At 40.1% G+C, this 130,354-nt stretch overlaps 5 protein-coding genes and 1 long non-coding RNA gene across 13 annotated transcripts in view; 4 read left to right on the plus strand and 2 right to left on the minus strand.

The window, feature by feature from the left end:
• The first annotated feature begins 34,681 nt into the window (after positions 1-34,681).
• SLC24A5 (solute carrier family 24 member 5) lies at positions 34,682-43,143 on the plus strand. The gene is made up of 9 exons (XM_036389523.2): positions 34,682-34,775; positions 35,003-35,182; positions 36,421-36,504; positions 36,596-36,699; positions 37,013-37,113; positions 37,867-38,150; positions 39,097-39,303; positions 42,079-42,180; positions 42,730-43,143. Exons 1-9 carry the CDS (start codon positions 34,682-34,684, stop codon positions 43,050-43,052), a joined length of 1,479 nt encoding a protein of 492 aa, XP_036245416.2. The 3' UTR covers positions 43,053-43,143.
• MYEF2 (myelin expression factor 2) lies at positions 36,780-60,817 on the minus strand. Its single transcript, XM_036389511.2, has 17 exons — positions 60,559-60,817; positions 55,853-56,082; positions 54,591-54,643; positions 53,308-53,315; positions 53,103-53,196; positions 52,047-52,238; positions 51,228-51,381; positions 50,769-50,818; positions 50,619-50,682; positions 50,367-50,468; positions 50,112-50,162; positions 49,969-50,037; positions 49,613-49,711; positions 47,273-47,344; positions 45,843-46,045; positions 45,681-45,732; positions 36,780-43,937 (listed from the first exon to the last, which is right to left on the minus strand). Exons 1-17 carry the CDS (start codon positions 60,759-60,761, stop codon positions 43,774-43,776), a joined length of 1,860 nt encoding a protein of 619 aa, XP_036245404.1. The 5' UTR covers positions 60,762-60,817; the 3' UTR covers positions 36,780-43,773.
• Positions 60,818-69,134: 8,317 nt separating this feature from the next.
• CTXN2 (cortexin 2) lies at positions 69,135-74,591 on the plus strand. 6 transcript variants are annotated; one of them, XM_054516243.1, is made up of 5 exons: positions 69,136-69,563; positions 71,928-72,138; positions 72,808-72,895; positions 73,294-73,420; positions 74,144-74,591. In XM_054516243.1, exon 5 carries the CDS (start codon positions 74,201-74,203, stop codon positions 74,444-74,446), a length of 246 nt encoding a protein of 81 aa, XP_054372218.1. In that variant the 5' UTR covers positions 69,136-69,563; positions 71,928-72,138; positions 72,808-72,895; positions 73,294-73,420; positions 74,144-74,200; the 3' UTR covers positions 74,447-74,591. The 6 variants fall into 6 exon arrangements, with proteins under 6 accessions (XP_036245412.1, XP_054372218.1, XP_054372219.1 ...); XM_054516244.1 differs by having other exon boundaries at positions 72,032-72,138; XM_036389519.2 differs by lacking the exon at positions 73,294-73,420 and having other exon boundaries at positions 69,135-69,563.
• Positions 74,592-74,694: 103 nt separating this feature from the next.
• LOC118690658 (uncharacterized) lies at positions 74,695-92,561 on the minus strand. Its single transcript, XR_004980884.1, has 7 exons — positions 91,710-92,561; positions 90,120-90,216; positions 81,539-81,629; positions 79,219-79,261; positions 76,972-77,042; positions 75,050-75,196; positions 74,695-74,763 (listed from the first exon to the last, which is right to left on the minus strand). It is a non-coding gene; the product is annotated as an uncharacterized LOC118690658 (long non-coding RNA).
• SLC12A1 (solute carrier family 12 member 1) lies at positions 78,449-120,740 on the plus strand. 2 transcript variants are annotated; one of them, XM_036389508.1, is made up of 26 exons: positions 78,449-79,084; positions 83,191-83,325; positions 83,524-83,599; positions 88,098-88,193; positions 89,537-89,676; positions 90,129-90,239; positions 91,176-91,287; positions 91,775-91,902; positions 94,625-94,709; positions 95,443-95,594; positions 97,169-97,276; positions 98,031-98,154; positions 99,056-99,157; positions 100,857-101,012; positions 102,698-102,797; positions 102,882-102,993; positions 105,423-105,563; positions 107,378-107,484; positions 108,338-108,420; positions 110,585-110,725; positions 112,647-112,778; positions 113,011-113,122; positions 115,548-115,634; positions 117,023-117,158; positions 119,113-119,180; positions 119,935-120,740. In XM_036389508.1, the coding sequence occupies exons 1-26, from the start codon at positions 78,674-78,676 to the stop codon at positions 120,068-120,070; spliced, it is 3,291 nt and encodes a 1,096-aa protein (XP_036245401.1). In that variant the 5' UTR covers positions 78,449-78,673; the 3' UTR covers positions 120,071-120,740. The 2 variants fall into 2 exon arrangements, with proteins under 2 accessions (XP_036245401.1, XP_036245402.1); XM_036389509.1 differs by lacking the exon at positions 88,098-88,193 and adding an exon at positions 88,830-88,925.
• Positions 120,741-126,106: 5,366 nt separating this feature from the next.
• The window catches only part of DUT (deoxyuridine triphosphatase), a 6,753-nt gene continuing 2,505 nt past the window's right edge, over positions 126,107-130,354 (plus strand). The window contains exons 1-4 of one of the 2 annotated variants that reach the window (XM_036389925.2): positions 126,107-126,230; positions 126,803-126,965; positions 128,418-128,509; positions 129,596-129,640. In XM_036389925.2, coding sequence (XP_036245818.1) covers positions 126,805-126,965; positions 128,418-128,509; positions 129,596-129,640 — 298 coding nt within the window. In that variant the 5' untranslated portion in view covers positions 126,107-126,230; positions 126,803-126,804. Of the gene's footprint in view, positions 126,231-126,313; positions 126,409-126,802; positions 126,966-128,417; positions 128,510-129,595; positions 129,641-130,354 lie in introns of those variants that run through there. The other variant, XM_036389924.2, reaches the window with a different exon arrangement.

The following is a 130,354-nucleotide window of genomic DNA, read 5'->3' on the forward strand; positions in this document are numbered from 1 at the left end:
AGTCTTGCAGGTTAGGTTTCAGCAGGAGGAATTTCTAAATCAAGGATATACTAGGTCTCCTTTCATGTAAAAAGTAGAGTTGGGGTTTTTTGATAAAAGCTTTATAGTGCCTTCCCTTCCTGCTGCCCTTATGCCATCCACCAAGCAATCTTATTTTCAAATGTGTTCAAGTGAAAACAACTTTGCATAAAGAGCTTAAATTAAATGAAGCTCTCTACCCCAGAATATATATATACATACACACATAGACTATATGACCCACAGTTAATTTTTTATTTTTGGTTCATAATGTTGAAAAGAAAATCTCTTCTGATGCACCCAAATGAGAAGCAGAAGAATAAGCTAGTACAAGCTCTGTCAATAAATATACACTTTGAGAAATGGTATCCTAGTTCATAGGAGATTTATAGTTCTTATCTCAAGTTTCCAGAGTTCATCTGAATCTCCAATACAGGGAATTTCAATGTATCAGTAAATCTTTTAAGCCATGAAGAAAACTCACTCGAAGAAGCTATGTCCCTTATCAGTGGAAGAAGTGATAAATCTGAAATAATATATAATTCATGATGACACATATCAAGACATTACAGCAAACACTGACACAAGACCTATTTATGGCATTGCTTTGCTAAGCATATTCCCTACAGAACTATCTCTTTTCTTATTCTGAGCCAAACAATTGCTTTGATAATGCACATCTTTTCAGAGCTGGGTAAAAAAAGCAAATCTAATTCAGCACCCATTTTTCGTGATAGAAACTAGTGGCCCTCAGCCAGCAACATATAGAAGTAAATGAAAATTTAAGTGCAGATCAAAAAGAAATGTGACATGGTATGGCTGCTTTAAAAAATTCATGACCTCAGACATCAAACTATCCATTGTCTAAAACATGCTAATACAAATGTTAAACTGTCCTTGGCTGGGGAACAAAGGTTTTGTTTGGTTCCTTCTCATCTTTCTCCGTCGGTATTGTTTAATACATTAGGGATTCACAAGCTCTGTAGAAATGCAGATTCTTCTCATATCTCTGATATGGTTCATTGCCACCCTGAAATTCAGAATCTGGAAACACTCTGCAAATTTTAGCTAGAACCTGCAATAACCTCAGGAACAAGGTCACCATCAGACAAATTTGGGAAGTGCATTAAATTTAGTGACTACAGATGACATGACTGGCATAAAATATCACATGAGTCAGTATCACAATCCTTGAACAGTAAAAACAGCTTTTAAATAGTTTAAATATCACTCAACAAAACTGCCTGGGATAATGTGGAGTTTGAGAAGAGGCATAGGTATATATTTGGAAAAACAAGAGAAAGCATATCCCTGCCAAGGCCATCACTGAGGTTCACCTTCAAATTAACAACCAAGTAATGAAAAAAAAACCAAAACTACAAAACCCCAAAGTATCTTTGCTAGCACAAATGTTTCCTTAAGAATCCACAGAGGAGAATCTCTCTAGACACAGAGCAGGCATATATTTCCCTAGCCACTCCACACCCTCAGGCATTAGCCAAACAATATACCTACAGTGGCTGGCAAGCCAGGGTTAAACTAAGAACCCAAAAACTGGCACAGATGTTGCACACAAGTTTTATACTATTTAGCTAATTATAGTTTTTTCCTCTCATCTTTTTAAGTGAGTCATACAGCATAATATCATTTCAAATGTTAATATATTTGGTTTGAAGAGAGAAAATTATTCCAAACCTGGCTGTGCTGCAATCGAAGGAGCACCATGCTCTGAACAGCAGCAGATGTGCTGTCTACAAAGTCTGTTCAGACCAACCTGTGAGATACCAGTACATTAAAAGAACAGAAATAACACTTACAGACTGGAAAGGATTACAGTTTAATGTTATGATGTCCAATATATTTTTTAAAAAGACAAAGATAGTGCCAGGATGGGTGTAGACTGGTGGAACAAAGAAACAGACATGCAGGAAACAAGGCTTACAGAGAAGTCAGACAAGGAGAAGAGTAAACCCAGTGACATATGTACTTGGGTAAACACCACAGTAGTTATACTGTGGTGGTGAAAGTGCAATAATGTCTACAAATGGAAGTGGAACAATAATTTTATGCACACATACATTTGATATATACAGATTTGATATATACAGATGCACACACATATATACTTGTTCAGTTTATCTATCAGGGCTGATAGAATTTGACAATGCTTCTCATCTCTTCTCCCCCAAAAGAAGTGCATGAAAAGATAAATCCCTAAAGCCATGTTGTAAACAAAAAAAACAGGCCAGCAGTCCATATGCCCTGAGCTACAGCAGCTTAAAAGGGGGATTTTCACCCATCTTCTCCCAAAGGCATATGCAAAGAATATCACAACCTCTTCAATTAGGAAAAAAAAAGGGTAGTAGTCACTGGCAATTCCCTTTTGATAGGAATGGAAGGCCTGATATGCCAGTCATACCTAATCCATAGACAGGAGAATTTTGCCTCCCTGGTGCCCAGGAAAGGGACATCACAAAGAAACTGCCCAGCCAGGTGTGGCCCATTGACTACTGGTTTTTCAGGCAGCAATGATGTCCCAGCAAGAAGAGGGACTTGTGCAGCACAAGTTGTATCCCCCACTGTGGTGCCAGTTGAAGGGAACAATGGGGCAAGAAACAATAAAATCATGCAGATGAACACCTGGCTTTGAAACTGCAGCTACCAGCAGAATTTTGGGGGGGTTGATCATGGTTCTGGTTATACAACACCAAACCTGCTGGAAACAAACAGGATTCCCCTGTCTCAAAGGGGAAAGAATAACCCCATGCACCAGTACAAGCTGGGGGCCAGCCTGCTGGAAAACAGCTCTGCAGAGAAGGACCTGGGAGGCCTGGTGGGCAAGTGTCCCTGAGCCAGCAGTGTGTGTCCTTGTGACCATGAAGACCCATGGTATTCTGACATGCATTGCCAGCTGGTCAACCAACATGATTCTACCCCTCTAGATTAGCTCAGTTGATTAGAGCAGGGTGCTAATTACACCGAGGTTGTGGATTCAATCCCCTAAAGGCCATTCACTTAAGAGCTAGACTTGATGATCCTTCCCCTTCAACTCAGAATATTCTGTGATCTCTAACTACTCAGCCATAGTGAGGCCAGGTCTGGAGTGCTGGCTCCAGTTCTGGGCTCATCAGTATAGGAGAGACATGGAGCTCCTGAAGCAGGTCCAGCAGAGGGCAACAAAGATCATTAAGGGACTGAAGTATCTCTCACTGGGACAACTTGTAAGAGTTGGGTCTGTTTAGCCTTGAGAAGCGATGACTGAGATGGGACCTCATCAACCCATACCAGTACCTGAAGAGAGGGTGTCAAGAGATGGAATCAGGCTCTTCTGTGGTGCTGCCAAGCAAAGGACAAGGGGCAGTGGGCAGAAACTGGTGGACAGTAAGCTCCACCTGAATGTGAAGAGGAATTTCTTTACTGTGCAGTGACCATACACTGGAACAGATTTCTCAGGAAGACTGTGGATTCTCCCTCAGTGGAGGTATTCTAGAAGTGTCTGCATACAAGGCAGAGCCATGTGCTTTAGAACAAGCGTGCTTGATCAGCGAGGTCGGACCAGGTGACCCACAGTGGTCCCTCTCAATGTGAATTATTCTGTGCTTCTGTGATATGTGAAACAGCTTAATTCACAAATCTGCATTCAACTGAACATCTCTGTTCCTTGATGCCCTGGGCTGCCTTTCCTCTGCAGTGAGGAAAGTAAAGCTTTGCAGCATCCACTGTAAGCCAGTCCAGTTTCCCCTTAAGCTTCATGAGAGCCTGATCATTTCTGGCAGGCTCCTGTGAAGCATCTCCTCTGAATAGCACAGCCCACATTGATTTTTTTTTTCATACAATAAATTAATAAAATTGAAAAATCTTTGTTATCTCAATTGATCAACCTGCAGTTTTGGGGCACCGTGAGAAGAGCCTCAGCACAAAGTTTTATTCACCAACTGATTTCCTGCATTTAAATTCAGTATACATGAACTAGGCACAGCTATTAGGTGGTCCGAACTCAGCCTTTAATCAGTCAAGGGATCCTGTTTTCCATCTTTATAGTGGCCTTCCAGACAAAAGGTAAAAACAGTCCATTAGCAAATATGGATCGTTTGGGTTCTGTGATAATGGGCGTTGTATAGAAAAGCTAAAGATAAGAAGAGGCTAAGACATAGAGCAGTAATGAAATTGCCTACCTCATTCACACTCAGAAAAAGCTCTCAGTTATATGTATTAGATAACTCCCACTAAAACCAATACATTTTGTGGTACAATGAGTACAGCTCATCCCCTTCCATTCCCAGGTGTTCAGTTTTAAACTCATACAAGATGACCTGTATCAGTATAACTTACTCTACTTCTGCCCATGAAGCGTGAATAAAGGGGAATCCTAAATTATAAAACCAAGAATCAGACTAGAAAAACTTGAGTAAATCATCCCATAACCAACCCTAGACTAGAAGGGAAAGAATCTGCCACTTTCTCCAGCTAATCTTAATATGTGAAGGAGGAATTCACCTTACTTTCTTCTTTTTTAGCTGAAGAATAAAAGAAAATAAAGTATTCCTGAATAAAATGCTTTCTATATTCAAGCTAGTTTATATCATAGTAGGAATTTTAAATACGAAACTATGCATTGACATATTACAGAATAAAAGGAACCAGATAATAAGGAAGAAATATTACTCTGGCATCTATAGGAACAGAGGACCATGTAACAGATGGAAAGGGGAATCAGCTCCAAACACTGAATAACCTTGTCTGTCACCAGACCCAGAAGCAAAACCTGACATAATTAGAGGGTTCTGGACAGCAAAAAAAATTAGTGCACTAAGAAGTAGAATATTATTGGTAGCAATAATTTCAATACAAGGACAACATCTGATTTTGCTGATTTTCTTCCTCTGAAGCATTATTCTATTCTTTTTCTTAGCAATTAAATACAGTCCAGAGAATCACTTCATAAATTACTCCTGTTCTTCAGAAAAAAACAGCAAATACTCTCTTGACTTTGAGCCAATAGAGGCCTGATTTCTCACATACATGGGTGGGTCTCGTTTATTCCGTATGCATCTATGAATTGACACTTTGGAGATCTTTATTTTATAAAGCAGTAAAATATCATTAAGAATGTTTACTTAATGTCTTGCTTTAAAGTAAAACTTTCATAACATTTAAGGTCATGACAACTTTTCAGAAATTCCATGGAAAACTGGGAAGTGCTGGAAATTTCTGAGAGCTCTTATCACTGTTTATAACAAGAGATCATCCTTTCATGCAAAGCATCAGGTAGGAATGGCTTGATGACAGGACATTTGATGTGTTATCCACTAATACTTTTTTAAAATCCAGATAGGTTTTATATGACAATGATTTTACTGAGTTTCAAACTGAATGTATTCCCCATCTCTTCTCTCCCTCAAAAAAAAAAAAAACTGAACACATAAGAACTCCAGAATAATTTGTTTAAAATAAAAGAACATCACCACTGAAATTGCTATGACAGACTTGAAATATAATCCTCTAAACCAGCTTAATTTCCAGCAAACCTTGTGCAGATGCTACATAGATGACTCATTACTTACACTATCATAAAAATGATAAAAGGCCCACAATGGAGGCATTCAAAGCAACAATAACAAGAGATCACCTTCACTAAAGACTAGGAGAGACTTTTTATTTTTAGACAGTTATTTACATGCAAGGGAATGTAAACTAAACAAAACTAAGAAGTAAACAAAAATGAAATAGTTAGAAGTACCACATTAAAAATTGCCAGAAATTCAAGCCATTTTCCTGTAGCTTCCTCAACATGGGATGCTTCTCTTTATGATTTGCTTGTCCCTCTGATACAGTAGGACTGTGCTAATTCCAAGTGCTAAGGACTGGGAGGCCAATTGCAAATTACCAGACCTTGCAAATTAGCAAGTAAGCAAACAAACCTTATTAAAAAGCCCAGTCAAGGGTATCACAGCACATCATTTACTTTGTTCATTTGTTTTTCCAAAGTGCAATTTAGTCTCCTAACATTCCACAGCATACTACTGAGAGCAGTGGCCAGAAAAAGCATAAAAGCCCCCACCATCATGTCTGTTTATTAGGTTTTTCAATCCTGTCCTCCCAGCCTGTTTGAAGAGCTAAGACTTTGCTCCTAGACACAATTCAGAAGAACAAAAAGCACTATGGCACCACTACTGTGTGCTTGAATCTGCACATGTGTTGCAGCTACACTGAATGTCTACAGATGATTAAGGTGCCTTCCAGTCCACAAGAAGGTATCAAGTGCCCTGTCCAACCAACAGCAATCAGTATTTGTCACAAAAAATGAATTCTTTATAAAGCAGAAGTAACCACAAAGAGTTTAGTCTCTGCTATGTCAGTATAAGATATCTGTGGCTTGATTCTGATGGTGACTATCAAAAGGCTGGCTGCACAGTCTGAAGAGGAACAGACGGGGTAGACTCACAGTATTAATGGTTTAGCTACACCTCTCCTGATCTGATGGCAGCATAAACATAAAGGTAACTAGAAATACTTCTGTCTGCAGTCTTTAAACTTCAGAGAGCTGGGGCAATGCCACAAGGAGGGTTGTGAGAACTATCAAAGTTTTGCAAGGCTAGAGACATTTTCACAGTAGGGATATTGCTTCAAGGATTAAATCTGTACATTTAAATCAGGTATTTTTGTTCTTGTTTTTTCTTGCCAGTTGTCTGCTGATTTTTTTATAGTGAGAAGCTCTGACATAGGGTACAATTTCCAGGTTGATGTGTGCGTCAGCACAAGGACATGTACTGCTCAGCTCTGACTGCAGGCATGTATGTACCCACAGTGGGCTAAAGTTTTAGCTGCCTTAAGGCACAGCTATACTACCTCAAACCAAAGAGGACCTACCTCAGATCCAGCAGGAGATCCCCAGCCTTCATGACAGGTCATTTTCTGCAACTTCAAGTACACATGAAAACCGTATTTTTAAAAATTTCTTGAACCCTTAAACCTTCAAGCTTCTAGGCTTTCTTATTCCCCAGAAGGCCACAACATTTCAACAGATGAACAGTGTTTTCTTCTTAAAATGCACTCAAGAACTCTACCTAGACTTCAGTAAAGAAACAGTATTGTGCTAGACTTCCCACCTTGCCACAGCCCTCTGAACTACATTGTGTTTTCATGCAGCTGTAAGGGGAAACTACAGCCTCTGGGAACTGTGATAATATAAATTGATATCACGTCTCTTTACTGTCCACAACATTTAAAATATATAAATACATATTTAAGTAAATCCAAACAGGGATTCCCCTTCATAAGGGGGAAATTAAATTATAACCAGCAGCTTATGAACTCTGCAATCAGTAATAAGCAATAAGGCAGACGTGCATTCCTGGAGAAAGTCTTAAAATTAACATGGTTTGTTATTTCAATTTAATTGGGTCAGATCTTTGTCTGGCATAAGGTAATACTGCTGTAATTACCTAAATTAGTCTATGGAAATGGGCATAGCTTCAGCTATTCCAGTGCCATAAGGGGTCCATTATATGGGTTAAGTCAGTTCTTTTTTATGACACCTGCCTGAGGAGGATATGTATTAATTCCTTCATTAAGACCTAATCTTATCCTAGAGTCTGACTTGCATGTAAGGGGTACTGCAGTCTGGTAAAACAAAGGACTTATGCCACTTCCCCGGTTTGCAGAGCGCACTGCTCACAGCACTGAATGCTCATCTCACAGAAAGCAAAAGAAGCAGCAAGGAATCCCAACCAAATCCTCTCTTTTCTCTCATCACACTCCACGTGTTATTCACACACCTTCTGCCAGTCAGTCCTGCAAAAAGAAGGCAGTCTGTCCCAAAAGGAGCCTGGACAGAATGAAGCATGAGTTCCTCGCAACCCACGAGCTGCCTGGCTGTGATTGCCCAGATTCCTTCTCAGGAGCCCCCTGTTAAGCCACTTGTGCAAAGATCCCAGACTTTGCTGCACACCTGGGTGGGCTTGCTTTGGGAGCTGGCTGTCAACACCATCTCGGAAGAAACTGTGCTGCAGGGGGACATTCAGGATGTACAGCAGCTTTGAGCACCTCAGCACCACAGGCAAGACAGGACAAGCAGGGTGCAGAGAGCTCAGTTTTGTTCAGCTCATACAGAAAATTGAGTCAGGTTTAAGGAGTGAGATGGTTATTTTTGGAGCAGATGCCAGGATGACAGTGTAGGTCTTGTCTCTATGCTAAAGCCTGACCTGTGGGTCTGTCTCTGCAGCAGTATATTCATCCAACATGATAACAATACTGAAGTCAACCAGTGAAAGTTTTTAAAATATATATTGGATTCCTGATATCCTTGAGGAAATTATTTTGACCTTATATTGCTGAAAGTTCTCCTGCAGTCATACTGACAGGGCTCCTTTGTGGCATATAAGTTTATTAGAAAAAATGCCTGTTGCAGATTTTCTGATCAGAACCTAGTAATGCAAGTCAGAGGCTCTGTTCAGCTGATTCAGTGATAGCTCTCTTCAGTAGGGAGAAATTACTTTTGTGTAAGAAGCAATACCCAGCTTGTTTCAAACCTCAGCCTCTGGCAAATCTGTCATAGCAGGAGACATTCCCTGTTTCTTTGACAGATTGGCCTGCGGCTGAAAGTTAATCTAACATGTCAGAAAAAGTATACAGTAGGTAAAGAAAAAAGCCAAAGCTAACCCTCTCAGCATTTTACATCAAGGCATATTTGAAACAAACACTCACTTATAGACAGTAAAATATTGTCCTAAATTAAAAGAAAATGAAGGCATAAAAATATGCTAGCAATAAGAAATTAAGCTTACAGAATTAATGGAACAGAATCTGTGACCTAAATTAGGGATAAAAAAATACTACCACCAGCTGACATCCAAGACTGGGTTTTTTGCTACTACAGATCAATTTTCTTCTCCTTATCACTCTGAATGCCAAATTAATAACTGGTTTCAATTATCATGATGCATAAACCCATGAATTTTGGCTACTACAACAATTAAAAATCCCACTTGCCAATACTATCAATGTGTAATTTTGTTCTTGTCACTGTTTTATATATCTCTACAGTCAGCAGTCCAAGTTTGCTTCAGTTTCTCTAGTCTTTCTTGCTGATAAGGTCCCTGAAGTTGCATAAATTGCATTCTCAGAAATCCACAACGTGTAAACACACTGAAGCTCTTGCTTTAAACTCAACCCTAGATCTTAAGCAAAGTTAATAGGATTGCTGCTAGCACTAATCTTAGAAAACCAAAGTAAACCAAAACTACATTCTCTGTGGGAAATGTAGTTTTATCAGAAGACTAAATATTTTGCAAGAATAGTTCAATAACTTAACTCCTTGATGAGTACTGAAGCAATAAATTTTTATGGGTTTTTTTTTTCCCAGTGATATGATTTTCAGTTGTACCAAACTGTTAAGAATATATTTATGATTTTACATTCATAAAATGAAAATACTGAACCTCTCAAAAATTACTTTCCATTCAGTGAAAACCTTATACATGGGGGAGAGGGTTGGAGAGAAGAGGGGTCTGACAACAAATGAAAACACATTTAGCAGCGCAAGGTTTTTCCAGGAGTTTAGTTTCCAGGCAGACACATCCAAATCATTAAAACAGGATGAAATGCTGCTGCTTATTGCTATTCTAAACATGTAAGAAAATTTCATTAAAGCTTCACATGTTGCCAACTTTCTTAGGCAAAGTAACACTCCTGGTTCATCTATACAGTATTTATATTAAACGAACAGTGAGAGAAAGAAGTGTGATGCAGTTTAATCTCTGTAGCACTTTTACAAGCCGAAAAGAACACAAAGAATGAAGCAACTCAGCAACCAGTCTTAAAGTTGTGTTAAGGCTCTAAATACCCTTTGTCAGAGTCACCTGAAGCATCATGCTCCACTTTTCAGGTCTTTAACATCCTATTCCAATACTGTGACAGTTTTTTTCCCTAATCCAGTAATGCCAAAATAAGGGCAATCGTTAAAGCAAAGCCTGTTTTGCACCAGACATCATTTGACACTGTTGAGCTATTTTCCATTGCCCTGCGCTCTGCAGTGGAAGGTGCAGCGGGAGGCCAGCGCACGCCTCCAGCCCGGTCCCTGCTGGGCGCAGCGCAGTTCAGGCGCTCCGCACAAATCACCGCGCTGGAGCTGCAGGAGCGGCAGGCCCGGGCTGTGCCTGCAGGGAGGCAGCAGAGCCAAGCCGAGAGAGGAAACAGCCACAAATGCAAACGGCAGCAGGAAATACAGGGAGCATCGAGAGGGGAAGGCACCATCCCGAGCCCCTTCACTGCTTTGTCCACCCTTGTACCTCCTGGCTTAGTGGCTCTCCAGTTCGGCGGATCTCACGTGATGGAATGGCTGCCTGCCCCAGCAGCCGGCCCTGCTCCTTGGCCCTAGGTTGAAGGAAAACTGGAAAACGGAGGAATTGATTGAGAGGCTCAGGCAAGACTGCCCAGAAACAGGGAATCAGAAGTGTGTAAAACATTCTGCTGCAGGGCACCTTCTCTCCCAGCCAGTCCTATCGACCACAGCAATCTCTGTCCTGCCACCACCTCCTAGGGGTTCTGCAACAGTGTATTGATAGGGCACCTCCCACTGTGTTTACAAGACCCAAATAGGTTAGGGCCAGGAGAAAGAAAGGAAGTGAAAAATGTTTGAGAACCAGTCTTAATAAATTCTACAATTACTGAAAAAATACTGAATTAAATTATTTACAAATTCTGCTCCAGTACATCTTTTGTATCTCAAAGGATGACTTAATGGATGGTTGAAAACATTAAACACTAAGCATTGTTCATTTTATAATATATGTTTTGAAAAATTGACCAGGCTCATATTAATCTAACAACAGCTTTCCAGCCTGATAGCTTCATAGTGGACATCTTGGCCTTTCAGGAGTCTTCCTCTTTATCCCTCAGAGTGTATAAATGTGCTATTGCAGGTGAACTGCTATTGCAGCCTTGACTAGAAGGAGGTTCCACATCATGTTGTTCTGCTAGCAAACTGATTCTCCTAACAAAGGCACCAATCTTCATCTTTCTCATGATTTCTCAAGGAGTTATTTGTGAAGCAGGCATGAAGGATCACGTTTGCTTTTGTATGTATTTTGTTCCCCCACAATTTTGGGAGAAGCTACAACAACAAGGAAATACCCATCAGATTTCTTTTTCCGAAAAAAAAAAATACAAGTATTAAGAGTTACCCACCAGCACAGTTCCCCTAATAGTCATGGAATGAGTTCCACCTGCATACAATGTGAAACACCTTTCACAAGCTAAGTCCAAGCTTTAAGAGAGAAAATTTCAAACTTTAATAGTGTGGAACATCAAGTTCAATTCCTCTTTTGGTGAGTTCTCTTGTAGTACATTTGGAGCACTGGTCTGACAGATGATTTGAATGAGCCTATACATTCAGTTAGGGATGTCTCAAACTTCATTTCATACAATTGTTTAAAATAATCACTGAATGCTTTACATTCTGAGCATGACAGCCACAAAATTTGACTGTCATCAACAAGCAACAGAATCACACTGTCAGCTAATTATCACTGCCAAATTTCAGCATCACAGCAATGAAAATACAGGCGCTCATATGGAGAGGACCAGACATGCCACACCATGCTGAAGCCTCTGCTGCTCTGTGTGTGTATCTCCACTGTGGTGTAATGCAGTCATCTAGGTGGAAACCACTGCAGGGACAGGCACAAAAGGTGTGTGAAGTACACAGGTTTGGTTTCATGAAGCTTCTGAGCTTTCAACTCAGCTTTTTGCCAAGTCTGAAGGGAAATTTATGAGACAACTTGCCATAAAATTATTACAACTCAATCAAAACGTCTGTGCTTCACTTTGGTTATAATGCTGTACTTGCACAAAAAGAGCCTTAAAATGAAAAGCTGCTTTCCATTTAGAAGAAGAAAAAAAATTAAAATGGAGGGGGAAAAATTTTTAAAAGTAACTTTCTATCTATGCCAAAACAGTAAAATGGGAGTGTGTTGTCATTTATCACAGGAGTTCCATACTTTTGTCTCCTTATCACAGAAGTTCCATACCTTCTTGGTGTCTCTCATAGGCAGCTCCTCAGAGCACTGCCTCTTTCTTCTTCACAAAGCCACCAACTAACTCCAGCTCCCTTCTCACCCAGCCACCCCAGTCTTTTATAGCATCTTCTCCTCATTGGTTACAGCTGTGGCCTGTTAGAGTCAGGCCTGCTCCTAATCTTTGATAATTGGCCCAGCTGCAACTGCTTAGGGGTGAGATTACTTTCCACACTATCTTTATTTCCTTATATTCTATCCCCATACAGGAGCGACCTCACCAGAAGTTCTTTTTTTTTTTTTTTTTCTCCAAACCAACATCCCTGATCAACCTAATTTGGCAAGATATTCTGGTTCATATGAAGTACTTGCTCCCAAGAAACATGCTTCTCTCTGAGTTGGGACTAGCATTGGCAGGCTTGCTGCTGCCCAGAAAGAAGGGCTGATGCACTACACTTATGAGCACTGAGGCTGTTGGGTACTGAAGAGATTACTTAAGCTACATAAACCCAAGTGATTAAAATGAAATTGAAACAAGACCTCCATCTAAAAGTATGGTCCAGACATGAGTGTTGACTGTGAAGCCCTCCCGCCACCCAGGGAGCTTCCAACCATTGCACCAGAGGAAAAGAGAAGTTGTTGGACAGGGAGCTACACAATGTTCACAAATGCAGTAACACAAGGGTGTCTCTCAAAGAAATAACCATTGAATAGAACCTCAAAAATCTAGTATTTTAAATGCTAATCTTCTACTTAGGAATGGACTAGAGCCTCTGGTACTTTATGAAACAGTTGTTATCATTTTACACATCAGACATACACACAATCTATTTACTGTCCCACTTCCCCATGTGAGCCAAAGGGACTAAAATAAACTTCACAAAAATCCTTGCCCTTTCATTCAGAAATAACAGCTTCATAGACTATTTCCAGCTGCAAAAGTAAGTCAGGCTGGCATCAACAGAAGAAAAAAACATTTCCCCTTGGGATATTGTTCCCAAACACTCCCAGCAAAAATCTTTTTCTTCTAAAGGCTTCCTTTTGGGATGAAAAAAGTCCAAGGCTTTGTCCTCTGCAGGCTGGCATTTACAGCAAGAGCAGATGAGCTCATATGAGGAGCCCTTTGATTCTGGGAGAACAGTTGCAGTGCTGTCAGCACAGTACATGTGACTTCGCGTGTGTCTGGATGAGAAGGGAACAACAGATGAGAAGGAGAGATCACTGCAATAGGGAAAGGATCCAGTTTCTAGTCTGAATGCACAGAAGGTGTCACAGTGCAGCTTGCCCTCTGTCTCAACACTTCTTGATTTTGGTTTCTAACATCACAGGCTAAATCAATTTCCCCCTTCTGGACCAGAGCTGGAAGAAAAGCTTAAGTAAAATGTCTTTGTCATAAAGGATATTACTCCCCTGCAGTGCCAGATGGGGCTACAGACGTGCAATTCATCCAATATTGGGAGGTGACTGTGGGGTTAGCAAAACCATTTTCCACTACTCTCTTAAGCCTTTTTTGCTTTTGCTATCCCAAGCGGTGGTTCATGGTTTCAGGCTTTTCCCATACTGCAAGATTTAAAGTCCTGAGCAAGGAATACAGGACAGGAAGGAAGGAAAAACACATGCTGAAGAATATTAATCTGAATTACCTTTCAAAATGAAATCATTAAACAGATCCACTCTGCAAACACTCTTAATCAAAAGTAAAGAAAAAGACACTCCTTTGACTCCCACTGCTGCAACAATACATAGTTTACACTGCTTCTACCCCAATTCTCCATCCTAGCTTCTGAAAGCAGAGTAGCTTAACACCCTTCCCAGGGAACAGCCTTCCTTATCTACAAAGTCTAGAAAATGAAGGGGATAAATAAAGTAAATAAATAAAGTAAAACTATTCTTTGAGAACTGGAATACCTAGGGAAATACCCACAGAGTTACCGTGGGAAGACAGCACTGGGTTAGGTTTAGATTCTGCCTATACCTGGAAGGTGTTTCTGCATGTCTGAGCAGATGTGCTGCTATTGGAGAAAACACACATCCCTTACACGTAATTGCACTCATCTGAATAAATTTCCTGCTCCTCTTTTGTAGACAAAATATATTTACCTCAGTTATATTTTCACTATTTTCTTGCAATTTTGGAAAACTGATGCACATCCTGTTTAAGCCCCATTGCTTGCAAGTGGTCAGAAGATCAGAAGGCTCCCAACTAATCCATGCAGTTTTGCATAGCTATAAAATGGCACTCCTGCCCATCACAAACATCCCCTGCTCACACACAATACCCTGACAAGGGGGAAGGACAGCAGAACAGAGGTAGTTAGGAGCAGGCTACCCCAGCTAAAAGAGCCACTTCTTTTGCCTACAAGCCTCTTCCAAGTTATCCCAGGAAGTTGGCCAAATTAATTACCCTGGTAGACCACACACAGCCCATGGGTAAGAAGCCTTTGCCTTGAAAAACCGAGTTAAATTATGAAACTCTCTCTCTTGTCAAAGGTGCCAGACTTGAAAAATAATGCTGCACAAGATTCCCTTCATTCAGCTGCTATGCTTTCAGTTGTACTAGTTTAGGATGCAGCCTATTGCACCCTGTTAGCAGACAGCTGTTGGAGGGCAAATGCACAGCTGTAGGAGGGGAACTACAAAACTCACCTAATCGTAGCCTTCTAGTTAGAGGACTCCAGAATATGGATACTGTTTAAATCACAGACAAATGCATGCATTTGTCACCAGCCTTCTAATTTCCCTGCCAGGTCCACTTTTTATGAATGACAAGTATAGAAATCAGCCAGAATCCTGCTTTCAAAAGGTCCAGAGCTGGAGGAATTCTTATGAATCTCAAATCCTGTCAGGTAGGAGAATCCAAGGGATTCTCCAATGCACACTGGATGGTGACTGAGGTTACTGTTAAATCAACAAGCTTCTGGGTAGGCAGAATTTTGTCAGTGACATAGTTCAGTGTTCATTTCTGGAAGCATCCTTTAAGTATTGAGCAGAAAGGACTATAATTTCTCTACAATGCAAAAGCTGTGCTTTCTTTGGGTACCCAAAGTGCTAAATAACCTTGCACATATCTGAAGCAGCACAGCACCTTCCGACTGACTTACCATGACAGTGATTGTTTCTCTACAACTGCACTGCATGGGCAGGAACTAGAGATGCTTTAAGGTGGACCTCACCGTTCCAACCCTTTGTTCTAACACTAGAGTTCACAAAACACCACATACACCACTGTGTGAAACACATGGGTTGGATTAGTGTGAACTAAAAGGGAATTGTTCTCAGTGCTGGACTGTGAAATGGAGTGGCTGTGTTCCCCTACAGCAATTCTCTTGCAGGAGGGCAACCTCTAGCAGAGGGACAGGAACAAATGACTGCAGGGCAGTGACATGGAAACTGCTGCAGCTGTTTGTTTGGGCACACAGAAGCCAAGGCAGACAGCCTTGTTCCAGCAAACAGCAGCGCGTTTGATGAGACCTGGTAGTGGGCGCTTCAGGCCACACAGGAAGATTGAATTGAACCACCCCAAGAAAGAGAAGTGTTAAACAAAATCAGAGAAATTTTGGGTTCGAGAAGCAGCTTGGATGAGAGGAGGAGATTTTACTTGAAGGCAGTAAACTGCAAGTCTACCATTGGTAAAAGCACTAAACAGCTTCCAAGGTTGTCTTCCTATACATAGAACAGGATTGCTGCTGGAGACATACAGACCACTTCCCATGGTTATTTTCTGCACCTTTTAGGAAAGTTTTCCTTTGTCTATCTGAATTCATTTTCACAAAGTACTTGACAGCTTGGCATAAGCTTCTTTAGTCCTTGCTAATTACATAGCACCTCAGCAATTGATGGTACACTAGCCAAATAAATTCAGAAAATAGTTATCTCAGTAAGACATTGTTTGCAGCAACCCAATGAATAAAACTTTAAATCGATGCTTTAAAATAATAAAATGATACTTTTCTCACTGCTAGTGAAATTGCAGGCAACTCAATTAAGACTATCTTGTTAAAGCCTGAGCAAAATTCTCTGCCAGAAAGGAGGCTTAAAAGTGGGTGGAAGAATGAACATGCTATACAAGAAAGGCAGTACTCATCTTTTGGCTACCTACAATAAAAGCTAGGCTCTGTGGAGTAACACAAACTTCCCAGGAAAAAGAAGTTGTCTTCTAAGGACAAAAATTTTCCCATACCAGAAACATCCTCCCAAGAAGTCCTCTTTAATCAAATTGCAAATGCAGTAAAATTCCCTACTGTCTTCCTGATGGGGCAATGAAAGTCTCAATAAACTCAATAAACTCAATAAACAGTCATCAATAAACAGCCATCACAATGACTGTCAGCTGTCAAGGCTTGAGTTAAAATAGCCATCTATCTCAAAACTTGAGTCAGTGTTGACAAAAGTTTAGCAAAAGACTCAAAAGTACATATCCTTTCTGGAATAATGGGAATAAAACAAAACTAAACCAGCCAAAAGTCACCAGGCCAAGCCACAAGCCAATCACCACAAGAGAGGCCAAGCTAAGCACGATGAAGCCCAACTTCAACCCTGACAACAGTAGGCATGACCATTATCGATGCTACACAGCTTCAGCAATAACCGAAGCATTTGGCACCAACCCACCACACCAGGAGTCCACTGATCTTGTGTGGAAGATCCAGAAGCAGTGAAAAATATGAGATAAGATGAAGAAACTCATTAAATGCTCAACTAAGTACAACAGTTTAAAATAAGCTAAAGGTGTGGGATTACATGAATTGTTGTTTTTAAACACCCTTTTAAGAACATAGTAAACATTTATATTCACCAGTCACCATCAAATTTCTTTACCATTCTATATATTACACCTATATTTAGGCAAATCTCTCTCTTTTATGCGGGATAATTTAGAAATAAGCTAGGCATATGCAACAAATTCTAATAGAAAATACACCTTAACATGACTAAGAAATACAGAAAATGTGGACCTGGCTGTACAACACACACCTTCAGAATTCCTCACAAAGCCTGAATGAGCTCAATCACCAACCCTCCTGCATCATATTGCAGGATTGAGGCCCATTTAAAATTCTCTTAACAAAACAGCCTGTAGCACAATCTTAACCAAAACCAAGATAAAAACTGAATTAATGTTTGAATAACACAAGTACATTTTTAGGCAGAAAAAAGGCACGGCTTAGTTACATATCACTACAAAATAATGGTGGAATGAAGTGAAATTATGATATCTATCACCCCTGAGCCATCTGAGCTGGTTTCAGAAAAGGATACCAGCAGGAGAACAACTAGTTCTCTGAACTGTTTAGCCACTGATAGCTAATCTCTTGTTTACTGTCCTTTCTCCCCCTCATTCTCTTAAATCTGGACTTCAGAGAATGCATTAAATGATTTAACAGACCTCAGTGCTGTTTTCTCCTATAGCACTGTAAAATAGTAGCATAACAAGAACTTTAAAAAAATGTTGTACAGTAAAAACATGGCATTTACTCTCTATTCTGAACTGGACAGAATCTCTATTAATACAAGAGTTTCTGTCCACTTCAGAATTACTTTTCAAATATTAATATTTGATACAGTATTAGAGATTATTTGAGAAAATAACACATACATTTATGAAGTGTTGCGGATTCAGCTGGTGTTTTGAAATGAAAACAGTAAGTGTTTCTAAGTAAAATATCATTTGTCTATAGTACTCAGTATGTAGAATTTCAGAGGGAATATTTGAAACACCAAAGAGAAAACAGAGTGGCATTTACAGTTACTAAGCTCAATACCAAACAGCTTCCATTTAAAACAAACAAACCCCACCACAGACAACACAAAAGCTTTAAAGCTGCTTTCCCCTGCTTGGATATCCAAGTCTCTCTGACCACAGAGTAGTCCAAGGTTTTCAGACTCAGGTGAAACCTTGTAACAGAGACTGTTTCTTCAAACATCCACAACTACCATGTAGGTAACCAAGTGCACTGGTACCACTTTGGCCTTTTGTCCAACCTTACAAAAGAAGAAACTTGTCCTTATTCTACTGCAAATATTAATTCACATTCCACAGGCAACAGAAACCAAACAAGGTAATTCTGTAATATGCAACTCACCAAGGCTGCACATACTTTCAAAGCCAGATTCTGAGAACATTATGTTTTTGATAGATTTAAAGATATCAACAGCCATTACAACTTCTATTGCAAGAGAAGACAAATAAAGCAAAATAAAGCAAAACAGTTACTTACCAATACTAATGACTGCTTCTGCATTAACAAATTAATTACCTTTAGGACCAAGAAAGGGTATTAAGCAAGCTCTGGCACGTATCCACTGCATTGGTCAAATGGGAATTAGCAACACTTAGTCATCCACATCCAAAGTAGATTTTTTTTTAAGGTAAAACCCACCATCTAAAAAAACTATGGCCACATTTTAGGTTAGATAACTGCTGCTGCTATTTCTGCCACGAGTTTTTAATCAGTTCTTAGCCCCTTGTATCACTGACGAATCAATAAGATGATAGCAAGTAATGCTTTCCTGGACACGTAATTAACAAAGCCCTGGTCCATCTAAGTCACAAATACAGATTGTACAGAACAGAATGTGTGTGAGAGAGAAGGAGGGAGAGAATTAATTATAAATGCATCTAATTTGGCTATAATACAAGCTGCACATGTGGACTGAGAAGAGTCCACAGCCCACGGTGTGTAAGCTGTCGCCAAATTGCATTTTGCTAATATTTCATATCTGTAGCCAGCAAATTAAGGCAGCCAAAGTGCCTCCTGCCCAGGTAGCTGTGCTGACTGTATTTAGACATCAGTTAGACAGCTACAGCTTGGTTTTGCTTAATATGGTTTCTCTTAAAATTTCAACAGCTGGCTGAATGCTCTAGCAGCTTTTAGTCAAATTATGCAAGGTTTCAATTTTCATCTTAAACCCTGCAGAAAGGAATGTAATCATATTATGCTAATAAATAACCAGTGCTTTCAAGGTCAACAGAGGAAAGGGATCATAAAATTGTACGAATCAAAAATATAAAGAAAAGTCTTAAGCAGGCACAAGTTCTAATTTATTTCACATTGATGCTTCACACTAGTGGTCAAATAAATGCTGTTTTGCTTTCATTTTTGCCATTCATTTTGATATCCTGAGGTAATGTAACCAGCAGGAGGAGAACATTAGCTGTGATGGAACATTTGCTTTCTGAGAGCTCTTAAATTCACCAAATGTCCTCACTGCATATTTGGGTATGCAATGGTGGAGATATACCTGAAGCAGACAGAAACCTCAGAAAAACATCACAACCTTACAGTCTACTCAACCAAGCTAATTTCCTGAGAACAAAATATTTAAGAGCATCTAGCCATGACTGTTTCTATCTCAAACAAGGTATTATGGTAGTAAGTTTCATTTACACACAGAGGTAAATTATTAGATCCTTAATGACCTAGCAACTTAAATATTTTATTACTAAAGTAGATTATGTTCCTTCAGAACTTGATACAAAATCAGCTGCAAACACGCAGGACCTATCACTTCAGTTAGAGGCAGAATAATTACAAATGTTGATAAACACTGCTGCTGAATAATAGCCACTCCTCTTGCACCTGAGATTTGTCTGCATTCGGATATGGCTCCAAAGCATCTGGATTTTTCTTGACAGCTTTTGAGATTAGGAACCAGAAGGTCACCAGGATTTGGTTTGTAAAATTTTCTCTCATTCGATATTTTAATTATATTTCGTATTCAGTGCAACAAGAGAAAAATCAAGGTAAAGTACTCAAAGGCATGAATGATCAATTCTATTTTTTTTGCCTGTATCTGTATGGATCAATACTGATATGGAACTAAGAACATAAGTTTTTCCTTAAAAATGTTAACAATAATTAAGTACCATTTGCACACCATATTTGCATGCACTCCAATAGGGAACACAGAATGAGGCAGCATGTGACAGAAGCAAGCTCTAGGGAGACAGGGTCACTCCATTAATAAATCCACACGGACTGCAACAGATGCCATCTCCTGTCTCAGCCATTAGAAAACACTTGATCATTTGCTCCTGTTTTGTTTGCCATGTACAGCATAATCAAGAAAATGACTTCTCAAGTAACACTAATCTTTAGAACGTTATGATTTTTTTACTCCTACACAGAACATTAACACTGTCCTTGTTTTAAAGGCTATAGATATGGGAGGAACTTGCTAAACTCATCCTGCCAGCACTAGCAGAGGCAGCAATGTGTATTTGTTTCTCACACTGCCCTCTGTGCTTTGCAGGGTCACTGTTTCCAAACATCTGTGAAGTATCCACCTGCAGACAGACAGACAGACAGCATGGATCCATGTAGCACTTGTGGAACAAAGCACACAAGGAAATGATGGTGAGCTACTGAAAGGCAAGGGAGAAACCAAACTGCTCAGGAGTAAACACAATAATACACATGTGCCTGGAGCAAACCCCAAGTGGCTACCACACAGCACTGCTTCAGAGACCCTCTTTGTACCATTCAACTGCCAAGTGAAGGCCACTAATAGCACAAAGCCTAGAAACCACACTGTAGATGTAGAACAGTCACAAAGAGCAGTAGGAATTAGTTTACATCCCCCTCCAAGTTATCACAGATCTTCAATACAGAAAACCATTCCCATCCTAGGAAAATCCAAGTACACTAATAACAGTTACAGAAACAGTCACCATACACTGTTGCTTTAGCTGTTGGAAGTCTCTACTCCCACCCCGGGATTTTAAAGACATGCTTGGCATGACTGCTCAACCAGATCTGCCTGAAGATCTTAACAGGCTCTTTCTGTGTGAGTAGCAGCTGAACAGAAATTGCAGCCACAGCACTCAGCCAAGCATGTCATGCCCATCACACAGAGCTGCTACGTTAAACCAGACAAGATTGCAATAACCTTGGGCTTTTAAGACAACAAATACTAATCACCAGTTGACACCAGCAAGTCCTGCTTTCTAGTGAAGAGTTTTCACTTTTGCACGTGTCACCTCAAGAATCATCACATTTTTAATTGCTTCAAACACTGCAGTGATGGTGCAAAGGACTCCTATCTTGAACTTGTAAATCACTGGTCTTGCTATGAAATAACATCACAAGGAAATGTTGCTAACCATGGCTAAACACTACCCACAGTACACCTGTCAGACAGAAAAAGAATTTCATTTTTTATATGAAGTAAGAACCAATTTATTGAGGGGAAAAAAGTAAACTGTAGAGCTTTATTGCTACCATAATCATTTTCTGTTATCTGATTCTTTCCTGACTGACTGCACACACAACTGCCTATAAACATCAATGGGAAGTACATAACGACAACTTGGGGAGGGGAGAAACAACCTTCACCAATCTTCCCAACAGCTTTTACAATTACCCTCTTCTCCCTCAGCTTTGGATAATATATGTGGACATAAGTTATCTGAAAAATAGCTGCAGCCTTTAAACTCTCAAGGTATAAGCTGGTACATATTTCCTCATAGCAAATGATACTACCTCATTTAACTTGTTTTTAAACTAACACATATTGAAGCCAACAAATATTATGAAGAGGGCAGGTGATGTAGCTGGTGACATTAATGGGTGTTAGAGAACTGCACAACAATAAGGAATGCAAAAGTGCTTTATTTTTAACAGTTTGCCCCCAACCACAAACACCTGGATAAGAGATTCTTTTAACTCTGGGAAAACAAATTAAAAAAAACACAAAAAATCCCAGTCCAAAAGAAGCAAATAAGGTAGCATCAAAAAATTGTAAAAAACACAGAAATGAAAGAGGGTTTGGCCTCTGTAGCACAGATCCTCAGGGTGTCAGGCACTAGCTATGCAAGGTAAAATCATGTGTGGGACACTGATTCTAACAGCTCAGAGATGATACACAAGGGCAACCACATCACTCAAAAATTATTCCCCAGTAGGTACCATTTCAGATTGATAGCACAGCCACTACAAACCTCTTTCAGAATTAGGTCTCTCTATTGTTTCTCAATTCCAATACAAATAAAAATTACAGTTTTCTATCCCTATGGCTGATGTGCGTTTCACATGGGTCCAATGCTTCAAATGATGTGACAAAGTGGGAAATGGCTGAATCACTTTATGAACATTTTGCATAGCTCAGCTTGACTGTTTGAGACAGATAGGTTTCTGTAGGCAAGATCAAAGAGGGTTGTAGGAGGAATCTGACAGGAAAGAAAAACTATGAGCTAGAGAAGTAGCAACCCAACAAACATTCAAACCACAAGAGAGAAGCTATTAGCTGTGAAGAGACAATCTGCCTGCAGCCAGCAGTTACATGCTTTTCCCAGGGCTAAGGGAAGAGATACAAGATAAATAAGTAAACAAAGACATTGGTCCATTGAAGAAAGGGAGGAGCAGGGCTAATACATTGACACTTTCAGAGGATGCAGCTGTCAGCAACCAATCCAACCTGTCAGACCTGGAGTCAGCTGGCAAGAAACACCATAAAAATGGTCAAAGCAGTAGTAAATGCAGAAAGGCCCTTCTTTTTTACTATTGGGTGAAGAAATGAATTAACATTCTAGGCTTTGAATAGATAATCCTACTGGGCAAAACTGTTCCAGCCACAAAAGGCTGAACCTAGGCAGATGAGAGAGAGAGAGTGACACATTCAAGAGCATATCAGCACTACAGGCAGCATCATAACAGAACATCAGCAACCAGGCCTGAGAGCCAGAGGCAGCCCAGCCATGCAGAGCAGAGCTCAGGTACAGCCAGCCCATGTAAAATATTGTCCTCCTGCCAGCCCAAGCCCCAGTACATCTCATGAGCTGGTCAGGAAACAAACCAGGGTCAGAGGCACACAGCTGTGTGACTCTCTCCATATGGCCCATCAGAAACATTAATCTCATTTCTCACTGATTTCTGAGGAGGTGAAAGGAGCGTACAGGTGTAAACTACTCTCTTCCCTACCTGCTTGCCTTAAACAATGAAAATCACTTAATGTAATGACCACTTCATGCCTCCCTTGGCACAGAAGCAACATGATGATTTCTACCCTACCCACAGGGTCAGCCAAACACATCCCAGAAACCTCTAGAGTTCTTCTCAGTGCAGTGCAGGTTGATGATGCTCAGGATGGTCAAATACTTAGCCAATTTTATTTGTATTCAAGCTTTCATAATACAAATTTTGTAAAATAAAGTGTTCTTTTTTCATAATGTATATATATAAAGTTCTGTAGGAATACACTTGCTTGCCATGTGCCTCATTTACCATGCTTTTTGCTGCTGGGCCAAATGCCAGAACAGTTCTGTTTTCCAGATTCCAGTCTCGGTTTTCTCTGGATGAATACTGGAATGAACAGACTGACAAAGGACAATGCAGCTAAACCCTCTTTAGGAGAAACAAAGGTCAAAACATGGCATGGCAGCAGGTTTCCTGCTCCACCAGCTATAAGGCTATAACATGTTCTGCATAGGTAACAGTTGCAGTTTATAGTCACACAGGCGTTTGCAAGCGCTGTCCCAGTATTACATGAACAGGACAAGCAGTTCCTCTCAGTGAACTACGCTTTGAAAAGTTGTCTTCTCTGAACAGCTGGAGGAGTGCTGCTCTCCCAGTCCTCAAACAGGCCATAAAACTAAAGACTTACTGACAGCCTGGAAGAAGCTCTGTTGCAGTACTACACAACAGAGCCAATTTCTTACAAGCCATTTCCAGTTCCATGTTGCAGGAGATTTTTATGTTGTCAACTTAATAATGCAATAAAAGGCAGAGGAGAGCTTTAGTTATAAGTATCAAAATATAAAATTCTACCACAGATAGTGCTGGGAAGATAAAGTCTCTTCTCACAGACTAGAAGTGACAGCTTTGCATTAGAAAGCAGCAGTAGATATTCAAAAGCTCCAGGAAAACCTGTAGTAAAGGCACCAAAAATCAAAGTGCAGCTGCTCTTTTTACTGTTTAAATCATTATATATTAGCAACAAATCTTGTTGTTGGCCAACACTCAGAAATGGCATATGGCCAATAAAAGGTTCAGTGGAGTTTTCCATCTGTCACTGGAATCAGCTATGGCTCCAGCTCATACATAGTAAGTTTAGTGTCATAATTATTTGTGTACTAGATGTCAACCACTCAGTCTAACATAATCATTTGACTACACAGTTTGCTAAATATACTGCCCAAGCAAAACATGCCATAACCACAGAACTGCAGCCCAAGAGAGGCATTTACAGGGTGTAAGACCAGCACTAACCAGAGATAAACCTGCATGCAGAGGGGGCTGGCTTGCCACAATGGGCTATGCAAATCTAAACCGATGGATCCTCTTGCTGTGCATCAGAGACAGTAAGAGGCACCATTCTCTTGTTAAAATCAGAAAGATACCAAATCATTGAGTGGATGAGTGAAAGTGGACACAACATGGTTTTTTGTAGCTCTGCTTGCTCCTTACAGATTCTAAGCATATGGATTTACTTTGCTCTTTTCACAGTCCTGCCAGCACAAGAAGGCTGACAGACTAAGCTTTAAACTATTTTGTTTCAGTGTAGGTTCAGGAAATACCTTAGTAAGAGTATTGTCTGAGGTTTTTTAAATTCCTTGTACAGCATTTTCCATTCGTTTTTAACAGAAATGGAATGACATTTTTGCTCCTTCCCCTCATAGCACTCCAATGCTATGGATCCTGCACTGATAGGTCTTTAGGGCTGTATTTAGATCTGGATTTTCCAGGCACTGGGATTTGTACTTCCAGCAGCCAAGAGTCACAGTCTTCTTGGTCCCAGATCTGGGTGCAGGCACAGGCAGATTTGTTTTTTTCAGTTCAGACAGAAAAATCTGTAGTACTCCCAAATGCAGACTTTAACAAAGTGGGGACGTGGGAGCAGGGAGAGAGGGAGAAGTGTTCTGAGTTGTGCTGGAAGACAAATGCAAGAACATTTTTGTTTGTGCAAGTTTGCAACTGTACTCTCTTTCCTAAGCTCTACATCTGCTGCAAGAGGACTGCCAAAGTACTTTAGAGCTACTGGATCTGACCTGTGGCTGGCTTTTAACATTTAGAACCTGGGAAGCAGGGAGCATGGTAAAGAGGGATGTAGGAATTCACTGAAACCTTTTAGAATATTTAATAATCCCTTTGTGGTTTGGTCAGAACTGGCACAGCTTCACAGCAGTAAGCTGATTTGCACAGAAATGGCCTCATGGCTCTAACAGATGCTAACAGCTCACAAGAACAATTTTCTGCTGCAAACAAAGTCCTATCCATAGTGTTGTTTTGCTCCAAACAGGGTTAAGAGTAGAAACAGATTATCAAATAAATATCAAAACACCTCAAATAATGAGAATAACTTAAATGCTCAACTCAGTTGCTGAAACATTAGTTATCTTCATCAGAATTGGAACCTTAGAGTAACCAAGACATTCTGTGAGGCTAGCAGCCATAGCAGGACCTATTTCAGAGCAGCAGGGGGAAAGCTGAGGATACTCTTGAGCATCCAAAGGTCAAATACGCACAATTATGGAACCAGACTGGTGTTTATAACATTTTAAAATTCTTGGACAGCAGAAAATCCCATTAGGCAGATTCAGTATTCAATATCTCAGGGATTAATAAATTGAATATTTTTAAAGTCTGTTCATGTTTGTATCATTGACTTTATTGCTTCAACATTGAAAGAATATTTAAATTAGAAAGCACGTGGAAAAAAACTGTTTTCAGTAAGAGATTTTAAGAGCCTTAAGCCCTCTATTGCCATTTGCTTGTCCTGTCTTAAAGTTTATAGATTGTGCTAGGTATCTTACCAAGAGCATCAACTGATTAGACAGGACATAAATACACCTCTCTGCCAGAGAATCATACAGAATTTGGAAGAAAAAAAAAAATCTGTTTCCTCTAACTAGAAAAGGACCAGTTCTGGTTCCAAAACCAGTTCACAAGAAAATCCAAGAACCCATCTAAAGCCATTCCTTGTCCCAAGTGATTTTGACTTGGCTTCAGTGCGCATAAACACCAGAAAAGTACGAGAGGCTTCACACAGTCTTAACCCAGCCCAAGTTCATCAAACACTAAAAAACTCAAGATGTATTTCCAGTCAAAAGTGTGGAGGCAGTTTACAAAGCTGAAGCTCTCACGACTGCTCCTCTTCAAAGAAATGGAAAAAAATAGGAAAAAAGGGTGGAGAACAAACAGTCCATTTAACTACATATTTCTCAGCGTGACAGGTGACATCCAGTAGCAACAGAAAGCAAAATCATAGCTCAACATTTACAAAAACCTCTGAGCCAGCTGTTCTCATTGAAATTGAGGGCGAAGAGGGTCAAAGGTGAGCATAATGGATAAGAGCCAAAGCATCTGAAAGTAGGTCCACTGGATTCACCATTCTGCAGTTGTTACTAACAGAGTAACAACAGAGTATTCAATTTCTGGGTGATTTGCTTATATCCCCACTATTTTTTAATCCCAGCTGGTGGCTTCCAGCCTGTTATGCTGAATCAGCTATTCATTCAGGCAAACTCTAGCTGAGAAATCTTTGGCAATGGATGGCAACATCCAAAAGTGATCCAGGAAAAGGTAAGTCATAGTTGTTTGTAAGAATTTACTATGAGTAAACTAGTCAGTACTGAAACAGCTTTCTTGGATAGCAGAAAGAGAACACCAGCAGGAGACCTGGCTGCCATTTCCATCCCCTGCTTACAAGAAAAATGGCCCATGAAAGAAGTTATATAAACTTGCATATGCTGTGCACATTGTTTCCACGGTCATTGATTATGCTTATCAGTGACAATTTACTACAATGAAATGATGTTTCTAGTGGCCAGGGAACAGATGCATAAGCTAGAAGCTTTTAGATTTCATGATATGTGAGAATATGAGATTTCTGCTTTAGCAACAGAAGGATATAATAATTTTTGTATCCTGAGGGAAAAAGTTTCAGCTCTATCACATCAGTTCTTCTGTCAGCAGAACATGATTCTTGTGAAAGATACAGTATTATCTATATATTCTGTGCTAGCAGTTAAGGCATCAATATGTTCATTTTTTAAGTCTGATAGAAACTTAAAAGTTGCCTTACAATATTGAAAACATTATGTTCCAGCATATACAGCAATGACAGAATTACTATTAAATGCATGAGGTTTTAAATATTCTCCATTTCACAGTGGAGCTTTTTAAAGCTAGCATTGTGAAGGAATCAGTAGTAACTCCACAGAAGTTTATGTCAGCTTTGGAGACGCTCAGTCCTTTGACAAAACACAAACTGCATTTCTGGTGATATCTCATGAGGAAGCAGAGGGGGGTTGCACCAAAGCTCTCTAAAGAGACACACTCTCAAAGATTGCAATAATTCTATCTTTTAGTTGTCTGCACTGCTCAGTTTGAGCAGTAAAAGCTCTGTCATCTCCTCTGCAGAAGCACAGAATTGATTTTGTTCCTTTGTCCTCATGTAAAGATTACAGTAATTCCAGAGGAAAGGCAGGCATCTGCACATATGCAGAACTTGTATATTAGTTGGGATATAATTTGCATGAACTCTACCCAAAATATAAACTGAGAGAACTGATTTACCAAGAAGTTCCAGCTGAATTTCAGCCAGTTTTCCTAAACTCCAGGTTCACAGAGCTATCTATCTAGACCACCTTTTTGGCATACAGCTGCTCATTTACGCTTTACCAGAAGGTTCTCTTCAGTTTGGTGCCCCAAACACCCCCCTTCACTGCAGAACAGGCTTATGCTCCACTGTCCAGCCAGGTTAAAAAAAAAGGCCTCTGCCCTGAGAAAACTCTGCAGTCTTATTTTCTCCTCCTCAGCAAAAGCACATCCAAAAATCAACCAAGCTGTTTTTTTGCCTGTCAGCCTCACCCCTAAGGCTACACAGGAGTGAAGGGAGGAAGAAAGAATTCACATGAACATCTCACAACACGCACAAAGTAACAAAGGTTTAGCACCACAGTAACTGCACCAAAAACTGAAGGTGCTTTAAAATCAAAGTCTCCTCTAGACTGATGCACAGTAATATAACCCAACACATGCAAGTAGAATTTCACAACACACTGCATTGTAGCAATCCATTTCTGAAACAGAGAAACATCCTCAAATCAACAACATCTATTACATTGTAAATAATGTTAGTACATGCTGATGTTACCTGGTGAAATAACTTGGTAGCCTATAAGACAGAATTGAATGTATCCCTTTCCTAGTATGTCAATAATAATTATTTTTCTAATGCTTGTTCAGTTATAGGAATACATGAAAAGAAGCAATTGCATTGCAGAAAACATGATTTGATGTTGTTTACACAGACACTTACGTACTGAGAGTTTATTTTATCTCCCGAGATATCACTGAGATTACAGAACTTGCAGGCAATAACCATAAGAATAATATTTTTAATCATAAGAATAATAATTTCAATTTTATATATGTAGAATATAAATTCCTAAGTACTTGCAAATTCAAGGTCAGCTGAAAGTTGCCAGAGCAGCTGGATTGTTTCATTAGAAATGCAATGAAACCATCAAAACTTCAACAAACCCAGCAGATGCACTGAGACCACAGAGGCTGTGAGACACAGCCTTCAACACACATCTTGCCCTCCAAAATGCTTCAAGAGATTTGCACTGAAAGGACAGCAAGTAGCCAAGCTAGATGAAGCTAAGCCAGAGCAAGAACTGAAGTAAAACATTTCAGAGCAAACATAGGCTTCAAAGAGAAAAAAACAAACTTATGCTCCAGTGTATGTACAAGCGCAACAATTGAAGCGTTTGTGTCAACAGAAAGCAAGTAAAAGCAAAAGTCACTGAGAAACCAGAACTCCTTGGTGCACAAAACTGGCAGAAAACAGGAGCTTAGAGTTTGCAGGCAAGGAAGGAGTTTTCTGCTCTGTTTCTCTTTAGTCCACAAAAACAAGACTTTGAATAGTTGAGGGAGAGGAGGAAAGCAAAACACCACTCAAGAAAACGGCACCCAAGGTGTTAGCAAAGTCCATGACTCACTCATTGCCAGTACCGACTCCCATTTATGTGTTGTGGTGTACTTACCGGAGCCCCTGGCATAACAGTGTTCAAGTAGAAGTGAATGTGTATTTGGGCTATTCAGAAACCCCTGAAGGATGGAACAGAGCAACCTCAAGTGATCATGGTGCAATATTACTGTTATCCATAGGATGGCCCTCACAAGCCTCATCATTTTGCTCTGTTCTTTGGCCATCCTGCATTCAAACACCTGACTTAGGTGCTTGAAGCAGGCTGACTCTATTTGAAATCTTTTTAAACTGTGTACAATCTTCTGAGCTTCACAGCCTTAAGATGTTCTAAAGGCACCATTGAGACACAAAACAAGAGCTATATAAAGAAGCTTCTCTACAGCATTATTACTGGCTAGCAATAGCCCTACTCTCTTGGTATACGTAGGTATTTATATGTAAGTGTAGCAAGCCTTTGTGGCAAGATTTTCTGTTGTGATCAATCTAGTTAACCATCATCAGTTTCATGATGAAACCCTTCAGTTTCATGATACCACAAACACTGACATTCACAAGATTTCAATTGTCTTAATGAGAACTTGTAACCAAAGGAAAGCAGTTAACATGGAGGAGCACTCAAATAACACTGGAGAAGTTCTAACTTAAATCTCAAAAACATTTAATCTTGAGACATGTTTCATTTTCAGTTTGAGAGATTCCTTCCATGTCCTAAATGGATGAACCAACCACCTGGTAAGCAAGTTAAGACCATGAGAACTGCTGTAGAACTTCACCACATAGGCAGCAGATGAAGTGATGGAGGTCTTTGGGCCTCAAGATGGAAGGTGCAATTTTGTACACTTGAATTGCTGGGAAAATAGAAATCCCCAGGCACCAAAATGAACAGATTCAATTTTCTTCAACTAAAAATAGTACACCCTCCTTTAAGCAGGCATTCCCTTGAACTTGAATTCACTTGAGAACCACAAAGAAAAACATTCTGCTAAGGAGTTTTTAGCTTTTTTGACATTGTGGGCTACCCATAAGATACACCTTTATCTGGCTGTGAGCCACACTGTCACAGGTGATGCCTGTACTCCACAGCATACACAAAAAATATTCCACAACTGCAATCCCCACAGAAGAGCAGTCTCAACAGCTCCCCACCCTCACCTAGCTCCCCTTGATTATGTCATCTGAATGCTTCCATGGGCCACATGCCAAAAATATCCATGTTGCTCACATTCTTCTGAAAGCAGGCAGACAGCACTGCTGAAAAGCTGGAAGCTCCCTGCATTTAGCTCACATTTAATTAACACAGTAGTCTAATTATGGACCACCTAAAAACATACAGTGTTCACAACTTCACAGCTTAGAGTCAACAAAAACTATCTGTCACATGTGTAAGGTCAGAACACAAAGGCAAGGAGACCTAGAATAATTTTGACTCACATCAGCCTGCACCAGCTACCACAAAACATTCCTTAGCTCAGCAGCTCTCCTGGCTGTCACCAGGGATTGCAGCTGAGTTGTACCTTCCAGTGCTCTTCAGAGATTTTCCCAGCAAGAGCATTTGGATCTTGGAGCTAAGGGTCAGAAATCAAATCCTTCCCTTTGACATTGTTCTAAAACCATGAATGAACCTATCACCCCTTTCTTAAATCATGAGATTAGCTTGAAAATAGTACTGTCATGTGCTTATTTGCCTCCAGCATTAGATGCTCAGATTCCCCTTTTCAAGCTTTCTTTACAACTATGTATTTGAAAAGAAGGGAAAGCAAGCTCTGATTCTTGTGTGGCTAATGTACATCAAGCTGATGCTTCAAGAAAAACAGCAGCCATCATGAGAGTTGGCAACTCTCAAATTGGTGGTTATGAAGGAAAGAATATTAAACAGCTATCATCAATCTATCTAGAGCCAGGAAGTGAGCCATGAAATGCTGACAAAGGGGAATATCTGATCTGACAATGACGGTATATTTATCTTTTAAATGAAGAATAATGGAGTTACACTGGAGAGACTCATTTTAACTTTGCAACAGTATTTATCTCATCACCTTAGGGTGGTCTCTGAGCACCTCAGGGTAAGAGAATTTGTTCTATCAGCTCTTTTAAAGGCTACCATTTTACACTCCAGAGATGCCACAGGAGCTACACAAACAGAAGAAAGGAGTGTGGAAACTGACCTTCTGAACAGCCCTCGTGCAGCCTCCCACGGCAGCAGTAGGCCAGGAAGTCAGTGCCCTGCTCATCCTCAACTTTTTTTCTGCCAAACAGGGATACCACCAGGTTCTCACAACAATATTGGGGTTTGGGGTATGTTTTGAGGATGAAAACATCTTCACTTATTTTGTTTCCCAGCACATTAGGCCTTGTGACTGGGAGCATAAGTGGTGTGTACATGCACAGGCTGTCACACAAGAAAAGCACAGCTGTGTACAGGCTCTACATCCAGAACACTGAGGGACAGCTAACACCAAGCCACACTCATATCAGCCCTGGGGCTGTCTAAACACCCTCATCTAAACTCAGACCAGAATATTTTTATACAGACCTCTACCAAAAACAAAACCTCAAACAAATCCCCAAAACCACAAGGCAAGGATGATGCAGACACTGATCTGTTTTAATCACTGTGATTAAAACAGTAGGTTGCAGCTTGAGTTAAAAGAAAGATTGGAAGTGTGTTTATAAATAAGGAAGGTAGAGAAACTCAGGATTCCTACACAGGTGTGATCACCTAAACCTAAGTTAACCACAGATTCCTTACAAGGATCTACCACCCTTTTCTTCCCCCAAAAAGACTGGACCCCACACCACACAATAATATTTTTGTTGCTATTTTAATCTAGTCATGAATTCATCATGCCATCCCCCTATCTCTTTTATCTAAGGACTGATCCTACCAACAAGGACTAATGCTTCAGTAAAGTTCTGACAAATTCACCTGCTTTTTTCCCCTCACTATCCATGGTCTGTCTGCTCAAATGGTGAAAAAAGTAGAAGAAAAAAACTTTCAAACAATCCTAAGCAAACGCCCTGCTTATAGAAAACCTCCTTGGTCTAGTACTGAAATCCCACTATCCTCACAAGAAAATGAGTACTTGTTCTGTGGAGATCCAACAGCTGATCCCAATTAACATTTTCTCTCCCACCTGTGCCCTAAATTGCACCATAAGAATAACATTTGTGACTCAGCTGGAGTCCCACCTCTAGACAGCCCAACCTCCTTTTGCTTTGTTGGGCAGCAAACCAACTCCCTGTCCTGAGCTGTGAGGGACATTCAGATGCATTTTAGCCAGTTCACACCAGATTGTGATCACTGGAAAGGAGCTGCAGCTGCTGTAGTTTGATGCTCCCTTGCCCTTTCTGAGGCCTGTGCTCAGACAGCCATAGCAGCCTTCAGCACGTCCCTGGTGGAGCATTTGTGTTAGCAATCTGACTAACAGTCGCCCATCTCTCTCCTTCAGAAGCTCAGAAAAATTTATTTATTCATTATTTTTACTAGCAGAGAGTAGAAATTTACCTTAACACAGCCAAAAAATGCAGAAGCACACATCAAATGTGCACTGATGTTTGCCTGACCTCAGCTCCACAGAATGCTCTCCACACTGCAGCAGCCCAGACCTGGCAGGCAGCAATGCTGAGGCCAAAGCCTGCTCTGGCTGCCCGTGTTTCTGTGCTGGGTCAAGCACACAGAACAGGCTCACGTGGTTCCTCATGCTGGCACACTGAGGGGGGGTTGTTCTGTTTGTTGCTCTCTCCAGGGGTGTTCTTGGCAAGAAGGGTGCAAGTGCAGCACCCTCACTCAATAACTTCTCAGCAAACTAAGTGGACTTAAGCCTTCAGTAAAATCAAAGCTCTGGCTTGGCTTCAGCTATGCATGGAGAGGGGGTGCCTATAGAAAGGAATTAGAGCTTGAACACAGAGTAAAAGCAGAGCAGAGCAAAACCTTCAAATCCTGAAATCACATGACTGAGCTTTCCTAACCATGCAGCGAACATGTTGCTGTACCAGAGAGCTCGTTCCCATCAGAAAGGCAGGCTTGTGAGTACTTTAAAGCAATTAAAGAAAAAACACACCAGCAAAAAACAACTACTTCGAAATGAAGCAGCTGATATTAAAAAACTGTACTGGAGTTTTAAGAGTAAGCCAATGATATGTTTCAAGGAAGAGAAGCAGTGGCAAGGAAGCCACTTACCTTGATAGCAAGGCTTGTGTAAGGAAAGAGCCACCAGTAATTTAGACAGGGAATTTTGTACTGGTTTCTCTGGTGGAAAGTGGGATTCAGAAGAAAATCCTTAAATCTTTCCAGACCAAAATGATCTATTTTTTTCTGTAAAGCGGTCCAAGCAGCATCTTCTCTGCAGCAGTCTGATTTTCAGAAAGCACACAGAATCATTTGTGAAAGTTTGTTGACACCTCTAAAAATCTTGACTATTAAAATCATTCTTGCTCTAGTAAAAAGCATTGTGGACCACAGAGGGATCAGAAATGGGCAACAGCAATTGCTGCAGAATTTGTTGTTCCAGGCAATTTTTTTCATTCTTCATTCTGTAATAGTGGCTGTATGTATGTTTGATTCAATATAAAAGGAAAATACCCACTTTGTCACCTTATTTCCTGTATTGGAGAGTGGGGTCGATCACATATTAGCCCAACACCATGGATGCAAGGAACCTGAGGAGTTTAGAGGGATTAGATGAAATGAAGCAAAACAATCTGTTCCTGCTTGCACTTCTTGCTCACAAATGTAATAAACAAGTAATAAAACAGACACCCCAAAGCTCCATTTGGCATCACGGGGGTGCAAATATTTCTGGAGACATGCCTGTAAGTGATGCAAGGGAAACAGCTCCCTTCCTGAGAAACCAGTGACTGCAGAAGGGGCAGGGATGATGACTTTACAAAGCTTAAAGACTGCATTTTACTCTTTAATCTTCGGTTATACACATGACTTCATTGTGAGAAGGTCACCAGACAAAGGAGTTCAGTGAACTGGGTCTGAAGGGAGGAACTGTGAGTGGGTCTCAGCTTTGCTCTTGCAAACCATTCACGTAACTGGCATGGCCATCTGCCCAGTGAGGGGCGAGCCCGGTGCTCACACAGCCCGGCACAGAAATCCTGGGGATCGGTGGGAATAAGCAGGAATTGTCACAGTAGAAAAAAGGTATTGAGGAGTAAGGTTAAATTCACCTTCAGCATCCCGAGACATTACACAGCACCTGGGTATCGCGGTCAGCACCTTGCACCAAGGCCGAACACGCCATGGCCAAAATCTTCGCTCTCCCCCAAGCACGAGGCAGGACGGGACGAGGGCCGGAGCGCGGCTCCCTGTGAGACGCGGCTCGGGCTCCTCGCTGCCGGCGGCGAGCGGCGGAGCGCTGAGAGGGGCGGTGGGACCGCTGCGGGACGGGGCGAGCCGCTGAGGGGCGGTGGAATCTGGGGAGGCGGCGGTGGGACCGCTGCGGGACGGGGCGAGCCGCTGAGAGGCGGTGGAATCTGGGGAGGCGGCGGTGGGACCGCTGCGGGACGGGGCGAGCCGCTGAGGGGCGGTGGAATCTGGGGAGGCGGCGGTGGGACCGCTGCGGGACGGGGCGAGCCGCTGAGGGGCGGGCGGGGGGGGGGGGGGGGGGGGGGGGGGGGGGGGGGGCGCGGCCCTACGTGACGCTCGCGCCCGGGCCGCAGCTCGCGCTGCTGCCGCTCGCGCCCTCGCCGCGCGCGCAGTCCGGGCGATGCGGGCGGGCGCGCGGCGGCGCGCGGCGCTGGTGCTGCTGGCGGCGCTCGCGGCCTGGGGCGCGCGGGCCCAGCGCCCCGGGGACCCCGCGGGTACGGCGGCACCGGGAGGGCACCGGGAGGGCACCGGGAGGGCACCGGGGGCCGCTCGAGCGCTGCACAGCCCGTCCCGCGGCGCCTCTGCCCCGCCGCAGGTGTGCGGAGCTCTGGCGGCATCGCTGCAGCGGTCCTTGCTGTGCTCGCATCCGCAGACGTCCCGGGGCCTGAGGAATGGGAAGGTTCCATGCAGGATGTGTAACACTTCTGCGCTCAATTTTCAGAAAACGGGACGCGTTGCATCCTCTCGTCTTCATCGGAGTTTCCTGAAGGATTTTTCACCCCGCAGGAGAGGAAGGATGGAGGAATCGTTATCTACTTCATAATTATACTGTACATGTTTTTGGCCGTGTCCATTGTGTGCGATGATTACTTCCTACCTTCCCTAGAGATCATCAGTGAATGTAAGTGACATCCTGACTGTTTTCCTGTAAAACTGAGAAGCTTGGCATAAAACTTTCTTTTTTAAAAAGCTTCAAAGTTAGAGTGCTCTGAAAGAAAACTGAACAAGTTTCACTTTCCATGCACAGATGTGTCCATACAATATATAATTTGATACACAGGATCAATATTTTATTGAAAAAACCTAGTGATTACACTGAACATGTATTAATTTAATATTTGCTTGCTTTCTGTCTGGAGGACTGACAATTTCACAGTACTATGTCCAGGTAACTACTTGTAAAAGAAAAAAATTAGGAGGGATGGCGATTGGTGAAACCAAAACTCTTTCTAGGGTTTTTCTTTAAAAGTAGTGATGAGGTACTGCTAACATATTAAAGGTATGACACAGGAGGGACAGGAATTCTATGGTTACCACGGTTCTAAGAAATCTAATCAACCTGCAACAATTCCCCTGGCTCCAGCAGACCACTGAAGAGATGGTCTTGGCAGGGAGTTCAGATTTTCGCTGCCAAGAATTAACAAAATTCCCTAGGGAAACTCATCCCTGAACTGGAAAACCCCCTCCAAATCAGAACACTTACAGCAAATGTAAGCTTATACACTGCCATAAGAGCTGGTGTTTTGTTTATTGATAATGAATAAGCATTTGTCAGACTTTTGCCATGGTCAGCCATATGTCCCTGTACTTGGTGTGCAGGACTTGATCCACAGAGTTACATTCCAGAAAGTCAATTTGCTAGAACAAAAATCTCATTTCTCTTAAGCAACACACAGGCTCTTACACTGTCCATATAAAATGAAAATTTGATTTTAAGATCACAGCACTGGTTTGAATTTAACTATTGCTTCTGGTATGTGAAGACACAGTAGTACAGATTTCCCTGGAAGATGGATAGAATTGATATGGATCATACAGCAATATCACACTACAGTCCATGGAATTTCCCCATAATTATTACCAATAGGAAACACAGTTTAATCCTGCATACAAATGCTGATTTTACAAGATTTAAACTAATTTCTGCAATGAAGTTAGAAATAAACTAGCCCAATACATCAGGCTAATTTTCAATATATTGCTTTATGATTCTCATATAAATGCATTGACTGTATGAAAATAAACTTTAATCTACTAAACTGTTGTAGTAGCAGCTAACATTATGTACTAGTGAGAGTAAAGGGTACAGGCTACTGCAATATCAATTTTTTTAAGCAATTCTTTTTGTTCTGTCCTCAGGCCTTGGCCTCTCACAGGATGTAGCTGGAGCCACTTTCATGGCTGCTGGAAGCTCTGCTCCAGAGCTTGTCACTGCTTTTCTGGGTAAGAGATGTGTTTTATAATTCCTTATAACTTAGAGCTCTTTTCCTTGCATGCCAAACTGAACCAAACCAGAGAGTCATTTTCCTTACAGGAGCTTTTGTGACAAAGGGAGATATCGGCGTCAGCACCATCCTTGGATCAGCAATATATAATCTTCTTGGTATTTCTGCAGCTTGCGGGCTGTTTTCCAGTGTGGTATGTATAACTTTGATAGTTCTGCTCCTAAGGGCCAAATAGTTATCCTTTCTCATTTGCCAACAAAAGCCAAGAGAGACTTACTATGACAACTGCCAAGTTTATTATTTAGTAGCAAAACCAGCATGTAATCAGTTTTAAGATAACTTGCTATGAAAGTTTTTAAAAACACTAACTTGTTAAATATCATACTTAAGTCATTCCTAAGAATCTTTAATTTTTACATAATATAGAAACATATTGATGCAGCATTTACAGCACTTAGTGAAAGTATTACAGAGAGGTTTAAGAAAAGTACATGACTGATCTGCAGGTTTCGAGGCTGTCCTGTTGGCCGCTGTTCAGAGACTGCCTGGCATACACCATCAGTGCAGCGGCGGTGCTTGCGATGATATCTGACAGCAGAATTTACTGGTAAGAGCACAAGTAGTGTTGAATTCCTGTTGACTGGAGATTTGTGAGACAGTGTTTTGAAAAACAAATGAAAATCCCCAAGCCCCAAACTTCAAGTAGCCTGAACTGCTGTTCACTAACAGAAATAAACATCCTGTTGGCTTTAAAAAAAAGTCACAATGCTTGTAAAGATTATTACCTAAACATTCAAACTCTGCATATTTGAAGCTTGACCTGCATAGGCTTGCCTGTACAGACTTCACAATTTCTATCACAACTGTTCTGACATGGCAATTAGTGTTCAGCATTTACTCGTTTTAAGCCTTTCCTTTCATACCAGCATTGTTCAGAAAAACATTTGTCTGCCAGAAGGAGATCATGAGTTTCTGATGTTTTAACTCCTCCATCAACACTGAAACTCCTGTTACCTCAACAAGACAGTCAGGTCCAGCAATAAGTCTCTTGAAGTTTATAATTTAAGCATCACATGAAGACTCATTTTTGCAAATATCAGGAAAATGTTCAATCAGTAAGATCCCCTAAAAAAACATGCAGCTATACAATACACAAACAAGATTCTGCAGAGGAGAGGAGTTAATCAAACTGCTGAAAGACATGGGGATACTCACAAACTTCCATGACATTAGCCATACAATTGCAAATAGATGCTTTTGTGTGTTCTCCTGCTATTCATGCAAATCTTCTCTCTCTTCTTATGCCAACAATTGGGTTCTTTTATATTACACGTTATATAAGACTTGTTTTTCATTCTAGGTATGAAAGTGCATCCCTATTATTGATATATGGGTGTTATATTCTGGTACTATGTTTTGACATTAAAATCAACCAATACCTCATGAAAAAGTTCAGTCCCTGCTGCACGTGTTTTACCAAAGCCATGGAAGAGAGCGCGGAGCAGCAGCCACTGGTTGGATGGAGGGACGAGAGTGGACCTCTAATTCGTCCACAGTCAAGAACAGACAGTGGAATTTTTCAAGACGAGCTGGACTACTCTCAACTTTCAACAAGCTTACACGGGCTCGATGAAATCTCTGAAGGTACAAGTTTGTTACAGCTGTCTCTAGCACTCTGCATGCCTGTCTGCATCAATTCTTATCAACAGCAGATTCTCAGACAGTATTAAGATTTTGTTCACAAAAGAACTCCAGCCTAGTATTTAAGTAAATCATTATTCTAACTTGGAATATAACACTGAGCAAAATCAGAGTGATGGTTTTCATATGAAGTCAGTTGCTAGAGGAATGCAAAGATAGTTGCTCATTGTGTAGTAGTAGAACTTCTGTCTTTGTTGTGTGTACTTGAAACTTCCCAGCAACATTGCTTGTAAAATGCACTATCAGCTGAAAGCCACACAGGGACTGTAGTAATATACACTCTTTCCATATGACAGTGGCAGGTTGGTAGCCCAAAATATGCATAATATCAAAAGTAAAGGGATAGCTGTGATGTGACCACAGGTCATGTTTCCACTCAGGCAAAAAAGAGCAGTTGGTACTTACTCTTGGTAAATGCTATGGGCAAACCCTTATAAAGAAATTCATTTCTCATCCACCTTAGTTCACCCCTGGTGATGTAATAAAAAACATTTTAATCATAGAATATTAGGCTGGAAAGAGATCTCAAGGATGTCCAACCTTTCCTGGCAAAAGCATGGTCCCAGATGGGCCAGCACCTGTTCAGCTGAATCTTAGAATTGTCCAACACTGGGGAATCACCACTTCGTGGGGAGATTATTTTACTGGTGATTATTCTCATTGTGAAAAAATGTTTTTCTTGTGTGCAAACAGAATCTCCCCAGAAATAACCTGATTTCAGAACTTTGTCCAGATAGATGTAGGTACTGGCTAATACTACAGCTGAAACTTGAGGAAGAAGTATGTTTCACCTTTTTTCAGTATTCTCACAAGTAGAGGACAGTAACATACTGTATGCTATGGATTCAAACCTAACGCCACAATTTAAAAGTTGCTTTTTCCTCAACAGATCATCCAAATGTCTTTACCATGCCTGAAGCAGATATGAAGAGAATTTTGTGGGTGTTATCCCTTCCTATTATCACACTACTCTATTTAACTATACCAGATTGCAGAAGACAGTTTTGGAGGAACTGGTTCATGGTGACATTTTTAATTTCAGCAGCATGGATTTCTGCAATAACTTATGTTCTTGTATGGATGGTAACAATAGCAGGTAGGTACCTAAAGTGGTGTTGCTATACCAGTCAAGAATCACTGAAAAAGTTGTGTGGTTTCCCTGTGAGGGTTCCCTTTAAAAGTCAGTTTAGCAACTCAGACTGTGCTGTAAAAAAAATACAACAAAAAAAAAAAACCAACAGAAACTTATGTTTGACTGCTTAGTTTGCCACCCTCTTCTATCCAATGATGGAACATTTATAGAGTTTAGCTGCTTCACACTGCTTACCATCATATGAAGGAGAACTTGATGTAGCTACAAAAAACCCAATCTATTTTTAAAAACAGTTTCACTAAACTGCTTCATTAAGCAAAGCAATTAGACACACAGCAATAAACTTGTCATGCTGAAGGCTGACAAACATGAAATCTCCCAAGACTGGAATTAGAGGTCAAAGTTTTCTGAAAAAACCCATAATTTCTATACCTGTGTTTTTCACAAATGTTACAGTAAGAGATTTGGCATTAAATTCACTGCCAAAAAAGTTCTCAAATGTTTATAAACATTCTTGGAGTGTGTATATGTGGACCTCTTACAAATCTGCATCATAAAGTGGGGCAGTAAAAGGATTGCACTTAAGTGAGAGAAGGGGTATGGACTTATATGGAAAAACCATCTCCTAAAAGGACTTTGAGGTATTAAAGGTCTCCTCATTTCATTGTTTCTCCAGTCAGCTTGAAAGACATCCAGTTTTTATATTTAAGAACAAGCAGAAAATGAAACTGAAACTCTACAGAAATGTTTCAAAGCTTGCCATTTTCACATTATAGCTCACTAATCCTACTCAAGCTTTCTACTAGTTCAGATATGAATAACTCCTTGTTCAGTGCAGAAGCAGACCTACACATTCAGTAAACCTTTGAGAAATTACTAGTAGATCACTGGATATTATACCCACCATGTTAACTCCTTGGTTAAATAATTTTCCACTTGTACCCAAAGAGCAAGCGTTCACTGTCTGGATGCTAGAAGCCTTTGAAACACGATTCAAGTCAACATTATTGCTGTTCTACAAGACAAAGCATTAATTCAAATGAAAGTAGGTATGGTGGAGATTCAGAGAGTGTATTAGTTCACTTTCCAGAGTCATCACAGGTAGTACTGGGGTCTTTGGCCCACTACTTCTAGGTAAATTATATTCTATGTACATGTTAAAACACTTCAAGTTAAACACACAATATATTCAAGTCCAGGCTCTCATGAAGGTTGAGAACTCAAAGGTTCTACTATTGCATAATCAGTCTATCAGAATGTCACAAAAGTATCATAGCTGGGCACTAAACTGATGGTCAAGAACAAACCTAATTTAGTACATCTTTCTGTTGCTGGCAAAGAAAATTCGACTACTTATAGCAACATAGCAACACATTGCTACTAATACACAAAATTAACAAAAGCCTAGAAAAATAAGACTTTTCTGTCTTAATGGTCAGTTGCTAGAAAATAAACCCGACACATTAAATAGAAGATAAATCTATCTAATAAAATAAAAAATTAACTTCTCCTGAGTTTATATTCTGTCTTATAACCTTCAGAGGGCTAGAAACTAATGTTGGGTACATAAGGCTGGTTCATTCATATTTCACCTTGGTTTGAACCATTATTTTCCAGCCTGGATGATTTATAAAAGCTGATTTGTTGGTCCCTCACCCTACAAATCTATTAGAAGTGATGGAAGGATAAAAAGAGTACAAATTCTGCAACAGGATCATGTTAGTACCTCTGAAATCAACAGTTTCAAATATAAATTTACTGGGCTGCTCTAGACTAAGCTGGTAAGTAATAGACAAGCATTGCTGACCTAGCTTAGTGTACTGCCTCTTATTTAAATAAAACTGCTCTTATTAAATATGTCAAAATATTTCATGTAAGAACTCAGATTTCAACACTAAAAAATATTAAGATACTTTTTAGTGAACAAAAATGTTTAAGAAAAATTTATTACTTTGTAGCTTGACTAGAGGTATCAAATACTTCAGCATATTGATGCATCTGAATGGTACAACTGCTGAAACAGTTTTGAAGAATCCCTGTATTTTAAGTTAGAAATTAATATGTTTACAGGACATTTGGGGCTAAGAAAAATAGAGATTAGGGAAAAATAAGCCGCCCTTCTAATAACAGTTTAAAACTTTTCTTTAAATTTAAACGAGTATTTCCCTAAAGGAACTCACACTTCTAAGGGGTTACTTGTACTTACAAGTCATATAAAAATTCCGCACTCTGATTCTTCCAAATCACTTTCTAATTGGAATGAAATGGTAAAGGCATGTAGTTGAGACAGTATTCTCCTAATATCTTAATGACTGTCCTCCCCAAGATAATGCATGTGCTTATTCCCCTCCCCCTGAGGGGATTAAAAAGAATTATTATAAGAGTTATTGCTTCATGAGACTTTTGAACACTAACAAGGAGGTGCCCAAAACTGTAAGAGACTATAGTATTTTCTAGAAGTTGAGGGAGAAAAAAAGGAATAGTAATTTGTTAGATACTTAAACTTTTACTTTATCTGCAAGAAAAAAAAAATCATAATTGCTACTGTCTTGACCACTGCAGACTTGAAGAACAAGGAAAGGATATTTGTTGTTAATCTTTGTTTTAACTGCTTTGTGGTTCAGTCACCTCACATGTAGTTAAGTTAGCTGATACATTCCATATGAAATTACTGTATGATTGATTCTTTCTCCAGCAAACAAAGTCCAAAGCACTTTCAGTGGATGAGCCCTAACTAAAACCACACTTGCATTTTCTACCCTTATTTCTCAACTGCAGGTGAAACGCTGGGAATCCCAGAGTCAGTCATGGGTCTCACATTACTGGCAGCAGGAACAAGTGTACCAGATACAGTTGCAAGTGTGCTGGTGGCTCGAAAAGGTAAAGATTTTAGTATTTAGGCTCATGCCAATGGATGTGTTTAAAAAGGTACTACAAAAAGAAAGAATTCTAGTCAACATTTTGATAAATTCAAGGAGTAACCTCAAAATCCAAGCTTCAAATTCCAGAGTTTAAGTTTACTAAAAATAAATAAATAGCTTACCTGAAAAAGCTGTGGCTCAGACATTTAAAAACTTCTCAGAGTATCTCAGAGAAGTATTCTAGATTGGTTTATTTGTTGTTGATTACGTATTACAGTTTTACTGCAGAACACAACTGTAGGTCTCAGTATTTTAAGCATAAATGGATTTTGTAATAGGCTGTCTAGCTTAATTTTAAGTGCAGCTGTGCAGATGCTGGTGATTTAGGGAGACTTTTTGTGGTTGTGGTAACCATGTTCTGTAGAATCATGACTATAGCTCTTCCAATGCAAAATCTAAAAAGGGTGCTCTGTGAGAAACTGAGGGCTGGCAGTCTGTTCCTCCAAAACAGTTTGGCAATTTCATGCAATACAATTAAGCCAACTTATTTGTATTTCTTCTTTTACAGGAAATGGAGATATGGCTATGTCTAACATCGTAGGATCCAATGTATTTGATATGCTCTGTTTGGGAATACCCTGGTTTATAAAAACTGCCTTCATAAATACATCAGGACCCATAGAAGTGAACAGCAGTGGTCTGACATACACAGCCATTTCTCTTATCTGTTCTGTTGGTTTCATTTTTCTGGCAGTTCACCTGAATGGCTGGAAAATAGATAAAAAATTGGGGACAATTTGTCTCGTCCTATACTTAGTATTTACTGTATTATCAATTTTATATGAACTTGGCATCATAGGAAACAATCCTACAAGGGTCTGTGGTAACTAGTTTTAATCGGTGATTATGCTGATGAAAAAAATAAAAGCAGGAGAAAAAGATCAGTTTCTTCATTTAGTCAAAATAAAATTTAAAAAAACAACTCCAAACTCCCATTGGGCTCTAAATCTTATATACAGAACTAAGTCATGTCATTAAAGTAATATTAAGTAGAACATAAACATCACAGCCTAATTGGAGCCCTTTCTTTTAGAGTCAAGAATTACAGTATGACTACAACGCACATATAAAACCAAAATTCTGAAAAAGACATCTACTTCTTACATTACAATGTTGATACACACATTTGGCGGGGAAAAAAAAGATCAGAAAACACTAAATAAATCCCACTATGCAATCTGGAGATTAACAGAGAAAATGGCTTATTTTATTAAAAACAGTATAACCATTCATTTAAACTGAATGACTAGAGACACTTGGCCTAATTTTCCAAAGGCACTGAGCATCCAAAGCATCCCCGGTCTATAGGGACCAGCAGGTGCTCAGTGCCTCTAAAAAAACAACAAAAATCAGGCGAATTGTCTTTAAAAACCAAACATAGTAAGATTCAGTTAACAAGTATCACAGTATATTAAACACTATACTGTTAAAGGCTGGTGGGATTTAAAAGTTCCTTTTTACAGCTTTTGTAAGCATACAATGTTACTAAAAATGACTTACTAAGACAGAGAAGCTAAACAGACATAGGAATGTTCCTGAACACAGTTTTAAATTATGCGTTGCGATCCAAGCGGACATCAATTTCTCTGCCACTGATTTTTATGCCGTTCATTATCCTACAGGCCTTTTCAGCAGATTCTGGTGAGTCAAATCTGACTGTTCCACAGCCCTTTGATTTTCCATTCTCCATTTTTATTTCTGCAAACATTACATGACCTGAATAAATAAGTTAAACAGCAGTTATTTCAAGTCCTCAGTGTACTAACAACTTAACTCAGAGGTAATAAAAAAATTTTTAAGTACTATCTAGGGGAACATATGAAATCGGCACTTTCAGACTGATGGTACATTCACTCATTCAGGCAAGGTGACATGAGACAAAACAGCAGGAAAGAATCCAAATCCAGATCCAGATCTGCTATCTCAAATCTTCCTGAAGTGTGCCTGTATTTGACCTCAAGTTTGAAACAAAGTGCCCTGTAAGACTCAGGGAAAGATCTGTGTTTCATACTGACAAAAGCGTGAGTATTGATAGGCATTAACTGAACTGTAGCTGAATCCAGTCCACCCTGTTCATGACAAAAACATACCAAGCAATAGTCACAACCAAGCATTTTTGGTAAGAAGCTGCAGAGCAAAATTAAAGCCTTTAAAACAATAAAGTTACCAGGCTGGGAGTGGTGGAAAAGTAGCATGCACTATCCAATTCCTGCTGAGCTTCCTTGAGGTTGGACACTCAACTCACAAGGAAATATTTTTATAAAGATGTACCTCTGAGAATGTTCAGTTCCCTGGAGCTAATGAGTTTTTGGTTATGGTATGTTGTAGCACACCCCTCATGAGCCCCTGAACGTCACTAGGAAGAAAAAACTTTTCCCTGAAATACAAAGCCTTTTATTTTTAAATATCATGTAAGACTGTCCTTTCACTGAAAGAAATGGTACACTGGGAAACAGTCTTTGTATTTTTTATGATACTGACATGAACACAATCTGTTGCTTATAATTCTTAAAAGCAACTGAACATAATTACTACATCTATTAGCTGACAGAGATACTGAAAAAAAATTCTGAACTATCTGAAAGTTGCTCAGGAGGTTAAGACTTAAAAAAAAAAGAACCAGTTGTGCTATATCCTCCATCTACAAAGAAAACATCAACACCTTGTAATTTTTCATGATTTAACTGCAAGGTCTAATTTATAGCAAATCTCTAAACAGCTGTATGATGACTGTCCTAGTCATCAGTAGTATGTTTTAGATTATTTATCCTTTCTGTCTATCCAAAATAAGAAGTCATCCTGTAATTCAGTTAAAGCTCTCCATTCTGAAAATGTGTTTTCAAAACATGTAATGTATTCTGACACTCAAGCTTTATTTTTCACTTATTTCTGTGAAAAGACCAAATTTTCTGAATTAGATAAAACCAATTATTGAATATTTGTAGCAAACCTTTATTTCTCCTGATAAAGGGAAACATACAGCCTGCAAATATGCTAATCAGGATCATCCATATGTATGAAACCTGTAATGCTACACTGGCAAAATTACTAACTCTGATTTGATGCAGCCCCATTTCTAAAGTAATGCATGACCTGGACAGATCCAGGCTCCTGCACATATTTAACTCAAAGGAAACAGTACATTATATACTTTTACTGGCCAGGGAATACATCAAAAAAAAGAAAAAAATCAAAGAGTAATTTTATTAAAGGAATAGGTTAAAGTTTATAGCAAGTGAGCACTCAGAGCCAATATAGCACATACTGTACCTTGGTCTTGTGTTCTGTCATGCCTAAAGATTATTTATATAACTCAAGCAAGCTGGGTGAAACCAGAAAAATTAAGCTAGCCAGACTCTTCTTCAGAGTCAGACAACAGTCTTCCTGTTGTTATCTAATAAACAGCACATAACACATGAAGTCCATAGAGATGAACAGAGGTAAGGTTCATATACATACCACATTGACTGAATTTCTCCTTTAGCTTCTGCCAGGTCAAGTCAAAAGGAAGCTAAAATAAAAAAGTATTATTGGTAACAAAATATTACAATGAGAATAAGAGCATGTAATCAAACATACCCATAAAATAAGCTTGTGGTTCCTATCTATTTCATTGCTTACATTTCTCACAAATATCTGGTTGCCTTTAGAGCCTAATCTCTCTCTCATGCCACCTCCCATCGGGCCAGGCACAAATCCTCGATCCATGTCCATGTTCCTGTCCAGGCCTCCACCCATGGCAGGTCCCATCCGATCAAAACCGGAGCCCATCCGATCCATTCCCATTCCTCCAGCCATATTGTTCATACCACCCATTCCACCACCTACACAGAGAGAGAAATGCAGGATAAAATGAAATCTCCTTTTAGTAATAAACACACAAGCATTTGGGACAAAATAAAGTTCTTGTGTCAGGAGAAGAATAACTTCATTAAAAGTGCTGTAATATAAACCATAACTTTTATACGTGCACAGTGATTTATCGAGGAGCATGGCTAGTATTTTTAGAAAAGTATTATACAAGATATAGAGTGTCAGTTCTAAAATAGTAAAACCAAACTGCATCAAGCTATTAGTCATACCATCTAATGTAGCAAAATGCTGAACACAAGAATTCAAAGTCCGTCTTGTTTAATTAAAAAAAAAAAATGATACCTTTACCAAAAAGATCAAATAAATAATTGTGGCAATACATAGATACAGATAATTGGACCAGATATACAATTGTTTATTTGGCTTCCTTCATTTATATCCACCTTAACTTAATGTAGCTATGCCCACACCTAATTGCAAAATCTTCTAGAGAAGGTTTTTTTTTTTGCCAAGAACCGAAGTTACTGCAAGTACTGTAAAGAGCATGAACTCTCCTATGTGTCACAGTTTAAACCCCGATAAAAGTACAACCATGGAATAAAATGTATTAATTCATTTATATAAGTAACTAAGAGCAATAGCATTCAAATACTATAATATTTCTGGATTCATAATTAAAAATTAATGTACAGTAAAACTATCAAGAACATTCATGAGGGACCCTGTCTTTAAGCCTTATGCCTTCTAAGATTGGCACTAGCAAGATTTTAGTTTCTCATCTGCTCTAGCCTGAGGAACTCAGAGAGTTGCTGCAATACAAACTCAGTATTGGAGCTTTGCACAAAATTAAACTGGGGGATAATCTGAAATTCAAGGTTGATTTTTTATTTCAATGATGACGTTACTGAGGTTCAGCTTTCATGAACTTTACTCAAGTAACTCTGCCTGTCTTTTTTTCTGAAACACAAGTTTACTTTAATCACTTTTCCCTCCAAACTAGAAGTTGAAACCATTCCAAATCTAAGATTTAGGGAAAGACTGTATTAACTAGTTTTCCTCTGAACTTTTACCTCAACAAAACAGCTTTGAAAACTGTTAGACTTGTCACATGCAACAGAGTTCTACTTCCTTCAACAGCAAGACACTACACTACACCAAGTTCCTCTGATACAAGTAGGTGTACACGGTATTGTTACATTGCCTATGCATTTAGGTTCTATTGAAACAAGTTAACCTACTCATTCCAGATCTTATTGGGCCCATGCTAGGTGCTCCCATTCCTCCCGCAAAAACACCAATCATTGCACCACCTAAACAGAGAAAAATAACGAAGTGACATACACTGAAACCACCAGTTAGTGAAAAAAACAAAGCACACGCTAATGAAGTGCACTGCTCTCAGTGCTACCTGGCAATATCTTTCTATAAGGGCACTTGAGCGTGTGCCTTTACTATACAAACTAAATAGGAACATCTTGTAAGTAAAGTTACTTTCTCCTTTTCTACTACAGGATTTAAGCTACTCTGATTTCCTTCTAGCTTTTCTCCCCTCTGACAGCCTGCCAGCAGCACAAACATGGTAAAACCAAATGGGCCATTTCCCACATTGGGAAAAACAACTTCAAAATTCAAGGCTTCATCTTATATGAACTTGATCGTATAAAAAGTCAACAATTCTGTTGCAAATCAAACATCCTCAATTCCATTCCGATACTATAGCCCAATCAAAGACACCTTCCTTGATTTCAAGGTTACTAAAACCAAGTGCCTTCACAGAATTTCTTTCTAAGATACCAATAACCTAAATACTGTAACAAGAGTACATCAGGGCCTTCCCTGATCAAACACAGTATCTATTAAAAGTCCCTACAATTTCCTTCCATTATTTAAGGTGAAGCTGGGAATCTCTAATCTTGGTTCTCAGGACACTATTCAAATGGGTAGATCACTGATAGTTTGTACACTGAAGCTTGCTAGATCTACTGAATGAAAGACATCCCCATCAGTTTCTCACAGTGGCCATGTTCATGAATTTTTAAACCAACGTGTTACCTGAAGACTCAGAAGCCTACTGCTTGCAGAAACATTTATAACTTAAGTGACCTTGCATTTTCACACAGGAAACAGATGTTTATGCAAGTAGCCAGAGTGAAAGCATACATTTGATTTCTAAGACATTCATTCCAAGGCATTAAGACTAGCTTAAAGGACAAGCTTATTATGTTCTTACCACTTCTACACAATTATCAGTATTGAAGAGAAGCACACAACAGCTACCCTTTTCTATGACTTGCCTCAACTAATAAAATTAGAAAAAAACCCTCAACTTTTAGACCAGATGAACCTTATGCTCTTAGCAGTTCTTCTCTTTGAAGGTGGTGAATTAAGGGAATGGAAAAGTACAAGAAACAGGGAAGAGGAAGAACAGCTGTCTCCTATAATGCATTTTGTGTTCAGTTTCAGGCCTCTTAAAAGAAGAAAGACATAGAGGTGCTGGAGTGTGTCCAGAAAAGGGCAACACAGCTGCTCAAGGCTCTGGAGCACAAGCCTTGTGAAGAATGGCTGAGGGAGCTGGGGTGCTCAGCCTGGAGAGAAGGAGACTCAGGGAGGACCTTTCTGCTCTCTGTAACTATCTGAAAGGAAGTTGCAGAGACATGGGGTCAGTCTCTTCTACCAAGCAACAAGCAATAGAACAAGAGGAAACAGTCTCAAGTTAAACCAGGGAGGTTCAAATTGGATATTAGAAAAAATGCTTCACAGGAAGAGATGTCAATCATAGGAACAGGCTGACCAATGAAGTGCATTGGTGCCTTCAGGCATCACCATCCCTGAAGGGATTTAAAAGACATGTACACGTGGCTCTTGGTAACCTGGTTTAGTGGTGGACTTGTCAGTGGTGGGTTAAAGGCTGGACTCGGTGATCTTTTCCATCTAAGGGATTCTGTGATTCATCCAGGTAACAGCATAGTAACAAAGGGCAAGAAGGCTCTGCTGTTGAGCTCTTCCACGCCTCTGAAGATGGAAGAGTAACTCATTTGAGGGAACCCCACTGCCAACAAGACATCATCTATAAACAAAATAATCCTGGCTCAGATACAGAAGAGGCCAATAAATACCATTCTGAGTTACAGGAGCTCAGAAGGCAGGACAAAAACTGAGGGCACCAAAATCCAACACTCCTGTCCAATGCTACCTGATCTGCAGTAGAAACAGTACTACACCATGCATTTGCAAAATAGGCTAGTGGAAGGTACAAAGGCTGTACATGGACACCATGTTCAGCATTAGCAGAAGCATATACTTCAACACCCCACAGATTTAATACCCCACAAAATATACAGTATGAAGGTAAATGCTTTCCTCAAAGAGCTATTCCATTTATATTTTACAGAGGGAAAAAAAACCCTCCACACCTGAACCCCTGTCTTAAGAAAGAGGTGACTGTAAAGAACATTCAGATTCCATCCTTACAGTAATGACTGGGGGAGAAGAGACAGAAAATGACCAAATGAAACCAGGTCTCCTTCTAGCAAAATTCTTCCAATACTATGTTACAGAAAATTTAACAGTTACCATACCCATCCTTCCAAAAGACTCTCCAAAACCACGGTTCAATGCCATGTCACCACGACCAAATTCTCTTTCCATGTTTGCTCCCATTCCACCACGGAACATTTCTGGAAAGAACAAAGCAAAAAACCAGGAATATTCTGTTATTTACATCTGAGTTGATGCTCCTCCTTGTTTAAATAGAAGAGAGTCTAATGCACAAGTCAGAGGCACCTATTACACGCTCAAATCCACCGCCAGCTCCTAGGCCTCCACTCACGTTCAACTCCTTTGAACTGATCTATATCACCCACCCCTAAATGGAGAGTTTTTAATAAATAAATATTAGCAAACTAGTAGGTGTACAGGAACGGTGTTCAACTACCTCCCATTCGGTTGACTCCAAATCCTCCCATGTTAGGCATTCCTTCCATCCCACGAAATCCAGGAAGTCCTGCAAAATAAGGTAAAGTGTTTTCTATACAGTCTTAAAGAAATATTTAATGCAAAAAACTTCATTGCACGTACCGCCTCCCATTCTACTCATTCCACCAAATCCTGGGCCGTCTATTCCCATACCTTTAAACCAAAAAGATAAACAACACTTAGTACACCCTAATGGATTTTTAAAAAGTCAGACAGAGTTAAAATATCAAAAGCACACTAGACAAGGCTTGCTTTGTCAAAAGTCTGTCATTTTTGCAACACAGAAATGACAATTTTAAACTTTAACATCTTTAAACTAGCTCTGTATAACTTAAAAAATGAAGAATATGGATTTACCTCCTGGACCCATGCTCCCCATTCCACCACCCATGCTCAGCTGTGTTGCACTGATGGGCTGTCCACCTGGTCCAAGTCCCATACCAATGCCACCAAGACCACCTCAAAAACAAAAAAAATTAAGTATGATCAGAAGAGAGACCTTCCTCTGTATCACAGAGACCACAGTAAGCAAAAGTGTTGCTAAACGGTGTAAAAACACAGATGACCATATACTAAGCGCAAGGGGTAGAAAACAGAGCAGGCACTCACGAGGTAATTGCGAGCTTTTGCTGTCCACAACACGGAAGTCTTCATGAGGAACTGATTTGTCATCCTGACAAAAAACAAGCATGTTATGCTATGATCCTTTCAATGTTTTGGCAGAGACATATAAAGTAGAAAGAAATGAAAGCAACTTACCATTTTTACATGCATGGGTCTATCAAACAGGAATTGTCCATTGAACATAGCTGAAGAAATGCAAGTCAAGGAGTCTTAAGAAGGCAATTTAACTGTTTCTGAAGAATCAATGTAATAACTTATTATATTTCTGTACAATTGCTATGAGTCTTATCTTTCCCTACCTTAGTTTTAGAAACCCAATTCAAGGGCCAGAAGATGCAATACAAGCTGTTAGGTACACTGAAGTTAATTTCACAATTGTCACACTGCCAGGTATTTTAATTTTGTTCAACATCATGAGGAACTTATAGAATTTAGTAGTAAATTCAGGCATTACAAATGCAATCTGCACAGTATTACACTCTAGTCCCTATATCATAGCTACAAGGCAAATAGGCACCATTTGTAAAACTACGCTGCCAGAACCATTAAAGACTAATCAATATATAACCAATTATTTTCCAAAACCAAGGATACATATTGCTTGAACAGCTTCAATTGCTTGCTCAAAGGTAACTGTCCCCATTCCTCGACTCTTGCCATCTTTATCTTCTTTGATGTCTGCACGCTTCACAGTTCCAGCAATGCTGAATACCTCCTTCAGTTTCTTCCAGCCAACTTTGAAGTCAAGCTTAAACACAGAAATACATCAGTGATTTCAGTGCACATCTCTGTTCTGCTATTACATTTGGAAGAGATTTTCTGCATTGCTGTTAACTCTTCATTGACAAATGGTTGAAAATTGTAAATAGTTGAGATTTAGCGATACACACACTGTGTCAAAGTCCAAAAAATCACCATTTGAACACGTATGTACAATATGCACATGTATTTTACTTTAATTAACATACTACCATTGGGTAGGTTCTGGAGAAGAGCAGCTGTAATTCCACAAAACCTCATATAAATACAGTAGTCTTTTGTGCTAATAAAGAACTTGAACCATTGCATTTGTTGGAACTTTATTGTGTTAGTCTAGAGTAACTAGCAAGATAAACTTAAGTAAGCTGACATATATATTTAATAAAAAACAAATGCAATTGTAAATAGTGAAAAGATGTATAAAATATTTTTGAATCAACAGATGACTGCCATAATTAGAAGTGCATGTCAGTCTCAAGAGTTTAATGTATCTTTCCATGTCCAAAATCTAAAGATACACCCAACATCTTCAATTCAATATACTAACTGCGAACTCTTTTCAACCTCCTCTTTATATTAAATCTGAATTACACAGGTATAAGGTGTCTTACAAAGATCAAACACTGAAGTTATAAAATACAGTTTTAAGCTTACATTGGCAACAAAAATCGTGGATCCAAGCCTGCCTGCTTGCAAATTACTGATAACCTCAGGAGGAATGTTTGGATTATTGAGAATAGAAGGTGGTAAATTCATCATTCCAGGCGCTGCATCAGGTCCATGTCCTCCTGGAAACTGCCCTCCTCCCCGCTGCAGTGCCCTACGAGCATGTTCCCCTTCAGGATCCTGAAACGTGGACACAAACAAAGCCACTTAACCATCAACAACTGGACAGGCAACAAACAAAATGGTACTATTTGAAACTCTGCATAAACCCATCAAAATTATCAACTAATAAATACACTTGTCCATGTCAGAGGGATCATGAACTGAATTAGCATGGAGCCCTAATTCCCTCACCTCTAGAGGTGGGTCCTTTCAGATGAGGGTTGAGGCATATTGGCAAAGCACTTGTTGAGGAAGCGTGCACTGCCACTTCACATGCTGTACCTAGCCTATGGACAAGTAGAAAAGATTTCAAGCTAAAGGACTGTCAGTCTAGCACTTTCTTCCAAGAACTGAATTAATTTAAGTAGGTGGTGGTTTTGTATTATTTATTAATACCATTATTAAAATTGTAACAGGACAGGAAGAACTGCATCAGATACCATCATATTACAGCACTACAATAGAAATGTTGATATTATTTCACTTTCCAGACAGCACAACTTCTCTGTTTCCAGCCCCATTTTTGCACATATGTAATGGTCTAATAATTAGCTCATTCTGTGTCATATTTTGAAGCAGGTACGCAATGTAAACGTAGATTACCTAAGTTGGAAAAACCCTAAGGTAAGAATATGAAGAAAAGCTATTTTAACAAAAAACAGCATTAATTCTTTTGACTTTAGGACATGCTTTTTGTCAGTTTACTCAGCATAGTATCCAACCTTCTGCAAGCCAACAGGCAGTTCAGCCCATCAGTAAAAATTCACAAAAAAAAATGAAACTGGAAATTGCACATCTAAGATTCTCAAAACCCTGTATGGTCATCTCAGTAGCTTTAGTATCTTCACTATTTCAAATTCAAAACAGTAGCAATAAACATACCTCTTTAATATTCAGGGGTCTTCCACTAAGATCATATTTGTTCATAGTGTCTAATGCCTTCTTAACAAATTCTTCATCTTTGAATTCAACCACACTTAGAAAGAGATCAAAACATTTAGAGTATTAAAATAAAGTTGAACATGCCAAATCTAATAGAATGTTTGGATAGCAGTGTGCTTCTGCACACATAAAAAAAGAAACTTACCCACAACCCTATATCCACGAGATTTGTCATCATACGTAAAGAGAAAACAAGCAAGAAAAAAAAGAAGTCAGTCAGCACATATGGCAGAACAATGAAGCTTCCAGTTAAAGATCCCAGCTCACTGTTAAGTAACTATACAAGTTATTTTCAGCTTCAAAATCCATAATATATGCTCTTTAGTGGTAGCCAATCTGAATTTCTCCTACTTTCTCAGCATACATACCATTCAAATGCAAGAGAATACATTGTCTCTTATGCTCTTTGAGTCAAATCAGAATTGGAAAAATGCCACACAGATCCATGTAAGGACAATTGGGAAGAGGAGGTGGGAGGGAAAGGGTGGAAAGAAAATAACCCCAAAACAACCAAAAACCACTCAAGACACTCATCACGTCATTAAAAGTTGTCCACTAACTACAAAATTAAAATCTACCTACATCAAGTACACCACTACAATGAAAAAGCAGTCTGCATACCTCTTCAGTACTACAACATAATTGAGAAATTACCTTATAAGAAAATAACCTTATTGACAGCACCAGCATCCTTCTAATCAAGCAAAGAGTTGAGGATTTCTTAAAGCATAGCAAAGCTGACAGCATGTTTTAGTTTTAACAAGTATTAAAGAAAGTAATTTACAACAATTGATACAACCTCAGTTAAAACTCAAACCTGCATTTCTCATGTTCTTCACTGCAGGTTTGGAGCTGCTATTGGCCAAACTTTTGACTATTATTAAGAAGACAAAGGAACTTTAACAATCTTCACTATTAGTGCCTCATTGCTGGCACTCTGTTGGCTACCAACAATCTCCATCCATTTAGTTTTAAGAAAGTAAATACATCAAGCCAGTGTTTAAAAGTACCAATCCTGCAAAGCTGTGAAATCAGGCACTTCACCCAGTATATTCTTAGCTAACATTTTATACTTCTTGGCCCCAAGAAGAGCATACTACACTAACAGAATTTAAATAGAATGATTGGTTTATTGAACATCCTTTATACGAAACAGATTTGTACCAAGACAAAGGTGTTGGCTAAAAAGAAGGATTAAGTAAAAGCCATTTGTTAACATTTACGGAAGTACTTTGTCCCTTACAACCAACTAGTGTGAGTTGCATGAAGGTGTCAGACTACTTCTAATACAGAATCCTCAAGGCTACCTTAATGAAAATCAGTGTAAAAATGAAACTTACTTTCCAATAACTGGTACAGGTATTATACAAAAATAAAACTGCTGAGGAACTTTTAAACCTCTAGCAGATTGTTGCCCACGGCACTTACCCTTGATTTTCCTTCAGCATCCTTAAACAGCTCCACGTATGTAACCTCACCAACTACATAAGACATACAAAGGGAAAATACCAAGAGACAATGCATTTAAACACCAGTATCTTTCTTTACTGTGCCCCTGTGCACAAGTCTACAGAGAATCACCTATTATTCACCAACAATCAAAACCAGACCAACCATACCTCCTGTCAATGGCTATATAATTTAGCTAGTTTTCAGAAATATGCAACAGCCACATTCTCAAAAGCTAAAAACAAACAACTATATTTAACCTAATTCATACTACAGTTCATATTTTGGCCAGTATGATATAGTTGGTGAACAAATTCAGATATACACAGTCCCTTCACCTAACAAATGAAACGTCAACGTTCACTGAAAAGTGTTACATTTATCATCCTACTCACAAACACCTGTTTTAAGGTGACTTTCTACCTGAATATCTTCAATCAAAAGTTTTCCTTCAATAATAACCAAATTTACACATCAAATATTTCACAGCAAGCGACTCACTTTCTAAAGTAGGAAGTTTAAGTAAATAAACCAATCAAATAGTCACGTCACCTTACAACAGATAAGCCAGCAGTTACAGAAGGGGGGTCTGGCATTTTTCACAGCCTAAAAGCCAAGTGTGCTTTGCATTACTTTTGAAGAATCAATTTTTCAAGGAAAACACAGAACTAACTTTTTACAAAATCCATGTTATCATTATTTCACCCCAAATTTAAAATAAAATTTTTGGGGTAGTCAGGTTTCTCTATCAGAACTGCAACAATAGGAACAAGCTTTTAATACAAAGCTCCAGACAAACAGTCATGGCAGTAGTGACAATGCAGACAAAGTTAATGCCACAGCCAGATTCCACCAAAGAAATACAAAACAACTTTTGAAAGACATCCCTTATTATTCAGGTTAACACACTTCATGTGTTGCTTAAATACAAAAGCCCTTAGAGAAAAAAAAATCTACAAGAACTACAACTAGACAAAACACATTCTCTTTAAGAACTCATGAGGTCATGCATATACTCTCTACTATCACACCAGAATGGCAGAAGATTGTGAGCACTTCATTTACCCAGCCTACCCTGCAATGCAATTGTCTCGGATGAAAGAGGGGGAAGGGAGATAGATGTACCAAGTACAGCCCAAAACAAAAGAAGTCAAATCAAATCTGTGTGGCTCAAAGGACACATAGGTTGCATTTAAGCCCCACTGGTTTCTGTGTGAAGTGTATTACAAGCAGTAAGTTACCTTTCTCTCTCATCAGGTCTTTAATAGCTTGCCATTTCATGTCATACGGGATGTTGCTAATAAAAACTCGATTGCGATTAACAGCCTTCTTGTCTCCAGAGCCTGCATTCTTCTCCTTTGCATAGGGGTGGAATTTATTCTTGTTTCCAAGAGAAGGGATTGCCTTTGCTTTTGCAACAAACTTTTCTTTCACAGGTGCTTTCCCTTCTTTTGCTGTCTCATCATTATCCCTACATTAAAAAACAAAAATCCAAACAAAAACACTGTTAGTCTTGTGTTGGACCATTAGACTATCCCACTTCCTACTTATATAACTGAGTATTTCCTATGCTATTGGAATTCCCAGGATGTCAAATGCTGCTTTTCAAATTAGGAAAAATAAATTCATGCTATCAGAGTAATTCCCTGCTTTATCAAGAACAAAAAAAATGTTCCAATGCTAAGTAAAGAAAGTACATCTTACTAATTCACTTTCATTCCATTTCACAGAATCATAGAATCCTAGAATGGTTTGAGTTGGAAGGGACCTTAAAGACCATTTAATTCCAAGCCCCCTGCCACGGGCAAGGACACCTTGCACTAGATCACCTTACTCAGGGCTCCATCCAACTTTTAACACTTCCAGGGTTGGGGCATCCACAATTCTGGGCAACCTGTGCCAGCACATCCTGTCTGTCAAGACTGAGAAAGATGGAACTGTGAAACTACTACAAAGACCAAAACAGAAAGAGTGAAAAATGACCTAAAATACCCATGCCTTGGTGCTTTGGTAATTTTCACACCTCACTTGGACAAGTTACAGGATATTCACCACAGACAGGTAAGAGTAGAAACAGTCTAAGCTTGAGAGTTGAAACAGCTCGAGATGCTTAATTGAATGGAATAATAATATATCAAAATCAACTCCAATAGGTTTTATATCAAATTATATATGGGTTTTATCTACCCCATAAAGGATTTTTATTCACAATTTGTGCCAGACTACTGTTAGAAATTAAAATCCAACTAAGAACAACAAATGTTTTTTCAGTTTCACTACCTAACACTACTAGAATTTGAAAACTTGTTAAATGCATAGGAAACAGCTGTATTAAGCCATGCTATGAAACTAAGACTAATTAAGTAACTAGGTATTATCCACTAAAAACAACAAAGCAGACATCTGGCCCTCGGTCTTTCAAAACTTCACCAGCAGCACCGAAATCCTCCTTTTAAAATATTTTTATTTTTTAGATGAAAATACAAGAAAATTGGCTGCTTTTTTTTACAGCAGTCAACTTCAGTTAGACCATACATTTTCAACAGAATTAGAAGTATCTGTAAGTCTTCAGCATTCCTGATTTTGTTATTATCACAAGGTCATTTAGCATGCCAACAGAGGCTCAAGGAGCCTGAATTGTTACTTTTAAAAAGGAGAACTGCTGAACTGAAAGAATCCACTGAATAAAGCCACACAAATGTGATACACTAAACAGATGCTACTTAGCATCTTTAACTACACATCACTGCCTACTTAAAGAGAAACTTTAAAAGTACTTTTACAGAAACATGTATTTTAAAAAGCCAGAATTAGCATCTTGCTTTAGAACAATTAGGAGGAGATGTCCTACAGGACTGACAGAAGTGAATGATTGTGAACCCTCCTTCTTAAATTACATCACTATCTTTACTATATTTCTCACATCTCAGAAGGCTTAGTTTTTATCTCATTGAGACACTTTGGAAGGTTTCAGGCATTTCAGTTTTACAACCACAACATATGGCAAAACCAGTGATTTTGGTTAACTGACAAGTTTTCAGCTCTCTGCATAGTTAGCAAAACAGTGAGTAAGTGGCAGTCCTGCACTCAAAAGCACATGCAAGGAGCTTCTACTCAAGCCTGTGCATTTTTCAGGGAGGAGTACATTCAAATACATCCATATTTCTCCCCTGACTTTTTCCCCAATTTTGAAATAGTCACATGGTATTAACTTCACAGTCCTTGTGTTTATATGTGGATTAAGAGTGGATTAGCAACTGGGAAATGCATGGATACTCCCCTGGGGCAAGTATTTGTAAAATTTAAAACATCTCATGTCATCTCATGTTATCTGGTTCAAGCTTTCTCCAAGTCCTTCTGCATCATCCCTCCTCCACACCATCCTGTCTGTGACAACACAATTTTTTTGTGGCTGTGTAGTGAAGTGAAATGAAGGGAACAATGCAGGAACTGGAAGGATTCAAGGGAGGAGGCAAAGAGCAGAGTATCAGGTCTTCAGTCAGATCAGTTCCTTCCAGTCTAACACCATTTGCAAATGCAAAACTCCTGCCCAACCAGACTCCTAGAAAAAACCTGAGTTCTTCCTTAAGTTTTAGGATTAGAGCAATGGATTCTCTTCAGCCTTTTAAGCTCTATCCTGCTTAAAGGATTATGAAACAGCCCCTTGGTGCTCAATGCAGTGCACAGGATGAGACAGGTCCCCAAACAGGGAATCCAGAGACTCTGCAAGACCTGGCTGTACAAATCAGTAGAGAGCACAGAAGATACAAGCCTGGCATAAACTCCTAAATCTGGGAAACAAAGCCACACTGCACTTGGTCTGGGAATCACAGCCAGGCTGCTGAAAATAGAGGATTAATTAAAGAAACAATCCTTGCAAAACTCATCTGCCAAAACCAACACAGGCCAGGCTAAAGGCAGAAATCCTTTCACAACTCCTACCCTCCTCCTTGAATATTAACAATAATTTCAATCATAAATACATTAAAAGCAATGTCACATTACTCACCTACAGACCACAGAAAAGACAGACTCTGAAATTCTAAACTGACATTTTCATGGGGGGAAAACAATGATAATTTCTAATCTTTACTTTTTGTAGGAGCTACAAATTTCATACATTAAATCAATATTTATATTTGCCTGTGAAATCACAGACCACCACCATTCTTAGGACTGGAAAAAAGATGTCTACAATTAGTTCTCAAAAAAAAGTGCATATGCTCATTGATTTGAAAGACCAATTATACCTTTTGAAAAAAATAAAAAAAGCTTTTGAACTTTCCATGAAGTTCTGAAGAAAAAAGACAAGCTTTCTACATGCAAAACTAGAAGCCTATAAATAATAAGCACAAGATACATCAACATGAAAGCCCTAAAACTTGATTTAAAAAAAAAAAACTTCTACTCCTCCTCACAAGTGTCCATAATAAGATAAGCAGACAGAAATGGAAGAAGTTCACAACATGTGATTTCAAAACACATGGATCACTTTAGCTTTGCTGTGCTGAATGGTTCCATTGCCCAATACAAAAAACTTAGAGAAGTGTGCAAACCGAGTCAGGATTCCTCTCCAGTTTAATGAATGCTAAGCAAACCAGGTTAATAAAATCATTTTTTTAAGTAATACATTTCACCCACAGACTGACAGTTTAATCCTTTGTAAATCCATTTGGGGGAAGATTAGAAACTGTATGTGAAAGAATAAGATTTGAATCTCTGTTACCAAGAGCCTGCCATTACTTTCAAACTTCAAGTTGTGACTTCTACCAGGCAGAATGACGGATTTTTCATTTGCTTGTGAGGTTTTGGAGGCAAAAGAAGATACTGTTGACAGGAGGGATACAGAGAAAATATCTCATTTCAACAGTAGCAACCTCAAATGGCAATAAAATTAACATGCCTAAAAAGGACAAAAAGGGTGACAATCATCCTGTGAAATTCAATTCTAATCAGTGAAGTTTGGAAGCTGAGGGCCAGACTAGGGAAAAAGAAAACATATCCACAAATTCCATTTTACAGTAAAGTGGAATTTATAGCTTGTAAACTAAACTAAATTTTACAGGGAGTCAAGTAAAGGCATGAAGTACATATTTATTCCTCCAGCTTTATATTGAAGACGATCCCATATGCATTTTTTAAAACACAACAGTATCAGAGCAGGGCTGCTTAGAACATGTCAAAACTTCACAGACGCCAGCAGCTTTGATGTACTGTAGCAGTAAGTCTACTGTAAATGTATTTTCCCTCCAAGATCTGAATGAGATTGGAAGAGATATTGAAATTCCAACGATGTGAGGCCAAAATCTAGCTCATGTAAAGAGTGACAACCTTCCAAGCCTGACATCAAGAACAACCACGCACACAAAGTTATTCATGGTATTGTTCCAAAGAGCCGGTATTTCCAGCTCCCTTATTCTAAGTTCCTTTCAGACATACTATACAAGGCACAATTTTACATACTCCGTGTATGAAAATGTTACAGCTTCCAAGAAAACTCCATGTATGCACGTGCAGGGTTTGTTTTTAGAAAGTAAATTACTATAGGGCTGTCTTACCATTCTCACGTAAACAAAGACTAGTTCAACAGCTTTAAATAAAATGGTTTCGGCAAGAAGTAGAAACGTGACCGATTCAGCAGCGATGCGGAACACTCCTGGACGGGTATCCCGTGGGAACCGGCGCGCCAGGTACCAGAGCCAGGGCTCGGAGCCCAGCCCAGCCCTGCCCTGCGGGGCGGCCTCGCACGCCCAGCCCTCAGCGGCCGCTGCCCCAGAGCCGCCCCCTGCCCCGTGCCCAGGCCGCGGCCTCCCCGAGGGCCCCCCCAGGCCCCGGCCCCGGCCCCGCGGAGGAGGAGCCATGGGGGCGGGGGGGGGTCCGGCCACCTCCTCCCGCCGCCCCCCGGCCGCGCTGCCCCCGCCGCCCTCCCGGCCCTGCTCTCACACACATTTTGACGCCATTTGCGCTGCCCGCGCCGCTACCGGCTGCTGCCGCCGCCGCCGCCGCCTCCTCATCCTGCGGCGGCTGTTGCGGCGTCTGTTGTTGCGGTGCCGGCTGCTGCTGCTGCTGCGGGGGCGGCTGTGGCGCCTGGCCGGCCGCCTCCTCGGCTCGGCGCGGCGCGGCCGCCTCCGCCCTGTCGCTCTCCGCCATCTCGTGCCGGGCCGCGGCCCAGCGACCGCCGGTTTGAAACGGGCCCCGAGCGCCTCGGCCTCGCCGCGCCGCTCCAAGTCTCGCGAGAGCGCCGCTCGCGGCCGGGGGAGGGCACGCGCGCCGAGGCTTTGTGCGTTGCCATGGCGACGCGGGGTCGGGCACGGCCGGCCCTGCCCCTCACAACAGCCGCCCTCGCTGAGGCACTGAATCACAAAATCGCAGAAACAACTCGGTGGGGAAAGACCGAGATCTTCAAGTGCACCCTTTAATACAGCACTGCTAAGTACGCCACTAAGCCAAGTCCCCAAGTGGGGGATCCTTCCTGCAATTGTGACTCCACCACTTCCCCGTGCAGCCTGTGCCAGTGATGGACAACCCGTTCCATTAACAAATTTTTCCGAATATCCAACTTAAACCTCCTCTGGTGCAAGTTCGCGCCATTTCCTATCACCCTATCACTTGTTTCATGGAAGAAGAAACCAAGTCCCACCTGGCTACATCCTCCTTTCAGGCAGTCGGAAGCGATAATGCCTCTCCTGAGCCTCCTTTTCTCCAGGCTGAACACTCCCTCAGATGCTCCTTACAAGACTTAGGCTCCACATGTGGCTGCAGTTCTCTCCACAGAGAGCAGCAGGCACAATTTTCCCAGACATTGTTTTGGGGAAGGCTCTGAGAAGATCAGAGAAAAGAATGATAAACAATTCTTATCTTCACTTGCTGTACCTGTTGTTGTGAACATGTGGAATGTGTTATGGAGATTTGTTTACCAAAGGGTGATTTCTTAATTGGCCACTGGTGATGGTGTTTGGATTCAATTGACCAATCTGCTCTGTCTGTATTAGATTGTCTGTGGGGGGATGAGTTTCTTAGTATAGTATAATAAAGCAATCGATCAGCCTTCTGGAACCATGGAGTCAATGCTAATTATTACCTGGTAGGGACCCATGCTATGATACTCCAGGCCCTTGATCAGCTGCCCTTCTCTGGATTTACTTCCGCACCTCAATGTCCTTCTTGCTGTGAAGGGTCCAAAACTGAACACAGGATTCATTGTACAACCTCACCAGCATGAGTAGAGGGAGATGATTCCTCTAGTCTGCTGGCCACACCATTTCCGATTAAAAATATCTTGTATGGTCTTTTTCCAAACATTTCAATACCCTTCTACATTAATAAGATCCCCACATTCATCGTGAGCTGAAGGTTCCCGAATTCTGAAAGATTTGGACACAAAATCAACCCTTAAGCTGTGTTGAGACAGCTCAGACCAAATACAGAATCATAGAATATGCTGAGTGGGAAGGGACTTATCAGGATCATCCAGTCCAACTCCTGGCCCTGCACAAAACACCCCAAGAGTCACACCATGTGCCCAAGAGCATTGTCCAAACACCTCTGGAACTCTCTCAGGCTTGGTGCTGTGACCACTTCCCCAGGGAGGCTGTTCCAGTGCTCAACCACCTCAGGGGGAAAAACCTTCTCCTGATCTAACCTAAACCAGTCCTGACTCAGCTTTGTGTTGTTTCCTCAGGTCCTGTCACTGCTCACCAGAGAGAAGAGGATCAGCAGCTGTACTTTTGCTTGCCCTTGTGACAATGTTGAAGATCCCAGTGAGGTCTCCCCTCTGTCTCCTCCAGGCTCACCAAGTGACCTCAGTCACTCCTCATGAGGCCTCCAGACACTCCACCATCTTTGCTGCCTCCTTTGGACACTCTCTAATAAGCAATATTTTTAAAAGAAGAAAAAAAGCATTTATCATTTGGACTAAGTTTAATCATTTTACTAACCACAAGTACAAAAGCATTTCTAAAGGGGTAACCAAATATTATATAAATATCTATTCTATAAGGAAAGCCATTCACTCTTCTGCAATGAATTTAGATTGGTGGCTTTTGGATAATGTGGCTTTTGGAAGTAGACTCCTTATGAGCTGCTGGGACTCTCTTGTCTGTCCTCATGACTGTCATAGCAGCTGTTGGTAACATGTGAGATTTTGGAGGAAGCACTCAAAGCTGCTGCAAAACACCCAGTTACCTCCATTCCAGATGAAGGCAGAAAGGCATGTCCAGAGGTCTGATAAGAGATGTAATTCTGTTCACATATTAACCATAATTAGATAAATATCTTGGTATTTGCGATAATGATCACTGCTGGAATAGTTAATGTTTACTTGATATTGCTGTCATTACATTTTACAGCTCTTACTTCTTTGGGATGAAGGGGAGTAATTCCCATGTTCAGGTTACCAGACCCTCTGTTTGATTGTGCTTTGCACAGAGCATCTCAAGTGTTGGAATCCTCCACTCCCTAAAGCAGCATTATGGCACCAAGGAGCTGACACTGAATTCCTGTGCTGATGGGCCTGTGGATATAACAGGAGTTCCTCAGTTTCTAACACACAGTTTGCCCACTTGTTCTGAATAATCTACTGCTGTTTCAATTGCTGCCCCCCCACATTTGTATGCCTTTTGGGCCCATGGGTCTGGCTGAGGTGAAGTCAGTTTTCCCCAGAGCAGCCCTCAGTGCTGTGGTCTGGAAAGGAGTTGATAACATGTTGGTTTGCTGGGACAGTATCACAGCTGTGTCTCCAACATTCCCCTCTCACCAGTGGGCTGAGGGTGGGCAAGAGCTTTGGACAGGACATAGCCAGGACAGCTGACCCAAACTATCCAAAGGGATATTCCACACCGTATGACATCTGCACAGCAACAAAAGCCAAGAAAAAGGAGATGAAATGGTGGGGACAGAGGGCATTTGTTATGACATTTGTCCTGCAGAGCAACTGCTGTGTGTACTGCTTCCCAGGAAGTGGCTGGACCTTGCCTGCTAAAGGGAAACAGAGAGTAAATCTGTTTTCCTTGGTTTCCATGGGCAGTCTTTGCTTTATTCAACTGCCTTTATGTTGATCCATGAGTTTTTTCCATCTTGTTTTCTCCCACCCCATCCTGCTGAAGAGTGCTAGAGAAACTTGGTGGGCACCTGTTGGCCAGCCAAGATTGACCCAGCACAGCCCGGTGTGCACAGTTTTGTACCAGTGTTGTACCAGACTGCTGTCACACAATGGGTTTTGCAGTAAATACTGAGAACTGCACAATCCATACACATCCCAAGATGAAGAGGTGCTCTGTATTAAGGCTGCACTGGGACAAAGTGTGGCTAAAAGCCTGGAGGAGTTATGGTGGCTTTGCCCTGTCTCCCTCACACCACAACTCCAATTTAGAGCATTCTGCTCAGCTCAGTTGCCTGTGTCAGGATTTTTATGGGAGTCTTGCCTCCTATTCTACAAGTCTCACACACAATCACTCAGTATTTCTGAGTGATTTTGTCTTCAAAGAACAATCTTAAAAATGGGAGAGTAATGCCATAAAGAGCTGTTAGGGACCTGACAGGGGTGAACTGGAATTAAAATTTTGTAGATCAGAATTTCTTTGGTCTACGAAACTGTGTTGAAAAAAAATTAAGTTTTCCCTAGGAAAACTTGAGTATAAAATGATTGAAATAATTATTATTCTTTTAAATCTACTTACCATAGTTAAGTGAAAAAAAGGAAACCATTGTCTTTCCATGCCATTTCCTGTGCTGAGAAAGTCTCCTTTGTTAGACACTACTGGTCCCTCCTGAGAATATTTTTAAATTATCATTTGATATACCGGCTTCCAACATCTCTTCTGCCTCTGTTCATGTTCTTAGAGAAGACAGAGAAGATTTCTGAAAGATGTTCCTATTAAAAGGGTATCCTTCATTTAGTATAACACTGTTACAAGTGTTCTTAATCTCCTGTCCTAACAAATTCCTCTTACCATTCCCTAACATAAATAGTGTTTCACAGTTATAGGTAGGGTGTATGGCATAATGGCTGCACAGTCTTGGCAAGCACAGAGTTGACAACACTAATTTACACACAAAGTTGAGGAAAATGGAATATTGTTCATGTTCTTGCATATATATGTAAATATAAGCAACTGTAAATGAACTACTATTGAAAGTGTCTTTTACAAGTAGTTACTGAGGTAAAATAATTATGTGTATTTTAAGTATCAGCATTCTTTTCAAAACAGTAACTCTCCACTAAATTCAAGTCTCAAGTCCTCAGTAACAAACAAGGCATAGCATCCAATATGCTAATGAACAAATATGTATAATATGTATCATCATCCTTTTAGAAAGGACCACTTTAATTCATCTTTTGTTTATCTCATTTTTTTAAAATTTTGTTTCTAAATTTTCTGGATTTTGTTTCTGGATAAATCATGATCAAAAGCAGTTCATCAATACTTTTATCAGGTGGAACTTGTGAAAAAACTCTATGTTCCTGAAAGTCAGTTTGTACAGAACTTCATAAAATGGGAACTTTGAGCCTCATAGCTTTTAAATCCATTTGACTTTTTTCTTGTAAATTACTGTTTTCAGTTCTCACCTATATGAGAGAGAGCAGAGCAACCTGCATGGTGGATATGTCACACATAATTTTTCTTCTTTTGTTTGCCATGGTACCTAAATGCGCCTAGCATTTTTTAGACCCTGTCCCTTCTCCAGGAAGCCCCAAGTACAGCTGGAGAAGGGTTCCTTTAGCAATATATTTGCTTTGTAAATATTTTTTACTTTCATACCTTATCTAAAGATTCCTCTTTGCACAGACACAAGTATTTCCAGACCAGTCTGCACTGCCTAAGGCTGCACCCAACCTACACTGCTTTACTTTGTGCTAAAAAAAAATAAAATTAACCCTACTCTGCAACTGGCACCCTCTTTTACATACTTATAGTGGACCTATAGTAAAGCAAATACTATTTTCCCCAAAGGCTCTCTTTGCATTTAGGCATTAACTTTCTGGGCTGAGAAACAACATGGTATCAGTCACACAGGAGACCTGCCCTACTTGATCTGCAGGGACCCAACTTCTTTGTCCCCCATGGCAGGCTTACATCTCCCTAAGTCTCATAAAAAAATTTTTCAGGGTTGTGCAACCCTTGACCACAGCTTGAGTCTGAATCTTAATCACCCATTTTTTATCCCTAAAAGGCTGCATAAGACTAGATTTTGGTAGCACTTTTACTGTTCCTACATGGAAACAATTCACATTACCCCTCTTCCCCCAGACATTACTCTAGCTGCTGAATTATGAAAGAAAAAACTGAGCAACCTGCTTTTTTGTTGGTCCTTCTTCCACTGTCAGGCTGAGTGTCCCGAACATACCCACCACCTCTGCCTTTCAAGTGAGGCAGCAAACACCTCCCTGCTGCAGGTCTGAAGGGAACTCACCCTTCCCTTTGCCCTGTCCCAGCTGGCTCGCCCCAGGGCCGGGCTGGAAGAGCTGGAGATGCACCGGGGGCCATTCGCCTCCTCATGGACGAACTCTCCCGTCCCACCCACACAAGGTGGCACTGTTGGTTTTCACTGTATTCGTGCACTCTTCCACCTTCCCCAACACTAGCACTGATTGGACTCAAATGGGGTGATTTTCAACCTTCTTCCGAATCCCTACACTTTTCCTAATTGAAGAGTGGACCTAGTCAGATGTTTAACATGGGGAGACTGCTCTGTAGGACTTGTTTTTCAGCCCCATTCTCAGCAGTCACCAAAGCAGTGCCCTACAGACCCACAGGGCTGCAGACTCTATGCTGCTGGTAAAGTCAGAGTCTAGTAAAAGCACAGCCTTTGAACAAGTACAGATAGAGATTCAGATGCTTTAAGACTATGTAAAAAACCATGGTAGAATAGATATTTATTCTTTTAAATATGCTAAATATCTTGAATTAAATTACATTAAATAATTCCAAGTTGCAACTGTGATCAATACATAAATTAATATATAATCCACCTGCTTTTGCTGTGCACCTCTATTACTGCTTTTATCTCCCCTATATACTATTGCTTCCTGATTATGCATATTCTCAAAAAACTTGCTTAAATTTGCTTGGAAGAGGAGTTTCAGCTTGATCTGTTTCTTCTGTGCACAATATTCTTCCCTGACTCTACCCACTTCAGCCCATTTAAAATTTCTAGCAATTGAAGGGGGAGTTTGCTTGCAAAGGAACATGCAAAGAGCTGTTTAAAGCTAATCTGAAAAGCAAGTTACAAGGGAGTCAGTTATCCCTCAAAACAGTTACATTTTCTAGACACCTACACCACTCAAGTGATCCTTAAACTTTAAAAGTATTGACCACTAATAGCTCTAAGACTTCCACGTTGCCTTTCACTCACTGGCACCCACTCGGCTTTAAGTGTCTTGCCCAACCTTAAATTAGGCCAGTTGAATTTGCCAAGTCAACATAACAAATTACTAGATCATTATAAAATCTCTATTTGTGATCAAGGGCTCTCCTTTGAGGAAACACAGCACTCCCTAAATAAGGATCAAATCAACAGCAAATATGATTGAAGTCAGATGAAAGTGATAGTAACTGTCAGTTGAACAAAAAAAGATGGATCCTGATAAAGAATTTGAAAGCAAAGTGTAGGGAACGCTCCCTTTATCCATATATCCAGATGATTCACATACACTGCTACCATTTGCCTTACCAAAAAAATCACTTCTCCCATGCAAAAGAAAAACTTGCGAATTTCAAGTGAAAAAGAAATTAAATGTAGAAAAAGATTGTTATTCCATCACTTTTCCATTTTAAAATATACCATCTTGAACAGAAAAACAGTGCTACTTGTCTGCTGACAACCGGTAGATGAAGGAGACTCATTCCCTATTGTTGGCTGCCAGTTTCTTTTCCAGTTTCAATTCCAGAGTGGATCTTCAATATATAAAGTCAGAAGTCTTCAGAATAGAACATGAGTGTCAGATTCCTAGAAATAAACACACAATTTCAGCAACTTCTGCCAAGCCAGAGTACAAGAGAGACAATTATTTCAGTGTTTAAAAAAAAATTCTTTACGTTCAATCCTCTAAGAATAACAAGACAACAGGATAATGTATCTATAAGAAGTAATATCCCACAAGTAAGCCTTTTTCAGGAAAATGATAGTGAAAGGCCCAGCATCCATGCCTAAATTCTGGCAGAAGAGGCAAGAAGCACCCCCTCAGAATGTGTTTCTATTGTCAATGCTGTCCCTCACTCCCAGCCACAGCAGAGTGGTCCTGGCTACTCCTCAAGTCATTTCTCCAGTAAGGTTCTCCAAATATAGCAAAGCTCAGCAATTATTAGGAATCCCTGGATTTCTGTCACTCTCCCTAAATTATGCTAGGTTGAGGAGGCACTCTGAAATTCTGAGATCTTCTATTTGCTCCTCCCAAAATTTCAAACTACAGCTTTCAGTCTAGTGAGAGACCTTCATGGGGCCCCCAGGCAAATCAGGGACATGGCTAAAAAAGAAAACTAGAGCTCCTTAGGAACAGTAGGGGCCCTATATACATATTCTGAAAGCACAATCTTATACTATTTAAAACTATCTATTTATAAAGTCTTCATGGATCTTTAAATATGAGAGGCACTTCAAAAATTAGCTTGATTTACAGACATTGTTTATCACATGACTAATCATGCAGCATTAGAAAATCAAACCAATAACCATTAGCAAGTACATAGTTAACTATCAATTTAACCATTAGTTTTAACAGCAGGAGAAAGCTGTATTTTGACTCAGTGCTTGGAAGTTCACTGCAGCCACAGCAGAGGAATTGGGCATTAAAATGGCAGGCAAGGCAAAACCCTTTTTTTCCCCAGATCATTTCAAGAAGAAGGCTTAACCTATCATAGTGTTATTGCATGTAGCAACATGAGGAGTTTTAAAATTATTTTCCATAGAACAAAATCTGTTAGTAGGTCTACAGCAGTCCCATAAGTCTCATGATGCATGACAGTGTGATACAGTCCTGTTCCACTGACCCACGTGCATCCCTGCAGGGGCGTATTCACCCTGGTGATTTACACATATGGCGTCACTATCATTTGAAACAAATTTGTGATTTATTAATGCAATATATACCGATCCAGCTTTGGGAAAAATGACTCCTCTTTCCTAATCCAACTTAAACACCTGCTGTTGTGGTAAATAGAAACCTCTCTAATATACAACCATCGTCAGCTAAGTGCGGCTAATGAAAGGATATAAGCGAGCTCTATGCTTTAATCGTTATTACTATTAGAGCTGCTGGGAGGACCCGAGGCCACACTGCGGGCACAGCCTAAGAGGCTTTCAGCTCAGCACGCCGCACTCAGACGAGCGTGTGAAACCCTGCCCGCTGTTCCACGGCGAGCAGCGGCCCCGCCGCGCCCAGCGCGGCTCCACAGGTCCCGCTCGGCGCTGGCGGCGGGGCTGCGCCTCTCGGCGGTGCCGGGGCCCGGGAGGGATGCAGCCCCTCCTGCGGGTACCGCAGCCCCGTTCTCCATCACTGCAGAGACCACCCTGCCTTCGAGGCCCCGGTGCCCGGCCTGGGCAGCGGTAACGGAGCGGCGGAGGGAGGGCTGCTCCCGCCGCGCTCCGCAGCGGCCCCGGCCCGGCCCTTACCGATGCACCGCACGTAGTGTTTTGCAGGAAGTTTCCACGCTCCTGGGTTTAATCCGTGAAAAGCGGGGCTGGAGAGGAGCGCGGCTGAATAGCGATGGAAAGGGGCGGGCGAAGAGGTGGAGGAGGAGGCGGTAGCAGCAGCGGCCGTGTTTAATTTTTTAATTAGGGCGGTTTGAGCATCTCCCGGCGGGGTCGCATCGCCGGGCGGCGAGGGGAGCCCGGGCGAGCTGCCCCCGCCGCCCGGGACTCCAGCCTGGACTTTGCACGGCCGGCGCGGCGGGCCGGAGGCGCGGACGGCTCCGCGCTCCGCCACCATGGGCAGCGCGGGCGCGCAGGACAAGGGTTCGTAGCGCGGGCGGCGCGGCGGGGCCGGCGGGCGGGGCGCGGGGCTGACCTTGCGGTGCCGCCCGGCCCGGCCCGGCCCGGCCGCACTCCGGCGGGGCAGGGAGGGACGGAGGGAGGCGGCGGGGGGAGCAGGGCAGGGTAAGCGCCGAAATCTGCCTTCCTCGGGGCAGCGGGGCCGGTGAAAGCTAAGACTGGGCGCGCCATCCATCGTACAGCAACAATTGCTTTGCAGGTGCTCGGTCTGTCTCAGCCTCCATCCCCTGGGAAGCAGGCAACACTTTTCCACATTCCCAAGTTAAGGATGATGCTAGTAAACGTTTCATTTTCCTGCATCTCTATATTACTCAAATCTAGACCACGTATATGAATTCACAGCACAGAAGCTCTCATCCAATGAAGACTCCAGGCTCATATATTGCTACAGATAAAATCTTATTTTGGCAATTCATTCCCTGTCGGAAGGCTGGAAGTGTCACAGCTCGGCTGCTGCTTCTTTGCAGGGGAATGCTGTTTATGTGGAGAAGTGTTGCTTGCACCCAGACATGCTGCAAAAACACTGTGTGGGGCTCTCTTTGCAGAGCTGTAAGCCATGCCTTCATTTGCTGAGCATCCATGTCCTGGCCTTCCTACCTTCACCTCCCTGAATGTCTCAGAACCCATACCCTGAAGATACAGTGCTCTCCCCTGCAATTTAGAGAATACAGGCATGCAGTGAGCACATGAGTACGACAAGTCAGCTGTGTGGTCACAGTGCTCCTTTTGCAGCATTTCTGGACATGTGTTATTAACTCAGGTAGCTCAGACTCTTCAGAGAATTCTATATTCATGCTGATTCTATTTCTAGTCTATTTTATAGAACTTCTCCATTGTTAATCTTCTTACCACCTTCTATGACAAATTTCTTTAAAAGCATTTCTGGAACACAGTTTTGTTTCCCTGAATAGGTAGTTAAGGGCAAATGAGGTGCTTCCAAAGCTCCCAGAGAATGCCTGTTTATATGTCCCTTTCCAAGTTAGGTTTGCTGTTATTCAAGCACAAGCTCAGGACTGAAGCTATTCAAAGTACTTTCAGAATAACCACATCCATGAACCAGCAGTTGGGCTGTAGACATCCAAGAAGAGAACAGATGGCCACTAATGTGGTCAATTTTGTTCCAAACTGTCATTTAGGAAGTGAGTTTTTAGGCACCTGAGTCATGCCAAGAGGATGAATGCTCCCAGCTTAAGATCCTGTAAAGATACCAGTTTCCTGAGTACTGAGCCACTAGAAAAAAATCCTGTAAGGGGTTCTGTGAGAGAAGGACTGAAACCCAGAAACCCAGGAAGATTATCCTGGTTATTTTCTTGATCTTCTTAAGTCTCTCTGTAAACCTGAGAGCAAAGACTAGGTCCAAAAAAAATGACACCCTGTCACCCCAAACCACCAAATAGCTGGGGCTGGGATCTCCCCACCAAACACTGGCAGAGTTGGGCTGGTGATTCTGCTAGAGCATAAGAATTTCATCCTCTTCCTTCCAGCTGCCTCACAATACCTAGTGCCCATGGTGTTCCCTTTCATGCCCCCATAGGTGCAGCCAGCAGCCCCAGCTCATACCTCTGTTTTTCTTAGCTCAGTATTAAGCTGTTTTCCTCATTCCTATTTTCTTGAGGATTCTGATTGTTTCTTCTGGCCTCAGAAGGACTTCCAGCAGCCTCTTATTTCACAGCAGGATGTTAAGGAGCCTTTCTCTTTGCCAGTGTCTATATGGGTAATGAATCAAAGGAGGAGAAGAATCCTCACCTGTAAAAAAAAGATCAAGCTCTGTCTAGGGCTAGCCCCCACAAAATGGCTCTGCAGATTATAAATGATACAATGCCTGTCCCCATGATGCTGTCCTAAAGGCTATCTTGGAGGATTTTGGGATCCAGGCCAGCTTAGTTAGCATTCAGAGTCTTCTGACTCAGGACTTTGACAGATACACTGCAGCAAATGAAAAGGTATCTGACTAACTGGGAGAGGACATCTAACCTGTGTGCAGCACTGAAATGTGAAAGCAATAAAAGGTACTCAAGGTACCACAGGTTTGGGGATAAATAATTTGAACAAAATTTCCTGTGAACTTTAGGGCTTCAATTACAGTTCTGAAATTCAGGACAAGGAACAGAAGAACACAAAGCTGCATATTAGAGTTTCCCAGAACCAATCCCCCCCAGGCAAAATACACAGTTTTCTCATGCAGCTTTTTCAGGCAAACTATTGTTAAATAAGACTAAGATATCAATTTCTCCCCATTTCAGCATCAATCAAGCTTTGCACAGAGATTTGTCCCATAATGTCTCCTGACAAGCACATAATGTACAAACAAATCTCATCTAATTCCAGTGTGTAAGCTGCAAAATTACTAGGACTGGAAGTCATATTCTTGGAAAATTACTTTGTGGTGAAGAAATATTATGTCAAACACAAACCTATTTGTCTGGACTCAGCTCAAATTCAGGGTTCTCCATGGCCAGCCTACCCCTGATGTTCTTCTCAACATCTTTCAAGACAGCAACTGGGATTTTTGGGTCTGGCTTTTCCAGCTAGTGACCAGGTATAATTTTCCTGTATAAGCCTTGTTTTTAATTTTTATAACCCAATATCCTAGAACTTCTGGAAAGTAATTTTTTTCCTTGACTGGCTTTTGCTTAAATCAACTGACTTCTAACATAAATTTGTGATATTGAACTTTCTGTAAATTTTTTTTCCTGCTGAAGGTCAAACTTAATAGAAAAATTGGAAGTATGCCCAATGAAAATCCATATAGCAGTGGGCTTTACCTATGATGTATTTTCAGAAAATAAATATTGGTTGTTGACATTATTTCTAATTCCTATAGGTTGTATCTGATCTTTCTTCCAGCTTAATGGGAATTAAAACAGCATGACTCAAAGAACAGAATAAATTCAAAACAAGGAAAGATCTCATACAAAGGGCTTTAGAATAAACAGAACATTGATTGTTATGCTCTGGTAAATGTGTAAAGACTAACAGGAAAAATTTAGCATCTACTATACTGAGCTTTATTGCAAAAAAAAGACATACTTGTGTTTTGCCCTTTTGCTCTTTGTTCTAATTTTTTTTTTCTTTAGGATAACAGTCAAAAACCCACAAATTTTGAAGTGAGAAAGGAGATACCAAACAAGATAAAAGTTCTGTCCATTTCTGTCTGCTCAGGAATACCAAAAGTTATTTTTACTTTTTCTGTTGTTTTCCCTTGTAGGCTGACTCAGAGTATGGCTCCTCTCAGCCATGGCTGCAGTACAGAGCACAGATACTGGAACTCCCTTTAACCTGGCTGAGCGGTGCAGGTACCTGAAGCAGTGTAGCCATGGCAGCACAGAGCTCTGAGTGGCCTAATTACTCTGCCAAGAAATAAATGGATACTGGCAATTCCCTGGGGAAAAAGAGGTTGAATTGTTAATAAAAAGAGTTTCCCCTGAGGCACATTCGTTAAATAGGTGTTTGCAAGAGCCAGAAAACCTCAAGTTCTAACCTTAGAATAAAAATGTCTTTGTCCTTTGGCACTTTTGATGTCCCAGCCTTCCAATTCTCTCACTGTCTATAGATACAAAAGAAAGATGTGATTGCAATATCTGATAGAAAACCTGAAATAAAGCAAATGATCCCCACCCCCAACTAAAATCTATAGGTAAAATCACCTTAAAAAGACAAATAGAGGAAGTTTCTCCTTTCTGGAAACTTGCAGAGCTCTCCTGGTAGCAGCAGTGGGGTGGAGTTGCTTGAGCATCCTGCCTCCTGAGGACACATCTCAGGGTCAGCCCCCGAGGAGCACGGGCACACCTCCTGTTTACTGTGCCTGTGAAAATGGCAGGGTATGTATGGGGAAGACCAAGGAGAAGAAACAAATGAGAGCAAGATTTAGGGGAAGGGAATTTAATTCTGTTATCTCTTCTTCCACCAGTCTTTGCTCATACACAAGAATGGACATGTATAGAGAAAGGTGAAGGGATTTTAGCAATCTGCTCACTTTCTTACAAGCTCAAAATACACCCAGCATTTTTTTTCTGAAACTGGAGCCCAAGACTTCAGTAAAATTGCACACACAGTCTTTTATTTCACAAGTTGGATCTATTTACATAGACTCTGAGCTAAATCAAATGAGTAAAATCCACATTATTTAGCTGAAATTGCCTTTGAGGTCAATGCAAGTTTAACTAGTTTAAGCACAGAGATGTAAAGCCATTTCAGGAAACATACCAGGTTTCTGCATGTGGAGACCTTAGAGAGTATTGCCAAATCACAATCTGTAGACTTGTGCCCAGTCTGATAAAATGCTGTTTGCAACAACTGAAATTTCTGTTTTGAGGAGACAGAAAGCAGGAAATTGTGAGTCTGCTGTCTCAAAACAGAGGCCAGTAAGTGAATAGTGTGTAGAGGCTAATAGCTGCAATTTTATCACAGTAATTTAAACATAAAAAACAACAGGACACTTCTAAAATCCAAGCTGGTTTTCATTTTCAAATGTTCATATGTTACAGCTCAGATATATGCACCCCATTTAGAGCTAACCACACTGATTTGATGTTTCTATGCAGGCAAAGAAGCAATAGAGGTGAAAATCCCACAGAGCCACCAGGATGTGATGGCCAAGGATGAGCAGTAATTACTGCAGCAACACTTCAGCCAGTATGAGTGTCAACGAAATGTCTGCCTTCCCTCTGACTTTAGAACAAAAAACTGGCTTTGCCTTTGTGGGGATTTTGTGTGTTTTCTTGGGACTTCTAATTATCAGATGCTTCAAAATCTTGCTAGACCCCTACAGCAGTATGCCTTCTTCCACATGGGAAGATGAAGTTGAGGGGTTGGAAAAAGGAACATTTGAATATGCTCTTGCATGAAAACTCACAGAATATCCTGCCTTAAATTTGATGTTGATTTCATTTTGGAAACCAACTGCTGTTACATTTGTTATACATACCTGCATTTTGGAGATATGTTGGTGGCATCCATTTTGTTAAATAAATATTTGTTGCAAACTCAAAAGGTACTTCATGTTGCTTTTATTTGATGAACAGTGGAATGGTAGATAAAAAATGTCTAACAGCAAACAAATAGACAAAAAATCACTAGAAAGTTACCATGGGCAGTATTTTAAGGATCAGATGATATCTGGCTCTTCAGAGGAGGATCTCATGTCTACTGTGTCTCATGACAGCTGAAGAAAAAGACAGGCTCATGAATGGTGAATGTTTAAGTGGTAGCACCCTGCCCTCCTCATCCAACACAACTTTCTGAAACTCAGTGTCTGTACTTGTAAACACTGAGGATATAAAAGTGAAGGACAACAAATGGTTGTGGCTTAGATGAGGTATGTGTCCATATTTTTATTCCACTTGGTTACAATTCACTTTAAAGTGGAACTTAAACTGTCTGGTTAACAGCCCCCAGCAGTAATTACAGCAGCCTGGCAAGGCCAAAGCAGACACAATCATGCTGCTTACCCATTTTTACCCAGCCCTCAAGGAAGGATGGGTTCCAGAGCTCTGTACAGTCCAGCTCTCTCCACAGCTGGTCGTTCTGTTTGTGCTCCAGCAGTTGTGCCCAGTGTATGATCTGGACTGTCACTGATGAACTGGTCGTGGGAGATCCTATCAAAGCAGAAGTGGAAGAGCAAAAGCAGAGATTCAAATCTGGATATTCAAGGTCACCCTCATACACACAGCTGTTTAGCAAGTGTGACAGTACTTGACAGAAATTCAATTCCGTTTTTAAGAAGGCTGGCATTAGAATTTTAGGCACTGTCACTTTTGCTAAACAGATCTGTTTGCAATGAGGAGCTAAGACAAGGAGATCAGTTACAGCAGTTGTTTTCTTTTTCCTGTATTCTGAAAAATACATGTTATTCCTTTTGCCCTATATACTAGGCAGAGGCAGACAGTGGAACAGCAGAACTCAAGTGCCATTTGGAACATAAAATACTCGATTGTACAGAGAAGGACATTAATATCCTGTCTAAAAAAATACAAGAGATGAACAGCCAATATTAATCTACACTGGTCCATTTAAATTACAAAACATAAACAATTTTTTGAATGTAAGGGCTTTCAACTGCGTCAGATTATACACAAGAAAAAATTCCAGACCATCAGAGATTCAGTATATTGCATTTATCCTAGTTAATTTAGCCATAAAATCCAAGGTAGATATCAGTACAATGATTCATGTGATCTGTTATTGCTGGATAGGATCATCCACTGCAGAGACCTGACACTGCCATTCTTTTTATGTACATCTAATCAGCACAGCTGAGCTCTGGGCTGTCAGGTTAGAATGCTGAAGGTACTTAAGCTATCTGGGTTAAATATAGTTCAGTTATCTCTAAACTACACAGCAAACACTGCAAACATATCCAAAGAACCCCAATATTGTCTTATTATTTTTGTTCTTGACCCAATCTATTGCTGGAAGCAAATTATCTAATTCCCTTCTAATCACAAAGCCTCATAATTTCCTGCCTGCTCTTTTCTTCATTCCAAAAGGACTAGGAAGTTAGTCTTCCCATAAACAATACAGAGAACATAATTTTTCAAAGGCTTATTAAACATACAGAGTAAAACTTTAAATAGGGTCAGAAGTAAATGGTTTAAAACCACATGTAGGACAAGAGGACCCCCCAAAGAATGATCTCACTGACTTCACTGAATCTTCTGCATAAGCACTGAGCAGATCCTGTCCTGAACTCCTGTTATCTGTATGACTATATATGCAGAACTGAAAGATAGACAGAGTATGATCTGTGCAGAATCAGGCATAGCAGGGAGGGAAATGGAGATAACAAAAGTATTTTCAGGCCCCCTCAGAAATTTCGCAATGCCATAAACCCAGTAATTGTAATGGATAGGTACATTTGCTGGTTAAAAGTTAACAAGCTAGAATGCCTTTCTAAATCACCATCTAGAAATGTTTTGAAAGAGAGGGATTGGATGCCCTACTCAGTATATTAAACAGGAGAAAAATCTGGCCAATAAGGTAGAGTCTGTAATGCCTCAAAGAGAGGGTCACACTATATGCATGAATAAAAGAGGCAGATTGTCCTTCCCTAAAAACACAGGACTGAATGGTAAGTTAAATTACCCTGAATAAGGTAGACTTGATTATATATGCATAATGCTGGAAAACTAAACACAAAGTTAATGGCAAATAACAATTCAGAGATCTCTGGAAATACATTGTGAAAAGCTAATTATTATTTTCAAGAACAGCAGAAAGGTAAGAGATTTTACTTTTCCTAGCAAAACAATAATATGGAAATAAGACAATGAAATGACAGAATCATTTTACTTGGTAGCAAACGTTTCATTGTCATCAGAGAATCAGGATTTCATTCAGTCACGGAGATGGAAGCAAACATAGTTTCACTGACCTCAATGACAGAAGATTTGTCTTTGCTCCTTCATGCCTGAAGATGAAACACTTCCTTGCAACTTTAAAAGGCTGAAGGAAGCAGAATACTATGATCATAAATGTGTAATAATAATAATAACAATAATAATACAAAACCAGTAGAAGTAAAATAAACTAAATAAATGTAATATGTTGCTGTGAGGCTTATACAATATTAATCAGGAAAACTAACATATATATATATAAATATGAGGAGCGACAAAGTAGTGTCTTAGCAAAAAGGTGACAGCAGAATTATATTAATGATGGAAGAAATAAGAAAATATACTTTAGCTGTAACTCATACTGAAGATAGAAGATATCTGATTATCAGCTCTTCAAATTATAATTTGGATATGTGATTTAGAGAAAATCTATGGTGCTAAGCTATAAATATTGATGTTGTATTTTATCTTTCTGTGACAAAGGGCCAAGTCATTGAGAAATTTAAATTGAAAAATTCTTAGGGGTTCATCTAGTCCAACCTCTTGCAAAAATATGGAACTTTAAAAAAACTGTCTGTAATGGGCTTATTTATCCAGATTTTCAGGTCATATATTTGTTTATAAGATACATTTTTTTTGTGAAACTGTCTGCTTTTACAAATGCTTTCAAAGTTTCAATGTCCAAGCATGCTCTGGTTTTGAACAAGCTGGGTTCCTCCTGAATTATACAGGTCTATACAACCACACTCCCTAATCTTCTTAGACATATGTTTCAAGACAAATGATTGCCATCATTTCAATAGCTCATTTTAGGGCTTTCTAAGCCATACTTTAAATTGCTGCAAAGGTACTTAACCCACTAAAGGTCTTAAATATACATACCCCTTCTTCTCTTGGAGTTTTTGTTTGCTTGTGTGTTTTCTTTGAGGAGAACTGTGTGGGAAAGGGGAGGTAAGAAGCAGATTATACAGCTGTGTGTTCAACTCTCCATGGGCTGCCACTCAGGGGGACCTAGACAGGCCAGAGGAATAGGCCAGCAGGAATCTCATGACATTGAACAAGGACAAATGCAAATCCTGTACCTCAAAAAGATTTTAACATCTGCACCATACAGGGAGCAGCCCTCCCAGAAGGGACTAGGGGAGCAGGCTACAGAGGAGTGAGCCCCATGCTATTCCATGTGTTAATAGCATGATCATGTTCCAAGCTTGTGTACATGGATGCTCACCACATCACCCTGCTTTTTCATGGGTTTTCATAAAACAGATTGAAACTAGAGGTGTTCTTGGCTCATTTACAGCTCAGGCCTTTACCTCCTCTGGAGCTTGTACCAAAATACTGCTGGTTTGGTTAGAGGGTCAAGTGCATCCATCACAGATGGAGCATCTCCACAAGCTCTGTCTTAGCTTCAATTTTGTTTTCACTCAACAAGTCATAGGGTGACAGTCTCATGGATACATAGTGAGGCAGGGGAGAGGGGAGAGCTTGTGGTGGAAAACTTATCTAACCACACAAGATAATAGAAACAGTTTATTTGTGTCTTTTATAGCAGTAAACCTGCAGCCAACATCAGGAAGACTGCTTAGAGATTCAAGAGAAAATTCTCAGCCCTTCATTATTTGAGAAGCAAAGGTCTGATATGCAACAGCACTAAACCTTTGCTGTATCTGCAACTGTGTGGCTGCAGCCACAGAAGAGTGCAGGGATCAGTGACCTAAGTCTGTGGCACCCCTGAAGATGTCAATGAACAATGCACCAAACGTATTCTTGGATCCAAACGCAAATCGCTTTCAAGTTAACATCATTAATGAAGACCATGACAACAATGAAACGACCCAAGAGGATGTGGGCTCTGACCCACCACATTATGAAGAAACATCTTTTACTGATGAAACACACAACAGACTAAGAATCAGTTACAGACCAGGAAAAAGAGAATTATATGACAATTTCCGTCAAAATGGGGAGAAAACAGAAGCTAGCTTACACCCCTATGATACTCACAGTAAAATGTATTATCTACAAACTTTTGGCCATAACACAATGGACCCAGTTCCCAAAATTGATTATTATAGAAACACTGGCAGCGTCAGTGGGAATAAGCTCAACAGACCAAGCTTATTAGAGATTCATGAACAACTGGCAAAGGTAAGTGAAAAGGAAAGATATAATTTTTCTTTATTCCATTTCCAGACTGTTAATTCTGTTTATTAATAAGAGAAAGTCCTTAAATTCATGGACCTTGCCAAAGAGAAGTGCAACTACTTACCATAACTACTTACCATATTTCCTTTGCTAGCTGTAGTTTGTTCTCTGCTCTGCATCCTGCTCAAAGAAAAGATTTTTATTAAAAGGTATTTGATAAGCAGAAACACATAGCTTAATCTCGTCTAAAAGTATGGATCTACCAAATCTCTTCTGTTTCACATAAGAGTTAGGATGGCAGATGGTGAATGTCAATTCATACTTTAACCAAGCTACACAATTCACACTTATTCTAAACTTGAATTTTACATCAATGCATACTAATTTTGACAGATTCCTCCATTTTACTGATTAACCAATATAAGCATTATAAAAAAAATTATGTGAAACAAATGCAATTTCAGTGAATCAGATATCCAGAGCACTACCTGCTTGCTGCTGTGACAAATCCAAACAGCAAGAAGGAATCAAGAACAAGGGTGTTGAGGGATAGCAGACACTTCTCAGGTGCTGATTCAGTGAAAAAAAATTGAGGTTAATATGCACTTAACAGGGCAGGGCTGGAAAGAGAAACATCATTGCTATAGTTAAACTGAGACTAAAAGTGTCAATACGCAGCAAAACCTCCTGCTCTTTTTTTGAGTTAGACAATTGTGAAATGAGAAAACTTGAGCAAAAACAAGCTCTCATCCCCATTCTGCTCAGTTCTTCATACTTCTGAGGTCTGAATAATTTGGACAAGCTCCTGTTTTTTGAATGCTTGTCCAGATCTTGTTCAGATTTCTGTCCTCTGGCAATTCCTCTTTCCTATGGAGGTTAATATAAAATAATGAAATCAAGAAAAAATACAGCCATTAGTAAATTAGGACCTGATTCTTTAGGATCTTATTAGGGCAGTTTACTAGTTTTGGCCTGACTTACTCAAATTAAGCTGTCCATAGACATGTGTAAAATGGCTAAAAGGACAAACGTTTCCAAAGATGAAAACAAAGCAGATACAAAAAGGGAAACATACCAATTTAGTATCCCTACTCATTTGCAGATGTACAAGTTGCTACTGAAAGGACTCAACATTTCCATGCTCAGAAGAAATATCCTCTTAGAGAAATAATTTACTTCAGTAGTGGTCAGACAGGAGTAAAACTTTATATTGGCTTTGAACATAAGGCTGAATGAACACATGCTGAACATCAGCACATTAAAGGATTTTCAGTTTTGATGGTAACCAGAAAATTCTGGGGTTTTTACTGTTGTATCTCGCAATGGTTTGTCTATTTTAAACAAAAGATAATTTTTTTAGGTTTGTTTTTTTTTTAAGGTTTTCACTTAAAAATTATTAAAAAGAAGGCAGATTACATCACAGAGTAAAATGAAGAGAAAATTGTTTCATGTGTTGGGACTGTTAGAAAAAAGAGAAAGAAGCATAATCTAACTAAGAGATTTCCAGACTTTTTCCTGTATCCAGTATCCATCATACAGAAAGATAATCTTATGCCTTTCAAAACAGGAAGGTGAATGTCATAGGTAATGGGATTTTTGTTACACTGGCAACCTGCTGTGCCCTTTTGTGGGTTGTGGCCCAGGTCTGGGAGCACAAGCACAGCTCTGGAACAAACGATGCCCCATTAGCATGGCTGGAGCCCATTTCTGCCTGTCCCATGATCTCACTTGGTGACCTTGGACAAATCACTTCTGTCTGCTGAGCTTTTGCTGAGGAATAAACAAGCACGAGGTCACCAAATAGGATCTTAATAGGGAGGGGAATGGAGATGTCTGAGAAGGCAGAGGTCTCTCAGGAGGCACAGGCTCTGAGTGCTCCGGATGGGGCTCCAGCCCCCGGCAGGGAGGGAGGAGGTGCCACACTGAGTGTGCACAGGAGTTACAGTAATAGCCCGAGGTGCTCTCCTGAAGTAGTGCACTTTTATTCCTTTTTTACTTAACCACTAAAGTCTGGATTTACCACACCATACCCCAAGGCAATCCCACCCCCCTTGCCCCCGATTTGAAACTCAAGTTTTTGAAGACAACTGTTCTGTCAGAGCCTGTTGCAAGATTCTGATAAGAAGTGGCATATGTTTGACTTCAGATTGCTAAACATCACATAAGCATTCCCATTGTGCTTTGATGCTGGGCTTAACATCATTATTAATATTTAATACATTTTTAATATGTAATTTTTCAAATGTCAGAATGTAAGGCAGGCTGAAAGGAACTTCAAATATCTAGTTTCCACACTGCTGGAGTCAAATGTGTGTCATCTTTTAGCAAGATGTGTCAGTTTTTGCATACATTAAGCCAATTAAATTCCTAAAAAATAGTCTAAGTGCTATTTCACAGCTGATGGCTGGTGATAATTACTTGGGCTTAATATTTACCCTACATAAAAAATAATCTAACCTTTCTTCCTCTTGGCTATTCTCCACACTTCTTATGGAGATTTGATGAGCTCATCATCTTTAGCCCCAGGAGAGATGAAGACTAAGCCATTCTGAAATAAGGAAAGGAAAATGTTGGGGTTAAGTTTTTTTGGGTTTTTTAAAGCAGTAAACTTTTTATTTTAGTCGCTTTTCAAAATGTTCTGTCACTTTTATTCCACATCCTTAATGCATGAGTAGCACAGGTACAGCTGCTTGGTAAATAACCAATCATTCACTAAAGCACACCAATTTAAAATGCATTTATGGAAGGTTTAAGGCCATAATTTATGATAATGGCATAGAGAGCACAAATTAATTCAAACTACAGAGGAAACAACTTGTTTCAAGAACAAAGACCAAGCCCTTTTAATTTTTGTCTTTGAAATTCTAACCACTGTAGCAAAAGCCTGTCATATCATTCTGTTAATCTTCCTTCATTGACTTCAATCATTTACTGTATTTTGAGCAAACACAGACATTATTATTTCAGGGTAAGAATTGTCAAAAATATCTAAGTATCTCAAAGGAGCTCAAAGTCACAGGCTTTCAACAGATCTTGTATTCCCACTTTTCTTTGGGCCAGCAGGGCAACAGGCACCAAGCTTAGCCCACGTCAAAACATATTATCCAGTCACTTATTTTTAATTTGTGAGCACAGCCTGGGATTTACTGTGTCAAAGGCATTCTAAAACCTTATATCATTTTGGCTAGAGCCCCCCTCCTTGAGAGGCAACTCCAGACATCAGTGTAAGAGGCATATACAGCTAGTCTTTTTGTCTGTTTTGGGTATGTGTGTCGGCTATTTTTAAATTTATGGACAAAATATTGAAACAACCTTAAAGTTAACCAAGATTTAAAATCTCATGTTTCACAGAATCACAGATATCTTTCCTCCCTGACCTGCTAAGTTAATCTGAAAATCTCTTCATCATCTACCAAAGCCTAAAAGCATCTTGATTCCTCTCTAGGAGTGGTACCCACTCCTGACTCTCTGCCAGACTATGGCAACGTGCAGGGTCCTTCCTGAAGGTCTTTGAGGAGGACCCACAAAAATCAGGCAATTGCTAACCTAATGCCAATTCCTCACAGAAACAGTGGAAGCTCTGAATAAAAAAAATCAAATTTAATCAAAAGACAATTACAATGAATACAAATCTCAGCACCATGACTAATTCTTATTCAAGCCACAAGAAACATATCATATATCAAAGATTCTGAGGCAAGAGAGCTGAAGAGATAAAATACACATTTATATCTGTAACTGATGTGAACAATCTAAAATTCTGGGCTCCTCACTCTGGTTGCACCATAAATATGGCAATTCCCAATCCTATCTATGATAACACCAGTTGTGGCCTAAGAATAGTTTGCAATAAAAACAGGTTAGTAGCAGATCAGGTAATCATATATTTACTCTGCTTAAGTAGAGTAAATTCTAAAAGTGATTCTTTCATCTCCTCCCCTTGTCAGCAAGCCCACCTGCTGATGCCTGGTGTGAGGAGAATATTGCTCTCTACTCCAGTGGCTGGAAAACGTGATCTTTGGAATTCTTTTCTATCATGTCTCCCTTATGCAGCCAGGTGTCCTCTGCCTGGCCCAAAAGATGTATTTGTTTTCTGTGTGATCCTCCAGAACATTGCTGTGAGCACTGGCTCTGTGGAGAGAGTGGCGAATGGAGAAAGCAGCGCTGGAGATGAGACAGCAGCCAGCAAGGAAGAAGAAAACAAAACAGGATTTGTCAAGTTCGGCTGGGTGAAGGGTGTGCTGGTGAGAAACTTACCTGCATTTCTGAAAAAACAATTTACAGAAAATTAAATCAGTTCTGTTACACTTAAGTCTTTGAAGAATTAAGAGAGGGAGGCAGACTTCAGGCATGTTTGGGGTGAAATGCAGTTTATCACCCTTCTGGTTTTAAACATTACATTCAACCTTGAACTAATGCAGTAATTTTTCTTTAAAACCTAGGTAAGATGCATGCTTAATATTTGGGGTGTGATGCTCTTTATTCGACTTTCCTGGATTGTAGGTCAAGCAGGAATTGGTATGTATCTTATTTAATATCATTTTCAACAGTGAAAGGGATAAAGAGGATAAACTATACATGATCATGATTAATATATAATCTGAGATGTGCATTTGCATGTTGAACTAAATAATGTTTTCAAATGCTTGCCAGGGTAAAAGACATTAATCCTCCAAACTATTGGAATTTTCCAGACTCACAGCCAAATTACTGCTTAGAGGCATAGATCTGTTAACTATGCATATGATCATCACATTTGAATATTTCTGAGCTTTAGTGAAATTTGTATTTAGATCCTGTAACAGATGTAAACTTTATGACTCGGGCCAATTTCTAATATGTGCGTACAGAGTTAACCTTTAAGAGTTCACACTTTGCTTATCTGTGAAACCCAAACCTTGTCATCTACATATTATAAACAACACTTCTTCACACTTCTCTGCCAAGATGAAAACAGAAGTGGAAGGAGGTCTCATCTCATCAGGATTTTGTTATTTTTAGCTACAGAACAGCACTTGATACTAGTGTACTATGAAAGACTAAGTTTTAAAAACTCTGCTACAGCTTTCATATAAATGAAATAAGCACGTTCCACTGTGTACTGTATCTTTGCCTCTTCATTGTGCAATTTAATTAATCCAAATTCCAGATTCCTGGGAGACTGGGCCCCAAGGCCACCATCCACTATCTTGCAGAGTGTTCAGTGAAACCAGTGGGAGGGGGAAGAGCTCCCAGCAGTGCAAGAGGAGCTCAGCGAGGTGCAATGTCCCACAGCTGGGTGCTACAACTCCCTTTTCAGAGCTACTGCTCTGGGGAAGCACAGAAGCCTGAGCTGCCATGGCAGTGTCCCTCTGTGAGCCTGATCATACAATTAGAGCAATGGGACTCTGATCTTTAACTGGCACCCAGATGTTTTAAAAAACAGCAAAGGCAGGACCGCAAATAGTCCAGTTTGGATAATCACAGAATGGAAATATTCAGTTATATTAAGGGGTGTCAGCTCTGCTGGACTTGGATAAAAGTCAGTGCTTAAAATCAGATTGACTATAACTATCATTTATGTCCTTGTCAATGGAAGTGAAATGAAACCTCTCCAAAATTTTGCACGGTTGAAGTCTCATTTCCAATAAAAAGAAGTAACTTCATAGAAGTTTCACTTGAGCAAGACTGAGCTTTTAATAGAAAAATAGACTGAGCTTTTAATAGAAAAATAACAATGAAACACTTGCTAAGAAAAAAATCACAAACTTACAGAGACACAAATAGGAAAAGAAAAAAACAGCCCAGCAATAAAAGATCCAGAACTAAGCGGAAGAACTTTACTACTTCTGCCGTGCTCCATGCATGGCTCCAGCACTGTGCCTGACAAAAGGGTGCTTTCTGATTTTATGATGCATACCAAATGAGCACATACAGCCCAGGGCACTCATAACTATATGCCTTGCCATGAAAATTCTGCATCTTAATATTGCCAAGACTTTGCTCTAGGGTTTCATGCAAAATTAGTTTTTAAGGGCAGTTTAGTAACTTATTGAGATCATCAAGAAGTATTACTTTGTTTTGAGGTGTGAGAATAGCCATGGGCAAGAGTAATTCATTTTGGAACAACTTACTTAGGAGCCATATGCCTGGTTTTCAATCTAAACTTTAATCAGATTTTAACATTAATTTGCACCAACATCAGTTACAACTTTCCTGCTTTCATTTTTAATTTTACCACTTTAACTCATTGATAAGCAGGCTCTTCTTTCTTACAGTTTATTGCTCTGCTGTTGCTTTTTAAAATTGCATGTGTTATGCAAGGGGGTTACTTTTACTTTTGAAAATGAGATGTCAAATTCCATTTGAATAATTTCTCAGTGCATTTTTGGAATGCCTTAAAAGCAATAAGCTTTAAGTCCCCAGCCAAGCTGCTTAAGGAGAACAGTGATGGAAGCTCATCATCACCAAGGCTCAGGGATTTCACCGGGTACTGCTACTAACATGGAAATTAAATGAGACAGTTAAACCACCATCTGGGCACCATTTACATCCCCATCATTAGAGGGCCAAAGAGAGACAACCCAATTATTTTCATACCCTGATAGGCTGTCTTGGGTAAAAGCTCCTACAGCATTCTGCAAGGTTCTCTGGCTATCATCAGCTAGGAAAAAAAAAAAGGGACAGAATAGTTCTGACAAGATTCCAGGTCCAAAACTAGTCTGCTATTTCCACCTAATATCTGAGGACTCTCTGAAATCTGTGTTTGTACCTGTACATGGAATGGTTAGACAAAGGCAGGGAAAACCAAGTTTATGCTACCTGCAAATCTGGCACCAAATATTAGAATTATGTTACATTACATTATATTACAATGATGTTTTGGTTGAGTCACTTCATTTTATGCACTTTTCTTCTTAAATGCTAATTTTTTTTTTTAAATTATCATTAAAGCCTTCCCAAGAAGATGTTACTATCAGATTAGCAAAATATCTGACCCTACAATATCACATACATGTTAAAAATATAAATTGTGAAATGCAATAGAACATCCTTGAAAAGTATCCTTAGGGTGCACACAGCAAATAATTTTAAAACTGCTTTGAGAATTATGTGTCCTACTTACTCAATTTAAGAGTTAACAGCTCTTAAAGTCAGCCCCTTTCTCAGACACAAAATTTGCATGGTTGAACAATATCCTTCATAACAGATCCTGCTCAATGGTAGCTGATCAAAAGGAATGACCATTTGGAATTTTTTATATAGACCTGCACATTAAAACACTTTCATGACTAGCTGTAGTAAGAGTTCAGAAATCAGTAAGATAAACATGATTTATTAGAGGCTCAAATCACTTTAAATATGCTACACTATGTTATATATCACTTATAGCTCACACATTACATTGCTTTATCTTAAAGGATTGTGATAACATGGCTGTAATATAAGCAGCAAAGAACATTTATTCAGGGACTAGATGTCTATAACCATCCAGTATGAACAGAACTCAGGAATCTGATCTGTAAGTCAGATGGTAGAAATACAGCAGATAAATCAATAAGTTTGTAGCACTCCTAGCTCAATGTCAATTGTAGGATCTAAGTTTCGATTTGGATGAGCCCTGGCAAATAAATACATCTACAAGCAATGTATATTCTCCAGTTCCACACTGAATGCCTATGTACCCTCTGGAAACAAGACAGATATTGCATAAGCCTTAGCAAGTTCAGATAAAACTAAGAACTGTTTTCATGCTTGGCACCAAATTGTAATTATTTACTTTTTTCTCCTAGTTTTCTCCCTCCTTTCTCATAGACAGAAGTGAGAATAAAAGCAATAAAGTCGAGAGAAAAACATTATATTATTTCTTCACCTGACTTGAAACAAAAAGGAGATCTGGAACTAGAGAGACAAATTCCTTTAGGTAGTGCCAGAAATGTAACAGCAATGGCTGCAATTGTACCTTGGGAGGTGCAGTTTGTACATGTTTTATTGGGCAGGTAGTCTAGCCCCAAAACATGTAATTCAAAGAGGATCTTTTGTGGGATCCTTATCCATGAGGTTTTCAAGAGGCAGCTAGCCAAGGTCATCACTGATTTCATCCTGTGTTGGCAGTTGTTCTGCTATGACTGGGAGGCTGAGCTACAGACCTTCTGAAATCACTTCAAACTAAAGCTTCTAGGATTCTAAATCACACAAAGCACATCCTGCTCATATGGTTTCTAGCAGTTTTACAAAGTTTAAAGAAAACCAGCCATAGAGCCAAAGAGTGGAAACATTATCAGATTTCAGTCTTACACTGAAACCAAGTTACCTATAACTAATCACCTATCACTGATATTTTGATATTTGATTATCATTGTGTTATCAGCTAAAAAAAATATTATAAGTTCGCTATGATTATACATTACAGGTCACCTGTTAAAGTAAATGCATATAGAAAGCAGTATTTCCATTTTCAAGTGTTTGTTTTGTGTTAGAGTAAAACTACTTTTTGCAGGGAAAGAGGCAGAGAGTGGGAAAGCCCTGCATTTGATAACTTAGCAAGTGAGGATGTAGAAGGCTCCCACTCAGGTCTTGTCCCTCTGCCTGACAGACTCTTTGTTCTCATGCACTGTGAATCTATACAGTCAGCCTCCCTCTGATTCAACATTTCATTAACTGATGAAAGACAACAGTGTTGTCACAAGAGCTCTAGTTCATGTGCCTCTCTTAATTTAAACAGCCAGGACGTATGTTAAAGGCAGATATAAGCATCCATGTCAAGGGATGCCTGTTTGTTTGTTTCCTCCATCCTTTGGAAATCATAAGAATTCCTGGACAGGGTACTCCTATCAGAAAGAATCACTGCTTGAAGACTGATGGGAATAATTTACTATGGTGACACAGACTTTATGAAAATGTTCTACAAGCGGTCCACAAACCATCTTTTCAGTTTACTGCTGTGATTCTGACTTGAAAATTCAATTTAAAGAAAGAATGATTTGTAGGAAACATGGAACATGAGTAAAATATTTTATCTTCTTATTACTGACAGGTCTTGGAGTAATCATAATTCTTCTCGCCACGATGGTAACCTCAATTACTGGGTTGTCAACTTCTGCAATAGCAACTAATGGGTTTGTCCGTGGAGGTAAAAATCTTAGGGTTACTAATGCTTTCAAGCCCCAGAAGGTATTTATGTATTATTTTCGTGTGAGACAAACCAGAGGGACCATAAACCAAAGGGCACAGCTAGTGGAACTGGAAGGTAACAATTCTAGCCACCTCTCATCACAATTTCAGGCATGTTTCAGCTGTCACTTCTAATAAAGCACGGCTTTCAGTTCAGTCTGAAAAGTACATTTCAGATGTTCCTGCCAACTGCTGAGCAAGGGATGGTTCTGGCTTTTCATGGAGCTCTTTCACCTTTCAGCCGGTCTTTCCGATTCAGAGCATTCCAGGTTGGACATTCTTCAACAAACGGAGCATGAGACATCTCTTCCTGTCATTTTGAAGACTGATGCAGATCCTTGGATATCTTCAGTTTAATGCCTTCTTTATAACACTCCTTACATTTCAGCCCCTCCTTGGAAGATGGGTAAATAATTCAGCTGTAAAAGTCCATGTCAGGTATTTTGTGAAACAAAGTTTTGGTGCATTTCAGAGCCTTTAAGTTTTAACTGGTCTGATCTAAGCCCTGTGGAAAATGGAAAGTTCTTACTACATCCCTAGAGGAGAACAGGTACTGGAATACACTTGCATATACTTTCTTTTTCGGATCTTTCAGGTCTTGGAATCATAGTTATTGCTCTGAGTGTAGTAGTAACAACATTGACAGGTATCTCCATGTCTGCCATTTGCACTAATGGAGTAGTGAGAGGAGGTAAGTGAATATGATCTCATGAACATGATCTTCTCTGCAGATTTGAATTAGAAGAATAAATGGAATTGAGATAATTGTGTTATAAGCAAATAAAGAAATATGTATATTTGCAGTGATTTCTCCCAGTGGATCAACAGCAAATGGAAATGTGTATAGACTTAATGCAAAAAACATTAAAGATTCACTGCATCACTATGATGCAGGAACTTAAACAATGTACCACAGAGTGTGACCTTTCACATTAACATTGGGACAGAACCATGTAAGTTAGAACTTACTTAAAAGTTAGTTACATTCACTTTTTGGAAGTGAAGTTCTCTCTCCTTTATGTTACTATGTCATGAATCATGAAAAATTTTAACAAGGTTCAGTTTTGCATGCTAATATGCACTAAAAAGATTTCTGGAATGGAAAGGCATACTGAAAAGTCTGAAGGCAGAACCAGTATAAAGCACATTGCTTTTCTGCAGTGTCCCCTATTAACATAGGGCAAAGATTGATTATATTTGTGAGATAAAAAGCACAGATTTCTCCAGTAACAGTTATGTGGGGGGAAAAAAGCACAAAATCTGAGTGTTTAGTGCTGAAATAACCATTATTTCTGTCTGCAGGTGGAGCATACTATCTTATCTCAAGAAGTCTGGGCCCAGAGTTTGGTGGATCTATCGGCCTTATCTTTGCGTTTGCAAATGCAGTGGCAGTCGCCATGTATGTAGTTGGGTTTGCTGAAACAGTTGTAGAACTTCTTAAGGTAAATACACGTTTCATGTATATGAAGAAATTGGCTCAGTTTTGTTTTGTGTGGCTTTTCTTTTTTTTTGGGGGGGAGGGTGGTGATGGTGGTGTTTGTTTTAGATAATTTATTTGTGTAAGTGGTGATATGTTTTAGTTAAGGCTTGAGGGGCATCTTTAGCAGGGAAGAAGCTGGTCTGTCTAAATATGCCACAGAGTGCTTCTTCATTATTTCTACCTTTTGAATATATTTCATACATTTCTTGACAAGAATCTCAAAATCAGAATAGGAACAGACATCCCATTAGCCAAATAACTGCAAAAAGCCAGCTGGAACATGACATACCAACACTTGGTCTCACAAAGCTCTGAAACTTTGACAGCTCACTGCATTCTATTTCACCTTGCTACTTGATCCCACCAGCTGGGCAGAGGAAGACTGCTTCTCATAACATTTCTTACCACTTTCAGGAGAGTGATACACTGATGGTAGATGAGTCCAACGACATCAGAATCATAGGGACCATCACTGTGGTGTGTCTTCTTGGCATCTCTGTTGCTGGCATGGAATGGGAAGCAAAGGTAAACTTTTAAAAGAATATAAAAGCAAGCAGTATATTAACCTGCTGTACAGCATTAGTGTGTGAGGAATGCTATTCAACAGATGGAATTTTCAAAAGCACTCAGTTTCAGTTTATGCTTAATCTTTCTAAAAACAATAGCAGTTTAATCATTACATTCAATGAAAGCACAATTACTCTAAACTCTTCCTTGAACATACATTTAAAAGCAAAGAGGAAGTTTGGGTTTTGCAGACAACTTTGTTTTTATAATTCATGGCATCATTTAGAGTCTTGTCTACATGCTCCTTTTGTCCTTATTTTTGATGCAGCTTGATACAATAAACAGTAGCAAAAACAATATATGGTTTTATCACTGTACTCTCTCAAGCCCTACTCAGCAGAAGAGCTCTATTTGCTACCCATTCTTTAATCTCTAATGATTTCTGCTATTCCTTCACCTGTGAAAAAGGTCAGAATGCAAATTCAAATGGAAATACTTGAGAGTGGAATACAGCTATTGAAATCAGGTCCAGAAACGAGGTTCAACAGTACCCTTGTTTTTGCTGTGATGGAGACTAGAACAACTTGTAAAAGAGATCAGAAAAAAATTTGATAGTATAAGCTTTGAAGTGACAACCCCCTGCAACTAAGAAAAAATTATAACAATATAAAAATGTCTTATACTTGATACTAATGCATTAGCTGTTCTATTTTGCCTTTTCTTGTAAGGAAGCTAATCTAAAATTAAATTATAACTCTGTATTTCATTACCCCCTTAGTAAAAAGCATCTGCTGTTGTCATTAGCTGATTCAGCTATCTTGACTCCTGGTATTTTCAAAAACTATAGAAATTAATAACCTGTTATAGGGAACAGATACAGATAACTTACTATATAGCCATCTCCACAGCAACAAAGTTAAAACTACAGGAGAATCTCTTTGTTTCTATTAATAGGCTCAAGTTATTCTTCTAATTGTTCTCCTTGTTGCCATTGTAAATTTCTTTATTGGCACAGTCATTCCTACCAACACTGAAAAGAAGGCAAGAGGCTTTTTTAATTACCAAGGTAAGCAACCTTGCTATCTGTCATAAAATTATGTTTGCATTCTTTTGACTTAAGTAAGCTAAGGATTCCACTGAAAAATGTCACAAGATCAGAATCTTCTGCCCAAGTTTAAGTGAGCTTGCAAACAAAGAGAATGGATTTCATCTCTAATTTTGAGTCTGTCTCTGCTGCTGCAGCTGACAGCACAGTAAGATGCAGCTTGAGTCATTTATACAGCAGTAGAGCACAGACAAACTTTAACACAGAGCTAAGAGCAAGTGCTGCAGTGACACTTGTGTCACTTCAGCATGGATCTGTAGCTCTGAGATGCAGACAAGCACATCCTTCTGAGGAGCAGACTAAGGAAATCAAATTCACTTTGCTTGTGATGTGATGTGAGACAGATTCAAACCCAGTTGTCCAGATGTAAAAGTCTGACTTACCTCCTTCATTAAGTAACTTTGGAATCAAATCCTGTTGTTATATTTCATTCTCACTATATTTGCAGCATCAATATTTGCAGAAAACTTTGGACCAGATTTCAGAAGTGGAGAAGGATTTTTTTCAGTGTTTGCCATATTTTTCCCAGCTGCCACTGGCATTCTTGCAGGAGCCAATATCTCAGGAGATCTGAAAGTATGTATTTCATGAACTTCATCATACTAGCCATAGGTTGGAAAAATAACAAGAAAACCAATCATGAATCAACACTCTATTCAGTTTTAAATCATGTCTTTGCTTTCCAAATTAAACTCTCTCTTTTATGTACCTGCTTTCTTATTTAAAAACATCAATTCACAAATTCTCTTGTAATGCATTATGGGTATTTAAAGAAATTACTGTAGCTAGATTTGGGTTGCTATATAATTTAAAAACATGTTTCAATAACCTGTAATAATATATCATTAATGGTCCATTAGCAGCACGTGCTATAAGAGAAATTACACATGTATCTCTTGGAGCTCATCTTCTGTAAACATCAGTCCAAACATCATCCCAAAAAGCATCCCTGGAAAGCTCATGTTTGTACTCACAAGAATCAGTGGAGACCAGCTTTTCATATTCAGGGTCATAGCAAGGGCAGAGCAAACAGAACATTTAAAGAAAGCAAGAATGAGCAGCAATACTGACTTGGGACTGGGACAAAGGAAAAGCTGCAAGATGCAGCTGTGACCAAAAACAAAGTCTGAAGAGAAAGGTAAAGGAGGTCCAAGGGTGCCCAGTTGTCTTGCTGTGGCCAGTCTGTCAGTTCCCCATTCTCCTCTTGCAGTTTACCAGTTATAGGAGATGGAATTTCTAGTATCTAAACACACAGATAAATTAGAGACAGGAATTTAGTTTTGAGTGCTCTCTAGTTTTCATGACAAAAACACTCAAAAAACAACCAAAATAAATAAAGGAAAAAAAGTCACCAACAAGACTCACAGCTTGATAACCCCAGCATGTCAAATGAAGTTATTTGGCCTTATCCTATAAATCCATTGCCTTGCAAACCTTAAAGAATTCAACCAAAGGTCTTCTATTTCTGTACTGGTACAGTACAGCAGTCACAAGTTCACCAGATCCTACCACCCCTGAGAGCCAATTCTCTTTCCTTTCCTCACCCTGAGCTGCATGCCTCAGCTCCTTTGTTTTCAGAGGACTGCTTTTCAAGCCAAGCACAGAGAAAATACGCAGAACCTGAGCCACTGATAACGTCAATGAGATGCCATTTTTAATTAAAAAACCAAAAACCATTGTACTTCTGCCCAGTGAGACTGCACCAGCCTCACACAATCTCCATCCTTTTATCAAACAAAAATAATTCTTTTGCCATATATGGTGCTCTGTCTGCATGGCAGACTCCCAGAGCAGCAGCAGCACTTTGATCAGCTGTTTGAAACAGTCTGAGCAGATCTAGGGAAGCAGTGCTCCCACTGGATCTCTGCAGTCGTTTCAGTCTCACAATAAGTTGACTTCTGTAACCAAGTCCTCCAGGCAGCAGATTCTCCACTGATCATGTTTAGATGCATTAGACAAGTCTAATTAAATTAACCAGCCTCTCCAGAATCTAAAACACAAGCTAAGGAGTGTTTAAAAAGTGTAAAATTTACCAATCAAATTTTCTTTAGAATTTGTTGTAAACACCTTCGTCCATGCTCCTGCAGCTACTACACACTCAAGTGTGTCCTACTCCAGAGCCTCCTCATAGGGACAGCTTCCTAGTGACTTCCTACTGACTTCAGTGGGGCTTAGCCCCTAAAGTGCTAACAGCATAGTAAATATGGGTTTAAATTTTGAAAGCATAAAACATAAGAGTTGTTAAGTTGCAAGAACCTTTAACCTTAAGATGTAATGTAACAGAGTTTAGGACAACCACAAGATTCCACAAAAACAATTACCTAGAACATGCACATCAGAACTGCATAAAGTCACCATGCTCTGAGTGCAAAGGCTCTTATGCAGCAGAAGTGACTCCACAATTATTTTCCAGCTCAATAAATCCTTACCTTATTTAAAAACTATATAAATTACTAATCCACTTAGGCAATTCATGTATGCCTCACAATAAACTCCAAATTTGTATTTTGGTTTTTCACCCTGCAACAAGCATAGTTAAAAAGAGTCTGTGACTTCAAATGCACTCAACAAATCTTTGATTTAAAAACACCATGCTAAACCAACTTAAGGAGAAAATTCATAAAAAATTCTTCCTAGCATAAACAAACACCCTAAACTGTAATGTTATCTAGCATTTAAAAATCCCTTTAAAATGTATAGTGCAGATCTTTGGACTCTTACTTACAGTTGCATTATCAAAGCTGATGCTGTTGTGAGCCAGTCTGTAAGCATTATAATCCAGCCTCATTAAATTATCTAAATTAAGTCAATACAGTGAAAGAAAGTAGCTGTTTTGAAGACCCAACTAACAATTACTGGTTACAAAGCACAGAAGTACTGTATTCTGTACAGGGTGACTCCATCTATCTTACCAATTAACCAAAAATGGTGCCATCTTGTCATCCCCAAGGGTCTGATGGTTCAGTAACTATTTACTCACAACATCATCAAACATTAAGATCAAGCCAATCGCAATGTAAAGAGTTTGGAGTTCAAGAAATGCAGACCTCAGGACACTTCTGTTGCTATAAATGTGAGCTCTGCCCCTGCAGAATATCCTTCCTGTGTGCAGGGTAGGAGTGTTGCACCACAGGAGCTCTGCTGTGCTGGGACCAGAAATGTGGCTCAGGTCAGAGTGATAAAAATCTGCTCTCTGGGGTATCTTCACACCACACTGTGGCAGAACTCCCAGCATGCAAATGCAATCAGGCTGCAGCACACAACTCACTGTGTTTCTTGTGTCACTGCTTTGTTTAAGGACCCACAAAGTGCCATACCCCAGGGAACAATGCTGGCCATTCTGATCACCACAATTGCTTACATTGCTGTTGCAATATGTGCAGGTAAGTACAGAACCTCTGCTTCACTTGTATAGTTAAGATTGAGAGCTTGGCATGCAAGTGAATGATTAGCTTCACTGCTTTTTCATGCCATGGATTTATTTTTTAGAGAGACAGTAGTTTTGATTTTACTGTGTGTCAAAACAATGGTTTAAAAAAAGGCAGCAATCAGTGGAAACAAAAGTCCCCATTTGGCAGCTGGACCTTCAGGTAACTTGTCTGGTTATTTTTGCATAAGTGACAAAGCCCACCAGCATATAGTATCCATGAGCATAATAAAGATCAAAGGAACCTCTGATCAATCTGCTGATCTTTTGTTCCTGGTTCACATTGAAATTTCACATGGCTTCTGCTTCTCTTCTTACTGAACACTCATGAGCATCACAGGAACAGGGTAACACACACATTTTCTGTACTATATGTCAAAGATAGAAATCAGTTGCCAGTCTCAAAGAAACTACACAACCACATGTTCTACAGCAGTGGGTGTGAGGTAACAAAATGGGCATGAGTGAAAAGGAGGCCTGTACTGAAAGCTATGAAATGTGTTGGAGGATTATGCAGTTAAATTCTCATTACAAGCATAAAAAAATCCCTGCCCAACACAAAATGTTGCTCTTTGGGATGAATCTAAGCAGCAGCTGTACAAGTGTGCAGTTTAGGAGTCAAAGTGTGACAAAAACATTCTTTCAATGTCACAGTGAAGCAAAATAACAATATATCATTTTTTCCACAGCCTCCTGTGTTGTAAGAGATGCTACTGGGAATGTCAATGATACAATTGTACCTGGAATGAGCTGCAATGGATCATCTGCCTGTGGCCTAGGCTATGATTTTTCCAGATGTGCAAGTCAGCCATGTGATTATGGGCTGATGAATAATTTTCAGGTTTTAGTGATAATATGTATTAGCATATAAGCATATATTAGCATAATAAGCAATACATTAATACATAAGTACAAACATGCAAAACTGTTGTCTGCAGACAACTACAACAGGACAACCACTTTTATCTAAAAAAGTAAACTATAGGAATGATGAAAGACAAAAATCCCCTGCATTGCATGTTTACCTTCACACTGCCCATCACTAGCCTTCCTAACTCTCTGGTAAGGCCTTTATCTCCTCTTTTAACTAGCACCATGCAGCAGTATATGTTATAACATCTTCAAACTGAAAGCCCAGACTTAACAGAGATCTCAGGAACTCCTGTTAGACGAGGAATTCACCTCACTGCTCTTGATACATGGATGTGATTTTACCTCAGGGGTGCTGTGGTCACAGTTAAAGGGTCGAGACACAGTACAAAAAACAGAGTTCTGACTTCTTTTAAAAAAGTATCCAAAAATAGAGCAAAAAATCAAGTGAGAAGTAATGGAGTCTTTCTCCTAGGCCAGAGATGCTCTGCCATTTTTATTCTTCAAAATAAAACTTAGGCTAAGCATCAAAGTAAAGCAGTTCTGCAGCCTGACAACCACAGGTCCCAGATCTCTGTTCAGCCCCTGTGCTTCATGGGCAGTGAGAGGAATTCACCACCCACCTGCACAGGCTTTTCAACGAGTCATTTGTAGCTTTTAAAGTCACTCACTTTTTTCCCAGCTGGCTCTGCTAAATGACAGGGCTGGGGAACCACCTTGAAAGGGATATGCTGTCCCTTTCATAAACTACTTTCCCTTCCTTCCTTGATCATTTACCATCCTTACTCCCACCTCAGTTCAGCTGCCCACACTCAGGGCACCCCTTAAAATCAGTAACCTCCCTACAGCCAGACAGATTTTCACTTCTTACATTTACCCCGGCCAGACTAGAGCCATAAAATGGTACGACTGCATCTGACAAATCTTCAGGATGCACAGGTTTCTTTCCTGAAGTACTGCCCACACACCACCAATCACATCCATCCATCTTTTACTTTCCTTGTCTGGTGCCTCTCAACAACCCTTTCACTGCAGTAGTCACCGAGGCCAGCCCAGCACTCCTGGGCGGGCTGAGGGAGGCCTGACAGTGACCATCACTACTGTTGGCAGCACTGCAGCTCCACCAGGCATTTTCTCTCATTTTTAGCCACATTAAATAAACAAGGAAAAAAAAAAACAAATAAAATAAAGTACCTCCAACCACATTTCATACATTGGAGCTTTTTTCTGCCATTTCCACTTTCTCGTCTGCTACAAGCTATTTACTCATCAAGTAGAGGCTGCTACTTACAGCAATCAGTTAGTAAAGGCAGTGAGGAAATCTCAGAGTACTCATCTGCCCCAGCAGACAGCTGCATATTTGAATAAGAATTTGGCTTTGCCTCCATTGCTTTTAACTAAACCCAAAATAATAGTACAGTTTGTAGCAGATTAAATTTAGAACCATGAAAAGCAGAGACACATAGAGCACTTGAATGGGTTTGTCATTAAAAAGTGCATCCAAATGCAAGCCTATTCTTTTCACCTTCATTTTTTTTCCTAAAGGTGATGAGCATGGTGTCTGGCTTTGGTCCTCTCATAACAGCTGGCATCTTCTCAGCTACTCTGTCATCAGCTCTAGCATCTCTTGTCAGCGCACCCAAAGTTTTCCAGGTAAAATTAAACCATCCATTTCTTTATTCTTGGTTTTACTTCAGAGACAAAGTTGAACTCTGTGTGCCAAATGTAATGTATATTTAAGCAACATTGACACATGTGGCAGGAAGAGGCAGGGAAAACAATATGTAGAGTGTTTTTCAGCAGAAAAAGACAGGTCTTATCATCATACAAGGGAGATAATGTTGCTTTGGTCAGAGCTCAGCTTTGCTGCAGGAGCAGGGATACTCATGTGCCTGACATAAATAACTTCAAGGGTACTTTCAGGACCACTTCTGTTTTCTTACAAAAAGCTACTCTGTAAGCACAGGAGCCCTCAGATCCCCTAGACTCAGGTGCTGTCAGGTGTGCTCTTAACAGACTGTCCAGAAGCTGTCTGGGCAGCAGCAACGAGGACAGACTGGAGGCAGAGAGCATGGGAGAGATAAGCTGTACAAATCAAATCAAGCCACTGATTTATGCTGCAAGTTCTCCCAGTTTAGACTATATTTAGCTATTTAATTACCTTTTCATTTAAAGCACTGAATAAGCATTAAATGCCTGTGATTCTATTTCCCATGATATAATAACCTAGCAGCACATTGTCTTATCACCTTATTTAAACGTTCATATGCCACAGCAGTTGATGTACTTGAAGCACTGAGATTTAACTTCTGTTTAGCAAAAGCCTGGAAAGCTGCCACTCACAGACAGTGACTGCTGGTGCAAGAAAGCGCTGCTTAATAGAGTTATGTGCTGATTTTCTTACCAGGCTCTTTGCAAGGACAACGTCTACAAAGGGTTAGAATTCTTTGCCAAAGGATACGGAAAGAACAACGAGCCTATCAGGGGATATGTCCTCACCTTTGCAATCGCCATGGCCTTCATTCTGATTGGTTTGTATAATGTTACACAGCTGCCATAGTGTCATGCCCTGAAATGACACAAACTCACACTATAATACAATCAGTAGCTGCAGTTTGGAAAATTTCCAGTCGGGTAAGCTCTGATATAAACATAATCCAAGTCCCAGTAGCAGTTCCACTATTCCTAATGAAGGCAAAAAGAAAGCAGCAGGGATTCCAGTGACTTACCACCACCACCACAGCCTCATTCTCCAAGTGTGGAGTAGCTGCAATTCCTGTTCACTCTGCTGGAAGAGGGCAGTGCTCAGAACTCTATCAGAAATGGCAAAGTCACAATCTTTGAAAATGGTTTTCCAGTTTATATTGCACACAGCTCTGAGGTAATACTTAGGAAGCCTATTCTGCCCAAGCCTTTCCCACAGTCAGCTCCAAAGCAAATTCCAGTTTACCATGACTGGTAAAAGAAAATCCCAGCTATCACATTTAGAGGTGCAGGGATTGTTATCAGTTTTTCTAAGATTTGAAATTCAAACTCTTACACTAAGTAAATAGGACGTCTAGTAGAGAATTCAGATTCCCACTAAAGTCGTAACTACAAGTATTGTTTTAAATGCATCCATCCTGTCAATTATGTACTTAAAATTCTGAACTTTTACATCAGATCTACATCATTAAGAGACAGTATGCTGAATCACAGTATCAAGGATAACACTGCATAGCACATAATGTTATTAAAATCAGGATAAGCAGACATAATTCATATGAATGAAGGTAGATCAAGGTGGCCTTAAATTAGTAACACATGAAAATACCCAAGCTCTTCCTGGATGATAAATGCAGACAATGTTCAGATTTAATGCATCATTAGGAAACAGCTAGCCAACAGCCCAGGAAACTGGTCCTCTGTCTGACTTGTGTATGTGTCTTGCAGCTGAACTGAATACCATTGCTCCCATCATCTCCAATTTCTTCCTGGCTTCATACGCTTTGATTAATTTCTCCTGCTTTCATGCCTCATATGCAAAATCTCCAGGTGAGTCTGTGTTCAGCAGTGATTTAAATATGGGCTTTATAGTCTCTGGAAGGTTTAGACTGTATGTCAGAGAAAATTGCAGTATGCATAAAGTATCTAAGTTATGTGATCTGATGTCTTATTGAACATGATATTTTATTTATCTCCAAAATATAATGGCTCTAAGTCCTTACAATGCCTACAGTCATACAGGATGAGAAAGGTGCATCCCACTGGAGAAAAAATTTCTCCTCAGAGTGATTTTTTTTCCCCTTACTATTAAAAAATGCGTGGGTAAAAGCTTATTGGTAAAAGCTTATTCATTGGTCAACTCTGGCCAATGAAGCTGCAAGGTACAGTGGGGAATCATCACTCCCTTCTCCAAACCTACAGCAAAACGTTCAGGGAGATTCCTAAGCACAGTAACAGTGCTACAAGTGATGCTGCCTGGAGGGGAACATGCAGAGCAAGAGCAGGTCCATCAAACAGCACCAGCACAGCTCTGCAGTGCCTAGAAGCAGAATTGTAAAGTACAATTGTGAAGCACAATGAGGTCCTGTTCAGGGGTAACTTGAGATCCTCCCACCACATTTGCAGCAAAGGAACATTCTGGCTGTCAGATTTGTGCATTGCACAGCAGAATGATTCTCACCATCTCATGAAGGAAGGGGTGACACCTTCAGGAATAAAGTCAATCAGCTGAGCAACACTGGTTTGGCACACAGGAAAGACAATTTCCTGCTTTATGAATTAGTTATTCAATTCAAGAAGCAAGGAACACATTTTTGATTTCCAGCGTGAAGAAACTGTAGTAGAGACATAAATGCCTGCATCAACTTCCTTCCTATAGATCTGCAAAGTGCCATTTGTTTAGAGGGCAGAAAAGATGAGCACTTCTGCTAATTACCTGCACAGCTGAAGAAATGCAGATCTGCTCCATGCAGCCTTGGTGCTGAGTGCCAATTACCTCTACAGATTTCATCTGCCTACATCTGACTTTGCTCTGCCACTGCTTAACATTTCAGACAGAACTGCAGCCATTTTCCTTTTCTCATTTCCTCCAGTTAATTTCTGCCAATTCACAATGATAGATTACAATAATTGCAAGGCTGCAGGACAGAAAATTTCTTCCCAGCAGGTCCTTCCTATCCCCTCATTACAAAGATGATCCAAGATGGGGTTGCTCAGCCTCTTGTATCGTCTGTGTTTTTTCCCTCTCCAAAGTCTGCTCTGTGGAACACCTGGCAGAGACCTGCAAACCATGAAGGCTCAGTCCTTGCCTCATCATTTTAATTGGTAGCGGGGGACGGAATCAGTACTGCAGCTGAAAAGCAGCAGGAATAATATCTTTTTAAAGTCAGTTGCAGATGATTTTATTTTTCTGCCACAAGGCCAGGCAATCTCCAAGTTTAAGACAGGTGAATTTACAGTATTGGGATAAATACTCCTCTCAGCAAGTGTTTAGCTACTGATAATAAGTTCTGTGTATATGCATCAAAAGTATACAATCATCAATTACCTGGAGTTACAGGTAATCTCCTTCTGATGTCCTAAAATATTCTGAATAAGCTTTAATTTTGCAAATACATATAAACAGAAGAGCTACTTCTGACAGAGCCTGAAACAAACTACACATGGGATTTTATCCACAAAAATCATGGATCACCATTTTATCAATATATTTTATGTTCTTCCAATTTCCTCAATTCTCTTTAAACAGGTTGGAGACCTGCATTCAGATATTATAACATGTGGGTGTCACTTTTTGGAGCCCTGCTGTGCTGTGGGGTGATGTTTGTCATCAACTGGTGGGCAGCTCTCATCACTTATGCCATTGAGCTCTTCCTATATATTTATGTAACATATAAGAAGCCAGGTAAGGCCAAACCCCACTATTATTACATGTACATGTTGTGCTCTAGACTGGATTTTAAAGGAATTAATTCTGCTAACAGAACTAGAAATTATTTTCCCGTGCTATCTTTATTTAGAGGGAACTCCAAAGCATCCTGTTAAACTTCATGTAATACAGATTAAGTTGATAGTCTGATGACTGCCTGTTTAACAAGCAGCTCCAGCGTGGTTCAGGGTTTTCTATAAACATTCCAGCAGACTGGTTTATTCCCACCACATCTTTATGACATTTGGGCTTTTACTTGAGTAGCACTCAATTTTTTTCCACCCACGCACAAAACCTTACCTGAATTTTGCAGTGCTCTTAAGCTGACTCATGCTGGGTCCTCACTCAAAATGTAAACCTGCTGCCCATTATACAATAAAAATGCAAGCTGAATTACTTATGAACTGATCATCCTCCAGCACCTCCCTACAATTCCCCCATAAATCAAGACAGATGGGCCCACTTTACTGCTGAAAAAAAACCACTTAGTAGCTCAGCAAATCACAGGAGCTGTCCTCAAAAACCTGTGTCCTGTTCCAGCCAGACGGTCTGGCTATTCATATCGAGGACAAAACTAACCCAGGTCCAGATTTAGGTGCTAACCACCTGAATTACTTCTGCAGCAGAAAACATGAAACAAAACCAACAAATAAAAGAAGCACAGTTCCCAGCAACAGATGTACTTTTATTGGAGTTATCTTGGGACAGCAACACCTGGTCTGAGACTGTGTTATTGTTTCTCTTGCTGTTGCCTGTCCTTCCTATCTGTGCTCTCTCACACCCACTGGGATGGTCTGTGCTTCTCTCCCTGTAAATGTATCATCAGCTGCAGGAAAGCACAGCCATCTCCAGTCAGTTGTCAAAAACGTTCCAGGATTTCCACCCTTTTCTTGGATATTGCCAGGGTCCCTAATGCAAAGCAGCACATTAAAGCTTGGTTAAATTAGCTGAAGCTGCTGTACAAAAGCCCTCTGTCTCCTGCTAAGAGAGTGACTTTTGTTCAGCAGTAATTTACCAGCAACTGGAGGGTTCAGAAAAAACTAATATTCCTCAGAAAAGGTGCCTTTACACAAAGCTCCACTTAGTTGCACTTAATATTGCTTTGTATCTTGGCATAACAGGACTTTATCTGCATTCATGTAGATCTCAAAGCATAGAAAGACATTTCTTACATGTCTGCACTGACCAAACAGCTGCACAATAATGAGAAAATGTGTATATGCCAAAATGGGCTTTGGAGACCAATTTTTGGCCTATACAGTAGAACACAGCAAACTGGCACCAGCAATGTTCCTTCCTACTGGTTTCATTTGCACGTCCTGGAATTCCCCACCACATACACAACTCGGGGCTGTCCATTTTCTAATGGGAGAAGGACACAAAGTTAACGTAACAAATAAGAAAACAGTTTTCAAGCAGGGGAAGAACATCCCCTACAACATTTAAATAAAGAATGAAACTATTTACTTGCATGGGGTTTTCTGCATCACACAAGCAAAACCAATCCCTTCTATTATGAAGCACAAAGAACAGATCTGTATCTATGAAGTACAAGAGAATATACTCTGCTCTTCATAGAGAACACCATTGCTCATTTTTGCAACAGAATGTAAGGAGAAGCCTGTGGTTTAATGTGCATTATTTATCTTTATCATGTGCAGAAGTAAACTGGGGCTCCTCTACCCAGGCTCTGTACTTTGTTAATGCCTTAGACAGCGCTCTGGCTTTAACGACAGTGGAGGACCACGTTAAAAACTTCAGGTAAGATTTCTAGTGAACACTAGAATGGCTTGTCCTGAATCTGCACATCAGCCAATTATACACAACCTCTTTTTTCCCCACCAGACCCCAGTGCTTAGCATTAACAGGAGCTCCTATGGTCAGGCCTGCTCTGCTGGACATCACCCACGCCTTCACGAAGAACAACGGGCTGTGTATCTGCTGTGAGGTGTACACGGTAAGGGAACTCAGCCCACAACCTGCACACCCAGCACCAGTGGGGCTGCAGGGCTCTGTTCCACATCCCACTCTCACCCAGCACACAGTGCTCCCAGCTGGGGCTGACTGGCAGCTGTGCACGCCACCAAAGAGATTTGCACTGAGAATCAATTTCGTCATAATTCGTGACACGAAAGTTATCGGCTGATACAAAGCCTGCTGGTAAATGCCTCACTGAGATGCATTTCAAAGTTCACAGTAGGTGAACCAAAAATTGGTTTAAAGGGGAAAAAAAAACCAACATTACAAGGAAAGATTTTAGGCTTAGGAAAAAGAAAACCCCCAAACCACAAAATCTGAAGGGTTATTGTGTGAGAGTCAAGTTACCCAGGTTCTATTTTCAGCTTTGTCACTGATTTGCAGAGGTGGGGATTGGCAAGTAATTCAGTTCTCTTTGCAGTGGTTCCTCCCAAACTTTTACAATGCTAATTTTGAGGATAAATATGCTCTTCTGAGATCTAAAGAGAGGAGCAAAGTGTATTTCTAGATATAAATACACAGCAAATGATGTATCTTAGAGGATGGAGATCTAGTCTCTCATTAGGATAGAACAAAAATAGATAGATTTGTAGCGTAGGGAGAAAATGTATTTTAAATATTACAGGGCCCTTTTAATTTTGAGAGAGAGGAAAAAAAACACAACAGCTTATGGCATTAAATGTGGCTGCAGAATTTAGATAATAGAATCAGTCCAGCCAAGATAATGTATTCCTCTATAGCAGTAAAGGAATAATTCATTTGATGCTGCCACACTGCAGAAACAGAGTAAGGAAGAGCCACATGTGATTCTTCCCAAATCAAATAGATCTATAAAGAATGAATGGTCCTAATTCTTCCCTACTATAATTATTGTTCGATTTCCCAGTGAACTCACTAAGCATAGAACCAATCCCAACAAGATCCTGAGACTATGCAGCTTCCTAAAGTTAAGTTTCAGCAAGTTTTCTGAATTCTTAGGCATGTTTCTCTAAATATTAGTACTTTCTATGGAGAACTGAGATTTCATTCCTGTCAATTAAAAAAACCCCAAACACCATTTTGTTAGTATAAGCTTTTTAATTGTTTAGGGGGGCTTTCTAATTATTTCTTCAGCAACTTAAGTGAAATTTAATTTCCTTGGTAATAAAAGTGTGACAAAATGAACCTTTATGAATTGCAAAATTGTGGTAAAAAACAGATGATAAATTTCACAATCACATTGAAGAGCAGCCTGCAATAAATATCACAACAAATGCAACAAGACTACTCAGCCATAAATGTAACACCCAGCACATTCTGCCTCAAAAGCTGACATGCTGTTAGCAATGCATAAAGTTTTGAAACACCATGCCAGACAGAACATCTTCCATTCTTTTCTTCCAAAAGGCAGCAAGAAACATTCCAGAAACATGGTGATACATAGCTCAGAAATGGACAAAATAAAGATCACAACAGAACCTAAAGATGATTTCAAGATTACTTGTCTCTGAGGCTATGGCTGCATGTTGGCTTGAACAGTCTGAGCTTTAGTGAAAGGGACTCTTTCTGCTTTTACTCCCTGCCTACATGTACAATACTTCTTCAGGGTTAGTCCTCAGTCTGCAAATTCACTGGACTCCTTGTACAATTGCACAAACATTCCACAGGAGCAAAGGAGGAGCAGGGGAGGACACAGACAGGCACCTGGGAGAGGGGTGGGTCTGGCCCCTGGGCCAGCAGAAACACATTGTGCAAGCCAGTTACAAAACCACCTTCAGGTGCTTTCCTTTGAGAGACAGGGAAGAAGGGCAAAACTTGTCTGTTTCCCCTCCTCACTCACAATGAAACATCAAGCTTATTGTTCAAGTTATTATTCCCAGCTCTTCATACATCCAGGATCAATCCTTCTTAAGTTATATCGAAGTTCTGTGACTTGGATATGCACATGGATTTTTTCCCATTAAACTACCACATGACCACAGAAAGAAAACTAGCAACAAAGGCATTTGCATCTTTAATTGCATTGCATCAACTCTTTTCTCTTATGTCAGTAGACAGGAACTTAACCATGTATATTTAGATCTGCTGAGACTCTTTTACATAGTCAAGCCAGGGAGGGATTTTATTCACTCTGAGCTGCTTTATCACACCTTAGATGTTTTTTTAAGATGTTACAATCCATAGTACTTCTTCCTTCTGTCAGAATGACTGCATTTAAGTAGCATTAACAGCCTCAGCCCTCTCAAACAGAATATGAATAATGTTTGCAGCACAGGTATTTTCAAAGGGCTGAATCTCTGTGGACCCTTTTTGGAAAGGTATTTTTCTGACTCTCCATTTGCTCCCACAGCAGACTAGGTAACTCCTTCAAAATCACTGTGTGATGTACAATACAAAGCCTTCATAATAATATTTTACTGTATCATGCAGGGCCCACGCAAGCTGTGTGTTAAGGAGATGAACAGTGGCATGGAAAAAAAGCAGGCCTGGCTCACAAAGAACAAAAGAAAAGCCTTTTATGCAGCAGTGGCAGCTGACAGCTTCAGAGATGGAGTCAAAAGTCTACTTCAAGTAAGCTTTTTGTTTACAGAACACACAGGAGAGTGTACATCAAAGCATCCCTTTATGCGAGACATTATTATTTGCTTGTGAAGAAGCTCTACATATATATGGGTAATGTTATAGACAGAAAGGGGGTACATGTATATTACATTACAGATTATTTCATAAAGATCTAGTTCTGGGCTATGGAATTATGAGACAAGGCATACTGATACTAATTCTCTCCTAAATGAAAGAGACACTATTATGAAAAAGGAGAAGCATCTACAGGGCAACATATCAATGTCTATGCAGCTGACACTTGATACACTTCAAATCACTTCTATTGTTTGGTATTACACAGCATATTAAATATCTGAGAATGTTTGGCACATTTTCTGCAAATATACATTCTCTGCAAAGAGCGAGAAGGTCATTTAAATAAAAGTCTGCAATATTTTTCTATTACTCTAAAAATGCAGGAGATCATTTCCAACAGTCCATTTAAAATGGCCGTAATAAATGAAAACAGTGTCTCTGTGCCTTCTTCCCATCTCCTTTCCTCTCTCATATACATGAATATTTAAACATATAGGTACTGACACAAAATACAGAGAAAATTCATATCATTTTCACAAAATACGCTGCTGAAAAAACAACAGTGCCAAGTGAGACAGTAGGGAGCCAACTAAGATACTGTGGATAAGTCACCCACTGGTGTCCTACCAGGGCTCTTTGTACACTTGCTGAATGGACAGGACAATTGAGCGAGATGAAATGCTATTAATAAAGATCCCTTTGTTCTGTAAAAGCCTCACAAAGACACTTCATCTTGAGCTTATACATTGTCTCAGTAGGAGACCTTTGTGATGTTTTTGAGAAGTGCTACAGTCTGATGATCTCTTCCTTTCCATTACTACATAAGCATTATTGACAAAGTCAACTGCTGGACCCCAAATAATTCCCTTCCAGCAAACAGAAGGATAGCTATATCATCATTATTGCAAGCTAAAGACATCAGCAACAATTGCTAATTTCAACATAGAAGTGCTACTCAAAAACCCCACCAAGGTTCCAAGAGTTTTCACCTATTTTCTGTTTGCTAGTAGTAAAAAGTTGGCAAGTGTAACAACTTTACAAGCTGTGTTTTGTGTGTCTCCACCTAAAGGTTCCCAATACACTGAATATTTAGATTTCTATGAACACTAGGTTAGCTGAATCTAGATCTGACTTCCCTTACACGTCCAAGTTTTAGCATCCAGAACCAGCTTTGAAGGCAAACGAATATCTTGCCAAACCATTTATTTTTCCTGTTTATGAACCATAATTTAATCTACAAAGCATGCTCAGCTGATTTTGGATCATCTTTTGAAAAGAACACAGCAACAGTTTCCAAATTCAAGGCAGAAAAATATTCTTAGGAGCCTATCCCTTCTCTGTGTATCTGAGATGTTTTAAGAGACTACAGACCCAATTCATCTACTGAGTATTCCAAAGCTGATTAAAGCTTTGTGACATTATATCAGAATGAACATACAAACAGTTCTTGAACTCCCTCTTGATTCCAAGTTATTGAACCATTTTAATGAGAGCATGTCAGAAGAAATGCAAATGAATGCTAATTTAGCAAAACTACACTTCTGTCATCTAAAATAATTTATAGTTGGAATGATTTAAAGCTAATCTTTCTGCTTTCTGCATGGGTATGAGCACGAAGGGCATTTATGAAATGCAATCTAGTTGTGTCTCCAGAACATTACTTCAGTTATCTTTTGCCATTACTTTTCATTTACAGTAAAAGCATGTTTGTGTATCTCCCTCAAGCAGTGTTTTAATATTGGCAGGCCTCAGGCTTGGGCAGAATGAAACCCAACACCCTGGTGATTGGATTTAAGAAGGACTGGAGAAGTGCACCTGCCACTCAAGTTGAGAACTATGTGGGCATTATACAGTAAGTCAGCTCAGTACCTCCTTTTTCACTCCTCTTAGACAAGATTAATGTAGCATTTCCATAGAGAATTTCATGTGTAGAAACAATGCAAGGACATAGGTACAACAAACCTGGGCTCACACATCCTAGCTCTGTGGCTGAAGTTATTGTCCATCAGAAAAGGTTCATGGGCTTCCCACACCTCACAGGATCTGCTTTGCAAACACCTGGCACCATCAGAGCTGATCTGGCTTGACAATGCTGAAGAAGCTGCACTGCTGTCAACAGTGCTTTTGCAGAACTGTATTTTCCCATTTTTAGTGGCCAGGAGCTCAGAGAAAAACAATGCTAATGTACATACTAAGGGAATAAGAGAACATCATGGAATTCTTCTTTTAAGCCTAAGAGACAGAGGAAGAGCTTTGCTTTAAATCTCATGTGTGCCTAAGGCTCAGCAGCTCTGTGGGTTGGGATTTAGCTAGGAAACAAGTCATTTTAGAACAGGCTTCTCATATATACTTGCTCAAAATTCACTTGTAAAGCTGAAGCAAGTTACAGAGCAACAAAACCCACCTTGGCTTTATTATTTCCTCAGAGAAGGCAGAAAAAAATTACCTTATAGCAACCTAGTTCCTAAAAAAGTGCTGTCTGAAAGACCCATTTCAGGAATAGCTGATGTGTTCCCGTGCCCAGTCAAACCTTTTTTTTAAATGAGGGAACATAAGTACTACAACTTTATCTGGGACAATTCCTTCTGCAATTTTACCTAGTCTGTCCTCTCTGTGAACACTTTCACTGATCTTTTCAAAATAGCTTTCCTCATCAACATGCACAAAGTAAAACCACGTTTACTCTTCCTTTTCTTTCTTTCCAGTGATGCCTTTGATTTTGAGCTCGGTGTAATTATCATCAGAATTAGCCAAGGGTTTGATATATCTCAGGTCCTTCAGGTTCAAGGTATGTAGTGACTCGACAGCTGAATATCTCTGCTGGTTGGATGCACAGCATAAGGACTCTGACACTCACAAGAGTCACCATCTGCTTCCTAGAATAGTTCCTACACTCACAACTTCCACAGTTCGTCCTTGCTTGTGCAGTTTAAATCCTGCCTGAAATCCTTGCTGATCACTGGCAGTGATAGGAGTCCAAGCCTCACACATTAAGGGGCTCTGCACACCAGAGAACTCAACTCCCAAAGCAGTTCCAGCACAGGCACAGACTAAAGCAATAAAATCATATTGTGCCACAGCAACCAGTTACCCTGCTGCAGATTTCCTTCCTGTTCATGGCACAACTCCTCTCTCTGCCTACCTGACACCTCTGGGACAGACAGGAAATGGGAAGCTGCACTTTTGGTTCCATCTCTGTGCAACTGAGTCCCACAGAGTTCCCACCCCTACAAAAATCTGAAATCCGCAGGGAACATCAGCTCTCTCCCCCCTTTCTGTTCATTCTTCCTTAGGCTAGCAGCACATATCCCAGGGGGAAAGGGCAACTCTCCCGCCATTTCGGGAGACATGCCTTTGTGTGGCAAAGGCGGAACGGTTCCCCAGGGCAGCTCTCCCCCGCTCCTGTTTGCACGGAGCAGCCGGGCCGGGCCGGGCCGGGCGCTCCCGCTGCGGCGGAGCCGGGCCCGCGGCTCTCTGCTGCCGCCTGCTGCCCGCCCGCCGCCATCGCGGGATCGGGAAGGCGCGAACGCCCCGGAGCAAAGCACCCGCAGAGGGAAAAGCGCCAGAGACCCCTTTAAGGAACAAGGGGAGATGAACACTCCCCCACACCGGCAGCTCGATGTGCTTGGAGACCCTCGGGGCAGAACTACAGGGACTCCAAAATAATCAACCTTTTCTTCACCCCCGCTGATTTCTGAGAGGGATCTCGCTATCTCTGCCTGATGCGAGTCAGAAACTGAGTGCTCAAAATGTACAGTCATTGGAACACCTGTGAAAATACAGTGAAAACAACTCTGCAATCTTACAAATGAGCAAATGTTTTCCAAGTGTTGTGACACAAGGAGTAAGAAAGAATTAAGGGGGAAGCCTCAAATACAAAGAAATGTTTTGAAGAAGATGCAGAGTCATTGCAGTGGAAAAGAATGATCATTGTGTTCTCTTATACTTGGTACAGCATTCTGTTCAACAGAAAAACTGAAATTTTAGTTTTGAATAACCATTAAGTTTGTAGCTATCACCATGTCTAATAATCAGAAGTATGAGACTGTCATTAGTTAAAAACTAAAAGAAAGTATAATGTTTCTGTTGGCAACTGAGTGCTAAAAGAGCTAATAGTGTCTGGCTAGCAAGGGTTTATTCTACTTTTTTAACACAATGTCTTAAATGAACTTACCTCTCATTTAGTTAATTTATTACTTAAATAGAAGATTTCCTTATGAAAAAAGTTTTCTGCAGGCAAATGCCTGAATCATATTAATTAGTGCCTTACCATAATATATTCCACAATAACACATGGTTTTTTTTTCTCAGCAAAAGCATAATAATGCTAAGATTGAATTGTTCTTTTATATTATTAAGTTCACAAAATTAATTGGCTAAATCTTATATCTTTGCAACTAATGCTTAAAAAAAACAATGAAAAATACTTCTGCATGGAGAATAATTGCATATTCAGGATCCTTATGTATTTCTAAGAATCTCAAAGTACAAACCATGAGACTTTGTTCTAAGAAAAGAGACCCACAGGCTAGAACTAAATACCTCAGCTTCCTCAGTGTAGGAAAACAGCTTTCCTTACGTCTTTTCAAATTCTTGGCTAAAGAAACCAACTAAACATCCACAAAAATAACTCAATAAATAATATCTCATGCAACTGTAAAATGTCATAATACTGAATTGAATTTGGAAGAGACAACCTGAGAGCAGCTGGCACACCACAGTGTTGTAGGCACAGGCATCCCAAGCTAGGGCTTCCAGAGGTGAAGTTTGCTTACTTCTCCCTACTTGTTTGGAAAGAAAAAGCATTTTAAGAGAAATTTTCATACCAGGCAGCTTTACATTGTCTACAAAGTACCACAACAGCAATTACATCATCACCATTAGCTCAGTAAGGGATTTAATTTAAAAGACAGCAATTTCTTACCAGTTCTCTTACTTTTTCTAATATACAGAAGAATTAGAGAAGCTGGAGCAGGAGAGATTGGCACTCGAAGCCACCATTAAAGAAAATGATTTTGAAGAAGGAAAAAGGGGTATCTGTGGATTCTTCAAAAAAGCCAGCACATTGAATATCTCAAAACACGAAACAAAGGGTAAGTTCCAAAATGACAACTCCTCCCCAACCATTCAATGCATCACACTTTCACCAATATGCAAACTGGAATTTACTCCAAGCCAAAACCTCCTGAGCCACACAGAAGCCCCTGAAACAGAATCGCCCTTGTGCAAACCGTGGTGGCCAAACCCTGTAACACAGCACAGGGACATCCTCTGCTCGCAGAACACGCTGTCTGCAGCACAACCATTCCCCCTCATTTGATAGATAAACTTCTCAGTTCAGCTAATCTTCACTGCTACTTGACAAAAACAGAACATGGTTATTAAAGTTTGAGGAATTCAGAACAAGTTGGTTGAGGGGGTTTTGGGGTTGTTTTTGTCTTTTTAATAGTGTGTTTTAAGCTTTTAAACAGAAAAAAAAGCTTTTAAGCTTTTTTCCCTCCTCTCTAAAGAAAATAGGAACATATGCACAATAGGCAGGGAACAAGCATTCTTACTTTACTTAATATACACACACAACCTTAGTACACAGCTGAAAAACAGGTAAAAATAGCACTGCTCTATAGTCTAAGCATAATTTCATAAGAATGCACAAGTGAAGGTGGTAAAAAGTACTGAAAGTACATACACAGCATACTGTCAAATAACTAACACATTGATGTGTAGGTGATGAAGTCAACGTTACATTTCAGATATAGCGAAATGATACAGACCCAGTTTAAGGTCTCATTTCACAACTGCTAGGCTGTAATGATAATGACCCACCTGAAGCCATGCTTGTACACAGACATGTATTTTGAGGGTTTGCACCTGCAGAGACAATTACATCTGGCTGTGCATGCAATTCCCACAGGTGCCAGGAAGAGCTACAAACTGGGAACATAAAATTCCATTATTCTTCAGCTGGCAGGCTTCAGTTGATTTTGTTTCAGTAGAACATATTTTATGACAATTCCAAGAGTGCCTACCCCTGTTTCAACTTCCCTTTTTGATTTAGTTGAGAAATGCAGAAAGTAAATACATATTACACATTTTGGCTCTCTGTATTAGATAGATTATGTTAATAAATAGCCCCACCTCTCTGTTTTGTTTTGATGTTCATACTCTCCAGAGTTGTTCCATCTCCCAGCAGAGATGCTAGAACTGTAGAGGAAAGCCAAAAACTGCTTTGGAACTATCCTGTATATGCTCCAGAAACACAGGAAAACCAAACAAAGCATTTTCAGAACCTTGCAGACCAGAGTAAAACCTCTAAAGAAACCTGTTTGTTCCACTTAGAATACTGCTCTGACACCATCTCTTTGAAATCATTGAAAGAGAAGCAGTAATAAAGCCAGAGGCCTCAAAAGGTGGAATGAGAGAAGGTACTGTTAGTACAGAGTCAGGACTGCATCTTTTAAAGCCAGCCAAGCAAACAGCAAGAACCAAAATTTATTTCCAATTGTCAGTGGCCATGTCAGCATAGGGAAACAGCCATATGTGCTTGTGTTCTCCAACTTCCAGCTTCACCCATCCTAGCCCTGCACCCCATCAGCTCATTGCATCCACTCTGACTGAATCTTTCAGGAAGCTCCGTATTTTACAACACAGCTGAGCTTGTAAATGATGCAAAATGACACATTTACTTCTAAAATCTATCAGATATTCCCCAGTTACTTTTTAAGGCCCCAGTGAATTTTACATTAACTAAAAAGAGACAGAGAAGAAATAATCAAGTAACTCTTTTCAAAATGTTATAGTCTAGGGACAATGTGTTACACAAGCTTTGGTTTCTGTGTATATGAGAAAATTAAAAGTCCAAAGCATCTACTCTGTACCTTTTTTTTCAGATGTAAAGGCCAGAAATTATGTCAGAAACATTCATTTTCCTGAAGTTTTCCTTCCATTGGCTCCCTAAAGCTACTTATTGCCTCACTTATCAGACATCCTTCCACATTTTTTTCTTTCTCATTACAGAGAGCACCATTAACACCATACAGTCAATGCACGTGGGTGAATTCAATCAGAGGCTGCTAGAAGCCAGCACTCAATTTAAAAAGAAGCAAGGAAAAGGTACAATTGACATTTGGTGGCTGTTCGATGATGGAGGTAAGGAATTTGAGTAAGAAACACAGGGAGAGAGATTCCTGTGTTACCAAATATAAAAACAGACTTGGGAAGTTGAATAAAACTGCTTTTTATTAAGCTTACATAATCAATTTTCTGTCAGGATTAAATGTTTTAAAATTAAATTACATCCAACATTGCTTAAGTGAAAGATGTAATTTTTACCATACAATGCACTAACTTGACATTCCTCCAATTTTCTGTGTTCTTCCAGGTCTAACAATCCTAATTCCTTACATTCTAACTATCAGGAAGAAGTGGAAGAATTGTAAATTAAGGATCTTCACTGGAGGAAAAGTCAATAGGATTGAAGAGGAAAAACTAGTGTAAATATAACTTTATTTGTCTCACTTGTTTAAAGAATTAGAATGAATGCTGAATATAATGCATATACAGCAGGAAGGTGAGAAATTTTCAGCACAACTGGTTTGTTGTACTGTGGGCAGCATGAAAAAAATGTACTTGATTGAAAGATGTTAAGCTTATGGCATAGCCCTTAAGGCTCTGCAAATGGTGATTACCAAAGGAAACTCACATCCAGCACTTTTTCCCATTAATAGCTCATATTCCCTTCTCTGAGAAGAGCAGTCTACACTCTGTAATGAGAATATAATTACTTTTATGGGATTTACATGAGACTGTCCAGGTAACAGGAAGTGAAATTGCACATGAAGTTCTCACATGCAAATAGCATAGACAGATAACTCACATAAATGTGATTTACTGTGATAAAATATAAAGAATTTAAACAGCAAGTTAATCAACTTTAAGGCCAAGTTGATTTTACTCAGTGTTTTAAAGAAAGTCTAGGTTTTCATAATAATCATTTCATAATCATTTGCCTTTGAGCAAATGAAAGGTACTAATACAAATTTATTTTTATCACCACTGCATGTAGGACCTTTCCTTCCTAAGCACTTCACACATTACAGCACAGCCATTTCAGCACCAGTGGAAGCAGCTCAGTTTGGGATGAAAGTCAGTGACTGCTTAACAAAGAGCAGAAGCACCATGTAGAAAGTTAAAAACAACATCTCCAGCCAAAATTCCAGTGGCAAACAAGTGAGAGGGGTGCAGGGACAGGAGTTAGAATCACCAGGTTCACTAGGACTACAACACAGTGCTTTGGAAAGGCAGCTGCCACAGAGTGTTCCTTAAAGCAAAAGGGAACACATAGAACAAATTTTACTCCACTGTGGTTCCCTCAGTTTTAAACAGTAGCCTAAAGTTAATGTACCTCTGCAGAAGACATTCACAAGTGTTTGTACAAACTATCCTTATAATTAGGTAAAACAGCCCTAGAGCTGTTCAAGGACCTGCTGGGAAGTGTTCTCTGCCCCGGTCCAGAGTCTGCCCACTCTTGACTGCTCAGGACTGCAAGCAGGCTCCTGAACCCCCATGTCACCTGATTTTGCTAGAAGTAGGAAGTTTTGACACCAAATGGGATTTGTCAAAACATGACAGTTCTCACAGAGGCAGCTCTGAAATACCCTGCATACCCTGCTTGTCCTACAAAGGCCAGAGTAACCAGCATGATCAGGACACCTGACAAAGACCCAGCTTGTCCCCAAGAAAATATTATGTGTCTGTATTGCTACCTAAACACCAGCATTCCTCAGAACATGGCCTACCTGCCACATGCAAAAGCCTTCAAAGAGACAAATCTGGGCTGGGCGATTCCTCCCTTCCCTAGGTAGATCTAATACTAAATCATCCAAGTACAATTTCAGCCATGTATTTTGAATTCAGAAGTCAAATTTAACTGGACTTTTACTAGCATGTAATCCCCCAAATATTAAAACCTTTTCACAGAAGTTGAGATTTCGCTCTTTATTGTGTTTAAAACAGGGATTGCCATCAGGGACATCAAGACTTATACAAGCTTTTTACGTAAAAAAAAGGTTGTATATGTTCTTTTTATATAAATACATGAGAAGAAAGAGTAAACTCTCAGGTCATAAACAAATATGTATTTCTACCATGGTTTGCTCCTAGGAACTCTCTGACCTTTTCAAAATCCAAAGCTAGCTATTCTACCAAAAATAGAAACAAAAAAGGAGGTGGGAGAAGGAAGTGTGGGGAAGAACCACAAGATCCCAATCATGGTTCAAACAAGGGCAAAAGACCTAATTAAACCTCTCTATCCTCAACACAAACACACAAAAACCTATAAACTATTCCTTCTGCCAAGGAAAGGCAGAAAAGCAAATTAATTTTTTATGAACATGTGTAAAGACAACATGCAAGTAGATCAATATAAATTCATAAATGAAAAAAGATGAAGATTCATTAAGTATTGGACCTTCAGGTCCAATATTTTGACCAACACATACACTACCAGTACTGTAAAACTCCATCCACAGCATTCTGACAGTAAGAGAGTAACAGAAGCCTTCTGTAAGTATTGGAGAATTCTGACCTACTGTATATTGAATATTCTTCCTTTCTAACTCAAGCCTTCGGGAATACCTAAAGTACCAGTGTTTTCCCAAAATGTAGACACCCTGCCCTCTGTCTGCTATTAATTTCTTTTTATTTTTGTGATTTTCATCAATCATCAGTTAAATGAATTATGGTACAGCAATCATATTAATCCAGTTCTGCAATTACAAACTGAAACACTAAAGCATTTAAAGTAATTTGTCATATAGTCAAAGATATAAAATGCAGTTGTCTAACTCATTTACAAGTGTTCTTTGATATAAGGCACTCCAAAGTACAGTGATAAAACATTCTCTCTTTTGTTTTCAGGATGGCTTCACTCCTAAGCAAATTCAGAATAAAATTTGCTGATATTAATATCATTTGTGATATCAATATAAAGCCCAACAAAGAGAGGTAAGAAGCATTACCAAATCCACTATTTAGCAGCCAGCCTTTATCTAGAGCTTATTTCTTTTATGTTGAAAACTAAAAGAAAAAGAAACAACAAAGCACAACACAAAATAACACTGTCACTTCATTGTAATCATTTTCTAACTATCAAGAGCAGGAAAAAGAAAAAGGTTTCTATGGACCATTGGAGACTTGACTGGAGAAATGCAACTAAAGAATATAAAGGTTTTATAACTAGATACCTAAAGTCCCCTTTCAGTGCTCTCTTGATCTCTCAAGTAAAATCTTTTAATCATATAAAGAACTGTGCAATACAAATCTTGTTTTTCCTCCAGTACAATGCAGTGATTTTACATAAATAAAAGCTACCAAAAAGAATTAATATCTGGCATTAACATAAAAAGCCACACGCATTTGCTGCATCAGCACTATCTGAACTGAAAAAGTGAGTTCTGTGCCAGACACTTGCTAGACAGACCATTGGATCTCTCTTCCAGCTGGAGCCCCATCTATGTAATGAATAATAAGAGGATTATCACTATTTTACATACTGAAACAGACAGTGAGGATGTTGACAAACAAATGACAGCTTAGCAACAGCAACACTAAATGTTGCATATCACAGCCTTTAACCCATCTCTTGGCTTCCTGGCCAAACAGCCAAAGCCAGCCTGTGCCCAGTCTGCCACTTCACAACAAGGCCTGTCAGCACCAAGTGCTCAGAGAAATACTCAGACTCACACCCATACAAAAGAAACTCCCTGAGGTCTCTGTGAATTTTCAACAGTGGGCAAGCAAGGAAGTACTGAAGGACAATAAGGTTCTCCAGATGAAAACATTCAAAAGTTCAAGAAACAACTTGAAATTTAGAGAGAAAATCTGAACACAGTTCCAAGTCCACATATAGCAAAAAAACCTACAGTGTTTCCTTCAGCCCCATGTAACAGGCAATTTGTATCACCTGTTTATCCATTGCATTAAAACCATATCAGTGAGGTGATTGGTCCAGTTAGTGCTGAAACAATAATAAAATGTTCAGTATTCGTGAGGAGACCCATATTGTTAATATTAGCAACCAACATACTGCAGTTTGCAGTTACTCTAAAATTCATTTCAGTATTTTTGCTAGAACCAGGACAACGCAGAAAATTTTCTGCTAAATGCAGTGTTTAATTATCCTCAAATAACCTTTTAATTATTCTCAAATAACCCAAACATACAGAAGTGGCACAGCTATAACTTGGGGCACAATGTAACAAAGAATAGTTAAAGATTTTGCATGTTTTTCAGCTATAATTATGATCAGTGAGGCCCGTCATCCACAGTGACTGTGAAATAAGTTAGGGAGTTCATACCCTGCAGCAAGGCCTCCTTTGTAATTCCTGTTTCAGCTGGAAATTCTTTGAAGAGATGATTGAACCATATCGCCTCCATGAAAGCTGCAAAGATATGACAACTGCTGAGAAATTAAAGCGAGAGACTCCATGGAAAATTACAGATGCAGAGCTGGAAGCATTCAAGGAGAAGGTAAAGCCTCACCTACTTTTTTACATATCTACCTTTTCTTACCCTCCAGATGTCTGAGGCGATTAGTAAGAAAAAGTGAAACAGCAGATATGGCATTAGAAACACGACATGTACAAACCTGTATTTGATATTTACAGATTGAATTTCTATTGTAAACACTGCAGAGGTGTGTTATGATTGCATTATTGAGCTCTCTCAGACCTTGGCATGTTTACACAGTATTTTCCAGGCTGATGAGAAGCCCTGCCCACATCAAAGCCAGCCAGATGAAAACCACCTCTGAACCAGAAGCCACACAGTTACTGCACTGAGCCTCAGCTAATTGGGTCTGCTGAGGTTTATTAAATGGCTCCACTGTTTTGGAGCTTGAATCTCTTAAAGGGTGCAGTTCCAAACATTCACCACTTTGGGCCATTTAGAACTGAATCCAGACACTTCAACTAAGCCAGAAATTTCTCCAAAGGCAGGGTTGAGCATGAATTCTTACCTGAATGGCAGAGTGAAGACTAAACCAGGCTACCATGCAGAAGCTCTCCTGCAGCTCTGAGGAACTTCAAGGCAGATGCTGCTGATCCACTGAGTGAATTACAGCCCAGTCCACTCTTTACATTTGTTGGGAAAATACCTTTTTACCAATGAACCACCGGGATTCATCAGGCCAGTGACAAAAAGATGCAAACTCCTTCAACCTTAAGAGACAAGTTCTCCTGTAACTCACAGAGAATTAATCTAGCAATTTTAGTTATGGTTCCTGTGGAATTAACATGAGTACATTGGGAGTTTCGTTATCTCCACTTTATGATGCTGGTAACTTCCTCAACAGAGCAAGGATTGGGACTCTGAGCTCAAAGCTGCCAAAAGTCACAGCCTGGCATATTAACATAAGCAGAAATCAATGATGATTTAAGATAACACACTACACTACCCACTGCAGCAGCTGGGAAGCAGACTGACTGCTCATGGAGCTGATAATCAGCATAAGGTTATATAGTCAGCTATGGGCAGAAAACCTTAGAATTATTCTCATCTTAAATTATCAAAAAGTGAGAGTCAGAACCCTTAAAACACCTCAGTATAAAAGATAACAGGAATATAATCACAGACACTCACATGCAGAACTAGTGAGGATGCAACAGAAAAAAAAAAATATGTGATCAGGCATGGTCTTGTCTAGGTCACTAATTTAGGAACCAGAAAAATTCCTCAAAAGTTGAAGAGAGTCAGCAATATTAAAATACCAAATTACTCTGTAAAACAAGAACAGCAACAAAAAGTTTAGCTTACACATCTCAAAAGACATGCCCCTTATCTTCAGAAGTAGGGCAATTCTGGGAATTTTACAGAGGACATTAGAACATTTACAATTTAACAGATAAAAACCTGGCAGCACAGATAAAAGCTGATGTTATAGGATGATTCTCATGAGGTAACAGCTGGCTACATTATGAGGGTTCTTACCTATATAGTATGTACAAGAACAGTGACATTTCTGTAGAGAAGGAAAATTTAAGATCTGAATGGAGAAAAATTTGCTTTTTACTTTCTCTAGGGAAAGAGAAAATAATTTACAAAATCAATTAAGATACATCTATCTTACATAAACCTGTCCTGGTCTCTTGTTCCCTGTGACTCGTGGTTAACCCATAAAAACATGGAGGGCTTGAGTTCAATCATAAAGTAAGTTCAGTACCAAAATAATCCCCCAGGAAACCTTACACAGGAGTGAACCATTCAAGTGGCCCTAATATAACTACACCAATCAAAAAAGTGTGGCTTAGCCTCATATTTTGCCATAGCTGAGACCCTGGACCCCAGAGCAGACCTGGCTTCCAGTGCTGCCAAAGCAGCAGCAGAAAATCTTGCAGGCAAGGGGGAGTGTAGAAGTCCCTAAGCCACCAGAGCTGAGGATCACTGACCTGACTGATCTTTTTCTTTTCCTGGTGTGTTTAATCAGAGCTACCGCCAAGTGCGTCTGAATGAACTCTTACAGGAGCACTCGAGAGCAGCCAACCTCATTGTCCTGTGAGTTGCAACATTTTTGTTTCTAAGAATAATGTGGAATGGGATTCTGGACTGGAGCTACAGAAACCCTTGTGTTAATTCACTGAGCACAAAAGTAATCTTTTAAGTGCCTTCTGGAGGACTTGCATCTGGACTGATGCTTCTCTGGGACTGCACTGAATAAGAAACTTTCCTGGTGATGAAGCAATTGTATAAAGGAAAGGAGGCCACCAATAAAATTGCCCAAAAAGGCCCTTTCCAGAATTTGAATTTTTATTTACAGACACTTTTTTTTTTTGTACACAGCTTCAATAAATTGGCTTGCACTTGTGATGCACAGATAAACCTCTACAGTTCTATTAATTCAGTCTCAAAAAAAGGGGTGGTCATGTAGTGCTTACCACAAATTGACCATATTTTAAAACTCACATCTCACAGTAACTGCAGATCAGAAATTTGACTGATGGACTCCAAAACTGTGCATGTGCTGCATTTTTATCCTTTTTTAAAAAATCATACTATTTGTGAGTTTTATAACCCCAATAATAGTCTTTACCAGTTTAAGGCTACAATCAAAAAGCAGCTAATATCTAGTACCATCAGGTGAGCAAAGGTTTGCAAATTAAGGCCTTATGATATGAAAACTCTAATCTTTTAGAGTAATTATATCAGAGTTGTATATGAACAGTGATGTTTTCTGCTTAGTATTTAATGAGAAGCCTGGGCTACCCCTGCCTTCATAGTGATAATTTTATTTTTCCCTCTGCCCAAACAGGAGCCTCCCTGTGGCAAGAAAAGGAGCAGTGTCTGATTACCTGTACATGGCTTGGCTAGAAATTCTCTCCAAGAACCTTCCTCCAGTCTTAATGGTCAGAGGCAACCACAAAAATGTACTGACCTTCTATTCTTAGAAAAACATCAGTGCCTGGAATATGCCTTGCTTGATTCCAACAGCTACATTTTTAATGGCAATGGTTCCTCAAAGACACACTCATTTAAAAGAAGTCTAAAATTTTCATAACTGACAGGGTTTTTTCCATAAATCCAAAGCAAAGAATTAGAAAAAAAATCTAAATGGTCCCTGCTGGTGCTACACTCCAGTACAGGCAAAAGAAGGAAAATCTACCTATATATATGTCATACGAGACAGCAAATGTTTTGAGCACACAAAGAAGAAATTCTTCTGATTTTATAAAGTATTGAAAAAATCTTGGATATTTATCATAGAAAGCAAAAATTAACTGTGATAATAGAGAAAGGATTAACTCTAAATAATTTTTTCAAACTGCACTATCATAGTTGCTAATAGGATTCAAATGAAATGCACAAACTTGTGAGACAAAACCTGTATGGCATCCATCAGGTATAAGTCCTGAACTGATAGAATGCAAGTAGAATACATGCAATGATTTTTGATTGTAATATTGCCAAATTAGGACCTATGCCTACAGCAGATGCTTTTACCTAAAATGTTGTGCTAATTTAAATTAATTCAAATACTTCTAATTTAGTCACAAAAAAATTATATGTATAAAAATATGGACTTTATTACAAGACTTGATAATGCATTTTCAAGCTCTGACATGCAATAGAATGTGTGATTGAAATAATTAAATATTTTAAGTAAATTTCACAAAAAAATTGGTAAAACATTAGATATTCTGGCAATTTTTGCTATGAATGTTAGGGTTAATATAATCTGACATTATACATTGGGATAATATGTACAATGATTTATGTGATTAGAAAACAAAAACTCATTAGCTGAGTTGAATGTCTTACTTTTGATTTATATAAAAGATTTCTCTCTTTTTTGACTTTCTAGATAATATTAATTATACATTAACTTCAAATAAAGGCAATTCATTAAGTTGTGTAATTTTTCTATTTTCTACGCTGCAATGTTATGGTACTTTATAATTTCAGCTGTCAAGAAAAGCAGCTTCTCTTTTTAATGGGTAAAGCTATATCCTATGTGTAAGCACTATTTAAATCAAAGACCATCAAGGAACATTTATTTATTTTCTGTAGTCCTGCAACTCCTTTGCAGAGATCAACCAACATGAAAGCCTCATGAAAGCCAGGGAACCCTGGATTTCACTAATTGTATCATTTAAAGCAGGCCTCAGCTTCCATCTTGCTTGAATTATTAGAATTTAACTTGTAGTGGATTCAGAACTCCATCTCCAAAAATTACAAATATTTAATATTCATATTTTTTCTGAGTTACACAGCAGCAATTCAGCAGAACATGGTAATGTAGCCCAGTAATCCATGCTTTATTTTCTCTATCTATTAAAGGCAGGATATTAAATATTGATATTTTCTCATAATGTTCTTCCTTTACCTCTCACACATTTACAATCTGGCTGAAGGCTCATTTTACAACCTAACTGCATTACACAGAAGTTTCCTCCATATACCAGACTTCCTGCACAACTCTGAGCAAACCAAAGCTGACATTCTGCACCTGCAAAACAAGGAGATTATTCTCATCCTTCACAGAGATATCAGCAGTGATACTGGAGCTTGCTGCATGCTGCCAGGTCCTTGCAGCTCCTTGTGGAATTGCAATGGTCACCATCCTCTCCACCTCACACAGATACAATCTGAATGGCACCCAGCCAAAGCCAAGCTTCTAGGGAGGCTCCACTTAGGCTTTGTGGGTTTCTTACCACAACCTACACAAGGACCTGGAGGAATTCTACACCTCTGTTAAGCCCTTTAATGATGCATATGACTGGGGATTGTTTCTTCAATATTCCCAAGTACTATAATTCTCAACCTGTAGGGAATATTGACCCAAATTGTTCTGGGGGACCCTAAGCAGGTCCAAAAAAGAGAATGAGAACAAAATAAACCAGCAATGGCACTTTTAATACTACTCACACCTCCCTCTCACAAACACACTGCTGTGGGCATTGCAAAAATAAATCCCAAGAGATACCTTTCTAAATAAATAGTCATCAAAAACTAAGTACTGACATACACATTTCTATAAAATTTCTTGCTTGCACTACAGTGACTAATTAGAAGATGTACCTACACAGCAATATAATGGGATAAACTCAAGATGCAACAGCACTGAACTACCTGAAGGTTATTTCCACAAATTCACAAGTAATTCAAACAAAGTATTTTCCTAGCAGCTTCTACTCTTTGTTCCTCACCATGATTTCTGAATGTTTGCAGACCAATTTGGAGAGTATATTAATTATGAACTATCTTAAATTGCAACTTACATAGCAAAATTTTGTTAGTCCACCTCCCTCATTTCCAACTCTGTAAGAGACAGTTCTGTTGCAGTTGAGACAGCCACAACACACAGAGTAACACCATTCAATTTCAGAAGGCTTCAAGCTCTGCCCTTCTTGTTCTTCAGCCCAGCCTTTTATCCCCTCATGCTGATGCCCTGCACCTGTGTGCCCTCTGTTCCCTGTGTGGTTGCTCAGTGCCCCTGGGCACTCCATGGCTCATTGCTGGCAGTGCTGCTCACCTGCTGCTCACAGCTGCACCCACTGGGGATGAGGCTGGGCCAGCCCCACTCCCAGTCACCAAAAACTGGGGACCTACACAGTTCTTTATGTAAGTTATGCATAAAACAAATGCTGAATTTTAATCATCAAGTTAGTAACTAAACTAATTACATGTTTGACATCTCTAGGAAAAAATACAGCTCTAATGCTGTCTAGCACATGTTTAGCTTATATCACGCTACCAATTCCACAAGTTTATATAATTTAGGCTGGATTGGGTCAGTCACAACAAAAGCAAGCAAGGTGAAGTGACCAGGGACATTTAAGTCTGAAAATACCATTGCTATGAAGCAAGGACAAAGAATATTTTGAATTTTGTTCAAAAGCCTAGGCATCCTGCACAGCTAAGCTTGTGCCTAAGGGCCTGTTAAAATGACCCACTATTGCTCCTCTCATCAGTGAATCTTACCTTTCCCTCCTAGTGTTAGTGGAGCTCCAGCATTTCATCATAGTTCAGAGACTACACTTTCCTTAGATCTTTCTACAACCACTGGCAAGCTGCCCATCTTGATCACATACCCCTAAAGCACTGTCCAGATTATGCTGTCCAGAACAGTATTCTTCCAATGTTTTTTCACTAGATCACAACAGAGATTCTTTTTGAAGGGATTGTTTCCTTATTTTATTTTTAAATCAGCTACCCTGCAGTGCAAGTAGAAAAGCTACCTAACCAAAAAGGCACTGAATTGTGAGGATTAACAACTGTAACTACACTGCAAAAAGTATGTTGTTATCCTACTTCACACTTGAAGGAGTTTCCACTCAATCTTCATCATCACAAACTACAAAGCTCCAGCCACCAGCTAGGAAATTTCATCAGTCTTAAACCTCAGCAATTTTCATTACATCTTTGAAAAGTCCTACCAAAAGCTTTCTTGACTGAGCAATACTAATCCTCAGAAAACATAGACATTTCTCATTTTTTCTCTCTTTCTCTAATTCCATGTGGGATTTCAAGATCTTTTTGGCAAAAGCAGTTTCAGCACCTGATCAGTAGTTTACAAGCCAGAGACATGAACAGGTAACAGGAATCTGCACTGCAGTTGTACATATGGGGCAAACAGCTACAAACAGTCTTAGCTACTAGTGACTCCTCTAACTCCCCTTAGCTGTTTGTCACCTCCCCTCAGGGAGAGGTCCCTGACCTGTCAGCAAAGCTGTAGGGACAGATTGTGAGTAACCCTCAGGATTTTCAGGGTCTTGAATTTCAGGGGTCTCCCTCAAACGTCTTCCTCTGGTGGTTTGGTGTCATCAGACTTCAAGGAAGTGAGTGTGGATCACTTCAAGATCCTGCTCTGTCTCCCTTGTAACCTCTCCAACTCTTGGCAGCAGAACAAAAACCTTCAGTGCTGCAGCTCTTTGCTAAATGAGTGACTCATCACTCGAGTTACAGATGAGCAAAGTCAAGGTTTGCAAGTGTTGTGCTTCAGCAGAGGTCAGGCCACTGTTCAAACATCTCTTCATGCTGGTACCCAGGGCACAGCCCCCTGGCAGCTCTGTAGGCCAGCACTGCTGAGGGAACACCTCACACTGGCCTTGACTCTGCAAGGAAAAATGGCAACAAACAAATACAGCGAGCTGCAGCTCACATTCTCCACAAACAAGTGCCATAACCCACAATCATGTCATTGGCTGGAATTTCATCAGAGGAAATTAGGTTTCAAACAAAATCAAACACACTAAGGTTGTCTGGAACAGAGTAAAAAGCAATGGCAAAATTCCACAACACCCATGCTGTGCTGCAAACATGCAATCAAACATAGAGTTTCATTATAAAGAGACAACATCATAACAGCCTTTTTAAATTATAAACCTTCATCATTGTGAAAGAGACAGCTGTGCTAAGTAAGAATGGAGTGGGAAGTCACTGTTTTAAAGCCAGGGTTTTCTTCTAATAAAAATCCTCATTTTAACACCAAAACTTCAGTAGGGAGAATTTTGTGGCTATTACCCCGAAAGAGGCTCTGTTTCTTTCTGTGTACAACAAAGCAGCCTCCACTCCTACTCTCAGTCCAGCCAAAAAGGCAAATGATTTCAGTTTATCTCAGGATTGTTTTCCAAAGGCAGGAGGAAATGCCCGATGGAGAGCAGCACTAATCAGCCATCAGGAATGCAGGAAGGTTTACTGACTCTACAGAGCAAGCAACACATTCTCAGAACCAAGGTAAACTTGGTTTTAGACCTCCAGCATAAGGCTGGGGGGTTCCCCTTATAAAGATCTGGGAAAAAACAAGTGTCACTCAGCTGAGTCCTTTCCTCTCTATTATTCATGGGCTTCCAGGCTACCTCAAGCAGAGTTTAGAACCCAGTCTGCTTCCCCAAGTCTGGACACATAAAATTGGTCCTTTTCTACACTATAATGCAGGATGCAGTCCTAAACTCCATAAAGTCCTGCTTGTATAAATAAACATTTACAATTAGATACTAATCTGATACTAAGCCTATAAACTTCATTTTTTGGATAGCTTACATCAGAAGCCATACAATATTTTAAGTAGCTTTTTCACATGGGTCCTTGTTACAAATATATTCTCCTTAAAACAGTGCATACTATTTAGACTGAAAATACTGAACAGGAATAAAACAAAGCCCAAATTGGGACATTTTTAAAAATACCTTTCACAACTGAACTGCCATGTGTAGTAAAGGTTTCACTGCCATCTGGCTGCATTTAGAAAACATAACATAGCAAGGAGACAATTACATACACTTAAAGAGTTTAAAACAAAAATCATAGAGACTAATTGTTTGACAAAATCTAGACCAGCAAAAAGAATCCAAAAGTCTGTAGCTATTATGCAGAGCCAAATATCTCTATTAGTCTCACCAGCGACAATTTTGAAACTATGAATCCAATGGACAGTCTTTTCAGCCCATAGCAGAGAGGGATGGGGGAATCCAGGAAATTCCCTATTTCTAGGGATATACATATGTCCTGTAGAATATATTTATTTGTAGATAGAAAGCCATAGATATAGGAAAAACAGGGGGAAAATTTCATCATTAATCGAATGCAAGACGGCAGAGTGTATTAAAGGCAATAAAATAAGTCTTCTGCTCCAAGACAGAAGAACAGGGCAGGCCTAGCATTGACAGGTTTTCCCATCCACCTCATCGTCAAGAATTGCCTCTCGTAAGGCAAACGCTTCTGTGATGGCCTGACCATTTCTGACGGAGTTTCTTTCTGCCTCTACTCGGTGCAACGTGCTCTAGGATCTGCTTTAACAGCAGGATTACACTGGATGCTCTCCAGAGGTCCCTCTCAGCCCCAAGCACCCCGTGACGGTGGAGGACAGCGGCTGTTTGCCGGCCGCGGGGCAGCTCGCCGCGCTCGGCGCCCCCGGCTGCGCGGCGCGGGAACAAGAACGGCCCCGGGGCTCCTCTGAGGGCCCCGCCCCGCCCGTGCAGCCGCAATCGCGTCCCCCGGCAACGCTGCGCGGCCCGCGGGGTCCGCCTGCCAGCCTGCGGCAGCGCCGCCGCCGCGTTCCGAGGGGAGCCGTGGGCCGGGCTGGTGCCCGAGGGGCTGCGCCGGCAGGTAGAGCCCGGACAACAGGGGGAGAACGGGGCGCCGGCACCTCCGCCCGCGCCCCATGAGCCGTGCGGACCGCGGCAGGGAGCGCCTGGCGAGCGGTCCATGGCGCGCTTCCCACACGGCGGCGGCAGCGTTATGTTAGCCCGGTGCCTCCGGTGGCTCCGGCACCCCTGCGGGCGCTGTAAGGAGGGGTGGGGGAGTTGCGAAGCAGCATACGCTGCCCTGCCCGCAGCCCTCGGGGGCTTTTGGGGGATACACCCTCCCCAGCCGCACCGCGGGCCCGCTCGCCGCGCCTCGGGGGCCGCCCGGCTGTGAGGCGGTGGCCGCGGTTTGGGGCGATGGGCGAGTCCCGCCTGACACACGGGGCGGGACCCTCAGTGCGGGCGCGGGGTGCCCGGGAGGAGCTGGGAGAGGCCATTCTCACCGAGGGGGGAATGGGGTTGCGCCGCGCGCGGAGAGGCCGCGGACGGGCCGGTTTCCCCCCCCTGCTCCCGCCCCCATGGGCCGCGCTGCGTTTTGGCGGGCTTTTGGAGAGCGGGTGGCCGTCCCTCACAGCGTCTCTGCCGCTCCCTCAGCCATGCCCGCCTCCGAAGCCGTGCCGCAGCCGTCCCCCAGCAAGAGGCAGAAGGGCTCGGGGCCTGGAGAAGCCTCCGCACGGCTGCGCTTCACCAAGCTCTCCGAGAACGCCTTCACCCCGTCCAGGGGCTCCGCGCGGGCTGCGGGCTACGATCTGTACAGGTGAGGGAGGGTGAGGGTACAGCACCCGCGGCGGGAGCTCCGCCCCCCTCGGCGAGGCCTGGGCTCGGGGCTCCGGCGGCTGGGAGGGCCCTCGTGGCTTCTTGCCGAGCTGAGGCCCCGGACAGTCTCGCTGGCTGTGCAGGAGAGGAGGCCAGAGCTGATCTAGTCGTAGCTCCCCTCCTCCCCCATCCCTCACCATTTTCGGTTATCTGTGGTCCAGCCATGTTACAGCATAGATTTCATCAGATGCAGTCATTGGCTAAAAATCAGGCTTGACAGAGTATCCAGAATTGCTGCTGGTGCTCACATCGGCCAGGTTGCGTTCCTCTTGAAAGGAAAATATGGTAGCGCACGTGGGCCCTCCTTGCCAGCACTTGAGCTTTTCTGCTTTCCTCTTGGCTCCGGGGCTGCTGCCTGCCAGAGGGCCTTGTAGCAGTCTGATAGTGCTCCTGGCTGGAAACCGTGTGGGTTCATGTAGAGACTCAGGTTTTGGTTTGAATTAATAACGGCCCTTATTCATTGTCTTTCACTATGTTCAGGAATACCTGTAGCTAGACTTGTGGTTGTTTGCACAGTGCTTCTGCGATCAACTCACTAGTTTTGAACGAGTGAACTTTGCTGCTGCCACTTCTAACTTACTTTTTTTAGTCTTACGTAGAATACCCAGCCTTTTTCTTCCTTCACCTCTTTGGCTTCTTTCCTGAAGATTTACTGCACTACACCTTACCCTTTTTTCTTTTTATGCCTTTCATCTCACCAGGTTTGTTTTTGTTCTTGTTCCAATGTTGCACTGTACACCTGGAAAAAGTCTGTTTTATAGAAAACCTTTCAATGCTTCCCATCATTTGAAAAACAGCTCTTTGTCAAGGTCAAGACATGACAAGTATTGTCACCACTGCTTTTCATTAGGCCTCCAGTTGAGTAGCTTCAGCCAGTTCTTAAAATCTCTGTAGTTCAGAGTTTCCACGAGAATCATGTGAATCATGAACTGTCAGACTGCTCAGAAAAGAAACATTGTTGCCTAAAAGTTAATTTACTAGATTATTAATTTTGATTACAACTAGTTCATCTGCTGTAGAAAGCTTAATCAGACTGTATCATTCATAAAGTTTCTGCTATTGCACAAAAAATGCACAAGCACATTTACCTAATGGTTACTTTAAATTTGTACTTTTTTTCCTATCTTACTAATTAAAAAAACATTTGAAACTGGCAATTGCTGGAGTATGCTGTTCAAATGACACTTCTGGAATCTTAAACTAGCACCATCAGAATGGCAACATCTTGTGTTTTAGGATCTGCATTTAATTTTGCAAATCTGTAAATATTTGTTGTTTAAATTTCATGGTATAAATTCCCTGGCAGATAATTCTGGGTAATTTTGTACCTTAAGTTACAGTAAAGAAACTAAAAAATATTCTATATAAACCAGTGTTTCTTTCTTCAACGTAGTGCCTATGACTGCGTGATCCCACCCATGGAAAAGGCTGTGGTGAAAACAGACATTCAAATAGCACTTCCTTCTGGGTGCTATGGCCGAGTCGGTGAGTGCACAGCTGTCAAAAGGCTGCAGAGTCAGTCTAGAACAGGTTTGATGGCATCTTCACATTTAGATTCTGCCTAAAGCTTTCAGAATTAGTCAGCACAAAAAGGGATGCCACGTGGCTGTGTGATTTACTAAATCTTGTAGTATTTTCCTGTTACCTGTTGTCAGACACATTTAAGGTTTGGTGTGTGTCAGGTGGACCAAGGATGATCAGCAAAAATGCCTGTACTCTACATACAACTTTAACTTTATAGGCCCCACAACAGTTCATTATTTGTATGCAGTTTCAGAATTCAAATCACAAAGACTAATAGGTAATGGACATACAGAAAATGTATCTCTGGTTGTTTAAAAATTAACCTCAGAGTACCAGTGTAGTAGAATTTGATGACATATTGTGATAGAATAAGAAAGATATCTGTACAAGATATTCTGTTTATTTTGTGCAGTCTTTATCTGAATTATGTATAAATTCTTTATGTAAAAAAGCAGTAGCCACTCCAGTGGAAGAACATGATCCGAGTTTGCCATGTCCTTTTATGTAAAAGAACACATGCATTTCTCTTATCCCAAAGAAAATTTTAAAGATTATATCATTTTTAGTTCCACATCACAGTAGGCTAAGGTAAGTAAAAACCCAAATCCCCACACATAATTTATCTGTGTATAACACTGCTTAGGAAATTCCTTGCCAGGGATTGTTTTCCTTCATAACTTAAATGGATTGACCTAATATTCTTCTGAGATGATGCTGGACCAGTGGTAGTCACCAAAAATAAACCAAGATTAGACAGTCTGTCTGCTCCAGTTGCCTTCCTTGGAGAAACCTACTCTGCAGTTGCAGGTCAAATAAAGATACATTTCCATTACTTAAAAATTGCAATATTATTGTTGCCTGTTGCAGCTGTTATTCTGCTTAATATATATGTAAATACTCTTAACAGTAATTCCTGTCATATGTTTATTTTAAAAAGACTGGAAACAATTGTCATTCCCAAGACTCTGTGCAAACACACTATATAACCTATAAATACTGTCTTTTTAAAGAAATAAATTGTAATACTTAATAAAAATTCTTTTCTAGCACCACGTTCTGGTTTAGCTGCAAAGCACTTCATTGATGTTGGAGGTAAGCTTTTTGTTCTTTTTATTAAGACTTAGTAAGTATTGCTCACAGAAGTGCCTTAGTTTCACACTGTAATGTCCAAATAAATGATGGCTTCCTGGGGACTCTGGCAAAAGGAGACACCTGGGTAACACCTGAGAGAGACAGGTCATCATAATTATGTTAACACTTTCTTAATAATAAAAAAGATTACTGATTGTTTTTTAATAATAACTGTATCATACTTCTGTAGGCAGTGCCTGCCATAGAAGTTACTTTTTGGCTTATGCATTAAAGATGACTTCTTACATGCTGGTTTCTCCATTTTTTTAACCAGCAAATTAACTTGAGAATTGCTTGTTTTTCTGAATTTTCAAAACTCAGGGGATACTCCCAGTGTTACTAGCACCTTAATTAGGAAGCTGTTTAGAAATGCCATTGGATTAACCCAAAACATTACATAGGAGAGCTGTGTAAATACCTTTTCCACACTGGAACTAGTGCAGAGATTGCATGGGAACTATGGATCATATGCACTACAGTTTTTTCAAAAGCTGAAGGAACTACTTTAAAAAGTAGGATTTTCTTTTTAAATGGCCATTTTGTGGTTCAACATCAAAACTTCAAGGTACACTCATACTACAGTTTCCTCTGGTGTTAGTAATCGCTAATGGAAGTACTTTGTATAAGCTGGGCAATGTCTTGGACTGGCATTTAATTTCAGGATTTAAATTATTT

This window comes from Molothrus ater, chromosome 13 (genome assembly GCF_012460135.2).
Source record: "Molothrus ater isolate BHLD 08-10-18 breed brown headed cowbird chromosome 13, BPBGC_Mater_1.1, whole genome shotgun sequence".
NCBI classification, from domain to species: Eukaryota; Metazoa; Chordata; class Aves; order Passeriformes; family Icteridae; genus Molothrus; species Molothrus ater.

Excerpts from the sequence above, each read along its gene's own strand:
- SLC24A5 (XM_036389523.2), top strand. The coding sequence starts at position 34,682 with ATGCGGGCGGGCGCGCGGCGGCGCGCGGCGCTGGTGCTGCTGGCGGCG. Across the intron at positions 37,114-37,866 it reads TCTGACAGCAGAATTTACTG|GTATGAAAGTGCATCCCTAT; the intron begins GTAAGAGCACAA and ends TTTTCATTCTAG. Across the intron at positions 38,151-39,096 it reads GCTCGATGAAATCTCTGAAG|ATCATCCAAATGTCTTTACC; the intron begins GTACAAGTTTGT and ends TTTCCTCAACAG.
- CTXN2 (XM_036389519.2), top strand. The coding sequence starts at position 74,201 with ATGAGCAGTAATTACTGCAGCAACACTTCAGCCAGTATGAGTGTCAAC.
- SLC12A1 (XM_036389508.1), top strand. The coding sequence starts at position 78,674 with ATGTCAATGAACAATGCACCAAACGTATTCTTGGATCCAAACGCAAAT. Across the intron at positions 91,903-94,624 it reads ATATCTCAGGAGATCTGAAA|GACCCACAAAGTGCCATACC; the intron begins GTATGTATTTCA and ends GCTTTGTTTAAG. Across the intron at positions 99,158-100,856 it reads CTCATATGCAAAATCTCCAG|GTTGGAGACCTGCATTCAGA; the intron begins GTGAGTCTGTGT and ends CTCTTTAAACAG.
- MYEF2 (XM_036389511.2), bottom strand. The coding sequence starts at position 60,761 with ATGGCGGAGAGCGACAGGGCGGAGGCGGCCGCGCCGCGCCGAGCCGAG. Across the intron at positions 50,163-50,366 it reads GGGGAGCATGGGTCCAGGAG|GTATGGGAATAGACGGCCCA; the intron begins GTAAATCCATAT and ends TTTGGTTTAAAG. Across the intron at positions 43,938-45,680 it reads GGAGAAATTCAGTCAATGTG|GTCATGTAATGTTTGCAGAA; the intron begins GTATGTATATGA and ends TTATTTATTCAG.